The 125,008-nt window shown below is 44.2% G+C and overlaps 3 protein-coding genes across 5 annotated transcripts; all 3 read left to right on the top strand.

Annotated features, from left to right (window-relative positions):
• Positions 1-14,177: 14,177 nt before the first annotated feature.
• Positions 14,178-56,443, top strand: Nup107 (nucleoporin 107). 2 transcript variants are annotated; one of them, XM_032912870.1, is made up of 28 exons: positions 14,178-14,266; positions 15,975-16,066; positions 16,470-16,556; positions 17,550-17,665; positions 19,519-19,663; positions 22,746-22,849; positions 25,401-25,528; positions 26,146-26,194; positions 29,368-29,439; positions 29,716-29,804; positions 30,575-30,653; positions 32,001-32,114; positions 33,016-33,106; positions 33,311-33,387; positions 34,921-34,980; positions 35,484-35,629; positions 35,739-35,787; positions 39,476-39,545; positions 39,840-39,958; positions 41,099-41,137; positions 41,765-41,915; positions 43,137-43,249; positions 44,112-44,214; positions 46,742-46,902; positions 47,996-48,121; positions 48,544-48,657; positions 55,501-55,668; positions 56,098-56,443. In XM_032912870.1, the coding sequence occupies exons 1-28, from the start codon at positions 14,259-14,261 to the stop codon at positions 56,203-56,205; spliced, it is 2,778 nt and encodes a 925-aa protein (XP_032768761.1). In that variant the 5' UTR covers positions 14,178-14,258; the 3' UTR covers positions 56,206-56,443. The 2 variants fall into 2 exon arrangements, with proteins under 2 accessions (XP_032768761.1, XP_032768768.1); XM_032912877.1 differs by lacking the exons at positions 14,178-14,266; positions 15,975-16,066 and having other exon boundaries at positions 16,485-16,581.
• A 3,513-nt stretch (positions 56,444-59,956) lies between these two features.
• Slc35e3 (solute carrier family 35 member E3) lies at positions 59,957-71,779 on the top strand. 2 transcript variants are annotated; one of them, XM_032912854.1, is made up of 5 exons: positions 59,957-60,579; positions 61,397-61,511; positions 65,617-65,774; positions 67,169-67,251; positions 70,953-71,779. In XM_032912854.1, the coding sequence occupies exons 1-5, from the start codon at positions 60,178-60,180 to the stop codon at positions 71,137-71,139; spliced, it is 945 nt and encodes a 314-aa protein (XP_032768745.1). In that variant the 5' UTR covers positions 59,957-60,177; the 3' UTR covers positions 71,140-71,779. The 2 variants fall into 2 exon arrangements, 1 of the variants encoding a protein (XP_032768745.1); XR_004389066.1 differs by lacking the exons at positions 59,957-60,579; positions 61,397-61,511; positions 70,953-71,779 and adding an exon at positions 61,515-61,688 and having other exon boundaries at positions 67,169-68,283.
• Positions 71,780-95,486: 23,707 nt separating this feature from the next.
• On the top strand, positions 95,487-118,013 carry Mdm2 (MDM2 proto-oncogene). The gene is made up of 12 exons (XM_032912848.1): positions 95,487-95,688; positions 96,184-96,256; positions 96,427-96,511; positions 101,635-101,709; positions 104,264-104,397; positions 105,457-105,506; positions 108,879-108,937; positions 109,387-109,483; positions 110,138-110,286; positions 113,516-113,671; positions 114,854-114,931; positions 116,196-118,013. Exons 3-12 carry the CDS (start codon positions 96,431-96,433, stop codon positions 116,766-116,768), a joined length of 1,452 nt encoding a protein of 483 aa, XP_032768739.1. The 5' UTR covers positions 95,487-95,688; positions 96,184-96,256; positions 96,427-96,430; the 3' UTR covers positions 116,769-118,013.
• Positions 118,014-125,008: the final 6,995 nt, after the last annotated feature.

Below are 125,008 nucleotides of genomic sequence, written 5' to 3'. Positions count from 1 at the left end.
CTTAAGGTACTAGAGGCAAAAGCACGGTGAAAACGTGTAGTAAAACACAATACGGGGCTGGCAGCACAGCCTAAAGGTTGACCATGCTTCTGACGACCTGAGTTCAATCGCAGGAATCTACGGTGAGAGAGACCTGACTCCAAAAGTTGTCCTACGCCCCCCACCCCCGCACCCGTGCACACACACATGCACGGCTTAAAAGGGCCTATGTTGAAAAACATTACATTGGATTAACAGAATTCTAAGAAGCATTCTCTTATTTATTATTTCATATTAAAAGTCTATCAGAAGTTGTCCTAGTTTGGTTTCTGTTGCTGTGATCAAAAACTGATCAAAAGCAACTTGGGGAGGAAAGATGTCCTAGTTAGGGTTACTATTGCTATGAATCTGGTTGGTGCCCCACCCCCACCTTGCCCACAAGCCAATCTGATAGAGGCAGTTTGTTCCTCAGCTGACGTTCCCTCCTCCCAGAGATGCCTGGGTTTGTGTCAAGTTGATAAAAACTTCAGCACAGATGTATTTTTTTTACATTTGTTTTGTACTTAATGTTCACTGGTATTTTAAATGCCTTTTGATTCAGGGTATGTAATCCTTGCCTTTTTTTTTTTTTTTTTTTTTTTTTTTTTGGTTCTTTTTTTCTGGAGCTGGGGACCGAACTCAGGGCCTGGCGCTTCCTAGGCAAGCGCTCTACCACTGAGCTAAATCCCCAACCCCAATCCCTGCTTTAAGAGGCTGAGACAGGAAGATGACCACAAGCTTGAGGAAGATGGGGAGATGGCTCAGCTGATAAAGTAATTTTGTCTTGCAAACCCAAAGACTTGAATTCAGTCCCAGAGCCTTGGGGAAAGGAGGTCCGGTGGGCATCTATAACCCAGGGCTGGGAAAATAGGAGAACCTTTGGGGCTTGCCGTGGGTCTTAGCCTGCAGGTAAACTCCAAGCCAATAGGAAGCCCTGTCTCTGGAGTACATGGTGTTCCTCAGGGTGACATCTGAGGTTGTCCTACAGCCTCCATGCACATCCACACATTTACACATACACGCACATAGAATATGCATGCATACGCTTTCTTAATATAAGTTGAGGTAGCAGGAGAGATGGTTCAGTGGTCAAGAGCATTTGCTGTTCTAGCAGACTACTTAGGTTTGGTTCCCAGCTCCCACATGGTGGTTTACAACCAACCATCTTTAACTGCATTTCTAGGATCTGATGCTCTCTTCTGGCCTTGGCCATACCTATGAATGTGAGACACACACACACACACACACACACATATATATATATATGCGTGCATGCAGGACATGTATACACAATTTATCTTAACAGAAAATAACAGAAAATAGCTGAGTAGCTGGGATTGACCTCCATCACTGTAATCCTCCTGTTTCATCCTCTTAAACACTGGGATCACAGGCATGTGCCACAAAAACAAGCTACTTTGTTTTTATCTTTAATTTTGGAAGGGTCTGCTATAGTCCAGGCTGCTATAAAACTTACAAGTTTTTTTTTCTTGTTTTACCCCAGCCTCCTGATAATTGGGATGATAGGTGTGCGTTCCCAAGCCAGGCCTTACTTAACTGATGAGTAAAAACATTGTTATACATAGTAATGGAGTACCTTGCGATGTTTCTATTTTATCTTCTGGAGTTGTTGCTACTGTAGGCCAAGACAGCTAGTAAGTCACAATGTAGCTCATGCTGGCCTTGGATTCATGGTAGTCCCCTGCCTCATCCTCCTCAGTCCTAAGATTAAAGACCTTGGCCACCACACCTAGCTTGAGTGAGCCTTCAATATATGCATGTGTTATATAGTATTTAAATCGGATTAAACATGTACACATCTGCACTGGTCAGGGTTCTTTAACGCAGTGATTCTCAACCTGTGGGTCATGACCATTTTGGGGATTGCTTGACCTTTTCACAGTTGTCACCTAAGACCATCAGAAAATGCAGATGTTTACAATTCATAACAGTATTAAGATTGCAGTTATGAAGTAGCAATGAAAATAATCTTACGGTTGGGTGAGAACCACTGATTTAGAGGTACAGAACCTCGCGTACATAGGCAAGAACTCTGTAACTGTGCTACATTCCCAGATTTTTTTTTTTTAATTTTTTTGTTTTTAAATTTGAGACAGCTAAATTCCAGGCTGGCCTTGAACTTGTCCTGCTGACTCAGCATCTTGAGTAGCTGGGGGCCACAGACCCTCATGAAATACTTAGCTCTTCTAGCGTTTTGAAATGTGTACTATCATCTGGGGTCGTGCCTCTCCACCATATTGAAGCAGAGCATCTTGCTCTCTCACGGAACTGACATCAGTGGGTCTCCTGATTGGTCGGTTGGTTTCTCTGTGTAGCCCTGCTTATCTTAGAAATAGATCTGAAGACCAGATTGGTCTTGAACTCAGAGCGCTCCCTGCCTCTGCCTCCCAAGTGCTAAAGGTGTGCACCACCACCCTGGCATCCAGAGATGAGTATTTAAAGCACAATTCACTCCTAAAAGAGTTACTTGAAGTCAGAACACTTCACGTTTCTCCACTCTGCTTTCCTCTTCAAAGTGAGCACAGTTTAAAAGAATTAAAAGAGCTTTTTGAAACTGCCGGGCACAGTGTAACTATCCTATGATCCCTTCACTGAGGGGAGATGGAGGTTAGAGGATTGGTGGGACTCAAGGTTGGTCTCACTTAGGAAATTAGGAGGCCAGATTCTATGAGGGGGAAGGAAGGGAGGGGAGGGAGGGAGGAGGAGGAGGAGGAGGAGGAGGAGGAGGAGGAGGAGGAGGAGGAGAGGAGGTGGCTAAGAGAAGGAGGGGAAGAAGGGAAGAGTGGGGAGGAAGAGAGAGAGCAGGGAGAGGAGGAGGAAGAAGAAAGAAAAGTATCAATGAAACAGAGAGTTTGTCCTGCTTCTAAACCCCAAGAGAAGTTTAACAGTGCCACTGGGGTGTTGCCCGGTATTGCGAAGCATATGTGTGACAAAATGAAAACAAACGTGGATATTTAATAATCTTTTTATAGTTTTATAGTTGTATATCTTTTTGCCAGAATTTAGTCTAAGATACAAAAGGCAAATGCATTAATTGAAAATGACCTGTTCATTCCAGAATGATCCATTCAACACCTATTAAGTGCAAGTGGGTGCAACTAAAGTATTCTCAGCTGAACAAAATTTAAAGACTTAAAAAAAAAATAAAAAAAAAAATTTAAAGACTTAGTATTTCTTCATGTCCTGTAATAAGAGCCAGTGGTCACTGGGTGCATATTATATACCAACACCATTCTAAATAGCTGTTTTGGTTTGTTTGTTTACATAGAGGTGCAATTTGTCCAAAATTCCATTAGATGGGGGAAACCTAGAACTCAAACCAGTGAGTCTATTCTGTCCCATCTCGGCTGCTAGTGAACCATTACTCCTCAGTGCAGACTCTTTAGGATTACATGGATTACATGGTTATTCCTCGAATGTCAGTTCACGAAAAGTAGGATGAACTTCGTGTGGCGACTCGGGGTTATAACCCTAGCCCTTGAGAACTGGGGACTGGAAGATAAGTTCAAGAGATCCCCACTACACAGCAAGTCTGAGACCATCCTAGGCTCCCCCATCAAGAAGACAGAAAGTAGAAAAGAAAGAAGGGCAACGTAGCAGTGGTCGTATCCTGAACTATATTGTTATCCAGGAAGATTCCACTTTCAGTCAGTGTCCACTGAATAAACCAGAAAGTAGAATTTGAGAAGATGGAATTCACAAGTGATCAATAGCTTCCTGCTCCCATCACTGTGGGCTCATCCTTCCCAGAACCTGCCAGGTCTCATCGTCTGATAGCGTTTCCTCTTCTACACGAAGTTCAAATAAAACACCCAAGTTTCAGGATATACACAGTTCACAATCCATGTACAAGTATTTTCCCCCTCTCCTGATCATGAGCTTCTCAGAATTTAACACACACACACACACACACACACACACACACACATATATATATATATATATATATATATATATATATATATATATATATATATATATATATATATATATATATATTTGGACATGGGTTTAAGCCAATTAAAGTCTTTAGCTGGCACAATGCTGGATGTTTAGGATCCCAGGGTAGCCCCGAGGGTGAGCTTCTAAGCACAAAAGTCCCATTCCAGGTTGATAGACCTCAGTTAACAAGAACAGCCAGAATCAGAACCATAGAAGTGAAAAACAAGGTTAGTACACTTAGAAACTTTCCCAGAACTATGGACTTCGGTGGATTAGGTCTTTGTCTTCATTTTGGCAGATGATTCTGTCTACACGCTGAGTTTTACGGCCTGAATGGTACTTCCATCATGGCGTCAGATATGCTAAGGTCTGGGGACCAGTTACAATATGGGTTTTGCAGGTTCCTCTGAGAATGCATCACAGCTCAGCTCCATTACGTTTCAGGTAACGGATTGATGGCTAACTATTTGGTACATGGGGGAAGGTGGTTGTTTTTCATTTTGTTTGTTTGTTGTTTTTAAGTCAACCACACACATCCATGCCTGGCTGTTTTACTTGGCTGCAGGGGATTTAAGAGCGAACAGACCATTTCCCCTGAGTCTCTGCTGCCCAGATCCAACCGCACAGCCTGGCTCTTAGCAGACAGTTAAATAGTTATGAATGGATAGCAAAGGGTTCTTCTGAAGCACTGACTCTTTATATGGAGGACAAAGGGAGAGTCTGCAAACATGTAAATGTAACGAGTTGATTATTCTGAACTCTTCAGACAGGAGAGGAAGTAGGCAGATTGGCAACAGTGTCATCATGGAGAAAGGGAGTGAAACCTGCAGAGCCTGTTGGTGACCTTGTCTAGAACAGTGTCGTTTTTTTCACAAAATCTCATTTTACCAATGAAGACTCGGGAGCCAGATGCTGGGGTAAAAGCCTGCTAGCTCAGAGAGGCAGAGAAAGCCCCCAGCTGACCTTCCTTCTCAGCCGATGTCCCAGCAGCATTGTCCCCTCTTGCCATCTCAAACAACCTCCTTCAAACCCAGTGTTCGTCCCTTCTACTTGCTGTGTGTCTCTCTGTCCTCCCAGCCCCCTCTTACTCTCTATGGTTTTCTTTTTTTTTTTTTTTTTTTTTTTTTTTGGGCTAGGGACCAGACCCAGGGCCTTGCTTCCTAGGCAAAGCGCTCTACTTCGAGCTAAATCCCAACCCCTGGTTTTCTTAATAATCCTGTATTTACTTCCTGTCAACTGTTTGCTTGCTCTATCTCTCGACTTTATTTAATCCTGTTTCAATATTCAAGCTGAAAGCTCTTGGATTGAAGGTGTGTGCTAAGGCCCAGCCACACCACAACTAAAAACAGGTTTTTCCAGTAAATAGTACAGTCTTGGGTTCACAGTGTGATCAAATATCCGGCAACAGAACCACTTCCATTCCTGGAGTGAAGTCTAAGTGTGGTAAGGCATGGAGGAAGAGAAATTAAATCCAAGGGACTGTGTTATCCAAAGTATTCAGCGCAGTTACCAGAGATGAAGATGAATGATTGTCACATGAGATGTTCATGTTAATTGAATAAACAGCTTATGAAACTGTGCGATATAACCTCTACTGTTTGTTTTCACTGCATAAAAAGCCAACACAAAATGTGCTGGCAAAAACAATAACTAATTCTGTCATTTAGCTGCATTCAAGTGGCTGGCTTTTGTTGGGGTCCAGGAATCACCTCACAAATCACACAAACACTGATTTCAGTCAGGCGAGGATAGTTTACTGAACATACACCCCAGGGCTGGTTGACCAGGGCCATGGTCCAGATTCAGGAACTGAACCGTGACCCCAACTTAAGATCTTACAGGATTTTTAAGCCCCAAATCCATGAACATCTGTGCCAAGTTATTTCACCAATCAGGATTTAGGGACAGGGGGTAAAGTCTTACTCCAAAAAGTTTCTTATATTGGTGCAAAAGTGTCTCTCTCTTAATGGTTGGGTCCATCCAGAGGCAGCTTATACTTAAGCTTACATATAGGTGCAGGAAGGTTTGGCAGTTGGGTCTAAACGTGTTATGGTAGCTTCAACATTTCTACTAGCTCCTCTCATGGACACAAGAACATAAAAATCAATCATGTAATTGTATGTATGTAATCCATCTTGGCATTAGAAACTTTCCTAGTAACAGCTCAGCCATGAAAAGTTTCCTTATAATGACAAACTAGCCAGGTATCTATTTACCTAAACCTTAACTTTCCATTCAGAGCCTTTTACCTACTTCCCCTCGCCAACAGCTTATTCTTTTTTTTTTCTTTTTTTTTCTTTTTTTCAGAACTGGGGACCGAACCCAGGGCCTTGTGCTTCCTAGGCAAGCGCTCTACCACTGAGCTAAATCCCCAACCCCCAACAGCTTATTCTTGAGACAGGGACTCAGTACGTGCCACAGGCTTGCCTGGAAGTTGCCACCTTCTCTCCTCTTTCTAAATGTTGGGTTCACAGTGCATCCTACCACACCCAGCTTTATCTCCTGGGATTATAGTCACAGAGTACTAAATGAATGGTGGAGATCCTCTCATTAGCTCTCTGCTGTTTCTTACTGTTTCCTTACTTTTCCTACAAGACATATACTCATCTTAAAGAAAACTATGGGGCTGGGGATTTGGCTCTCAGGCGGCTTACCTAAAGTGCAAACCTGAGTTCAATATATGGTGGGGTTGGGATTTAGCTCAGTGGTGAGCTTGCCTGCAAGCACAAGGCCCTGAGTTGGGTCCCAGCTCGAAAAAAAGAAAAAAAAAAAAAAAAAAAAAAAACATGTGGTGACTGGAGGAATTGGCTTAGTGATTAAGAAGTGAATACGGTTCTCCCAGGGCACCCCACTTGGGCTCCCAGCACCCACATGAGGTATCTCACAGCTGTCTGTAACTCCAGCTGCCAGGGATCGGAGGCCCTTTGGCCTCCATACATGAGGCAAACACAAACTCACACAGGCAACAGGCAGCACTGGTTCATACCTTTACTCTCAGTGCTCAGGAGACAAAGGTAGGCAGATCTCTGTGAGTTTGAGGCCAGCCTGATCTACATAGCAAGTTCCAGGACAGGCAGAGCTACATAGACTCAAAACAAAACAAAAGTACATAAATACATAAACTCATACATATACACATAAGTAAAAATAAATGAATCATTTAAAAAAGAAAACCACTAGTAGCAATTACCATTTCAGCAAAAAGTTGCTAAAAAGAGAAGAGGGGAAAGATAGTTCTGATTACACTAGGTTCAGCCCTAGTTTCTGGCTTCTGCTAGGATCCACAACCACCATGATAAACATCTACCCAGACCTCAGACTCTACAAGATCAAAGAGGACCGAGCTTCCAAGGTGGTCAGTCAGACAGACAGTCATATTCATGGCTTGCTCATTGGTGGAAATGCCCTCTGCGGAAGGCCCAGGGGCACCGAAAGCACAGGCCTCTCACTGGTGCAGATCTTGTCACAGAGCATCACTTGACAGGGATCAAGCATCACAAAGTAGGGCTACAGGAAGTGTGTCAAAAACCGCAGGAACACACTCAAAGGCAAAGTAGACTACAAAGGCCAGAAAAACTAAACCCTTTACAACAGGGGCTGCCACACAAGTCAAGCACACTCTTATTGATTTCAGTAACTCCTTTGTGTGTGGGTGTGTGGGTGTGTGGATAAGTGTGCTTATGTGTGTGTGTGTATGCTTATGTGTGCATGTGTGTATTTGTGCATGTACATATGCCTGAGTGTGTGTATGTACATATATTTGTGTGTGTGTTTGTGCATATGTGTGTGCATGTGTGTGTGTGCATGTGTGTGTGTGTGTACATGTGTGTGTAAACACCTCTCACAGCTTTGGTTGGCTTGTAACTCATTAAGTAGACCATACTGGTCTCAACTTCTCGGCTGTCTTTTTTCTTCTGCCTCCTGGGTTCTTTAGATTACAGACACATGCCACCAAAACTAGCTCTAATTAAGTCATTCTGTCAATATTGATATTCTGAATGATTATTATGACTAGTAGAACAACTGGTTTTAGAATTTCAGCAAGAATAGTGTGTTGGTTTGAATGCTAGGCCCCCATAGGCCCATAGGGAGTGGCACTATTAGGAGGCGGGGCCTTGTTGGGGTAGGTGTGGCTTTGTTGGAGGAAGTGTGTCACTGAGAGTGAGCTTTGAGGTTTAGATGCTCAAGCCAGGCCCAGTGTGTCCCTCATCCTGCTGCATGCTGATCTGGATGGAGAACTCTCAGCTCCTCCTGCACCAGGCCTGGCTGCACACTGCCATGCTTCCCACCATGGCGATAATGGACTGAACCTCTGAACTGTATAGACCAGCCCCAAAGAAATGCTTTCCCTTTAAGAGTCTCTGTGGTCATGGCGTCTCTTCCCAGAAATAGAAACCCTAACTAAGACAAATATTAAGCATCTGATTGACTTTTATCAGAGATTCATGAGTTGGGCAGCACAAAATGGAGGCTCAAAGCCCTACTGAGGGGTTGGCCTTTTAAACAAGCTGAAAAGGGCTGAACAGAGCAGAAATAGAAAACACAGATCATTTTAAAGTTACTTTTGTTGTAGGTTTAAAATGGAAGAGACTACCTTACTGGCTTGGACAACCTGACTAACTCCTGGTTGTCATTGTAAACCTCCTGGCCTGCTCTGTTTTGTTTTGAGGACTTGGGTTTTTATTTATGTGTGTGTCTCTGTGTGTCTTCACGGTGTCTTTAAGATGCAAAGACAGTATGAGATCTCCTAAAGTTACAGGCAGTTATGACCTGCATGACCTAAGTGCTAGGAACTTAGGTTGTCTGGAAAAGCAGAAAGTGCTCTTAACCCCTGAGCCATCTCTCCAGCCTCTCGGCTGTTTTTAGATACAGTGTGACTCCATGACCATGGCATGAATGACTTGTTTCTGGTTCGATCCAGTCTGTTGGAGTTTAGTGTAATTGTTTACCCCCAAACAGTGGCATCCCATCAACTATATTTAACAAGTGATATTTAGAAGTATTTATTTAGGAGTGAAGTGTCCTTGTATTTGATATCTGAGGCTGTCGAGGATAAAATAAGGAGTATGTTAAGTCAGAAACTTCTGGTTCTGTGTCTACGGGCTGGCCACTCAGAGGAGCCGTGTTTCCAGCTCCCTGCCCTCTCCCATCTCTCAATTCCATGAGCCCTTGATACCCTTTCAGTGCCTGCTTTTTGCTTAAGTTAGATATGTCTAAACACCCTAAACAAAAAGTTAGCGTGCATACAATATACACTACACAAGGAGTTTATGTCACAGAATTTTAAAGTAATCAAATGTTTATGGCATAATTATTTTAGGGGACTTTGTGGTGGAAGCGTCTACAAGTTAAAAGTGTCATGATGTGGTTCAGTGGGCTAGATGTCCAGGGGATAGAACTAAGTTTGGGTTTAGGTTTCTTTTTTTTTCTTTTTAGAGACAGTGTCTTTCTGTATCTCTAGAACTAAATTTGATCCTCTGATCTCCATATTTATGCCAAGGTAAACACACACACACACACACACACACACACACACACACACACACACACACACCATCATTATCGTCATCATCATCATCACCACAATAACAACAGCAGCAGCAACAACAATAATACATTTTAAATAAAAAAAAAAATGTAAATGAGCATCTTCAGGATGGCCGATAGGTGAAGGTGTTTGCTACCAGGCTGGACGACCTGAGTTCAATCTCCAAAACTCATGTGGTAGAAGGAGAGAACCAATTGCCCCCCAAGTGTCCTCTGACCTCCACAGTCCCTACATGTCATGTGCCCTTTCCCCAAATAAATACCTGTAATTTAAAAATTAAGAGGGTCTGGAGAAATGGTTCAGTGGTTAGGACCACTTGTAAAGGACCAGGATCCTAACACTCACGTGGAACTGGCTGCAACTCCAGCTCCAGGGGAATCCAGTGTTCCCGTTGGCCTCTGCCAGCACTGCATGTCCATGATGCACTTTCATACATGGCGGCAAACACTCAGACACATCAAACTTAAATATAAAATTTAAATCGAAAAAACATTTTAGCTGGATTCCAGTGCATTTCCTAACAGTTTATTTCTTTGAACATAAGGTTAATTTCTTGCCCAAAACTCATATGATTATATGTGTGTGTGTTTATGTATATGTGTACATATATGTGTGTATATATTTATGTATACACACATACACATACATATATATAGTCCATTATCATCAAGGCAGGAACATGGCAGTATCCAGGCAGGCATGGTGCAGGAGCTTAAGAGTTCTACAGCTTCATCTGAAGTTGCTAGCAAAATATTGGCTCCCAGGGTTGGGGATTTAGCTCAGTGGTAGAGCGCTTGCATAGGAAGCGCAAGGCCCTGGGTTCGGTCCCCAGCTCCGAAAAAAAAAAAAAAAATTGGCTCCCAGGAAGTTAGAATGAGGGTCTTAAAGCCCACAGTGACACACCTACTCCCACAAGGGCACACACCCCCTAATAGTGCCCCTCTCTGGACCGAGCATATACAAACCATCACACCGTGTAAAATAGCTACACATGGCCATGGCACTGGCACTGCCAGGGGAAGATAAGCAGATGCCAGGGTGATGGTCAGTCAACCTAGCTATCCTAATAAATACTAAGTGACCCAACTAACAAACTTCCTGTGACCCTTCAAATAATACTCTCCAGGAGAGCGAAGGAAGATCATCTATTTTACGGAAAGTAGAAATGCCTCCGTCAAAGGAGAAACATACATACATTTAAATTAGAAGTCTAAATTAGCCCTATTTAGGATCCTAGAGTCAGACAACACTCCAGCCCATAGAAGTAAAGAGTTCCAGTGAGCTGAGCAGAAGAGGTTTGCTCTACCAGCAGAGAAGGACCAAGAATAGCAGGAACAGGAAGCTGCAGGCTCTCCCACCAGGGCCCCACCACAGCTGTCTATGATGGTATGCCGCAACTCTACTAATAAATCTCCTCTGAGGTCAAAAAAGAGAAGCTTGGGGAAAGAAAGAACAGCGATCAGAGGCTAAGACAAGAGGGCCTACATCCTAGGCCAGCCTAGGCTAGGTAACAGAATGTGTCCAAGGACAAAACAACAACAAATGGGTTGGGAGTCTCAAAGTGAGCTTCTACATAAGGCAGGGACAGCAAGGCAAGACAACTGAAAACTAAGTAGTTAACACTGGGTTACTTTTCTTGTAAAATTTGACTGTGCCAATCAAAAATGGTCTATGTGGACTGGAGAGATGGCTCCGCAGTTAAGAGCACTGACTGCTTTGCTCTTCCAGAGGTCCTGAGTTCAATTCCCAGCAACCACATGGTGGCTACAGCCATCTGTAATGGGATCCGATACCCTCTTCTGGTGTGTTTGAAGACAACAACAGTATACTTATATATAATAAATAAATCTTTAAAAAAATGATCTATGTGGAAATTCTGGTTATCACTCTGTCTTTAATTCCCTGGACATCAGATAATTTAGCCTTGCTTTAGTAAGGTGGAACTTTCATGAGTGACATTTTTTTTAATGAATATGAATACCTTGTAGCTGTCTTCAAACACACCAAAAAGAGGTATCAGATCCCATTACAGATGGTTGTGAGCCACCATGTGGGTGCTAGAAATTGAATTGAGGATCTCTGGCAGAGCAATCAGTGCTATTAACCACTGAACCATCTCTCCAGCCCTCATGAGTGACTCTATCTTGATGAATCTAACTTGTGGCCGAATGCAGGAGCTCATCCACATCAAAGAATATTTTTTTTCTTTTCTTTTTTTTCGGAGCTGGGGACTGAACCCAGGGCCTTGCGCTTGCTAGGCAAGTGCTCTACCACTGAGCTAAATCCCCAACCCCCAAAGAATTTTTATTTAGTAATTGAAACAGGAAATATTGTATCAACAGGTTTATTTAATAGACAACTATCTGTGTGTGCATGCATGTGTACACATGTGTGTGCCTGTATGTGTGTGGTGTGTGTGTGCGTGTATGTGTATGTGTATTACATGGTATGTGTGTGTGTGTGAGGGGGGTGTGTGTGTGTGTGGTGTATGTGTGTGGTGTGGCATATTGGTGTGTGTGTATGATGTGGTGTGTATGTGCATGTGTTTATATGTGTATGTGCACATTTGTGTTTGTGAATGTAGCACGCGTGGGGTGGGGCTAAGTTTGGAGGCTAGAGGACAACTTTGTGTAGCTGGTTTGCCCCTTCGACCTTTACCAGGGGTCCAGGGACAGAACTTAGAACATCAGGCTTGCAGGGCAAACTGCTTGCTGGCTGGCCCTTCCAACATTATTTTTGTCATCTGGTCACTTAATAAAGAATGACTGAAGGGTTGGGGATTTAGCTCAGTGGTAGAGCGCTTGCCTAGCAAGCGCAAGGCCCTGGGTTCGGTCCCCAGCTCAGAAAAAAAAAAAAAAAAAAAAAAAAAAAAGAATGACTGCTTTCAAAGTGGAAAAAAAAAGTAGCTGAACTGAATTCTTCAGGTGCTGGATGTACTGCTTTTTACTCAGCCAGCACTTTGCATTAGAGGGGATACTATATTACTACTTCTTTCTTTTCTTTTGAGACAGAGTATCAAACAACAACAATAAAACCCCGCTGGCTTAGTAGGAGCCGAGGATGACCTTGATTCCTGCCTCTACTTTACTCTGTGCATGGGAGGGGGCACAGTCAAGAAACTGCGGCCATGGGGCTGGGGATTTAGCTCAGTGGTAGGCGCTTACCTAGGAAGCGCCAAGGCCCTGGGTTGGTCCCCAGCTCGAAAAAAAGAACCAAAAAAAAAAAAAAAAAAAAAAACTGCGGCCATGACTGCTTCATTAGGGACAAGGGTTTTAATGTGAGTGAGAGCGCAAAGATCCAGAGGCACCTGGAAGTGTCCAGAACAGAGAAAAGAGAAACAAACTGGACACAGCCAGGGCTGGGGAAGCCAGAGATAGGAAGAGAAAAGTCTCATTAGCAGGAGATAGAAAGTAGCCTGGGGGTCAGCACAGAACACACTAGGACACCAAATTCTCAGCACAAAGGAAATGGTGTTCCCTCCAGGTCTGCCAAAGAAAGCAGCAGGTTCCTCTGCAGGAGTGGTCTTTAAGGAGAAAAGACTCTGTTAGGGTGAGTTGGTAAGTCCTGAGTGGACACATTAGCCAGTTAGTGGATTTTGATAGTTGGACCTTGGAGTTTTAGTCAGGCATAAGGGGCCAAATAAGGGAAGAGACCTTGGTGGGTAGGTTTAGGAATGTAATCTAACGGTTTAGCAAGGGAGAGGCTATGTCCGCAATGCCTGGGCCTGTTAGAGCACTTCAAGATAGTTTTGTGATCGAGATGAGAGAGCAGAACATAGAAATTAGTGCAGAGTCGGGATTGTGAGGTCAATAGCTAAGAAGACCAATGGAAAATGCGTTTCACAAAGTCCTGAGTAATGCTGGCTTTTATCTAACTGCCAGAAATCCTATGGTTCAGCTAGAGCTCATTTCTAGACATTTGGAGGGCCTGAGACCTAACACTCTGAGGTGCTGGAATGAGTAAGTTATCCTCACCCCCAAAACTTTTAAAATTTAAAATAATAATAATAATAGTAATAATAATAATAATAATAATAATAATAATAATAATAATAATAGTCAGGCTTTCTTAGTGCAGGCTTGCTTCAAAATCATGGTGATCCTCCTGCCTCAACTTCCCCAAATGTTGGTATTACAGGCCGTGAACCCATGTGGTTTTTTTATGCTTTGCTCTTTTTGGATTTCTTTAAAAAAACGGCTGATTCTGTAAAAGAGAAATAAATTACAATAGGAAACAACCTCAAAACCCGTCCAGTGAGGCTACACCACAGTTTAGAGAAAGAGACGAGCGCCACGAGCCAGGCCAGATCCTGTAGAGTGGCGCAGAACCGCAAACAGGAACGCTGAGGCCAGACTCTTTACTACAAATTCCTAAGTCCAGGTTACAGATTTCCGGCTTCCCAGAAGGACGCCCCCACCCAGACCACGCCCACAACCCCGCTCCTCAGCACACTCAGACTCCGCCCTCGTTCCCGCCCCTTTCCTGCCTGGCAGCACCGCCCAGCCACGCAGTCACGCACTGGCACACTTCCGCGCCTGCGCCACTGGGCCTGCGACAGTAGACGAAAGTTGCGCATGCGCCGAATAAGAAAAATTCGTTCTTTGGGGCTGGCTTAGCCAGAGCGGTGCTTCCGGGTCGAAGGGTTTGCTTCCGGAGAGCGGGAAGGCTGAAACGCGGTGTCTGGGCTGCAATCAAAGTTGCAAGGTTCTAGGTGGAGACGGCTGCGGCCATGGACAGGTCAGTCCTGATGGGGACGCCTCGGCCAAGACTGTGGCTCTCGCCTGTTAGCGACCTAACTACCTCTGCTGGAAGCGGAGGAGGAGCCGAGGTCTGCCCATTCAGTCATTCTTCACCCTGCCAGGATTTGGCCCCTGGTGGAGGGATGGGCGCTTGACGTGACTGGAGCGGGGACGCAGAGAATGCGTATCCCCGCGTTCCACCCCGCGCCTCCGGGGTCTCGTCGGCGCTCGCTCCTCGCCGTTCGCTCCGAAGTGTGCGGGGTCGGTGGTGGTCCGGCATTCGAAATGCTAAGTGAGCAGTCCGAGGTCACAGCCATCAGCCACTCTTGACAGCTCAGTCTCCAGATTTTCTGAGTGGTTTTATTGTGGTTATTATTTCATATCAGTTGTACATTATTGGGTATCATGGTGGTCAGCCTAGACTTTAAAGTGCCACCACCAGGTAGTTAAATTTCTTGTGTGATCAGGTGATTTGTGCCCGCCTGAGACAAAGATGGGTTGTTCAAGGCACTTGGCATTGGAGAGTAGATCGTGTAGTGAAGACAGCCAAGCAGTGTAATACGATGTATTATGCTGTACTGCGGGGAAAATAAATGAAGGAGACGTTAAATTCCCCCTGTCGTGGGAGTTTCAGGGAAACCTGTAAAGTAACTTGCTAGCTGGTCTTTGGAGTAATAATAGCATATTATTGACACTGAAAACATTGTGCTAGGGTTTAATCTTATGTGTGTTCCTTAAGCTTTAAGTAGCCCATTTAGTTTTAGAACAATCCCCTGAGGATTTTATCTATACAGAACAGTGAGCCTGTAAGAGATTTAAGGAACTACATAGTTAAATAGAGCCAAGTTATATGGCTAGGGATATAGTGTCATTCTTTTGTTAGCGAGCAGTAAGCCTGTGAGAGATTAAGGTACCAAGTTATGGGACTGGGAATACTGCTCAGTGGTGGCTCAGTGGTTAAGTGCTTGCATAGTAAGCCTTAGGTTCTGGGGGAAAAAAAAAGAGCAAAGAGCAAGAGAGAAACAGATTACCAGCTGGGAATGTTATATCTCCATAAAGCTGTTATTTAACTTAAGTAGATGTACATCAGGTGACAGGGGAACAAATATAGACCTCTGTAAAAGAAACATACTCAGATATAAAGTCATGAAAAATGTTCATGCTTGTGTGGCTGAATGCTCACAGCCGTATGTCTGGACGAACATCGTGGGCCAAGCTAAATTGGGATGGTATTATAAATATTACGCTGGAAAGTGTGAGTTTCAGTCTGTAAGGCAGAGGAAGCTAGCGGGAGATTTCAGATGGAAGAAAGGTATACTAGAAAAAAATCTACATGGTTTAGTTTTTTTTTTTTTTCTTTTTTTCGGAGCTGGGGACCAAACCTAGGGCCTTGCGCTTGCTAGGCAAGCGCTCTACCACTGAGCTAAATCCCCAACCCCCATGGTTTAGTTTTTAAACCATCAGATGACAGTGTTGGAGATATCCTTAGTCTACATGGAAAAAAATTACTTGAAGGGTTCGTAGCTGAACACTGGGTGGGATTTTGGGGAATAAACAGGACTTAGAAACAAGAGGATATTGTTGGGAAAATATAGAAGACTTGCCTGTTGGGGTGAGCTGTCCTCTGACTGACTCAGATCCTTTGCTCTAACTGTAACGATAGTCCTTTGAAGATGCCATTTAAGAGATTATTTATACTATTGTAGGAGTGGCTTCGGGGGAATGTCATCCCCTGTGATCCGAGACCCAGAGGTGACGAGGACTGCACGGAAGCATAGTGCTCACAAAAGAGTTTTAAGTATCCTTTACGTAAGAATTATGCAGATTGCAGAGTGCCTGGGATCTTCCAGTCATTAAACACTATCTGTGACAAAACTGGCTCACCTCCACTGGTGTTTTACTTGCTATATCCATGCTCTCCGTGATCGTCCGTGAGTTCAAGATGCCTGTTTCTCTGAAAAGCATGTTCTGCTTCACGACCAGTATGTCCTAGTAGTCAACTAGAGTCAAAACTTATTATCTAACACCCATCTGAGAACTTAAATGATAGGGGATTTAACAACAGTGTACAGAAAAGGTGGTACCCATAAAATGCTTTGTTCTTGAAGAAATGTATTCATGTATATTGTGTAGTAAATCTGTGCTTAACTTTAACGACTTTTTTTTCTCTGCATGGAAAACTTTCCTTAATTCTTCCTAAGTTCAGGCCAACCAAGATGAAAATTTTGGTACTACTACACCAAGAAGCCAGATTATTCCTCGAACTCCAAGCTCATTTCGACAACCTTGTAAGATTTCATTTATGCTTTGAAAGTATTTAATAATAGCAGTCATAGTTCCAGCTGGCATTTATACAATTTCCTAATAGAATATTTAGCTACAGTATGAGGAGTTAAGCATAAATAATAACAGTTCCAGTTATCCAAACGCTTATGAACAAGAAACTGTACTTTACATCAACACATTGTGACTGTGACATACTGTTATCTGCTTTTCCAAATCGGAAGACAGACTTGAAGAAGCCAGCGTGAGTGAGCTGGTGCTGTTTGTTATTTAGATGACAGTGGAAACCAGATTCAGAGCTCTGGCCACTGCCGGGCACGCCCCAGTATGCTCTCTGAAGTTAGATGATGAACATCTGCCAGCTGTGTCACCTGTGCTCATTTGATGTCTGCTCAGTTACACCTAGATTAAAAGTGCCCTTCGTAGCTAAAAAAAATTAATAGTCAGCGTGGTAAGCTCAATCTTAGAAAAATAAGTTAATTCTTCATAACATAAAAATGTTAATATTTAAACTGTTTGATTAGAATCTAAATAATTGAAAACTGAGAAATTATTGTGGGTATATGTAGGTGTTTCATGTTCATGTATATATAGATGTGCATATACGTATATATGCATGTTCTTGTGTGCATGTCTGGGGTGTTGTATGTGTTCATGCAAACATACATTCACATAGATAGATAGGCATGTGTGCGTCCAGAGGTGAACCTTGAGTATTGTTCCTCAGGAGCTGTCCAGTGTTTTCAGACAGGGTCCTCCATTGGGACCTGGGGCTTTTCTGATTAGTCTAGACTGGTTGCCTAGTGACCTCTGGTTCTCCTGTCTTCTCCCCAACACTGTGGTTGCAACCATGCACCACCATGCCTGAGTTTTTTATATGGGTGCATGCTGTGCAATGAGGACTTTACCAAGTGAGCCATTGGCCCTGCTTTCTGAAAACTTAATATTTTGTTGCTGGCTTACTTGCTTTATGTTGACAGTGTTCTTTCCACTTACAGTTACTCCACCAAGCCGAAGTTTACTAAGACACCCAGATATTTCCTACATTCTTGGGACGGAAGGGAGGTCTCCCCGGCACATACAGTCTTCTGGGTATTTGGGAAATCTTTCCATGGTATGTATAAATAAATGCAGTTTGACACTTAAAGGCACTTGAAAGCCGTTCAATGAAAGTTATATTCATCATGAGAATAATTTCAGGTTGTGTGGAGTGATATCATTGGTTAGACATTTGAAAAAAAATCAAATGTTAGAATATGTCATGTCACAAAAGGAAAATGACAGCAGTAACATCTAGATACTGGTCAGATACCAGAGTCTAGTAGTTTACTGACCAAATGAAATGTATCCTATAACCGTGGATAACTGTTAACGCCAATCCTTGTTTTTGTGTTGCTTGTTTGTTGGTTTTGTTTTTGTTTTTTCAAGACGGGGTTTCTCTGTGCAGCTCTGGCTGTCCTGGAACTTGCTCTGTAGACCAGGTTGCCTCCTGAGTGCTGGGATTAAAGGCAGGTGCCACAGCACACCGCTGTTTTAAAGTACAAAAAAGGCGGGAGGATTAAACTGCTTTTCCCACAAACATGTGGACCCTAGTTCAGATCCCAGCAGTAAAGTAAAAGCTGGATATGGCAGCACTGTAACCCTAGAGCTGGGGCCTGGGGAGAGACGGGTAGAGGAATGAGCCCAGATTCTGTAAGAACCCTTCCCTCAAACCCAAAGTGAAGAGGTAAGTGAGCAGGATGCCTGCCGCCCGCCCTGGCCTCTGCACCCTCCACACAGCAGAGCAGAAAGTGACTGCTAGGGGATGTCAGACATTGTCTGGGTGAGTAGGACTGCCTGCCTGTGAGGTCTGACCAGGAGAGCATCCAGCTGGATTGAGTGGAGGACCCCGCCTGTGTCTGCTCTCAATTGATTCTTTGCTGTTGTAAGGAAACCCTCTTCTCCACATTTGATGTGTCTGTGGTGTGAAAGTACTGGAGACTCTATGATGGGTTTTCCCTTGAGACAGAAGAGAACATTTTAGGAAAGGATGAGACACTCTAGGAACCACTGTGGCCAGTACTGAAAACAGCAGAGGAAACATCATATGCGCTGCAGTGCACAGGGGCTTTATCTGATTACTCAAAGAATGCCAACTAGGGGAAAATGGATCCTATTGAGGAAGGAAACACATTGTGCCATATTAGTAACTCTTAAGGCATATTGAATTATAAATCAAAATGGTTCTGTCTTTGACATTGTGGTTTATTAAATACTCAGGGAGATTTCGATGCACATATGAAGTTATCTAAAGTAGATATCTTCTGGACATAGTTTTGCCTTTTAACCTTGCTTTGTTAGTGCTTAAACCCATCTTTTTTTCCTTTGGGGACTCAAAGTCAGGGTCTCAGTGGTGGTATTTGCCTCATATCCCAGCACTCGGGATAGATAGAGGCAGGAGGATCAGGAGTTCCAGGTCATTCTCTGCAGCATAGGACATTGGAGGCATGCTTGGCTTGCACAAGACCTGTTGTAAAACAAAAAGATTTTCTTTTTTCTTTTTTTCGGAGCTGGGGATCGAACCCAGGGCCTTGTGCTTGCTAGGCAAGCGCTCTACCACTGAGCTAAATCCCCAACCCCAACAAAAAGATTTTAAAGCTGAAAGAATAATTCTCAGATATTAGGGCTGGTGGTGAAGAGCTCCGACTTCTTGTCTAGAGGATCTTGGTTTGATTCCCAGCACCACATGGCAACTTGCAACCACTGCAGCCTCGGGGGTCCAGTGTTCTCTCTTGGCCACTGTGAGCACCCTGCACATATGTGGTGCATAGACACAATCAGGCAAAACAAACACATAAAAGTTAAAGAAGACTGTAGCTCACATATTTTAAAAATGAAAACCAGATAAGGTGGGAAAAAACTTTATTCAGTAGTAATTTACCTATTTAATGACAATGGCTTTATTGCTTTCCTTTTTTTTTTTTTCAGGTGACTAACCTTGATGACAGCAACTGGGCAGCTGCATTCTCATCCCAGCGTTTAGGGTTCTACACAAACACGGAGCACCATAGTATGACTGAGGACATAAACCTAAGTACTGTCATGCTACGGGAGGATGACCCTGGAGAGGCTGGTAAATGGCTTTGAGATTTAAGTAGCTTAGTAAATTGATGAGGTCAAGGAAACCTGTTCCTGTACATCATCAAAATGTGATTTTTCCTGGGCATAGTGGTACAGGCTTGTAATCCAGCACTTGGGAGGTAAAGGCAGATGGATCTCTGTGGGTTTGCGATTGGCCTCGTCATCCTAGTAATTTCCTGCCAGCCAGGGCAGGAATAGGTATAGTGGAACTCTGTTCAAACAATTGTGTGCGTGCGTGTGTATGTGTGTGTTTTGAGTGATGTAAGTTAAAAAATACCTTTATTTCAAAATTTTAGATTCTAGAAATCTAAGATGAAGGTGTTCCAGGTTAGGCCTTTGAGGTCTGCCTCTCTGCTTGGCTTGAAGGTCACCCACTTCCTCCCCTATTCCTGCTTGGTCCTCCTATAATATAGTTTTGTTAAGCTGTTAGTCATGGCCATTTTTTCAATCTGTTTGGATGGATGTTTTGCCTATGTGGATGTCTGTGCACCCATTGCATGCCTACTACTTGTGGAGACCAGAAAAGGGCATTGTATCTCCTGGAGTTACAGATGGGTATGAGCTGTGTGGATGCTGGAACTGAGTTGGAGTCTGTGGAAAAGCAGCCAGTGCTCGTAACTGCTGAGCCACTTCTCCAGCCCCAATATCTGAGGACTGTTATGTTAGCTTTAAAATATTTTTGTTTTACAACATGTCTTGAGAAGATCGAGAGCTTTGTCTTAGCACTAATTAATTTTGAACAAATCTTGCCATTTTAATGTAGACAGCAGACGGTCAGGTTGTTAGCCAACTCTCATCTTTAGTTTTTCTCCACTTGAGAGCTCCTGTTTCTTTGTTTAGATTTGAATCTAACATTCTTGATATGCAGTGATCTTGATTTTTTCAGACAGTACTCTGACCTGCTGGTTTGAGTAGTTGTCCCTCTTCCCTGTGGGAAGCATCATTTACTTGTAGGTCTGTACTGTGTGTCACTGTGCAGCATTCTTACCATCCTCATAACGGGGGCAGATAATGAGCAGTTAGTCGTTGTGTGCCGTGTAGCATTCCTAAGTATGTGTGCTGAGTGACTTGGGAATGCTCTCCAGTCAGTCCATAGATACGGCAGTTCCCTTTAGAGAGACGGCCCTAAGTATTATACGGGTGAGAATAGAATGTCTGGCCCCAACCCCTGTAGCCCAAGCTATTTGATACCCATTCTAACTCTGTTACCTTATTGTAACACACTTAAAATATAATTCAGATAGTCTAAATTTGCCTCCCCGTAGTAATCGATAATACAGAAAATTCTAACAAGTACATACTTTTGGTTCTTTAAAAAGACATAAGAAAATTGGGGTTGGGGATTTGGCTCAGTGGTAGAGTGCTTGCCTAGGAAGCGCAAGGTCCTGGGTTCGATCCCCAGCCCCAAAAAAAAGAAAAAAAAAAAAAAAAAGAAAATTAAAAATATGCAAGCTGGAATATATAAATTTTAATTTGTATATCACTATAAAATTAATAGTATAAAAGGTAATTGGTGCAAATGTTTACAACTACTATGGAGTTAATATTCAAAATATATAAAAAAATTCCTAAGTAGGTGTAGCTCATACCTATAAATCCCAATATATAAATGTGGATGCTGAGGCAGGAGCTTCACTGTGAGTTCAAGGTTATCTTGGGCTACAGAGTGAGACTTTGTCTTAAAGCACCACAGAGAGAACAGTTTTTATAACTCAACAAGTCATCATCATCAGCTTAATGAAAAACAAGCAAAGGCTATTTCTCCAATGAAGATAGACAGTGGCAATCCACACAGGAAAGCGGTCCAACATGGTGGCCCACACAGGAACCTCAACATCTGAAGTACAAGCAAAAATATAAGTTCAAGGCTAGCCTTGGCTATGTAGAAAAATCACGACAGCCTGGGCCATATGAGACTTAAAGAAACAAAACACCATGAAACAAAGTACAGTAAACCACTGTTGCCCATGGTGGCACATGCATTCAGTCCCAGCACTCGGCAGGCAGAAGCAGAGGGAGAGCATTGAGGTCTCAGCAACTAGTCGGTACAGAAAGTTCTAGGCCAGCCAAAGTCATTTAGTAAACCTCTCAAAAGTGTGTGTGTGTGTGTGTGTGTGTGTGTGTGTGTGTGTGTGTGTGTGTGTGTGTGTGTGTGTGAGAGAGAGAGAGAGAGAGAGAGAGAGAGAGAGAGATTTAAACATGCTGAGGAGGCCCATAGCACAATAGCACACTCCTGTAGTCCCAGCACTTCAGATGTGGAGGCAGGAGAATCTTCATCTATGTGTGAGGCCAGCTCCGGCCACTGAAATCCTGCCTTGGGGAAAATACTGTATCCCTCAGCCTTTGTGAGGTACTTAAAGTGATTAGCTTGCAGAGACATAAAGAAGGATCACGGTTGGCGGGGTTAGGAAAGTGTGGGCTAGAGGGTACCGACTAAAGTTAGAATAAATGTTACAGAATGTCAGCCTTGCAGGCAGCACCACAATGTGGCACATGCATCTATTGCCACTGAACACACAGATTGTTTAAAATGTGTACCATTGTGTTTGTTTCTTGTTAGGTTCTGTTTTTGAGGCAGGATTTCTCTGTGTAGTCCTGGCTGTCGTGGAACTCACTCTGTAGATCAGGCTGACCCCTTGATTCAGAGATCCACTTGCCTCTGCCTCCCAGGAGCTGGGATTAAAGGTGTGCACCACCATTGCATGACTAAAAGTTTTTAAAATTAAAAAAAAAATCTTGTGTGTGAATACTTTGCCTGCACGTATGGATGTGCACTACAAGTGCCTGGTACCACAAGTGCCTGGTGCTTCAGCTTTCCTAGAACTGGAGTGATTGTGGATGGTTCTGAGCTTCTGTGTGGTGTGGGTACTGCGAACCAAACCTGACTTCTTGTAAAGAACGTCATGTGCTCTTGACCACTGAGCCATCGATCTCCCGAGCCCCAAGTCACTAGTTCTTAAAAATACAGTTGTGCAAGGAGGGAAAAAATTTGTAGTTATCTTTGTGGTTTTAACCCAATTAATTTCTGAATGTGTGTTACTGACTTTGTGTTCCCTTTGTTTCCTGAATTTTAGCATCCATGAGTATGTTCTCTGATTTCCTGCAGTCTTTCTTGAAGCACTCTTCAACCACAGTCTTTGATCTTGTAGAAGAGTATGAAAATATTTGTGGTAGTCAGGTAAGTTAATTTTGTCCCATGGTTGGTCAACTTAAGTGCTTGGAGTTTTCTTGTCTCTTTGGAGAAAAAAAGGAATCTGCTCCTTAGAAAAGAAAGTCTGAGGCTAGAGAGAAAAAGCCTTACTCCGCAAGCATGGGGGCCTGAGTTCAGATTCTTAGCACACCAGGGCCACGTACCTGTGGGGAGCAGCAAGACAGATCCAGAAGGCCAGTCACTGTCAGTAGCAGAGGCACCTCCTTACTGGAAGGTATTGACAAGGATGGGGTCCGTGCATATGTGGGAGCAGGAATAATGGGTTCTCTAACTTTCACTCAATTTTGCTGTGAACCTCAAACTGCTATTTATAAAACAAGAAGCAGAACTTCGGAAAACGGTCACATGAGAATAAGCAGAAAATTGGCTTGGGAAACAGCCAGGCAAACAAAGTTTTTGCCACACAAGTATGAGGGCCTGACTTCAGTACATGGCAGGGGTGAGGGGTATTAAGAGGATGTCAGGGTAGAGGCAGGTGAATTGCTTATTGGCTGGCCAGCCTAGCCTATCAGTGAGCTTGAGGTTCAGGAAAGACACTGTCTCAAAAATTATAGTGGTAAACTAGGTCTAATGGCATATGCCTTTAATTCCAGCACTTGAGAGGTAGTGGCAAGGTGATCAGTCAGCTGTATACTGAGACACAGTCTGTATAAACAAATAAGGAGGAGACCACTGACCGCCACATGCATGCACACACCCTTACACACCCTCACAGATGTACAAATACACAATACATGCATCCCAAACGGCAGAATGAACACACACACACACACACACACACACACACACACACACACACACACACACGTTTTGTCTTTGTTTTTCAAGATAGGGTTTCTTTGTGTAACAGAGCCCTGGCTGGCTGTCCTGGACTTGCTTGTTTGTTTTATTGGTTTCCCTGCCTATGTCTGTACTGTATGAGTGTGAGGTCTGGGCTGCACTGTGACTCGGGTGTTTAGATCACAGACCACTCTTTCAGAGGATCTGACTTCAATTTCTAGCATCCATGCTGAGTAGGGCTCAACCACCTGAAATTGTAGAGGGACCCAACTCCTCCAGCCTCTGTTCACAACTCCATCCCTGCAAACCTTTCTTAACACAGACACGCACAAACATGTAATTAATTAAAAAATAAACCTTAAAAGTGTCAGGTCTTCTGGAATCAAAGTACAGATAATATGAACCACTTGCTATGTGGGTGCTGGGATTTGAACTCAAGTCCTATGGAAGAGCAGTCAATGCTCTTAACCACTGAGCCGCATCTCCCTCTTCTAATGTTTTATAGTTTTAAACATGTCTTTTTTTTTTTTTTTTTCCCCTTTTTTTTTTCTGAGCTGTGATTGAACTCAGGCCTTTTGCGCCATAGGCAAGCCTTCATCACTGAGCTAAATCCCCAACCCCAAACATTTCTTTAATGTATGAAGGGGGCATTTGGGTGGAGGTCAGAGGACACCTGGGAGACACACACACACACACACACACACACACACACACACACACACACACAACACCATGTGATCAGGTCCCAGGCTTGACATGATGTGCCTTCCCACTGGACCATCTCGTCAGCCCTCAACTGAGGATTCATTTCATAATGACTGATGGATGATGTCACTTTCCTAAGCACTGTCTTCAGGATAGATACACTGGGTGCTTTTGACGGGTGGTGAGTGTGAGTCTAGATTCTAATGAGGGATGACGATGTCCTGTCCCCTTAGGTGTTATCTGGACCTCAAACAGATTTTTTGCCTCCAGTCCCTGGGCTTCCGCTTTAAACAGTCTTTATATGTTTCAAGGGAAATATTTGACTAGTTCTCATTAGATTATTTTTTTTTAAAAGATTTATTTACTTATTTTATGTATATGAGTACATTGTAGCTGTCTTCAGACACACCAGAAGAGGGCATCAGATCTCATTACAGATGGTCGTGAGCCACCATGTGGTTGCTGGGAATTGAACTCAGGACCTCTATAAGAGCAGTCAGTGCTCTTAACCACTGAGCCATCTCTCCAGCCCTTCATTAGATTCTTATGTGCCCAAAATTTAGTGATCAGTCCCCAAAAGGATTCTAGATCACTAAATTAGAGAAAGGAGAAACTTTGTTGACACTTTGTTTAGAAATAATATGTTTTAGCACCAGTCTTTAAGAATTTTATTTTCTTGGTTTGTTGAGGTCACACATTTTTCAGACATAAGTTTAAGATAGTTATTGTTATTGGTTTATACAATTTTGTAAGGTAAATTTAACTTATCCTATGGGTAGATATGTGGGGAGAAAAAATTTAATACCGGTGGCTAGTGTTGTTGAATCTGAAGATTAAAGCGTATAAGCATTAGCATCATTTCTTGTGAGGATGTTATACTGCATTCTATTAAGAACATAGGTAGTCAGGAAAATGTCCATGCTTGTGTTTGTATACTGTACATGTTTTCTGTTAGCATGTGCTCAATGCAGAGATGCGAGTAACTCAGCATTGCAGACAAGCAGCAGCTCTTCATGTCTGTGTTTTCATGTAGGTGAGCATCCTGAGTAAAATCGTGAGCCGAGCAACGCCTGGACTGCAGAAGTTCTCCAAGACAGCCAGTATGCTCTGGCTTCTCCAGCAGGAGATGGTCACGTGGAGGCTGCTCGCCTCTTTGTATAGGTAATGCTGTGTAGAACTCACATGGCTCGTGAGATGAACAGAAGGTATCAAGGCAGTTAGGCAAATTAATTCAATGTTCACAAGGGGTAGGCTTAGGATAGGTCTTGCTAATCTTGGGATTTATCATTTCTAATACTTTAGGTGTGGAGAATGGGTTATGAGGAAGGGACTATCAGGTATAAAGCTGGTAGCTACTAATGTATCAGTCTGTAGCCAGACAAAGTACAGTAGCCCTGTAATCTACTAATGTATCAGTCTGTAGCCAGTCAAAGTACAGTAGCCCTGAAACCCCAGGAGGCCGAGGCAAGCCTGGGCTGCAGAAGGTAGGGAAGAAAGAGACTGGGTGGTTGGGTTTATTATGGAATACTGAAAGAAAACCATGATTAATTTTGCCGTATGAAAAAGGTATGTGACCTTGTGTACCATTAGGGCTACAGTACTAGGGTGATGACATAGTTACTGCTTACTTCCTAGTTAAATGTGATGGTGGAGTTCACTGCATCTCATTGGTTTCTCCTAGTAGATTGAGGAACAGCTTAAAAGGTGCTTTCATTTTAAAAGGTTCTTTCATTCATTGTGTAAAGTAAAGCTTTTTCATTCTGTATTGTTTTCCCCAGAGACAGAATACAGTCTTCATTAGAAGAGGAAAATATGTTTGCAATTGCTGTAAGTTCCCTATTAATTTTTTCCATCACAGGTTTTTTTCATTACAGTTTGGAGATTTGATTTTTCAACCCTCCATTTGTATTTCCCCATTAAAAAATTTACAAGTACAGAAATGATGCTCAAAGTAATCAAATATTTATATTTATGGGTAAAGGTAATAGTTCTTTTTATCCCTCTAATTATTTAATGTAATAACTTTTTACATCCTATCAGATGTTTTCTGTGCATTTTATACATACACACATAATCAAACTTCTCTCAAATAATTTGTTCTGTTTTTGTTTGCATTTTTTGAGGCAGGGAGTGGTTTTTTGTAGTCCAGCTGGCCTCAAAGTCACCACCACCCTTCTGTCTTTCCGTCTTGAGTGATGAGATTATAGGTGTACACTGGCACACCACATGGCCTTGTATTGTTTTTGTGACTTTATTTACTATTGGGCATTTTTGAGACAGTCTGCTGAAGTATAAACTGGCCTAGACTGTCTGTTGGTCAGAACTGCCGGGACGGTAAGGGCCTCACGAGTGCCAGGCAACCCCACCAGCAGAGCTGTGTCCCAGCACATGACTTTTGTTTTGCTTTTTAAAAATTCATTAGTAATAAATCTGTGTGTGGGCAATTGTAATTTTATCTTTTCCTGTCCCCCAGCCTTATTTTTATGTGTATGTGAAGACATAATTGCATCTTAACTGTCTCAGACTATTTTACTTCTCTATTTCGGAGGCAGCTATCTCATTTTCATACGTAAATTCTTGGTCACTGGTAAGACTGAAGTTTTCTGTCTGCTGACAGTTGGAAGAGGACTGGAAGCAGTTAGTGGTATTTTTGGGTTTTGGTTGTTTTAACTAGTTTAGTTAACAACTTTCTGTAATTGATTGTCATCATGGGTCTCAGTGCTAGCTTTCCTAATGCTGCATTGTGTCCGTTAAGATGGGTCATGTGCACCTCTATAAGGACCTCTCGGTCTATTAGGCACACATATCTAGGACTTTAAGATCTTCGATCTATTTCTGTAACATCCTCATAATCTGGGTATGTAAGATTTTGCAACTTCTACAAAACAAGTTCAGAAAAAACTTATTTTTGATATATGTTTTTTGTTGAAGAATGTGCAGATTAACTTGTTCACTGAAGGAAGAGCAAAAATGTCCAAAAGCAATGCCTTCAAGGGTCAGACTTGTCCTTACTGCCACTGGCTTCTCTCGCCTACCCCAGAGATACACCCCTGACCCCTTTCTGGTTTGGTTTTAGTTTCTGAGATAAGGTCTAGTATAACCCCAGATCCAAAATTTTAAAATTATTCTATCATCTTATGGAAGTGTTTTACCGGCATATATGTCTGTGTACCACATACAGGGTTTTCCTGGGAATTCCCTGGACCTGGAGTTCTGGTGGACAGTTAAGAGCCAAGTGTGGGTGGATGGTGGAAATCAAACTCAGTGTCCTTTAGAAGAGCGGCTTAACTGCTGAGCCCTCCCTCCAGACCCAGTGTTCTGGATATTAAAGCATATATCCCACTCATAAGGCACAGTATTACTAAAGAGTTAACCAAGTACTCTGTTACACTGGTCTCATATTTTTCTGTAAATAAAAATTTTTTGAGATTTATGTGTTGGCCTGCATGTATGGCTCTGTACCATGTGTGTCTGGTGCTTGCTAAGGTCAGAGGAGGGTGCTGGATGCCCTGGGACTGGAGTTATGGTGTGAGCCTCATGAGGATGCCTGGTCCTCTGGAAGAGCAGCATGTGCTCCTAATTGCTCAGCCATCTCTCCAGCCACTGCTTTTGATTTTAGCCAGGAGTTACTGTGTAGCCTACACTGACTTCATACTCTGTAATACTGGGATTATAGGTGTGTACCCCTGACCTTGCTTTAAAGTCAGTTTCAAACACCTTGGGTAGCACTTAGGTTTTATTGCCTATTAACCTCTGCTGTTTTAAATGAAAATAAAGTTCTGAAATACTCATTTCTGACATGGTAACATGACTACAACCACCTGTTGTATAATTTGGAGATGGAGGTGTGTTTGTTTGGGACTAGGTCTTGCCTTGTAAGCCTGGGTGGCTGGAATTCTTGGCACTCCTACTGCATCAGCCTTCCTGCCGAGACCATAAGCATAAACCTCCATACCATAACCTGCAGTCTTTCCCTTCTTTCTATGTGCGTGTGTGGATTTCCCTCGAATGTCTGTGGAAACGGGAGATGTTATTTTCACACAGTGCTGGGCAGGTGCGTTCATGTCAGGCCAACACTATGCTAGGCTGTGTCCCAGCTCACAGACAGAATTTTAAAAATCCAAACTAATCTGTCGGGTAAAATTAAACAGTGTATAGTTTAAATTTTATTTACTTAGGTTTTTCAATAGAGAGTTTCTCTGTGTAGCCCCGGCTGTCCTGCAGCTCAATCTGTAGACCAGGCTGGCCTCAATCTCGAGAGCTCTATCTGCCTGTCTCTGCCCCACAAATGCTATGGTGAAAGTGCACCACCACCTACCTAGCTTTATAAATCATTTTTATTCTTGATTTTTGTTGTTTGTTTGTTTTGTGCCTTGTGTGTTTTTTGGTTGGTGTTAGGTTGTTTTTTTTTAAAGGTTTGTTTCGACTATCACTGTCTAGACACACCAGAAAGGGGCATTGATCCCATAACAAATGGTTGAGACACCATGTGGTTGCTGGGAATTGAACTCAGGACCTCTGAAGAGATCAGTGCTCTAACCACTGAGCCAACTCCCAGCTCTGGTGTTTGTTTTTAATGTGCATTGTGTTTTGCCTGCACATATGTCTGTGTGGAGTGTCAGATCTTGGAGTTACAGACAGTTGTGAGCTGTCATGTGAGTGCTGGGATTTGGACCTGAGTCTGCTGGAAGAGCAGTTAGTGTTCTTAACCACTGAGGCATCTCTCCAGTCCCTGTAAATTTTTTTTAAGAACACATACACAGCCAGGCATGGTGATACACACCTTTAATATAGGAGTTGGGAGACAGAGGCAGGCAGGTCTGTGTGGGCTCCAGGCCAGCCAAGTCTACCCAGTGAGACCCTGTCTAAAATCATTAGAGAAGGCCCCATAAAGCAAAGGGTAAATGAATACACAGGTTGTTAAAGGTGCTCATTTGTAGCTGGCCTTGGTTTTGAAGTCATCTAAGAGTGTCCTCTTCTCTTTCCTGTCTCTGTCACAGGGTATCAATGCCAGCGAGAAGACGGTTGTGGAAGCGCTGTTTCAGAGGGACTCACTGGTCCGACAGAGCCAGGTGCGGCTGGCATTCTTAAATTACTTCACCTGATTCTTTTTTCTTATTTGTCATTAATTTAACTTTTAAATAGCAACCTTTGTGTCTCCAAGGATAGACTATTAAAAACAGCGTCAGTCCTAAAGGAGATGCTGTTCATTGTTTATCTTAAAAAAGTAAGCATCATGGTTGGAAAAAGTTATTGCTATCAGAAACTTCAGATTAAGGGTGGAAGGACTGCCAAAAATAAGACATTTCCGAGTTAAAGTGATCTTTCTTATTTTGTTTCTTTCCTAGTTGGTGGTAGATTGGCTAGAGAGCATTGCCAAAGATGAAATTGGAGATTTCTCAGACAATATTGAGTTTTATGCAAAATCAGTATATTGGTAAGTTACTGAGCCTTTGTATTATTTAAGAATACTTTTGGGGTTGGGGATTTAGCTCAGCGGTAGAGCGCTTGCCTAGGAAGCGCAAGGCCCTGGGTTCGGTCCCCAGCTCCGAAAAAAAGAACCAAAAAAAAAAAAAAAAAAGAATACTTTTATACCGGGCTACTGAGAGAGACGCTGTTGAGAAGATGGTGGCATCCGGAGAGATGCTCAGTGGTTCAGAGCACCTGTGCTCCTCCAGAGGCCCTGCGCTCGTTCTCAGTACCCAGGTTGGATGTTTATAACCTCCTGGAGCTCCAGCTCCATCTTCCAGGCTTAACTGGAATAGTTTAAATACTGAAGACAAGTGGGAGCCGACAGATGTGGTACCTGGTACCTTTAGTTCCCGCACCAGGAGGCGAGGCAGGTGAGTCTCATGTCTAGGCCAGCCGGTCTACAGAGTGAGATCCCAACCATCCAGGACTACATAGATAACACAGTGAAAGGCTAAGACTTAAACAGATGCAGGCTTATAATTGGCCACCAAAGCATGAAAACAAGTTCACCATCTTCCTTCATCTGAGACAAACTGCCTTTCTGGGTTAAGGACTTTGTGCTTTATTCTACATTTGTTGTTTTTTGGTTTTTTGTTGTTGTTTGTCTGTTTGTTGTTTTTTCCTTATTTTGAACACACAGGTTTACTTTATGGGGTGCGTTTTTCTTTTGTTTTTTGTTATCTAGAAAAAGTAGTTAGATTGTCCCTTTAGAAAATTTGTATTTCTTTTTTTCAGGGAAAATACACTCCACTCCTTAAAACAGCGGCAGCTACTGTCTTATATAGGAAGTACCCGTCCTCTTGTCACTGAACTGGTAAGTTCCTAGTTAGGGTGACTGTTGCTGCGATGAGACACCAGGGCAGGATCCTGGAGGCGCAGCAGATGCAGAGGCCATGGAGGTGCTGCTCCTGGACCTCCTCATGCCTTTGCTCAGCTTTCTTAGCAGAACCAGCCTGTGGGATGGCTCCACCCCACAGTGGGTTGTGTCCTCCCCATTAATCACTAATTAAGAAAATGTCCTACAGCTGGGTCTTACAGAGGCCTTTCCTCAGCTGAGGCCCCTCCTTTCAGGTGACTGGAGACTGTGTCAGTTAACGTAAAACTAGCCAGGGCAGTAAGTGTTCTTGGAGATAAAGGTTGACTTTAAAGATAAGTGATATCCTTTCCTTTAGTCACATTAAAATCATTTTGTCTGAAATTCATTGTGATTGTGTGTGTGAATTTGTCACTAAATGTTCAAAAACACACAAAAGTTGTATGTAAGACTAATGGTTTTAGAAATTCTGTGGAAATATGTGTTTTTCAAGATTAATTTGCATTTATGTGGGGACATGAGCACTTGTGAGTGCACAAAGCAGAAGAGGCCACTGAACGACCTGGAGTTACAGGCAGTGCGAGCCACCCCTCCTGGGTGCTGGGAACCTAACTCAGGTTTTCTGTAAGAACAGAACTTCTGGGGTGTGTGTGTGTGTGTGTGTGTGTGTGTGTGTGTGTGTGTGTGTGTGTGTGACATTTTTACTTGTTTGTTAGTGACTAGTGTGTAGTTGGCGTTGTTGTTTTAGTTGTCTTTGAAGGGCTGGGTGTTGTACTTGTTTGGTTGTGTTACTCCTGAGGACTGAGCCCATGCGTGTGCTGCACAGCCTCTCTACCACTGATTGTACTTCCAGCTCCATTTGTGGGTAATCAAACAAGAACCTAGTGAGCTTCCTGCCTTGTGTTCTCCAGAGCGTGTTTTCTAGTCACAGTCCTCTGGTTTCCTTTATTTGTTCATTTCTAGGTCTAGTCTAAGTACAGTGGGGAATAAGCTCAAGCCAGCAGTGTGACCACAGCCTGCTGGGCTCGGGTAATGGTAACCTGAGCTTGGCGCCCTTGACTAACCAAGCACTGTGGGGGTCAGCAGATTAGATGTGTGCCTGTTAGAACCCTTCATTCTCTTTAATAACTATTAAAGTCATGTGCTACCTGTCCATACCAGTTAAGTCATCATGTCGCGTGGTTTAGTGCGTGAGGTGTCTATGGCTGGCATTTGAGCTTCTGATCTCAGCAGTAGAGCTCTGCCAACTGGATCCCTAGCCCCATTTGCATGACCCACTCAGGTAGAAAATAATGATCAAACAAAAATGTTCCAAATGTGTATTGTTATTGAGGATTGTTTCCACAGGACCCAGATGCTCCCATTAGACAGAAAATGCCGCTGGATGATCTGGACAGAGAAGATGAAGTCAGACTGCTGAAGTACCTCTTCACTCTCATCCGTGCTGGGATGACCGAGGAGGTAGGTAGTGTCACTCTGCTGACTGGCTTCCAGGTGACAGCTGTGGCCGGCTGCACTTGTCTCCAGTGTCCTGCTCTACTCTCCTGGCACATCCAAGTAGAGCACACGGCTGGGACGTCCGAGCTCTTCGCAAGCTCTTCAGCAGTGCAGATCCTGCCTTACTCCGTAGAGAACTGCACTGGACACGCCAGTCACACCCGCCTTCCTTCTCGTGCTTAGTTAGGCTTGGCACTGGTGTTGCTCCTTACACACTTAGGACTGCAGTGCCTCCCACATTTCCTGGGTGTTGGATTTAAAAAGTGTCAATGGATTAATTATAGAGGTGGGGTTTTGTTTGGTTTGGGGGGTTGGTTTGTTTGTTTGTTTGTTTGTTTGTTTTTTAAGACAGTGTTTCTCTGTGTAACCCTGGCTGTCGTGGAACTTACTCTGTAGACCAGGCTGGCTTCTCTGCCTCCTGAGTGCTAATATCAAAGGCATGTGCCACTACTGCCTGATTTACAGAGATTTTTTTTTATAAGAACTTATTATTCCCTAAGTAAGGGTCTATCGAATCCATTTATTTTAGTAAAATGCCATGTTAGTGAGCAAGTATGGCAAGCCTAGCATGAAGAAGGAATTACTAGAAAAGTAAGATGCTCAGGATATAGCTCAGCTGGTAAAGTGCTTGCCTCACACATGTGAAGCCCAGGTTTGATCCCCAGCCATGACAGAAAGGGAACAGCCTCAGCCACACGCATTTGTCCATAAAGTGGGGTACCATTGCCAGTTGCCTCCGTCACCCACTGTGACGTTGCTGCCACTTGGTAGCCAGTCTTGTCATACTGGGTTTGCCTCATGACAAAGCAGGTGCTTTTCAGTTTGCAGCAGTGATGTCACTGACAGTCCCTTCTGGTTTCTGAAGGCACAGAGGCTCTGTAAACGGTGCGGGCAAGCATGGCGAGCTGCAACCCTAGAAGGATGGAAGCTGCACCACGACCCCAATGTGAATGGAGGTATGCACGCTGCACCATGACCCAGTGTGAATGGAGGTATGCACGCTGCACCATGACCCAGTGTGAATGGAGGTATGCAGCTGGGTGTGAGTCTGAGAGCTGGAGTCGGCTCTGTGTGCTGTGTCAGTGACTGGCAGCCTGCCCTTCTAGAAGGGGCTGAAATGCTTCCATTTAAACCGTGGCTTTCCCTTTTCTGTTTTGTAGGGACAGAGCTAGAGCCTGTCGAAGGGAATCCATACAGACGGATCTGGAAGATTAGTTGCTGGAGAATGGCTGAAGATGTAAGAGGATGAAATACTGAGACTTATTTTCCATCCAGTTTAATTAAATGACGGTGTGCTAGGAGCTATGCGTTTCAGTGTAGCATAGGGAGAGGCTGTAGTCAGGTTGGGAGTAGGCTCGATGACTTAGCAGAATTGCTCAGGCACCAGCTACTAAGAGTTAAATGGCGCTGTGAGGCATGCCCTGAGCATGAAGCATATGAGCGTAGAGAAGACTAGGACCGCGGCTTACAGCTGGCTTCTCAGAAGACATCACACTGAACGCATTAGAACTTAGTAGATTTGGGATGTTGAGAATGAAACCTCAAGGAGTAAAGGTGCACACCTAGGTTGGGAAGCTAGGGCTGTGGGGAGTCTGCGAGGCTTCTTAGAAAGCTCAGGATGAAGCACCAGTCCTGTGTGACACGAGGAACATATTCCTAAAGTTGCCACAGAATGCAGGAAGGCTCAGGGTGTGTGGGCGAGTGGGTCACGAGGAAACGCTTCAAGAATGCATCAGTGATGCAGAGAGTGAATAAAAATGGGAACCAGAGGCGGCTCTTACTAAGTAAAGGCACTGTTGCACAGGCTTGGTGGCCCTTACTGGAGGAGGGAGAGGGTGCACTCCAGAGCTTTCCTCTGACCTCTGCACATGGGCGCACATATGTACCCTCCACACTAAAGTTGTTGTTTTTTTTTTTTCTCTTTTTTTCCCATCCCCGGGGCTGAGGACTGAACCCAGGGCCTTGCAGCTTTATGGGCAAGCGATTTCTACCACACTAAGCTAAAATCCCCGCCCCCACTAAAAAAGTATTTTAAAGGCAGTGAAAGCAGACTTTTACATCTGTCAAATAGTTGATAAATGTAGTCATATAATAAACTAGGCACTTTTTTTAAAAGACCTGGAATTTGCTTGTTGAATTGGGTGTCGGAAAATCGAGAGTGAGAGTGTTTAAGAAGAGCAGCACGGCCATGCAAATTGAACATGGTGTAACTGAAATCACAGAGGCAGTGAGGAGCCTGTTAGATTCCAGTGGGATGAGGTGACGGCTGCTGCTGTGCTGAGGAATGGGTGTGAAGCAGGGACTCCTGAGCTTGGCACTGTCCCCAGGCCAGTGTGGGAAGGCACTGCTCCTGAGACCTCTGGAGGAGAGCGAGCTCCTGCCTAGGCTCTGTGGGTTAAACTCTGCTGTCACCCGGGCCTCCATTGCACTAGCCTGTGTGCTCTCTGTGTTTAAGATTTAGTGTTGATTTTTTTCCCTGAAGATTTTGGGGTTATTTTATCAAAATAAAATGTCTTTCCTGCTGCCCTAGATTTGTCACCAAATGAATTTCTATTCACTGGTGTCCTTAAGAACTAAAGGGGACGGGTTGGGGGATTTAGCTCAGTGGTGGCTTGCCTAGGGCGCAAGGCCTGAGTTGGTCCCCAGCTCGAAAAAAAAAAGAAAAAAAAAAAAAGAACTAAGGGACTCGCATCCATCCAGAAGAATTATGAAGAGACTCACACACTGGGGAGAGTAGTGACCTCAAATCTCTTTATTCGTTGTGTTTTAGGAACTTTTTAATAAATACGAAAGAGCGATTTACGCAGCACTCAGTGGGAATCTCAAGCAGGTATGCAATGTGGTGATGTTTTTCTGTGGAATAAAATCAAATACAGGTAGGGTTGAACTCATGACCCTGTCAGCCCAGCCTCCTCCATGCTGGGATGGTAGGCTTGTCATGAAGAGTCACAGCACCTGTTCTGGTGACTCCTGTACCCAGAGTCCGTCTAAATACTAAATACTGAAGCTTGATGCTAACCCAGGCTCAAGGCCATGCACATATTCCCCAAGGCCCTCTGTTCTCGGTTCTCGGCTGTTGCATTTACATGCTCCGATGATTCAAGAATTTGATATTAGAACGCCTGTGATATGAATTTGATATGGAAAAAGTCTTAATCACACAAACTTCTCAAAAGTTCTAGTTTGGGGTGAAGGTTATTTGGTATATATTTTTAAACCTCTCAGTGTCCCCTGTGATCAGAAGATGGTTTTTAAAGTTTGTAGTCAGTGGGTAATTGGTTTCCCTTTCTTTTTGCTGACTGTATCTGTTTCTCTTTTGGAATGGATGACAAGCTCCTTCCGGTCTGTGACACCTGGGAAGACACAGTGTGGGCCTATTTCCGGGTGATGGTGGACAGCCTGGTGGAGCAGGAGATTCGCACCTCAGTCATGACCCTAGATGAAACTGAGGAGCTCCCTCGGGAGTACATGGAAGCAAAGTGCGTGGAGCTCGGCGCGGGCACAGTGGCGGTCATTGTGGGGAGTTTGGTTGCACAGCACTCTTCACATTGTCATTTCTGTCCCTTTTTGTTTTTTCCTCCTTTGCAGTTGGACCTTAGAAAAAGTTTTTGAAGAGCTTCAAGCCACTGATAAGAAGGTAAATGCTAACATAGCCCCATTGCATGTAGCATATGAAGTTAGTGTTGCCTGGTTGTACAGTGCAGCTGAAAGGGATCCTCACTGCTATCACATAAGAGGCCTCAGAAAGCGCATTTATTGAACAAGACCTGGTGGTCCGTCCATGTTGTAATCCGAGCACACAGTGGGCTGACAGGATCCTCGCCGTGATTTCTACAATGGCTGGGCTGTGTAGTGAGACCATGTCTCAAAGCAATGAAAAACATTTTTTAGTATTTTTTTTTCCCAGTAACTAATGTGTATATGTACTTATATGTATATAATGATAAAATAATTTTAATGTGTGCCAGTGAGGTCTGGGTAACTCCTTCCAAGCCCCTCGTCCTATTTCCTCAGACAGTAACCATACCAACACATACACACTGCATCTTTATACACACTGCATCGGTTTTTTTAGTTTTTTTTTTTTTTTTCTTTTCCGGAGCTGGGGACTGAACCCAGGACCTTGTGCTTGCTAGGCAAGCGCTCTACCACTGAGCCAAATCCCCAACCCCCACACTGCATCTTTCTCCATGGCCTTCAAGTCCAAGTAAGTGCTGCAGGGCGCTGTGGTACAGTGTTAAGTGCTGTGGTGCAGTGTTAGGCGCTGTGGTGCAGTGTTAGGTGCTGTGGGTGCTGTGGTGCAGGGTGCTGTGGTGCAGTGTTAGGTGCTGTGGTGCAGTGTTAGGTGCTGTGGTGCAGTGTTAGGCGCTGTGGTGCAGTGTTAGGCGCTGTGGTGCAGTGTTAGGCGCTGTGGTGCAGTGTTAGGTGCTGTGGGTGCAGTGGTGCAGTGTTAGGTGCTGTGGTGCAGTGTTAGGTGCTGTGGGTGCTGTGGTGCAGTGTTAGGTGCTGTGGTGCAGTGTTAGGTGCTGTGGTGCAGTGTTAGGTGCTGTGGTGCAGTGTTTGTTAGGTGCTGTGGTGCAGTGTTAGGTGCTGTGGTGCAGTGTTAGGTGCTGTGATGCAGTGTTAGGTGCTGTGGTGCAGTGTTAGGCGCTGTGGTTGCTGCAGTACAGTACTGGAAAGGTTCAGATCATGTTTTCATTTAATGGTAATCTCTCCAATTTAATTACCATATTTTAGTCAACTTTTTTGTTTAGTTCTTTCTTTTTTTAAGAGATACCTGAGTATTCTTCTTCTTTTTTTTTTTTTTCTCCAGAGCTGAGGACCGAACCTAGGGCCTTGTGCTTGCTAGGCCAGCGCTCTACCACTGAGCTAAATCCCCAACCCAAGATAACTGAGTATTCTTACTGAGTAGCTCCAACTGCCTGGCACTTATTTGTAAGCCCAGACTAGCCTCAGACTCCTGATAATCCTCCTGCCCCAGACTCCTGGGTGCTGAAATTTCAGGTGTGCCATCATACCTGGCTTTAATGTTCATTTTATTTTTTATTTTTTAAAGCTTTTTCCTTCAGTTAGCTCTCAGGATGGGTCTCCTCACAGTCTATACACACTGTTCTTTGTCAGCCATTCTCCCTCCACCACTCTCTCTGATGGCAAATCAGGTGAACAAGTGTGTGTTTGTTTTATTTCCCTTTAGAAGGTTTTCACATTGATTCTGGTACCGTAAAGAACATGTATTTGTGTGAAGCTGTGTCAGTGTCCTGCTGGTGCTGTCTCCTAAGCCTTGGTTCTAAACTGCTGACAGTGTTGCTGGGTTAGAGAACACCGATGTGCTCTCCGGGTGTGTGGTTACATGGTCAGCTTTCTAACGACATATAACTTAGAGTGTGAGTGAGTGTGCCTTCATGCTGTACAATTAAAACTAAAGCTAAAAGAAAGAAAGACAGGAAAAGCATCAGATTGCAGTAATGGACACTACCACAAGCAGTTAATTAAACTGCATTCGTTCCAGTCCTGAATGGCGACTTTGTACTTCTGCCAGCCCGTCGGTGTGGGTAGGGAACGGGGCTGAGCTTGTTTCTCTGTGTCTATTTGTAAGCTTACCTTTAAGAGATTTTGTTTTAATTTTGTATTTTATATCAGTGGGTGTTTTCCCTGCATGTATATCTGTGCACCATGTTTGTGCGGCACCCATGATGGTCAGAGAGGGCATCAGAGCCCTTGGAATTAAATAAAGTAAATAGTTGTTAGTGCCATCTTATGCTGGGAATCAAACCCAGGTCCTCTGAAAGAGCAGCCATTGCTCTTAACTGCTGATCTGCCTCTACAGACCCTGTTTGTTTATAAGTTCTATGTTCATATCCTATAACTATTTTCTGTTGGGTTTTATTTTTCTTTATTATTGCATGAATATACTTTGTACAGTACAGAAATTACTGTTTTCTGCCAAGGGTTTATGACTGCTGTATAAATTTTTTTGGAAAGTGTGAGTAGGGAAAACCAAGTCAGAAATACAAGTGTGTGTCTCGGGATAGGGGACATGCCACACAACAGTGTATATCTGATGAGAACGCTAAGGGAGTTACAGATACTGTGTTAGAGTCTCTGGGTAAACCTACAGGTTATAGAGCCGTCTGAACTTGCTCTAACCACTTAGAAGAGGGTGCAGCACCCTGCTCCCGGGAGTCTCGTTTAAGTGAATGGCTAAACAGACAAGGCTAGAAATAAACTTCATCAAGGGTTTCAGGACTCTCATAAAGCCAATAATAGAACTTTGTTGGGAGACAGAAAGACATGAGGAAAATAAAACATAATTTTGAATGAGGCGATTTGAAAATATCAGTCATAAAATTAATAAAGAGCCCTAATACTTTGAGGAGATTGTGTTTGAGGGAAAAATCTGAGTAGAAGCATAAATAGGAATGACAACCATCTAAAAAGCAGCAGGGCGCTTCCTCGTGCCTTAAGGACCAGCAGCACAGGTGGAGTGGGTGTGGGGAAACAGGCCCCAGCTGCAATGAGAACAAGCACGTGTGTGTGAAGAAGCAGAGTTAGAGCCTTAACTATGCCATTAATAGAGCTAAATGCCAGAGCAAATGCTTTGAATGTACAAAAGTAAACATTAAAAGACAATTGGCTACTAAGAAAACTTATTTGGCACACAAAAATTGACCTATTTTTCAAAAGAAGCACGGCAGTTGCCTACATCACTCACCTGGGTCTGGTTGCTACTGTGTTTGGTTCCTCTCAGTGACAGGTGTAGCAGAAAATCACCTCAAAATGATTTTGTATGGTGCTCCTTGTGTTGAAATATTATCTTGTAATTTATTTTGCCTTTGGCCTGCAGATCCTTCCATTCTAGTTGGCCATGGTATGCCAAGATGAACAGGAATAAAATGTAAAGAATAGTAAGTTTGTGCCCACACGTGGCTCAGTATGGGAAGACTCCGGGCTGAGCCTGACCACTGAGTTTCCTCTCTAGGACCCACATGTATTTGGGTACAGTGGACTCCCACAAGCTGTATTCTGACCTCCAGTAGCACTGTGGCATGCATGCCTATATACACATGTATATGCACACAAAGGATAAATAGATGGGCATCTTAAAAAGGAAGTAAGTAGGACTACAGTCCCTAAGATTAGATCACTCTGTTCTGGTCTGGGTGCCGTGAGTATATGTCCTAAAGGATCACCCTTCCCATTCTTTGACCTGCCTAAAGCCTTCATTTTCAGCTCTGTATATGTCCATTACAATTTGACATTTAGCAATGAATACCTTCTTCAGAATGGACACAAAAGACTAATGGTGATGTAAACCTCTTTTTCAGAGAGTTCTGGAAGAGAATCAAGAACATTACCATATAGTTCAGAAATTCCTTATCCTGGGAGACATTGATGGTAAGATACAGGCTTATTTTCCTTTGCTCGAGTTCTTCATTTGTCTCTTTGAATAGCCGTTCTTGAAGTGGCACACAAGACTCACTACATCTGTTAGTCCTTTACTGACATCCGCCCTCACATGTAACCAGGTTTACTTGTTCCTGGGAGGCCACATCTGGGTTGAACCCTTCTTTGTGTTGGGAGTTGGCAGTGAGATTCTCATACTGTAGATGACCTGAGGTGTCCTTGGTGACACTTCTTGCTCCCCTGATTGTTTCTTACTGTCAAACCTTTGCTCTGATGGCTTTGTAGGTTTGATGGATGAATTTAGCAAATGGCTGTCCAAGAGCAGAAGCAGTCTACCTGGACACCTCCTCCGTTTTATGACTCACCTCATTCTGTTTTTCCGCACCCTGGGACTGCAGACCAAAGTAAGTACGGTGGGCCTCTCTCCCTGCTCTCCCTGCTTGCAGTTAGCCACCTGTCATCAGGAACCAAGACTTGCCCTGGCCTTCACAGGCACTGCCGAGGAAGGACTAAGGCCGACGACTGCTGTCTCTGGTCTTGTAACTCTCTCTTACTGTTTTGGAGCCAGAAACTGAAGGCTTCTGGAAACTTAGCACGCTCTCTCTCGTTGTTCTGTGGCTAGAGCTAGCTGTGTAATAGTGACAGGACAGCAAAGGACGTATTAGCAGCAGGAAGCAGTCTTGGGACCAAGTCTCTGAGCCCTCCCTAGTCTCTCAGAGCTCCCTCATCACAGCCATGCAGGGCAGTGGGCTATCTCCAGAACACTCACTTGTGTGCCTCGGCCTTTTCTAGATGGCGTCTGACAATCAGGACCCCCTCATTTGGTCACCTGTTGATAACTCATTGCGAGGGATTTGTAGATTCTAGTCTATGGCCAGAGAGTGCTGTGGTTTGCCCAGATTTCAAGAAAATAGTCCTCCTTGGTATCCAGCTAAGCTAATGGAACCAAAATAAATGCTGTGTGAGAATGAAATAGTTTTCTTTTTCCTTTCTGTGTTTCTTTTTTCTAATTGTTTGATAACATTGTGGTAGAGCACATATGGAAGGAAGCACAGTGACAGGAAGTGGAACGCTGTAGCTTTGGACTGAGGATCTTGAGTTCAGATCCTTGCTCAGTAACTGCTTGCTGGGCAATACTAGGTATCTAAGACTTCTTCCTCCATCAAACAGACAGGACTGCCTCACACAGAGCCATGCTACGAGACCATTGACCTCTTAGCAGGTAAAAACTGGTTGCCACCAAGCCCCACGACTTGAGTTCAGTCTCTGGAACCCACATAATGGAACACGAGAACTGACTCCACCCCCCCACACACACACAGTTGCAAACATAATAGATAAATGTTTTAAAAGAGCTGGTTGTTTGTTTGTGTAGGTGAACTGAAGCAGTATGTGCACTTCATAAGCATTTAGCTTGGGCAGTTACCACTTAGTGTAAATATTAAATTTCTTCATGCATTTAAAAGTAAGACTTTTATTAGAAATTGTATTATTGTACCTATAAGTAGTGATGTTAATAACTGGATTGTGTCTTTCCTATGAAGGAAGAAGTTTCCATTGAAGTTCTAAAGACGTATATACAGGTAAGCTTTTAGAATCCTCAACTTGATTTTTTTTTTATTTTAATGAAAACAAAAACAAAATGGTACTTTTTTCTAACATGGATTTATTTTATATGTATAGTATTAGGCCTGCATGTTCATTATGTGCAGTGTGTTTGCACATGCTGTTGTGTGTGTGTGTGTGTGTGTGTGTGTGTGTGTGTGTGTGTGTGTGTACATGGTACTAGAGGTCACAGAGAACCCTGGAGTAATGAATGACTATGGACCATCGTGTGGGTGCTGGGGACCAATCCTGGGTCCTTTACGAGAGCCACAAGTGCTCTCAATATCACAGCATCTCCAGCCCCAAGTGATTCTATTTTAATACTATGGACTCTGGAAGCCACTGGACTTCATAGAGATGTTTGTTTGTTTGTTTGTTTGTTTGTTTGTTTGTTTTTTCGGAGCTGAGGACTGAACCCAGGGCCTTGCGGTTGCTAGGCAAGCGCTCTACCACTGAGCTAAATCCCCAACCCCCGTAGAGATCTTTGTTTCTAGAAAAAGTATTATGATCTGAAGCATACATCTATGAGTCTTTCCTAAATATAGTTGTAATTTTGAAGCAGGGTTTTCTCAAAACACTGCTAATTTATTATCTGTGTTTCTTAGCTGTTAATCAATGAGAAGCACACAAACCTCATAGCGTTCTATACCTGTCATCTGCCTCAAGACCTTGCGGTTGCCCAATACGCCTTGTTTTTGGAGGGTGTTACGGAGTGTGAGCAGCGGCACCAGTGCCTGGAGCTGGCTAAGGAGGCAGGTAAGCAGAGTTTTACCTGTTATCTCTTTTTAGGTGTATATTGCATGAAATAGTGAGTTCTCTTACATTGTTTTTCAAATGAATATTTATAGGTACTTCTGTGATATTTATCCCCTATATCTATTCATGTGAAAAGTTATGTTTGGGGCTGGAGAGATGGCTCAGCAGTTAAGAGCACTGGCTGCTCTTCCAGAGGTCCTGACATGCCACAGCACAAGTATGAAGGTCAGAGAATGACCTCTGATATTGGCCCCCACCTTCCACTCTGCTTTGAAGTGGGAACTCTGTTGTTTTCCTGCTGATGAGACAGGCTAGCTGGCCCAGGGGCTTCTGGGGGTTCTCTGGCCTCTGCCTCCATCTGCCCATAGACGTTCTGTTTCACACTCAGGCTATAGCATCCAGCTTTTCATTCAATCGCATTGGGGTTTTGAACTCTGGTCCTCATGCTTGTGTAGCACAGGCTCTATCCACTGAGCCGTCTTCTCAGCTGCCCAGTTGGCCTTTGTGGGCAGGTTTTCATTTTGCGCTTGGCATTTGCCTGTATTAAGTCTTATTTCTTTTGAGGGGGAAAAACAGGAGTGAATATCTCAGTGAAATTCTTTTAGAAAATGAAAATAACTTTTACTTGTGTAAATATTTTATATTTTTGCTTTTGTTTTTAGAGAAAAGGTCTTACTCTGTAGCCTAAGTTGGCCTGGAATTTGCCCAGGCTAGCCTCAGATTCAGTAGTCCTTCCTCACCTACCAAGTGCTGGGATGACAGGCATCAGTCACCACACCCAGTCTAGAATATTTTTAAATTGTGATATTTTCTGCAGTGTTCTTAAAATACGTATTATATTTAAAATAAATTTTTAGCAGTGCACACATGTTCAAGTTCCAAGGTCCCTATGTGAGATTAGAAAATCGCCCACAGGTGTGATGCCCTCCTCCCAGCGTGTGGGTCCTGGGAACTGAACTCAGATCAGACTCGATGCAGCCAGCCACTTCCCTTGCTGAGCTGTCTCACTGGCCCTATGTAATGTGTCTTTAAGAAGTTGTTTTAGGGCTGGGGACGCAGCTCAGTGACAGAATACTTATTCAATATCTGTAAAGCTTGTTCAGTCATCAGTGCCAAGAATATGAAAAAGAATCACTCCAAGTTTACCAAATATTATAACTGTTCAAAGAATATTCATACTAATAATTACTCTGGTTTTTGCCGTTTCCAAAAATTCCTTAGATTTGGATGTTGCGACTATAACAAAAACTGTAGTTGAGAATATTCGGAAGAAAGATAATGGTGAATTCAGTCACCATGACCTGGCTCCATCCCTGGATACTGCCACTACTGAGGTAATTTGGGCGAGGGAAAATGAAAGTTTAATGAAACTTAAGTCTATCATCTTGTTTCTTGGTGAACTTCTTCCTTTTAAACACTGGTTTCTGCCCGCCTTTTTAAAGAACATAAAGGCCTTTAAATTTTTTTTAATATATATATTTTATGTGCATTGGTGTTTTGCATGCATATGTCTGTGCACTTATGCATGGTTGATACCCAAGGGGGCCAGAAGGGGGCACCAGATCCTTTGGAACGGGAGTTACAGACAGTTGTGAGTCACCATGTGGATTCTGGGAATCAAACCCATGACCTCTGGAAAACAATCCAGTGCTCTCAACTACTGAGCCATCTCTCTATCCTCAGTCTCTTTTAAATGACAAAAATTGGCAACAGTTTTAAGGTTTTATTGAAACACTGAGTTGTGTTAAGGAAGGCTTCTTTTCAGCACAGACCTGATGTTGACTTTTGATCATCAGTATCTGCCTGGTGCTGTAAAAGCCGCTGACTTCAGCCTTTAGGAAGGAAGATGAACTCTGAGAAGGAACACAATCGGGGGCTGGGACTGTGTCTCCATGCTGGAGAGCTCAGGAGTGTGACTCCATACTGGAGTGCTTGCCTAGTGTTTGTGAGCCCTGGGTCGTTCCCTGCACCCCATACCAGATGAGTTAGGTTGGTGGGACACTGGTGATTGATTCCAGATTTGTAGGCCAATGAGGTTGTCTTCTGTAGTTTAGTAGGGAACAGACTTAGGGAAGCCTGGTCCTCTCATAATTTTGTATAATGTGGGGCATGGTTTTCACTAGAGTGCATCATAAGCTCCACTCATTTGCAAATATCTTTGAAGGAAACTGGGTTTTCTCGTCTTTCAATGTCTAGGAGGACCGCTTGAAGATCGATGTGATTGACTGGCTGGTGTTTGACCCAGCGCAGAGAGCCGAAGCCCTGAGACAAGGCAACGCCATCATGAGGAGGTTCTTAGGTGGGTTTTCCTCTTACAGCTTCTGATCTGACCCTCACGAGTGTGACTTTTCACTTACTTCAGTAAATGGGAAGGTAGAACAGTTGGTAAGGACTGTAAGCTCAACCTCGGGACCAGGGCTCAGGCTGCTCTTGGGCAGGCAGTTGCCTCCACAGTGATCCATAGAGAAACCGTCTGAGTTAGCTTTAGAATGGCCACGCACTCATTCAGGAAATATTGACTGGGAAGGAGGAGAGGACTCACAGTTAAGAGCGTTTGTTGCTCTTAGAGAGTAACCAAGTTCAATTCCCAGCACCCACACGGCAGATGACAACCATCCATAATTCCAATACCAGGGGATCTTCTGGCCCCTGTGAGCACCAGGTACATACCTGGTATGCATGCATACATGTAGGCAGAACATACGTACATGTGGTAGAAAATAATTAAGTAAACACTGAACAGGTTGATAATTACAGGCCTGTGCTGGTTGTCCCCAGCATGCGCAGTCCCTGAGATTGGAGTACAGTTTTGACCTTCACCCATCACAGTGACAGGTGCTTGTTCTTAGTTTACTTACTGTTTCGAGTTGGGGAGTGTGCATGTGCCATGGTGCGTGTATGGAGAGCAGAGGACGGCTTACTTACCTATCCCCACCACTTACAGCTTCTCTCTCTCCACCATGTTGGTCCCTGTAATGAATTCTGGTCTTTGGGTAAAGCACTTTACCTACTGACATATCCCCTCAGCTAGCTCCTTGACTTATAAAGCACAGGTCACCTTGGTCTCAAGTCAATAGTTCTTTTGGTTTGGTTGGTTTTTAAGATTATTTTATGTGCATGGACATTTGCCTGCATATATGTGTAGCATATGCATGCCTGTTGCCATGGATCACCTGAGACTGCAGTCACAGACAATTGGGAGCTGCCCTGTGGGTGCTGAAAATTGAACCTGGATCTTCTAAAGGAGCAGCCAGAGCTCCCAACCGCTGAGCCACTGCCACAGCCCCAAGTCAGTAGTTCTTTAGCAGAAACTGCTATGTATATCTCCAAACAGAAACAGGCACCAGGGGCCACACACATGTGCAGATAACAGGCTGAGAGGTCCCACGAAGAAGGGTATAGCATTGGACCTCAGGTGCTGGCATGAGCAAGCTCTGCAGGAGTCCTATCCAGATACACTCTACAGAGGTTTCCTCTCGTCACTCACTTTCAGTGAATTTCCTTTATGACCAATCAGAGAGTCCATTATAATTTTAATCCTAGGTCATTATAACTTTAGTAATGCCCTAAAATAAAACTTCACAAACTGCATCTTATAAACCATGATACCAAATTTTGTGAAAACCTAGGAACAGGAACTAAGAGAAAGCAAATGTAGTCGTTTAGAGATCAAGAGGCATTTGCATAGTTCACCTCTTAAAAGGCAGGCCGTCCTGAACTGTAGTGCAGTAGAGAAATGGAGCTGAGGGAAGCAAGTCTCTCTGCTCCTGACCGTGGCTGGGATGTGACTGTTTGGAGATATGAGCCTTGTATATGCGCTAACGTAGGCCCTCTCTCCCCTGTGTCCCTTTCTGTCAGACTGTATCATAGCAACAGGATGCAGTTAGGACGCTTACACTTGGGTTGCAATCTCAGAGTCACAGGCCCTTGTTTATACTGACGGAAAACAGTTCCTTCAGCCAAGAAAGCCTTCTGCTTTTGCACAGATAACTTCGCTTTTTTTGTCTCTCTGAGAGGCTACGGCTTAGTGTGCCTCTCCAAACATATTTGCCAGGTACACTTGAACTTTTAAGTTGCATAGATCAAAAGCTATTTGACTGATTATGGAAGCAGAATAAAATGTGCTCTGATTCTATTCCTAAAAGATGTGCTGGTAGAACTCTGGCTTTGTCCTATCACAAGCTAATCCTGAGCCTCCCCGTTGGTGCTGAGAAGACTTATGTAGCAGGGCACACGTCTGCGAGAAGATGCCATTTCTAGTCAGCTGCCTGCTGTGGACAGCTCTCCGGACAGAATGCCATCACCTGCTCATTTTGGTTTTGATAGTTCCACCACAGGGGGGAGAGCCAGTTACTCTGTAAGGCTTTGTATTATGAAACCAAATCCATTTAATAGTAAGTTTCCATTATAGTACTAGAAAATGATTATAAATTCTAAAACTATAATACTGTAAAATTGTAGTATTGTAAATGATATCATAGCTCTCAGCCTTTGGGAAATATAATTTCTTTCTTGAAGACATAGATGTCTATGAAAGTGACTGCTTTTTGTGTCCCTGTCACATTGAGTTAGGAAAAAGCCAGCCCATTAAATAGAAAGATCGCTAAGACCTTTGAAGAAGTCTGAAACTTGGAAAAGAACTTGTAATCAGTGACTTGGTGTAGTAAGAAGCAGCCAGAGCACAAGACTAGGTATGGCGGTGTACACCTTTAATCCCAGCACTAGGGAGTTCAAGGCCAGCCAGGACTCTGTAGAGAGACACTAGAACAGACAGAAACTACCAGTACACAGAAATGTATATGTATATTGTTTTTTTTTTTTCACAGCATTAAAGAAACATGAAGCTGCAAAAGAAGTGTTTGTGAAAATTCCTCAGGATTCCATCGCAGAAATCTATAATCAGTGGGAGGAGCAAGGCATGGAGAGCCCTCTTCCTGCCGAGGATGATAACGCTATTCGAGAGCATTTGTGTATCAGAGCTTATCTGGTGAGCCTGAAAAGAAACCACAGTCTTTGTGATTTTCCCGATCCTCTCTTGAACTGAATTGTATAATTTTTTACTTTTAATTATGTAACGGTGTGTATGTCTGCAAATGGGTATGTGCAGGTGCTTTTGGAGGCCAGAGGCATCTAATCCCCTAGAGCTGGACTCACAGACAGTTGTGAGCTGCCTGGTGTGGGTGCTGGGAACTGTTCAGGACCTCTGGAAGTTCAACAAGGGCTCTAAACCGCTGAGCCATCTCTCCAGCTCTTGGGAGTCAGAACTTTTTCCAAAGGTGGTGATAGATCATCTGAGGTCCCTTTAAAGTCAGCGCTGACTCACCATAGTGGGTGTTTTCTTTTTTTTTTTTTGGTTCTTTTTTTCGAGCTGGGGACCCAACCTTGCGCTTCCTAGGTAAGCGCTCTACCACTGAGCTAAATCCCCAGCCCCATAGTGGGTGTTTTCATGGCAGGAATCTGTCGATTGCTGACCAAACGGGAGGGACCGTATGTGAGGCTTGCAGCTGCTGTCTTAAGGCTGTGGTCGTGTCAACTGTAGAGCTTCTGCTTTTGTCAGAGACTTGCAGAGGCAGCTGCTCCATATGGATAGAGTAAAAGTCACAGTGTTCACAGTCAGAGTCCATGCAGCACGTAAGTGACCGCTGTGGACCACACTGGTCAGGCTGCTTTTGAGGACAGCGTCTGTCTTTGACTGTAACAGCCAATAGGCTAAACAGGGAGATAAAGCACACACCTCCTAGAGTGGAATGGACAGGTGAGTGTCATGCTGGATAAGAGTAGATGCCCAAAACAACACTTGGCCGCCATTTGTCACTGCCTAGAACATTTGCTTATTCATGATTTTTGAGGAAGAATTATTTCTAAGATCTAGTACTTTTGAGCAGCAAAAGTGAAATCATTCTGTAATCTCCAACATTCAGGCAGGAGGCCTCCAACTGAAGCAGGAGCATTGCCACAAATCTGAGGCCAGTCTGGGCTTCCTAGTGAGTTACAGACCAACCTGGCCTAGAGACTAACCCTGTATGAAAAAGGCAAAGTATAAAACCATGGTTTTCATTTTGTTTATCTTCACATTTTAGGAAGCCCATGAAACCTTCAATGAGTGGTTTAAACATATGAATTCGGCTCCTCAGAAACCTACACTGCTGTCCCAGGCGACTTTTACAGAGAAAGTGGCTCACGAGCACAAAGAAAAGAAGTACGAGGTAAGTTAATGCAGGTCCGAGATGAGCCTGTTTAATCTGAAAAATGTGTGTGTTTAGGGCAGGCTTTAGCATTTGTGCTCTGATTGGAGTGGGATACTCGTGTTACACTTTCCGCTTTGAGTCCTGCTGACTTCCGTGGCTGCTGTAGAAGAGAAATACTGCTGGGCATGTGGCTCACGTCCTTATCCAGGCTGATCTAGTTCAAGGCCAGCCTGTTCTGTGTCCTGAATCCCAGGCCAGCCAGAGCTACACTGTGACCCTGACTCAGAAAACCAAAGTAAGAGCAAGCAGCCAAGCAAGCAACTCGCCTTTAGACAATAGTATTTATTCATTTACCTCATAAGATATGTTCTTGTCTGCATTCTAAGCATGTATCATGTGTTGATTTGGTCCATTATATCTGGCTTGTGTTTGTTCTGCAGATGGATCATAATATTTGGAAAGGACATTTGGATGCTCTAACTGCTGATGTGAAGGAGAAAATGTACAACGTCTTATTGTTTGTGGATGGAGGATGGATGGTGGATGTCAGAGAGGTAAGCTGTGTGTTTTGTTATAGCTTTAAAAATAGTAACAAGCCAGTGTGATTGGCTCAGCTGGTAAAGACATTTGCCACCAAGCCTGACAACATGAGTTTGACGCCCAGGGTTCAGATGGTGGAGAGAACTGACTTCTGCAAGTTGTCCTCTGACCTCCACATTAGACTCATATGGTATCAATGTATATGTGTATAAAATATACACACAATTATGTGTATAAGTGTATGTCTGTACACCACATGTGTGCCCACAGAAGCCAGAAAAGAGGATTGGATCCCTGGAAGTAGAGTTAGAAATGGTTGTGAACAGCGTGTGGGTGCTGGGAATCCAACTTGGGGCATAATTTTTTTTTTTTTTTTTTTTTTCGGAGCTGGGGACCAAACCCAGGGCCTTGCGCTTGCTAGGCAAGAGCTCTACCACTGAGCTAAATCCCCAACCCCAACTTGGGGCCTTATAAAGAGCAGCAAGTATTCCTAACCACTGAGCCATCTCTCCAGCACCTTCCACCCCCCTTTTTAAAAGATTTATTCATTTATTTTATAGAAGTACACTGTCACTGTCTTCGGACACACCAGAAGAAGGCATCAGATCTCATTACAGATGGTTGTGAGCCACCATGTGGTTGCTGGGAATTGAATTCACTACCACCAGAAGAGCAGTCAGTGCTCTCAACTGCTGAGCCATCTCTCCAGCCTTAAGTATTTCATTCTTTTGTAAACTATTCATATTCAGTGTGTTCACTTGGACTAAATAAGTCTAGTTTTTAAAATTCTAGACCATTGAAATCCTTCTGCCTGCTTATTTACAGGTAAATGCCACCTAGCCTGGGTCTAAGTATCTTTTAACATTTTTTATTAGATATGTTTATTTTATTGTATAGGAGTACTTTGCCTACATATTTGTATATGCACCACATATGTTCATATTGTGTGCAGAGGTCAGAAGGGGAAGACATCTCCTGGAACTAGAGTAAGGGATCATTGTGAACCACCACGTGGGTGCTAGGAACTGAACCTGGGTCGTCTGCAAGAGCAGCAAATGCTCTTACCCACCGAGCCATCTCTCCAGCCCCCCTGAGCCTATTTTTTTTTTTTTTTTAGATTTATTCATTTATTATATGTAAGTACACTGTAGCTGTCTTCAGACACACCAGAAGAGGGCATTGGATCCCTTACAGATGGCTGTGAGCCACCGTGCTGTTGCCGGGGATTGAACTCAGTACCTCTGGAAGATCAATCAGTGCTCTTAGCCTCTGAGCCATCTCTCCAGCCTGTGAGCCTACATTTTTAACGGTGTGTATTTAACATGACTTAGAAACAGGTAGTCTGACACTATAAGACACAGAGCTGTGGTACCTTCTCCTCGGCGGCTGCCCATGAATGTGTCTCAGCACATCCTTAAATACAGGCTTTCGCCTCTGGAGGGGGAGTGGCCTACAGAAGTGTTGAATGGCATAAACCAGGGCTGGTGGCACATGCCTGTAACCCTAGCGTTTGGGAGGCTTAGGGGTCAAGGGTGTCCCTTCCCCCAAGAGATGTAAACGTCAGAAGAAAACCACAGTTAAGTTGTATTTTCAGTTCAGATGCTATGGGCTGTGGGTAGTGCATTGGCAACAACTTGACAGGCATGGGGCCCAGGGTGGGACCCACAGCCTATCAGTGAGGAGAGACAAGGCTGCTTCTATCTGGGAAGGATCTGCATGGGGTGCTCAAGAGGACAGAGAGTAAGAGTCTTGTCAAATAGCAGAAATGCTGGGGGTGGGGAGGTCAGACAGAGCCTTAGTACAGAGCCGGTGGGAGAAGTGCTGAGGCCTGTGGGGGAGTCTTTCTGCTTATCTTTGGCAGCCTCTCATCTTGATACAGTTTGCCATTTCTTTAACTGGTGAGAAAATGATACATTTCTTCTCCTGACTGGCCCTTCCTCCCACCCTGATCCTTCATGCTCACTGAGATCACCATTGTCAGATCGGTGTGTTCTCTTAGACCCCAGGACTATCTGCAGATACACAAACCTGACTCTTTTCTGGGAAACTAAATATTTCCCCTCTGGCTTTGCTCCATTGGTATCCAGTGTGTGCCCAAACACCTAATTAGAGATGGCCTAGGAGACAATGAGAGTGTTTGGGCTTGCAGTTTGAGGGGCACGGATGACAGCAGGAGGGAGCGGCAGGTGTGTCTGTAGTTAGAAAAAAGTGTGGTCGGGCTATTGCCCTCACCCGCCCTCTTACATTTCAACAAGCCTCCACTCCCTAGATGTTCCAGAACATTCCTCAGCAGCTATACCCACTGGGATCAGTCCTCAAACACATGGAACCCAAGCAGGACATTTCACACTCAAACCACAACAAGGCCTGATCCTGAGATGGGACAGAATGGTTACTCAGTTTTGCTTCTGCAGACTTAAAGAGAACTAGGAATCTTGCATGTCAGGTAGCTGGTACAGTTCTGCAGGTCATGTGCACTGGCGGCTTTTCCTCTGCTGCCCCTCACAGCATCTGTATTGCCTTTTCTTTAATTAGTCACTACATTTTCCTGCTGCTTCAGCTTTTTTCTTCTGACAAGAAGTGAATATTAATAGGGACAGGGCCTCTGACTGCTGCTGCTGCTGCTCCTCATAACTAACTATGTTTAGAGTTGACTTCTGAGCTTTTTTGTTTTTTTGTGTGTGGTACTGAGGATTGAGCACAGGCCTTACACATGCTAGCAAACACCGTACCGCAGATCTTCAGAGCCTGCTACTTCATCTTTTTTCTCTTCTTGTTTTGTTTTGTTTTGTTTTGTTTTGTTTTGTTTTGAGGCAGGGTTTCTTTGTGTGACCCTGGCTGTCCTAGAACTCTTATCTATAGATCAGTCTGGCCCAGAGATCTGCCTGCCTCTGCCTCCCATGTGTTAGGGTTAAAGGCGTACTCCACCACCAACTGGCCAGAGTCTACTTCATAATTCTAAAATTAATAACAAAACTTCCCAGCATAATTTTTAAGTGTTCAGTGGGTTCCTTAGGCCACACCTTTCTCTTCTGATTCATGTTTAAGCTAGTAAAGTAAAATCTAAATGCTGCAAAATATCAGAACTCGAATTCTGAGCGATGTCCCAGCCGTTAGGGCAGGGCCCTTCCTGAGATCCAATCTTGGACCTCCACACTCATGTCAGACGGCTCACGGCCACTGTAAACCCAGCTCCCAGGGATCTGACTCCCTTTCGTATCGTCCTCAGGCAGCGGTACACGTGAGGCTCACACACGCACACGAATAAAAATACATCTTTAAAAATATGAATAAATGGAAATTATCTAGTCTTCCTTACTTCCTCAAAACTAATCCAAAAGAGAATGTTTTAAAGGTCAAACAGTAAATGTACTGAGTTTAGTGCACAGCTCTTAGATGTGTAAGAAGAGGAAGCTAGTAGGACTCCTGCTGGCTCGTTACTGACAGAGGCATTAGATAAGTGCACCCTTCCCTTACACAGATAGACTCCATGTTATGTGCACATGACCTGTAGACTGGAACCCAGCTCAGACGTCTGTCAGCCCCACCACCACCTTGACCAGCTGTCCTTGCGTACTGTAGTACACCCCTGGCATTAGACACTGGCGTGACTTCACCGTAACTACAGAGTGACCGTGTCTCTGTTGGGCTGAGTTGTGAGATGAGACTAGGGGGCCTGCTGCCGTTTAGGGGTGGAAAGGAGTCAAGGAGCCAGAGGCACCGTGCACAGGGACAGACTGTCCTTAGGGTCTCCATGTAGGAGTCCCCAAGCTGAGTAAGAAAGGTCTTCCGGTGTTTAGATTACGTTAGGTCTACCTCTGAAGATACCTTCTCTTGAGAAAACACAAGTGTTTTCATTTTAAAGCTAAGAAGTATATTAGGTATACATCTTAATACTTGGTTTTATGTATGTATCTCAGCACGGTGTTAGCAGGTAACAGGCAGTGATGCTTTCTTGTGGAAACCTTTCCCGGGTACCCTGTCACTGCTAGACTCACCAAACCCTTCGTGTTGCCTCACTCCTGCTGCGTCCACCCTTAACATCGGAAGAGAGCCCATCCCCCAAGCCCCAGCCCCTGGTCTACACGGCCAAGCCAGGCCTTGATACCACAACTCTCTACCCTCCCTCTGCCTTTGGGGTGCCGCAGTGTCAGCCATTACTCTGCCTGTCTTAAATTCATTTATGAGGCTTCTCAAGGGAGCAGCTACTGTTAGCTTCCTCATTTGTTGCTGCTGCTGTCCAGCTACACCCTGCACTGTGCACTCTTCTGTGGATCTCCATTTTATTTGGCTTCCTGTGCTGCTAGGGACTAAATGGTAGTAAGTTCTCTACTCAATCAACTTTCAGCGGTTCCTAAAAATAAATTTGTTTGTGTGTGTGTTCCTGTCTGTGATGCTGCTGTTGTGTTTGAGTGCGGTTGTCTGTGGAGGCGGATGGCATCAGATTCCTGGAGCTGAGGTGTTTGTGAGCCCCCATGGCAGTCCTCTCTAACACCAGTGTGCTGTCTCTGCCTCCAAGCCAGTGCCCCAGCTCCTCCCTCTTTGCTTTACGGATTATTTCAGGAAGTTTAGGTACCTTTTAAAAAATGATTTTGATGACTTTGATTTTCCAACTTGTTATAAGAAAATACAACGGGCATAGAAAGACTACTGGTTTGTTGGGTTTTCAGGTTTTTTTTTTTTTTTCCTTCTGCATTTTACTGTCTAGAAAGAGTCCATTAATATTTGGAGACACTGTTTTTTGCTGTAACAAAGTGTCTTCCGATATCTCTCTGTCTCTCTCTGTCTCTAATATTCTCTTTTTTTTTTTTTAAGAATCATAGTCATTGATTTTTTTTAAGTTTATTTATTTAATGTGAGTGTTCTGCTGCATATATACCTGCCTGCCTGTAGAGGGCATCAGATCTTCCTAAAGATGGTTGTGAGCCACCATGTGGTTGCTGGGAATTGAATTCAGAACCTCTAAAAGAGCAGCCAGCCAGTGCTCTTAACCAATGAGCCATCTCTCCAGCCCCTTCCCCCTCTCTGTTTTTAAGGAAAGATTTCCCTGTGTAGATCTGGCTGTCCTAGAACTCACTCTGTAGACCAGGCTGGCTTCTAACTCAGAGATCCTCCTGCTTCTGCCTCCTGATCGCTGGGATTAAAGGCATGCACTACCAGTCCCTGCTAAAATTAGTCTTTATCTCATGTCTATGAACCTGTTGCCAGCATGTATGCCTGTGCACAGAAGAGGGCATTGGATCCCTTGGTACAGGAGTTAAAGTTGCTGGGCACCATGTGAATGTTGGGAATCACACTAGGGTCCTCTGGAAGAGCCTCCAGTGCTCCTAACAGCTAAGACACAGTCTCTCTTCTCTCAGTCACCACTATTCAAGGCCTCACGCTTTAAAATTTTCTATTTTTTTAAAACTGTACAAAGAAAAATTCTCCTAGAAGCTTCCGAGTCCTTAGACGGCCATCCCTGTCTTGACCCTTGCTGGCCTGATGAGGGTACGACAGTTACCGTGCATTAATGGACTGAGGAAGTAGCTGGTAGTTTTGTCTGCTTTACTCTTACGATGTTCGGCCTCTGGTTCTTTTGTGGGCCGTTAGTCTGGATGCATTTGCAGGTCATTTGGCAGTGTTGTGTTTCATAGTCTCCTCTGGCACATTCTCTTCATCTTCATGTCTTTGACCCTAAAATTTTACTAAAAAAAAAAAAGCAATCAGGGCTGGAGAGGTGGCTCAGCAGTTAAAAGCACTGGCTGCTCTTCCACAGATCCTGAGTTCAATTTCCAGCAACCACTCATAACCATCTCTAGTGGGATCCCACGCCTCTTCTGGTGTTTCTGAAGAAAGCAACAGTGTACTCACATACATAAAATAAACAAATATTTTAAAAAATCTAGTTTGATAGGCCAGATAATATGTTGACACTGCCAGTTTTATATTTTAGTAGGTGTGAGGAAGGCTAGAGTGATGGCTCAGGTATATAATGTCTTTCAAGCTCCAGAACCTGGATCTGGGCCCCAGAAGCTCTCCTTACAATGCTAGCTAGCACTACGGAGGGAAAGACAGGAGGAACCCAGTGCTTGTCGGCAAGGCAGTCCAACCCAATTGGTGGGTTCCAGAGCAGTGAGCGTCCCTGTCTCAAATGAGACAGACACTGTTCTGAGGACGACACCCAAGGTTACTCTCTGGTACTTATACACACATGTGTGCCTGTACCCACTCACATACAAATGTACACATACATTTTAAAATATAGGCATGATAAGATTTGGAAAATGAAATTTAGTGTTTCCTGGTTTTGACTAAGTAGTCCACCCTCAACGTGCCTAGGCCACTCTAGGACCTGGTGGAGACAAAACTGTTCCCTTTCATCATAGCAAATGGAGTGTTTGATGTTTTCATGAATCCCTCACACATCCTCCTGGTCTGTAACTTCCTTTCAGATCACAGATACCTACTTTACCACAAATGCTATCTAAACAGTTGTATACTGGATTGCTTAGCTAAAAAAAAAAAAAAAAAAATAATAATAATAATAATAATAATAATAATAATAGTGTGCATGTTTAATGTAGATACAGCTTTCCCTTGACATTTTCATTTGCCGTTGGTTAAATCTGTTGATTCCTAGTGGAATTACTTGTTGGTTTTGTTTTAATGTTTTTGAGACAGGGTCTTTCTAGCATGCTGTATAGACCAGGCTTGCCTCACCCTGCACGAGCCCCCTGCAGTGGCTCCCTGGGTGCTGAGGTTTGGGGTGGCAGGTGTCAGCTCAGCTCCCACACCGGCCAGCTATACTTGGCTTCTGTGTGGGTAAGGTACATAGCGTATAGTTGTTCAGCTGCGGCCTGGATGCTTGTCCGCAGGACGCTGAGGAAGACCCGGAACGAGCTCATCAGATGGTTTTGCTGAGAAAGCTCTGTCTCCCCATGCTGTGCTTCCTGCTTCACACCATACTGCACAGCACCGGGCAATACCAGGAGTGCCTGCAGCTGGCCGACATGGTGTCCTCTGAGCGCCACAAGCTCTATCTGGTGAGTCCCTGACCATTTGCAGTGTAACTTACTCACTTGATATGCTTGCATGGTAATATTTGTGAATACCTGTTTACATATTTTAGTTCTTGCGTTTTCTGAAAATAATGTTCTAGTTTCAGTGTACTTAGTTTCAAAGGTGTCCATACATTTGAGCATAGATAGTAAGTAGCCTGCTGTGAAGGAGCGGGAGGTGGTCTCTGAGCCACATGACAGATAGAGTTTCAAGGAACGGTTCTCAAGATTGACTAGGTTTTTTAAAAAGTTAATATTCTCTCTCTTTTTTTTTTTTTTTTTTTTTTTTGGAGCTGAGGACTGAACCCAGGGCCTTGCACTTGCTAGGCAAGCGCTCTACCACTGAGCTAAATCCCCAACCCCGATATTCTCATTTTTAATGTTTTTTTTTTTTTTCTCCTTTTTAAATGTCAGGTGTTTTCTAAGGAAGAACTAAGGAAACTGCTGCAGAAGTTAAGGGAGTCCTCGCTGATGCTCCTAGACCAGGGGCTTGACCCGCTCGGCTATGAAATCCAGTCATAATTCACCGTTCTCTGCGCCCATGACTACAGGAGGATGCCTGCTTGCTTGGCTGTGTTGCTTAGTTGGTTGGTTTTGGTCAGATATACATATTTGTAATTATTGGTTTATTTGTTTGTTTGTTTCCTTTGGCATTCTTGGGGAAAATGTAAAATTTTGGCTTTTGAATTTTGTATTATATCAGTATTTCCTTATGTATTTTTTAAAGAAATTATACAAAATAAATTTTTTGTTCTATAGATACCAGTTTTCTCTTATGTAATAGAATAAAGAAGTAAAATATTTTCCCTATAATCATAAATTCCTGACATTAATGTTTAAAGAGAGTAGGTAAGAATGAATAGATTCATTTTCAATCCAGATAAGTAATTTCTCATCATAAAACTGGTTATTTTTCTGAATATTAAGTTCAGGATGAATGGCAAGGGTGTTTTAACATGGACTGGAGGGGTAGCTCAGCAATTAGAGCACTGGGTCAGGATTCATTCCCCAGCACACTTACCTTGGTTCACATCCATCGGTAATTCCAGTTTCAGAAGTCCAGTGCCCTCCTTTGGCTTCTGGGCACCAGGCACAAACAGGATGAACAGACAGCCTAGCATCCTCATGGGAGGCAAACCCAGTGACTTCTAACCCCATCTGAAGAGAGGATCTGAGCCCTCTGGCAAGAGCTGCACTCATGTGCACATACGTCACACACATGTGATGTATAAATCTTTCAGCGTTGTTGAATGAGTATTAGTTTTCTTAGATGTGATCGCTGGAGTTCTGTCAATGTGGGGAACTGTACCCCCTCATTCTTAGGAGATAAAAGCTGAAATATTTAGGGTTCAGAGTCATAAAATCTGCACTTTATGTTGAAATAGTTTGCTTTAAAATTAAAGTCTGCACATACAAAGCAACGTTGTAAAATAGGAACAATCTAAACAACAGGGGATTGCTTATAATACTAATCTTTCAACTTCCCCTTACATTTATTTTTAAGAGAAAAGATTTGCGTAGTGTTGAAAAAACTGTAGCAGAACTGAGTATACACGTAGGTAACAGAAGAACTTTGGTTCTGACCTTATCCCAGACAAAAGTCACTAGAGATGGATGGCCTTCCCGCGTGTAAAATCGAATGTGCTTCTCAGAAAAAAAGAAGCCAGGCATGCTGTCAGGTGCCTCTAACCCCAGCACTCAAAAGGCTGAGACAGGAGGACTGCAGTCATGGTGAAGACCCCTGAGATGTAGGGAATTGGAACATTTACCTGGCATGTGTCAAGCCAGAGGGACTGAGAGAAAAATGTCATTTATCAATCACGCTAAGGTTCTCAGCCGGAATCCATAACCATAAGCACAGAGACTCAACTGAGGAGGGTAAACTTCCCTCGCCCTCTCCCTTTCCCTCTACCTTATCCCTCTGAGGCAGGCTATCACTATGCAGCCCTAGCTGTCTGTCCTGGAACTCGTGAACTCTGTAGACCAGGCTTTGAACTCGCAGAGATCCACAGGCCTCTGCCCTCCACCTGCTGGGAGTTAAACTACTCCACACCTAGCCACAACACGGCTTCCTGGACTCTTCCTGAGGGAGCAGGTGAGGGTGACCCACACATCCAGGGGAAGGTGACAGTGGAACTTTCTAGCAAAGAGTAATGGTTGCTGAGCTTTGAAGACAGGGAATGACCGAGGCTAAGCAAGCAGAGCCCTAGAGTTTCTACTGTGTTAGAAACTTGGGGAGCCAAGGGCTTATTTTACCTTACACGTTTAGTTAACAGTCCATCACCAAGGCAAGTCAGGGCTGGGACTGAAGCAGAGGCCCTCTAGTAACTGTTTACTGGCAGCTTGCTTTCTGTGGTTTGGTCAGCCTGTTTTATCTAACCCAGAACCATCCACCCAAGGATGATACTTCCCGGTAAGCTGAGCCCTCCCACACAAATCATCAACTGAAGAAATGTACCCAGGCTTATCTTCTGGCTGACTTGAGGACAGCATTTTCTTAACTGAGGTTCTCTCTTCCCACATGGGCTCCTGCTTGTGTCGAGTAGACAAAACCAGCCAGCACAAGCAACAAAGGAAACTGAAAAACTAATGTTTAAAATAAATTCAAGTAACAATAGATGGAATGGATGAATGGTTGGAAGGTGCTGCTGGTCTTATGACAACTGGACACACAAACCAGAGTTCTCTGGAAGGGGGAGCCTCAACTGAGAACATGTCTCCATGAAGTTCGCCTTAAGGCATTTTCTTAATAAGTGATTGGTGGGGGAGGGTCCATCCCATTGTGGGTGGAGCCACCCCTGGGCTGGTGGTCCTGGGTTCTATAAGAAAGCAGGCTGAGCAAGCCATGAGGAGCAAACCAGTAAGCAGCACCAATCCATGGCCTCTGCATCAGCTCCTGCCTCCAGGTTCCTGTCCTGTGTGAGTTCCTGTCCTGACTTCCTTCAGTGATGAACAGCAGTGTGGAAGTGTAAGCCAACTAAACCCTTTCCTCACCAACTAAGACAAGGCATTTAAGTAAATGGGCAATTCTCTAAGAAAATACAATTCAAAGAAGAGGAAGGTAGCTGACATGACTCATCTGGTAAAGGTGCTTGCTCCCAGCATGAATTCAGTCCATACAGTGGAAGGAGAGAACTGACTCCTGCGAGTTATCCTCTGAACGCCTCACGGGAATCCATACACACGTGATTTTTTTTAAAGAGTAATTTTTTTTTTTTTTTTTGGTTCTTTTTTCGAGCTGGGGACCGAACCCAGGGCCTTGCGCTTCCTAGGCAAGCGCTCTACCGCTAAGCTAAATCCCCAACCCCAAAGAGTAATTTCTTAATAGAATAATTAACTGGAAAAGTCATCAAAGAATCTACAGAGCCTCTGAAGCAAGGAGCTTCCTTCAGTGCCGATTAGAAATAACAGGCACGCCAGAGAAAATGGACGGACACACGAGCAAATAGATCATAAAAACCTGTGAAACAGTGTCCAAAATAAAAAGGCCAGTTGCAAGGCATGTGACACTTTGACAGGTGGAAGCAGGAGAATCTGTTCAGTGTCATCCTTAGCTCTGTAGAGAGCTCCATGTCTGCTCTATTTGATCCCTGTAAATAGTAAAGCAGGGTCCATGTTTTCAATAGGTGTGGAAAGACAAAAGGTATTTGACATTTGCAGATGAGAAAAGTCCCTCTCATATTGTAACAGTGTGAATACTGAGTTCGAGTCTATCCTGGTCCACAGAATGAGTTCCCAGTCTGGAAAAACAAAACAAAATATAAATTTTCACTTCCAAATAATAATACAAAACTTAGAAGTCCCCTCCAACTCCATAACTTTGAAACCGAACTACATACTTGCTACTATAATGAGCTTCTTAGGAGTGCAATTAATATCTTGGTCATACAGGAAAATGTACTTAGGTTTAAAAAAAAAAATCGTGGGTAAAAAGTTCTGTGGTTTTTCGAGGCGAATATGCCAAAATATGTTTAAATCTACAGTATACCACAATTGTCCATCCACTCTTACGTGTTTAGACTTTTAAAGACATTTTAAAATGTTTTCCGTAAGTAATGCTTTCCCCCTCTGCAGAGGATTAAAAGAGCTCAGCACCGTGGAGTGTAAAACTGGAGGGGAATCTGTGCTGCCCAGTTAGTTGGGAGATGGCCACACCGGGAGGCCAAAGGATCCCTCCCAGCTCAGTTAAGCAACCGGGCGGGACACCCAGCGCGCCTGCGCGGCGGAAGTACGGGCGGGGTTACGTGGCCGCGCGGAGGCGTGGCTGGGAGGAGCAGCCGTGGACTGGCTCTGAGGGCGGCGGCCTCTTACCTCGCGGCGCTGCAGGCTTGGACCCGGCTGGCGCATGCCTGTCTCCGGCCGGACTGTGAGGCGGGAGGCTGCGGGCGCGCAGCGGCGGAGAGCCGGGGTAGCCGGAGAGCAGCCGGGAGCCCCACGGGGAGGCTGGACAACCCGGGCTCGGCCGAGGGCGCTGCCCCGCAGCCGTCGGGCATTATGGCATCGCTGGCCGACCGGGTCCGGGGCAACGGGCGCATCGCCGCCGGGCTCCTGTTCAACCTGCTGGTGTCCATCTGCATCGTGTTCCTTAACAAATGGATCTATGTACACCACGGCTTCCCCAACATGAGCCTGACCCTCGTGCACTTCGTGGTCACCTGGCTGGGCTTGTACGTCTGCCAGAAACTGGACATCTTTGCCCCCAAGAGTCTGCCGCTCTCCAAGCTCCTCCTCCTGGCCCTCAGCTTCTGTGGCTTTGTGGTCTTCACCAACCTTTCTCTGCAGAACAACACCATAGGCACCTATCAGCTGGCCAAGGCCATGACGACGCCGGTGATCATAGCCATCCAGACCTTCTGGTACCAGAAACGATTCTCCATCAGAATACAGCTCACGCTGGTGAGTAGCTGCAGCTGCGCGAGCGCATCTCTTAGCCTGGTTGTCTTTCTCCCCGGGAAAATTGAATGCACCTTGCTTATAGTCTGGCGCGCCGGAAACCCATTCCCATTCTTTACTCCGCACAAGAGGCAGGCTCTATAAGTAGCTAGCTTATTTGGGGAGGGGTGGAAAAAGCCATCTTGACACTCCGCCGGTTCTTAGTAAAAGGGTGTGTTCCCGAAGGATATCTTTAAGAGCTGCGATTGATGAGGGGGGAGCCGCCTTAGATGGAACAGTTCAGTGTGCCAGGATATCTGCGAAAGCTCAACCTGGAAAGGAAAAAGGAATCCTGCCCTCCGGAATTTGAACCATATGTGATAGACATGAAGTGGTTTAGCATAAAATATCTCTGAATATGCCTTCAGCGGCATACTGCTGGGGTGCCTTGTGTTTAAATAAAAGGAGATTCGTTAAAATAACATTAGCACTTACTAGTTTTTAGTATTTCAGGTCTTAAATGCTTTCCTCCTTCCATGTTTATGTTCATGTGTTAAGTACTGGTTTGGGGATCCATTTACTTACCTGCGTCGTGTTTCCTTAAACATCACAATTTGTGGATTCGTTATTTTCTTCCAAATGTTGAGTTGTATGTGAATGTCTGTAGAGGGTTGGCAATTTTCCCCAAAGAAAACATACAATTCAGTGTCCCATTCCCGACACCCCCCCTCCCGCGCGCGCATGCCCCCTCCCTCTCCCGGTCCCATGGTGTGTTTCGTTAGTGTGGTAAGACATCATTCTTGAGTTCAATCTCACAGCATTTGTCTCTTTTTCTTTGCAGATTCCTATTACTGTAGGTGTAATCCTAAATTCTTATTACGATGTGAAGTTTCATTCCCTTGGAATGGTGTTTGCCGCTCTTGGTGTGGTAGTCACATCCCTTTATCAAGTGGTTGGTAACTTTTTTCCTTTATGTGCCTTTTTATCAGATTTCGTAAATTTTGAAGCTGTAACCCAAGGTTTAGAAAATGCAGTATAGAGGCAATAGACATGGGAAGAAAGCATAACTGATAAAGTGAAGAGAACAGAGGAGACAGAAGCCCGGGTGTGCGATGTTCACCAAGTGTCCGTTTGTAAGTGCATGATACCCGTAGTTCATGGCAGACCTGGGTTTGGGATTTTCTTCTTGGAAGTCTTTACAAAATGAACAGTAAGGTTTTGCTTCCTAAGTTCATTGGTCTCACTTGTCATTTACTGATTCTAAAGTCACCTGGATGAAACACACACACTTCCAAAATTCAGATGTGATGTGCATATTTTAAACTCAGAAGTGTTGGTGTTACAACTTGCTTATTGGCTTCTGATAATTTGTCAATGTTAGTAGAGTATTTTCTAGGTGCAAACACAGTGCCTTGCCTGTAGCCAGTATTCAGTTACTTTTTTTTTTTCACGGATTCACTTTATTACCATAAGTTGCCAACAAGCTGTTTTTTGTGCCCTGTGTACTGAGGAGAAATAGCAGGGTGTAGAGAGCAATGAAACAGTATTCTCTCTGTGCTGGAAACCTCGGTCTAGAAATGCTGGGTGTACCCACATGAGGAATCAAAGCCAACAGGTAACCAATGTTACCTCTGCTTCATAAATATCCACTGGTGAGAAAGGAAGGCGTTCTAGTTAGAAATGTTAGCTCAGTACTAACACCTTACTGTTTGCTGGTCTTCTTGTCCCAGAAACATTGTTACTATACTTTGGGTGAGGTGGGTGGGGGCGTGGAGGGCTGAAGATCCAACCCACAACCTCCTAGCATTCTAAGCAGGCACTGTATACTGAGCTAAACCTCACCCAGCTAGCTAACAACTTCAATAACAACCACGTTTTCTTAGCCTTCTGTGGCTGTTGGAATCCTAGTGTTGAACTGAAGACCTTGCATAATCAAGTAGCCACCACTCAGATACCGCCCAGCTCTTCTTACCTTTTATTTTTTTACTCTTTATTTTATACGCACATGGACACATGTGTGCATGCACAAGCCAGTCACCGTGTGCACAGAGAGGTCAGAAGGCAACTTTCAGGGACGGAGTCTGTTCTCTCCTTTTTTTTTTTTTTTTTTAAGATTTATTTATTATGTATAAGTACACTGTAGCTGTCTTCAGACACACCAGAGGGCATCAGATCTCATTACAAATGGTTGTGAGACACTATGTGGTGCTGGGAATTGAACTCAGGACTCTGGAAGAGCAGTCAGTGCTTTTAACCGCTGAGCCATCTCTCCAGCCCCTCTCAGCCCCTGTTCTCTCTTCCTAACACCTGGGTCTCTGGGCCTGACCTTTGGGTGTGAGGTTTGGCAGCAGGGACCTTTCTCCCCTGAGCTGTCTCATTGATCTGCTTTTTACTTTTTTTTTTTTTTTTTCCGGGGCTGGGGACCGAACCCAGGACCTTGCGCTTCCTAGGCAAGCGCTCTACCACTGAGCCAAATCCCCAACCCCTGCTTTTTACTTTTTATTGTAGTTGTTTTGCTTTTGTGGATTTATTTCGTTGTTGGGTTTTTGGTTTTTTTTTTTGTTTTTGTTTTTGTTTTTCTTGAAACAGGGCTATGTTGTTCTGACTGGCCTGGAACTCATTATGTAGACCAGACTGGCCTTGAACTCACAGAGAGATTCTTCTGCCTTCCAAGTGTTAGCTTTAAGAGCATGTGCCACCATGTCTGGCCTCTCCTTTTACTTTTTTTTTTTTTTTCTTTTTTTTTTTCAGAGCTGGGGACCCAACCCAGGGCCTTGCGCTTTCTTGGCAAGCGCTCTTCCACTGAGCTAAATCCCCAACCCCTCTCTTTTTACTTTTTAAGAAAGTATAGATACATGTTACCACACCTCATTTACTTGTCAAATATTAGAATTTCTTTTACTCCTTATACATAATATCATTTCTCAGCACTCAGTGGTTTGGGGAGGGGTGTGTGTGTGTGTGTGTGTGTGGCCATTTTTGTTCGTGAGTGTTTCTAAATCGCTGAAGCTTAGAATCAAAAGAGTTTACGTCCCCGAGGCTTGCAGTGAGATTTATCACAGAGACTGAAGACCAACAGGCAAGGGTCCTGTGCCACAGCAGGTAGACACCCACCAAAACATTCCTTTTAAACCAAGTTAATCCTGCCTCTTGTATCCTAGCTGGGTTTCTAAGGTTTTTTCTATTTTCTGCTACTGGGAGCAGTAAGATGAGGTGAAAGAGGAATCTTTAGCTCTTGGCTGGAAAAATTGACAAGGCTTCCTTTATGCTCCCTGTGAGGACACACGGGTGAGGAAAAGCAGCTGTAACCCGACCCTTCAAGGCACGCGTGCAGACGCTCACGTCCCTCGCTAGTCTAGGTGGTGTCCCTCCAAGCTGAGGAGAGTCCTGAGGAGCACGGAGGAGGAGATGGCAGTTCTGCACTCGGAATGAGGAAGCTAGACAAAAGGGGAAGTCAATTTAAGTGGGCGGCACAGAAGTTTGCTCAGCAGTGAGGTCTGGAGGCCTGTCCTTTAATATGTTCGAAATCAGGGAGCCCTTGATGCGTTTAGTGAAGCTGGACTATAGGCGTGTTGTGAGAAGGCCATGCTGAGTGGCTAAGCCAGATGACAGTCTTGCTGTCGCTCAGAGGAAGTGTCTTTATTCCGCAGACGCCAGCAAAGGAGAACATTTAGATTGGGAAGAGGCCTTATCATAATTCATACTTAAGAAAAATCTAGCGGCGATGGAAGGTACATGAGAGAAGAAGGGTGAAGAACCGGGGCAGGGGTGTGGGCACAGGACTGTGAGGCCTTTGGGAGGAGGAATTAGTAGGACCCGACTGACTGGGAACCGGCAGAGTTAAGGAGCTGGGTCCCTAGGGGAAAGCAGTACTATGGAGGCAGCTCAAGGGAAGCTCATTCATAGTCAGGAGAAGCTTGATCTCAAGCACGGTCCTGCAGACTAAGCAGGAAGCTGTGTTGACTGAGACGTTACGGGATACTCGGGGTATGAGACCAGGGATGGAGGTCGGTGATGGGGTACCTGCCCAGCATGCACAAGGCCCCAGGTTCTATCCCCGGGACCTGAAATATTTGTTAAAGACTCAAGGAGAGAGAGGGCATCTGTCTCTGACTGCAGATAGGAAAAGATGTCAGTCAGATGTACTCCAGTATGGCTTGGGGTGGGTCTGCTTAAACAGGGTGTGGGAGGAAGCGTGGCTGTACGGCGGTCAGGGGGGCTACCACAGGCAGAAGGTGAGCCAGCACTGTCTGAAGCTTTCCTGGTTTTGCTCACAGCCGTACTCCTGTGAGCAGTCTGGGGAAGAATCAGTTCTTTGTCCTTCACAGTCTCAGAAGACTCCTAGTGAAAGCTGGCGGGAGTGTGGCCCACGTTTCCTGCTTTTGCATTTCGGTCTTAGTGAATTCCTGTAGACTTGCTGTAGGTTGCAGAATCCTAGGTTTAGGAAACGGACCTGTGGAGGCTGTCCCAAAAGCCAGGCTGTTCTGGCAAGCCTGATTGAAGCTGTCGGTGACTACTCCGCAGAGCCTCTCGCTAGTCACATTTGTGAGGTGTTTTTAAGGACGTGGGATATAAAGTTCTGAGGTTTTTACTGAATGAGGCAGCATTCTAGGGTTTTCAGTTACCCCATTGTACCCAGGTATACTTATGGGTAATCAAACCCAAAGAAAGGTTCTCTGGAGAGAAAAAGGTTTTCTGCCCCAATTGGTTTCTAAAGTGGCTCCGAGGCCTGCATACCTTTAAAGCCACACACTGGGAGTCACGGAAATTTCCATTCCCTCCTTGTTTCCATGGTGTCCCTGACGCATGGGGTTCCCGCACCTTTCTGCTATTTAGTAGAGTGGAGGGGGTACCTACTGTTGTCCTCTCTAAGGCACTGAAACGTCAGTAGATGAGCACATCCATGTTCAGAGTTCGTTTATCCGAGGTCCCTCAGGCCTCCCATCCTTTGAGATCTTAGAGAATCATGAGGTTTGTCCTCTTCCCCCACGCTGACCCTGTGTTGCTTTGACCGAAGGATGCTTCTCTTTGTACTGACTTGTTTTATCTCCCGGTCGTCAGTGGGTCGGAGCAAGCAGCATGAACTGCAGGTGAACTCCATGCAGCTGCTTTACTACCAGGCCCCCATGTCTTCGGCCATGCTGCTTGTGGCCGTGCCCTGCTTTGAGCCCGTGTTTGCAGAGGGAGGAATATTTGGTCCCTGGTCAGTTTCTGCTTTGGTAAGTTCTAATTGTCCTGGTGTCTAATTGAACTGGTGCACTCGTCTTTCCTTTCCTAGTGTAGCTTGTGGATTTGGGAGAACATCCTCAAGTCTGTTCTCACATTTAATCCCCGTGGTTGCTCTCTAAGGAAGGCAAGGGTTATTTCCAGATGGAGAACTGAGGCGCATGGAAATGAAGGGGTCGCCTAGACCAGGACACCTGGGAAGGAGCTTTGTACACACAATGTTCCTCACAAAGTCTGCCTTGATATTATAGTTATCCAATAAACATTTTTGGTTTAAGTAAGAGTGAACATGAATGATTTCATTAGAAATTAATCTGCAAGCATCCATGCCCTAGGATTAGCAGATATGGTGGTTGGGATTGTAGCTGTTCCACAGACTGTTTGCTTGCCCGTGTTTTCTGACTGTTCTAAAATGTTCATGTGTTGCTTTTAATGGGAACTCACTACTGCTGAGCTCAGTGATGTGTGCCTGTGTCTCCACTATTCAAAAACCGAGGCCAGAGGGGTTCATGGCTCCAAGAGGTTGAAGCCAGCATGGGCAAGAGAGGAGAAACTCTACCTGGAAGAAAGAAAGAACAAAAAGAAAGCTTTTCTTAAGGGAATAAGAAAAAAGTGAACCTAGAAATTCACATTGAAAGCCCTGCCGTCTGCTGGTTTCTTTGCTTGATTTTTAAAGATTTATTTTCCAGTTTGGGTGTCTGTTTCTGGGTCCTTGGAGCTGGAGTTACAAGCTGGTTGTAAGCTGGGGCCTGTGGAAGAACAGGAAGCACTCTTACTTGCCCATCTCCTAGCCCCTTGGTTCACTGTTTTGGTTTGGGGTTTTTGTTGTTTTAGATGGCATATCATATAGCCAGGCTGGCCTCAAACTCAGTGCCAAAGCGTCTTGGTCCTCCTGCCTGTACTTCCCACGAGCTGGGATTACAGATGTGCACCCAACACCACCTTAAAGCCAGGCCATCACTGCAGAGTTCCCCACTGCTTGTTGCACAGTTCCTTTTTTCTGTGTAGCTCTGGCTGTCCTGGAATTCACTCTGTAGACCAGGCTGGCCTCAAACTCAGAGATCCGTCTGCCTCTGCCTCCCAAATGCTGGGATTAAAGGTCTGCACCACCACTGCCCGGCTCCAAGTTGATTTTCTAAACTTGTTCGTTCGTTTGTTTATGTTTTGAGACATGCTCTTACTACGTGTCTCTCTTTGCCTGGAGCTCTGTATGCCACACTGACCTCAAACTTGTAGTGATCCGTGTCTGTGTCTGTGGGAGGGCGGGGGGGGGGATGGGATTATCAGCGTGTGTCATGTTTTTGATGGCTGAAGTGTGCATTCTTAGAAACTCCTATTGAGACTTATTTGTTCCTGATTACAATGATTCTTGTGGTTTTATTTGCAGCTCATGGTGCTGCTGTCTGGAGTAATCGCTTTCATGGTGAACTTATCGATTTACTGGATCATTGGCAACACGTCACCAGTCACGTATCCTTTCCGTATATACGATCTTCGTTTCTCATCTGAGACACTCGTACATGGCCTTTGCTAAGTAGCCTGGTTATTTTAACTTATTTATTGTTATATTTCATTAGTATGGGCGTAGTTCTGCATGAATGTCTGTGCACACGTGCATGCCTGATGCCTTTGGAGACCAGAGAAGCCATCAGATTCCCTGGAACTGAGTTTACAGAAGACCGAGGCACATGGGTGTTGGGAATCTAACCTGGGTCCTTTGGAAGAGCAGCTGGTGGTCTTAACTGCTGAGACTCTGATCGCTCCAGACCTGTTTTTAGCTATTTAAGAATGTCTTTCCAGTGTCTGCAGAATCCATTAACTGAGAAAATGAGTTTGCTTTTTGTAAAGGAATTTTCTTAAGTAGTACAGACATTTCTTTTATCAAAACTGACTTAGCGCCATGACGTACTGATAGTGGGTCCAAGTGATAGCCATTGAATGCATGGAGGAGTGGAGGCTCAGGTTTGAGTCACTTTTCAGTGTTGTCCGCTTATATAACGACAGGTAATTTCACACCTCCATGTGTTTGAAGCCTGGGCTATAGACTGAGATCTCATAAAAACTGGAGAAGAAAACCTGTGCTGATATAAACGAGTAAATACTGAGAGTCAGAAGTACAAATAGTCTATTTGCCAAATATCAGTAAGTAACAACAATCATAATTTCTCTCAGAAACCCAGGACTCAGAACGTATTTTGTGCTGGATACTGTCAAAATGTCTGCAGACTTGCTCATGAGAGAAAACTGGACGAGAAAAGGACGAGAAGGAAGGCATCAGACGGCCACTGCAGTTTCTAATGTAGAAGTGCTGGTTTGTGAAGATGCAGAGTGGCCAGCAGTTAGGAGCTTACTGTTCATCCAGAGAAGCCGAGTTCGGTTCTCAGCATTCACCATAGGCTGCTCATAGTTCTTGTAAGCCCGGCTCTAGGGGATGCAATGTCCTACACACACACACACACACACACACACACACACACACACACACACACACACACACACACACACAGAGAGAGAGAGAGAGAGAGAGAGAGAGAGAGAGAGATGTCTTAGGAACACATTTCCCAGTAGCTCCAACAGGTTTCCTGAACAGTGACCGAGAAGCAATAAGCTTGGGTCCCGTATGTGTTGCCAAGGCTGTCTAGGGACATAGGCCAGTTTGGAGGAGGCCTGACGTACAGTTAGAATTGAGGTAGCACGGTCCGGGCACAGGTCGTCCTCAGAGACAGGTGGTCTTGAGTGACTGTAGTGCTGTGACGAGTGGTGAGGGGTGAGGTTACCACAGACAAGTCAGGAAAAAGACTGACCCAAGGGAACTGCACCTTCAGAGTTCATAGAGAGGAGAGCGGTAGGAGTCCACGTGAGGAGGAGTAACCACTGTCAAGTGGTGCCGGATGGTCAGGTTTGAGGAAACTTGGCAGTTAGCACTTCCAGACCTAGTGAGGCAAGGCCACTGACAGTTCTGACCAGAGCAGCACTTTCTGGTGTGGCAACACCTGACTGGGGAAGGGAAAACTGGAGCTGCCACTGTTGCAGTTCCTAAGAGGAGCCACTGAAGAGTGCCACTGCCTGCTTCTCAGCTCTGTCCTGTCTCCTTTGTGCCTTCCTTCAGTGACCCTGAGTCTCCTGCCTGGGTCTTTCTGCCCCAGCTCTTTATTATGCGAAAAGCCACAGTCCCCACTCCACCTGTTGTCTTTGGGGCTAAGCGCCCCTCCCCCTGCTGCCTGCCTTTCTTCCGTGAGCAGATAGTTGAGATAAGGAGTAAGTATCTCACTGTGGTGACTGCCTTATGATAACCATCCCTGGGCGCATCCCCTGGATCTCAGATACCAACTCCACTGCATCAAGCCAGCGAAAGAAAGGAGACAGCAAGCAGGCGCGCTGGGCTGTCTAGAGGGCTGCTGCTGAGTGGGTCTCTGGTGCTTATCTGTTTCCTGGAACTCTCCTATGCCCTGCGAGGGTCTCATTTACTATGTAGCTGAGGATGACCTTGACTTCCAGTCCTCCTGCTCCATCCTCCCAAGACTTGGGGTCACAAGCCTGCATCACCATCCCCAGATATAAAAGCCAAGGAACGAGCCTGTGCACAGAAGTCATGCACAGCCAGGCCTCCGCCCGGGGCCTTGATTCCTGTGACCCTGAGTATGTTATGGGAGGTCACTTTGGAACTCAGGGACCTAAGGTTGGGCTCAGTCAGCTCATTGTCCCCATCATTGCAAAGAGAGTGAGAGGAAAGCAGTTAAGAAACTAGAGGCAGTGACATCTGCAGGGCTGGTGGGTCCTGCCACGCACGGGTGCTTGTTAGACCCTGTAGCTTACGGTTAGCATGACGGTGCGTGCTGTATTCTAGAATCTTCGCAGGCATTGCTTCTTGATCCACATCAACTGTACAAGGTAGACACAAGATCATCCTCCCGTTCATAGGCAGAGGCAGAGAATCTGAGGTACAGAGTGGTAGCTGCTTCTAAGTTGTTTAAACGCATAAGTTTGTTAACATGCATCTGAAGGGTAAAATAATTTTAGTTTAGATATAAAAAATGATTATCTGTAACATGGCAAGAGAATAATTTCTGAGGGTGTGTTTGTGTGTGAGAGAGAGAGAGAGAAAGAAAGAGAGAGAGATTTGATTTTTTTATTTTATGATATGAACAATGACTTGGGAAAATACTTTAGCCCAGTAATGAATTGCTGGTAGTATATTAGATAACAGCCTGAACTTTGGAGTTAAATAAGTTCCCTTTCGTTTGCACTCCCAGAGACTGAACTCTGTCATCTGGCCATTGTTGTTACTCTGGTAGGATGACTCAGCAAGTGTGTGCCTTCCACCAAGCCTGACCTGAGTTCCGTCCCTGGGGCCCACACAGTGGGTCCATAAGTGGTCTCTGACCTCCACACTTGTGCCCCTCTGTGTGTGCATGTACGCAGAGGACGCAGTGGAGGGGGACAGGGTGCTCATGGACGAGCACCTAACAGCAGCTGGCGCAGTGCTGCTCCCTCTCTGGCCCCTCTGTCCCTCGCCCACCTAATCTTAGGCATACTGGAAGCTCACATCGCATCAGCTCCCTGCCACCTGGCACACCTCAGCTCATTGCCGCTGACAGTTTATTAAGAATGCCATTCCATCGTATAACCATACACTCCTCTGCAAATTGCTTCCTCTAAACCTTGCTCTGCACACCTTTCTCCCCCGTACTACCTCTTTGGAGGTCACCAGGAACACTTGAGGCCCTCTCTTGTCTCTGGAGTGTGCATACATAGTTTAGGTCCAGCACAAAATACGGCATTGGGCTAGGGAGACGGCTCAGTAGTCACCCTGCTCTTACAAACACCCACTTCAGATGGCCGTACCTGAGTATAATTCCAACCCCGGGGAATTCAGCAGTCTCTTCTGGCCTCCGTGGTGTCACTCTCACATGTACACACACAGTTGTAATGCAGTGCCACCATTTTCGCATCAGTCAGTTGCTAAACTGTGCCTGAAGAGAGTATGATCTACCCAGCACGTACCAAAGTGTCCATTCTCTAAGTGCATGGGAGCCATTGAGTCCGCGTTGTATGAAGTTCTTACCAGCCACAGGGAGCAGCTGCTGCTGTGTGTGTGCAGGGTCGTGCGTGCCTGTGTGACCCTAACGTCCAGCTCGCTGCTCCTTTGTTTCCTTACCTGAACACCTCAGCTACAACATGTTCGGACACTTCAAGTTCTGCATCACCCTGTGCGGAGGATACATCTTATTTAAAGATCCACTGTCGGTAAACCAAGGGCTCGGCATCCTGTGCACATTGTTTGGTATCCTCGCCTATACCCACTTTAAACTCAGCGAACAGGAAGGCAGTAAGAGTAAGCTGGTCCAGCGGCCCTGAGCTTTGGCGGAGAAGAGAAAATGGCACCAAAAGGAGGAGAAACAGCAGTGCGTGGAAAGCTCCCTGCAGAATTCAGTCATTGATGTACAAGAAGTATTTTCTTCACAGATAATGAGTTTTTAGTACCTTTTATAGATTTAACTTTTTTTTAAAACCAAAATGGTTCAGGCTTATCTTTAAAGGCTTTATGAACCTGGAGCTGACACTCAGTGGTCGAGTGTTTGCCTCACACGCATGAGACCCTGGCCTCAAACCCCAGCACCGTCAAGGAAATGCTCAAGTACAGGAAAGCTCGGTTCCCCTGGAATGACTTGGACGCTCCTGTGCTGCAGCTGTGCTGTGGCAGTCGGTGTCCGTGACCTCCCGGGGAAGGGCACGCCAAACTACCGCTGCCTCACCCATGCCTTCCCATCGGGAAGTTCTTCGTCCTTCAGACAGGGTAGTGGTCATAGTTGTTTTGAGACTGGATCTCACTGTGTCGCCCTGACTGGTCTGGAATTCCCTACACAGACCAAACTGGCTTTTAACTCTACCACTACGTCTAGCCTCTAGCTTCTTTATTATTTCAGCCTAGAACTGAAATATTTATAGAAAGCAAGCTGTCATGGACATGATCATAAAACAAGCTATGACTCTGAAAGTGTCACCTTTTCAGTAGAAAACTGCCAGAAGCCGCCGTTCCCTGATAGACGGGGCAGGGTGGGGCTGGCTTGAGCCCAGAGCCAGCTCCATGGTGCAGTCTGCCTGCGCTAGAGTGAGTGTTTCCTGGCGAAGAACAGTGTTGGTAGGCGGGTGCCTGCCTTGCACCCTCACGCAGGTCCCTCTTGTCCCGGTAACTGCCTCCCCAGCTTGCTCCATCATCCCTGATACGGCCTCTCTCCCTCCCTCCCAATGCTCCTTCTGTCCACTGAAGCAGTGGGTGGGGCACATTGTATGTCGTTGGGAACTGGACTGAATTAGCAAAAGCTATCCAAATTCTGGGCACAAACTTGGTGAAAAATAGAGACACGAAAGAGAAGTAGAAGACTAGCTAATACCTAGCTAGTTGTGGGAGGTTTAGAGGAATTGAGAATGCGTTTAATTGAGATGCAGACAGAATACGTGGGACTCCAGCCAGTAGAGCGCTGGGTATTTAATTGCAAAAGTGTGTGTCTGCCTTCAAGTATCTTGACATTTCGCCATTGATAACCTCAGAAGAGTCAGATCACTTGGAATAATAACGTTTTCTAAACATACACTTTCTGTGAGAAAACAGCTTAAGACAAAGATTCATCTTGTGACAACAAATTTAATTTCAAATTTTCTTTTTCACAGGAAAAAGTAGCTTTTAATATATTAGGGGTTTTTTTGTTTTGTTTTGGGGTTTTTTTTTTGTTTTTTTGGTTTTTTTTTTTTTTTTTTTTTTTTTTTTTTTTTGGTAGTGGTAGTTTTTAGGTTTTTTTTTTTTGGTTCTTTTTTTCGAGCTGGGGACCGATAGGTTTTTTTTAACCAAATAAAAAAGCCTGGGTTGTATCCCCAGCACTGCCAAAACAAAACCTCTTCGAGTAATCAGGAAACAGGCTGGCAAGAGAGACACTCCTATACCCTGGGATTTGGGCAGCTGAGTGGGCCTAAAGTCCCTTGGCCATGAAGACCACACAGACTTCCAGGGCAGCCTGAATTACATACTGAGACCCAATTAAGGGGGAAGGAAATGTGCCTGGTTTAGGATCTTTTTCCTGGCCCATTTAAAGTACAAAGCCTCATTAAATGTGTACTTTTGGAGAATGGCATTGTCTGTCGCGTATCAGTCCATGTGCTCGCATGGTTTTAAATATTGTTCTCAGTTTACAGAGCTGTGTTAGTACGCCAAGAACTGCAGAATGTGGCTGTCTTTACCACTGTGGCCCTTCGGTATTATGCTCAAGAACATTTTCTGTGTGTGTTTAATGTTTAACAATTTCCCAGAAGCTAATGAAAAGTATTTCCAGCACAGAGATCATCGGGTTTCTGTGCATTAAGAACAGCTGAGTTCTGTGCTGGGTACAAATCCTAGCTGCAGATAAGCCCTGGGACAGGGGTGGTTTGAGTAGGTAGGTGTCGGGGACATAATAAATGGCTGGTGTCAGCAAGAATGAGGGACACAGTGGGACCAAGATGAGGAAAGGTGTGTTTATATACATGAATAAACTCGGTGCCATTAGAACCATACAGGCTGGGAAGCATTTTTTGCACCTTGAAGACTTATCGTCTAATTGAAAAGAAAATTGCTGAGGAAAACGCACCGATGCCCTGGAGCAAGCACCAGGACAGACACTGGACAGCACTGTCCTTTTGTTGCCAACTGAGCTGGGTATAGTTCTTTGTCAAATGACTAAGCTTCAACTTGCTAAAAAACGATAAGGACCCCTTGCTCTCACTTCTGTCTTGCATACTAGAGCCCATGAAGAAAGTGGGCATCTGTGTATGGCGAAGTCCGTTCTGCCTGCAAAGCCATAGCTCTAATAAAATTCCAAGTCCCTTGGCCACTAGTGTGTGGGCAGGACTCATAGGAAGATGATGGTTCAGTTAAAATACTTGTTGCCCAAGCATGAAAGCTCAAATTTGACTTCCTAGCACCTACATTAAAAAGGGAAAAAACAAACAGGTGTGGGAGACTGGAGGATGGCTCAGTGGGTAAGAGCAGTCACTTGCTGCTCTTCCAGAGGTCCTGAGTTCAATTCCCAGCATCCACGTGACAGCTCATAAGCATCCGTAACTCTGGTTCCAGGAGATAGATGTCCTGTCCTGGCTCCGCAGGCACCAGTTATGGTACACAGACAGACAGACGTGCAGGCAAAACAGCCATGCAGACCAGGTTGGCCTTGAACTCTGCCTCCTCAAAGGCATGTGCCATCCAGCCTGGCCATATAAAAATAGAAGCTAGGTGTGACTGGAAACCTTTAAACCCAGTACTGTGTGGGAAGGAGAGGCAGGAGGATCCCTGTGGGGCGGAGCATACTGGGCTGTTGCCAGGTAACTGGGGGTGGAGCTTAGAATGCTAACACCCATCAAGCCCTGGTCCAGCCTAGCTTCAGTTTTTTGTGAGAGGTCTCTCAACAAGGCAGCTTGACTGAGGACACCTACTGGCTTCCTCTAAGTCTGCCTGCAATGCTAAGTACACACACACACACACACACACACACACACACACACACACACACACACACACAGAGAGAGAGAGAGAGAGAGAGAGAGACAGCGTTAAGATAAAGTGTAGGAGTCAGGTGTGGCAGTGCATGCCTTTAATCACAGCACTCAGAGGCAGAGGAATGTGGATCTTTTCATTGAAAGTCCCCCTAATCTATATACAGAATTTTAGACCTACTCAGGGCTGCCTAGTGAGACCAGTGATACCTAGCGCTTGCTACCGAGCTCAGGCTGCCTCTTCTGGGTTGGAAAGAAGCCTGGTTGTTGAGGGTTATGTTAGTTACCTGCAGCCTTGTGCATGCCCGTGAACATCTGGATGTTGTGTGTGTGTTCTGTGCACTATTATCTCAATAGTAATGACAGTAAAGAAACCATTTTCCAAACGCTGCCTTTCCTGGGCATTGTTCTTTAAAATGCCTCTTAAGACCCGCTGTTGTAAAATCACTAATGCCTTAACATTTATTTCACAGCAACCTTAGTCATTCAGCACGGTAAATTCGCTTGTTTTGAGACTGGCCTCACAGAGCCAGGCTGGCCTTGATATGGAGCTGGGATTGATACAGTTTTCCTGCCTTTACCTCCAGAGTTTACAGGTCTGAGGCACAACACCCAGCTAAAAGTTTAACTTTTAAGGTTTTCCTCTCCCAACCTAATATCCTGCACCGCTCGTGCATTTTCAGCTTCCTGTTTCTTCAGTCAGAAATCAGGCCTACATTCATTGCAGAACAGGGGTGGATGGGTCTGATCGGTCAGTCTGGGAGGTACAGAAATCAGTCCCAGATCTACTAGGAGTCCCCATGGCAGTGGCAGGTCTCCAGATCTGTCTCTGCTGGAGCTGAAGAGCAAGGGCAACCCTCACAGCCTGCACGTCTTAGAGAATTATGGAGAGACTCATTGACCACAATTGTAAGGATTAAAAAAAAAAAAAAAGAGTTCATTCCGATAGTGTTTTGCTCGCACAGATGTCTGTACCACAAGCACGGCTAGTTCTCACAGAGGCCGGAAGAGGGCATTCCACACCCTGTGACTAGAGTTACTGAGGGTTGTGAGCCACCATGTGGATGCTGGGGGAAGAACGGGGTCCTCTTCAAGAGCAGCAAGGGTTCGCTACTGAGCTTATCTCCAGCCCTCGGGATGTGTAACAAAAACGAGGGAGGGAGGGAAAAAAAAAAAAAGAAAAACATGGGTTTTTGTCTGAAGCATTCATTCTACTCTAAGAGTTTAAGTGAGCCAGTCTCTCTTGTCTTACAGTCAGGGCTGGCCCTGTACCATCTCATCTGTGGAACAGGAGCAAAGTTGAAGACTCTTGAATCTTTTGATCCAAGGGACAGAGATGGCTGGTTGTGCCTCATTTCAACTCTTTTAAAAAAAAAAAAAAAAGATTTATTTGTTATATTCAACTACACTGTAGCTGTCTTCAGACACACCAGAAGAGGGCATCAGATCCCATCACAGATGGTTATGAGCCACCATGTGGTTGCTGGGAGCTGAACTCAGGACCTCTGGAAGTGCAGTCAGTGCTCTTAAACACTGAGCCATCTCTCCAGCCCTCATTTCAACTCTTTTTTTTTTTTTTTAAAGATTTATTTATTTATTACATATAAGTACATTGTAGCTGTCTTCATGCACACCAGAAGAGGGCATCAGATCCCATCACAGATGGTTGTGAGCCACCATGTGGTTGCTGGGATTTGAACTCAGGACCTCTGGAAGAGCAGTCAGTGCTCTTAACCACTGAGCCATCTCTCCAGCCCCCTCATTTCAACTCTTAAACATCCAGGCCAGCCATGGATGTCCAGAAGCACTGGAGCTGTGAAAAGACTCAGGACAGGAGTGTGGCTGAGGCAGCCATCTAGCTACCAGGCTGCAGGCTTCCTGTTCCGGGTTGGGAAGGAGAGCCCTATCTGGTGAGTGTGCCTGTAGTTGTCACCTGCAGCTTTGGACACATCCCTGAGCATCTGGGTGTTGTGTTCGGTTTTCTTTGTTTTGTTTTTAATAAGTTTTTTTTAAATGTCTACGTAAACATTTTTAAAACTTTATTGTGAATTTCACACCATGCACCCCAATCCCGCTCATTTCCCCTTCCCTCTGTATCTAACCTCTGCCCTTGCCACCTCCTCCCAAAAGGAAACCAAAAGCAGAAAATCTCACCGTGGAAGCTGCAGTGTTTTGTTCACTCACTTGCAAATGTTCATTCCAACAAGTCACTGATTGCGAGGCCTCTGGTTTTCTTCACTCTCAATACTGGATCTTCACCGGGGCTTCGCCCCGATATCCTGTTGTTGACCTGTGACATCAAGGTCCTGCCGCTTTGGTTCTGGGGGACCGGCCCCTTCATGAACTCTAGCAGTTCAGGAGGTAGATGTTGGAGTGGTCCAGCCCTTGATCTGGACCTGGGTGGTGAGTGAGTTGGTCAGCCCGCCAGCTCTCCCTGCATACCAGACATTTACATTACAACTCATAACAGTAGCAAAATGACAGTTATGAAATAGCAATGAAAATTAGTTTTATGGCTGGAGGTCACCACAGCCTGAGGAACTGTATTAAAGGGTTGCAGCATTAGCAAGGTGGAGAAGCACGGGGTTAGGGGAAGCTCCTATTGTAGTAGACCTCTAGATTCCTGTAACAACACAGGAGGAAAGAGCTTCATGAGGAGACTGTAGGGTCCTGCCTGGCCTGACCAAAGCCATCTTGAGTCACAAGTTCCCTGACTGTCACCAAGTAATCTGCCCCTCCCACTCCACATCTCCTAGCATACTGTGCACGCACAGCCATCAGACTGGAATGTGGATCTTTATGAGCAGACCCTAGTTCATTCAGCCCCAGGAGTGCACATGCTGTCTTTGATGTTGACTCCAGATAAGCTGGGTATACTCTGGCTTTGATAAAAATCACTTTCGTCCTGACTAATACAGAGGCCCCTTCTAACCAGATTCGCAGAAATCCACTGGGTTTAGCCGTACTTCTGCTGGTAACAAAGTACAATCTAGGCAATTCCGTCTCCATCTGCCCCTTACCTCCCATGGTGCCTTGGGGCCTGACCTCATGAGCAAAGCCCATGTTCTTTGAGAACCACACACAACACATTGGCAAGCGTGGGTGAGGAACTTTAAGGGATGGGGGTCCTGCGGTCCTGCTTCGTCACAGAGTGACAGAATAGAGAACTCTTCAGCCACATACAGAGCCATTCTTTGAATTCCTAAAGAACATCTGGTGAGGCAGACATCCAGTGCTTGTTCCTAGTACTCCTCTCAGGGATGGCGAGCCTGAGGCAGCGCCATATTGTTCTGGAATGCTGCATCCCCAGCAACTTGGGTCCTGGAACTTTGGAAATGGGCAAGGGAAGGGAAAAAGGCCAGACACACAGACAGTAAAGCCAGAACCCGGGGGTGAGGGTGGGGGTGGGGGTGGGGGTGGGAGTTCTAAACCTGTGTAACCCAGAACCTGTGTGTTTATTACATACGGAACAGGAAGTAATCATCTAGGAGGGGGAATGCTGTGGTTGCTGCTGGACTTTACACACTGGTCAGGCGTTCAGAAGCACTCACTCATGGACTCCTGAGAAAGGCTTCCCTGGAGCCTGCGCCACATGGGAAAGGGCTTGGAGCGAGCCTTAGAGTCTCTAGTTTGCTGTGCCCAAGTCAACAACGGAGTTCACTCTGGACCTCTCTCAGGGTTCATACACTCAGAGTTCGTACACTCAAAGTTCATACACTCAGGGTTCACACACTCAGGGTCACACACTCAGGGCCTCGAACACTCGGGCCATACACTCAGGGTCACACACTCAGGGCCTCGCACAATCACAGTTCACACACTCAGGGCTTCCCCTGCTTCCACCCCTGCCACTGGCCTTTGTGACTCTGAAGAAGCTCTACAAGGCCACCACCGTGAGGTTCCCCAATATCGTCCCACCCTTCATCCCCATCCAACACCGGCCTCCCCTGCTGGCAATGCACACAGCAGTCTGAGTTTCCAACCTTATTCCATAGTGATTTTCCTACCCAAGGAGTCTGGGAATCAAGTCACAATCCCTGATTTCATATTTTACAAAATTCGTTTGTGGGGAAAGGGAAGGGAGTGGGAAGGAGGGTGACACTGCTCGATTTGACGTTAAGCCACATCCTTAGTCCCTCCTTTTTTGTTTTGTTTTTTGAAACCGGGTCTAGCCAAGATCCCCAGATCCTCCAGTTTCCTGAGTTGTTGGGATTCCAGGCATAACCGCCACATTTGACACAAAGTAGTCTTGTGTAAGTTTACAAATGGTTAGAAGTAGAAACACTGGTCCTTCCCACACACTTCAGCAGGACTGGCCCACCCACGTGGAGGGACAGCCAAAGCTTTTGAGCACAAGATGAGTGCATTCAGGAGCCTCTTGAGTGACGCAGCTGACCTTATTTGCTCCGTTTAAATTAGGTCCTTAGGGGATTCGAACCCCCAGGCTTCTTTTCTTAGCTACCTTGGAGTTTAATGAGAGAACACAGAGCCAAGAGAACAAAAAAGATTGGGTCACTATATGTAGCTCATTCATCCAGAGGATACTGTGAGCTCCCTATGTCCAAACCAACCAACCAATCTTTCCCCAGACCCACTCCTGCACATGGACTCCCCCACATGGGGTAGTTACCCTGTGCGCACACGAAGCATCATGGAGTCATTATTGACACTGTCTGCTCTTGCCTTTCAAACCTGGCAGGAAATTTGGCCAACTCTTCCAAACATCAACATGCAGAACCCACCTACTGCAATGGTCCCTCTGAAGGTCTCCCTAACATTCTCCTCTGCTCCCCACAGCCTGACCTCAGACCCCCAGTTCTCCACAGCCAGAGTGAGCCTGTCAGGTCACCCTTGGAAGCCCTACAACAGCACTCACTCCCTCAGGGAGAAATAACATATGCTCTGTGTGTGTCCCTAGATGAGTCTAGTCTCCTGCGTCCCAGCCATGACGGCCTTGCTGCTGCCTTTGGAGCGCTGCAGGCAGGCCCATCTTACAGATGCACAGTTTCTGCCGGGAAGCTCTTCTCCAGGCTGCCTTAGGCTAGCTCTCACTTCCTGGAACTTCACCCCTCCCCACCATCCTCCAAACGGCTGATTTAACCAGGACACATTAGGCAAACTGCACCACAGAGACACATCTCCAGGCTCCTCGTCTTCATTGCTGCAGCTGCCTCACCCTGCCCTCCCTCACAAGACGCTTGTCTACTCTTCCTGCCTCGTCCCTCCCCCCCGCCCCACAGAATTTATAACTTTTAATTTATTCATAATTTATGGGTCATTATCCCATCCCCAAGTAGAATGTCAGCTTCACAATGGGTATCCAAAACCCATTAATGATTTATTCAAAACCAGGCATTTCGATAGTGAGTGAATAAGTGAATGATCTCTCTATGGCACTGCTTATTAGTTCTCTTGAAGAATCTCCTAGCTTTGTATTATTACCTTAGCAGAGAGAAAGCAGAGGACAGAAAGGAAGAATAAAGGCATTATCATCAAAATTCCAGGCTGAAGGGCAGGAGAGATGGCTCAGCGGCTAAGAGAATATGGCTCTTCCAGAGGACCCCAGGGGGCTGGAGAGGTGGCTCAGCGGTTAAGAGCACTCAACTGGGGGCTGGGGATTTAGCTCAGAGGTAGAGCGCTTACCTAGGAAGCGCAAGGCCCTGGGTTCGGTCCCCAGCTCCGAAAAAAAGAACCAAAAAAAAAAAAAAAAAAGCACCCGACTGCTCTTCCAGAGGTCATGAGTTCAATTCCCAGCAACCACATGGTGGCTCACAACCATCTGTAAAGAGATCTGATGCCAGAGGACCCCAGTGTGGTTCCCAGCAGCCACTTGTAATGTAACCCAGCTATAGAGCAGCTGACACCTTCTTTTGGCACATATGACACACACACACACACACACACACACACACACACACACACACACACACACCCCAAATCTGTTTTAAAATTCGAGGCTGAATTTTATCATCCGAAAGTTCCAACTACCTTGTTCTTCCTAGTCTTCCTGACATTTTGTTCCTTTGGGACTGGCCAGGAAAACATGGATAACAAACAAAAGACCAGAATTCATCCACTGGTAACTTCCTGGACTTCACTTAGACACAGCTGGATAGATAGACGCAAGAATGTCTGATTCCGTCTCATTCTTTGTGTGTGTTCGTGTGCGTGTGTGTGTGTGTGTGTGTGTGTGTGTGTGTGCGCGTGTGTGTGTACCGTGTCCTCTGGAAGAGCAGTCAGTGCTGTTAACTACTGAGTTTCTCTCCAGCCCTCAGTCACAACTCTTAGAGTTTGTGTTTTTTTTTTAGATGCTCTTAAAAATTCAACCTTCCCTTCCTAAAGACTTTCACTGTGCCCAGTCAAGACTGGCTTTGTGCCTCCTCCTTCCATCTTCTGAGTTCTCTCCATACCAGCCAAGTCCTGGTCCCGGTGAATCAACGCTCTGTCTAAGTAGCAGTTGGCGATGACAAGCCTTCTTTTCACAGGCTAGCAAACTACATTCCTTTAGCCTCAGGTATGATGGAGGAAATTATTAGAGTTAGGAGAGAAATAAGGCTTTCAAAATAACATACAAAACTTTCCTAAATCTTTAATAAAACCATAAGGCTAAAAATTACATGTCTTTTTAAAAACTGGGATGAATTGTTATTTACATTTATTTTGTGTGTGCATGTGTATATATGCATATGTGTATATGTGTGTATTCGTTTATGTATGTGTATGTATGTATATGTATGTATGTGTTTGTGTGTATGTATGTGTATGTCTTTATTTATTTCTGTATATGTGTATGTTTGTATGTGTGTATGTATGTATGTGTATGTGTGCGTATGTGTATGTATGTATGTATATTTCTCTATGTGTTTGTGTATATGTATGTATGTATGTGATTGTGTATATGTGTATCTGTATGTATGTGCATGCTCAAAGCAAACATGTGACAGTCAGTGGAAAACTTGCAAGAGTCAGTCTCCCCTTCCGCCATGCCAGTTCTGGGGAATCAAACTTGGGTCATCAGGTTTGGCAATAAATACCTTTACCTACTGAGCCATTTTGCTGGCTCTGAATGAGGACAAATTTAAATAAAAAGATTAACTAGGCAAAATAAATGATAACTGGAATACCCAGATGTCCGGGTACCCTAAATTAGAAGTTGAAGCAAGAGAAGTGATTCCAAATGTGCCTTTTGGTGCCTCTCTCTATGGCTCATAGCGCCCCTTAGTCACACATTTGCTTATAGATAGGCTCTCGGGCTGGAGAGATTGACTTTTCCTGAGTTCAATTCCCGGCAACCACATGGTGGCTCACAACCATCTGTAATGGGATCTGATGCCTTCTTCTGGTGTGTCTGAAGACAGCGACAATGTGTGTATGTGTGTGTGTGTGTGTGTGTGTGTGTGTGTGTGTGTGTGTGTGTGTGTGTAATACAATTAAAAAGATAGATAAACTCCCACTGTAGACCATCGTACACAGAGCAGGCTAGCTTTGAACCTTCGGTAATAAGTAAGTAGTGGTTTAAATGAGAAACACCCCTCATAGGCTGTTTGGGAAGCGATGGAACCTTTAGGAGGTGCAGCCTTGCTGGCGGAAGTCCATCTCTGAGGAGGGGTGGCCTTTGATGGCTTACAGCCCCACCCTACTTCTCTCTGCTTCCTGTGTTCTATTGAGATGTGATTCCTCTACTCTCTACTCCTGCCTCCGTGTCTTCCCCACCGCAGTGGACATCCAGTCCAATGGAAATGTCAAGCTAAAATATACTGTTCTTTAAATTGCCTCTGGCTATGTTATTTTATGACAGAAAAAAACAAAAACAAAATAGTACTTGGTCCTCCCGCCTCTGCCTCCCAAGGGTTGGGATTATAGGTACCATATCAGCTCATATTTAATAATCTCTGATTTTTTTCCAGTGCAAGGATTGAACCTAGGACCTCACAAGTGGTAGGTACGCCCTCTCCCATTGGGCTGTGTTTATCTGTGATATCTATTAATCACATTCATTCATTTGACTTTTCTATAATATTTTGTAAAAAGCTTCATCAATTCTTCCTCCCAGGACTTTCTCTCTTTTTTTTTTTTTTATTAACTTGAGTATTTCTTATATACATTTCGAATGTTATTCCCTTTCCCGGTTTCCGGGCAAACATCCCCCTCCCCCCTCCCCTTCATTATGGGTGTTCCCCTCCCACCCCTCCCCCCAGGACTTTCTCTCTTACAAGCCATGCTCACACTCATGCCACAGATCTTGGGGGCAGACAGTCTAGTCCGAAGACTTCGAATCTCACCCGTAGTGAATTCCAAAGCCCCTTGAAGCCGTGACATCATCTAGTATCTGTATGCTGACATCTAATCAGTCAATATTCTGGAATATCTTTAGCAATAAGTAAAGAACAAAAGTGTTAGTTTTAACATGGCAGCCTCCGCCATAAAAGGACTATCTGCGTTGCATTCCCATACTGGTTGGCCTATGGCATTTATCAGAAAAATTTCCATGCCTCTGCACAGTCTGTCCTGTGATCTCCAGTCTAGAACCTGGGTCACTGAATCATTTGGGGTTTTGTTTGTTTGTTGTTTGTTTGTTTCAGCCCTTTTTGGCCCAACAGCAATGCCTTACTGACAGATCTATACAGGAAGGAGGCTGACTGCCTTCTGTGAACCAAGCCTCCCTGGGACCCCAGGGCTGAGGGCGTTTGTCAACGTTGGCCAAAAAGAGACTTTTTTCAAACAAGAGCAACCAGTCCACTGGGCCATCCATTCTAGAGATGGTTGAGCCAGTTAAGACCACCCTTCCAGTCTTACCACCATGAATCATTTCGGTTTTGCTTCCTGTCAGCTCATCCTTGTCCCATCCCGGGGAGGAACAGCTGGGCAGCCATGATCACTCGAGGTCAAACTTAGACCGTGAGTTTAGACATTCTGTCCGTGGATTACAGTGGAACGGTGGGTATTGTTGCCTCAGAGACCACCATGTCCAGGGTTGGTCTAGTCAGACTCTAGCTTGTGTACACCAGAGAGCCTTGCTCTGAAACTCTGTGGTTAGGCTGTGGACACGCACGTGCCCTTTCCCTCCTGACAGAAAAGGACTCAGGATCTGCTGGATCTGGGTTCTCTCCGTCTCCGATATCTTTAGTTCCCACGGGATGGTAAGCATTATGAGGACACAGCCTGGTGCATTTCTCTTCATCCTTGTAGCCAGCCCTGGAATAAAGCCTGGTGCAGATATATGCTCGGTGATTGGCTGATGAAGGAGTGCCTGAATCAGCATGGGCTTCAGCCGGGTGTGGTGGTTTGTATCAGTTTGGGCCAGGGAGTGGCACTATTTGGAGGTGTGGCCTTGTTGGAGTAGGTGTGTCGCTGTGGGCGTGGCCTTTAAGATCTTCCTTCTAGCTGCCTGGAAATGAGTCTCCTCACAGCAGCCTTCAGATGAAGACATAGAACTCTCAGTTCCACCTGTACCATGCCTGCCTGGATGCTGCCATGTTCCCACCTTGATGATAATGAACCTCTGAACCTGTAAACCAGCCCCAGTTAAATGTTTTTTTTTTTTCTTTTTTTTTTCGGAGCTGGGGACCGAACCCAGGGCCTTGCGCTTCCTAGGCAAGCGCTCTACCACTGAGCTAAATCCCCAACCCCTAAATGTTGTTTTTTAAGACTTGCCATGGTCCTGGTGTCTATTGACACCAGTAAAACTCTAACAAAGACAACTGGGCACAGATTACTATAGTGAAACTGGAATCCCTGGTGGCTGTGAGTGTGTGTGCTGGGGACTGGACCCAAGGCCTTACAAATGCTAGGCTCGACCCTTTAACCACCTCTCCAGTTCCTTGTTCATTTGTTCTTTTCTTCACTAGTCTACAATGACTTATTGATTGTGTCAAGCACTCATTAAAACGCTAGAAATGCATGAAGTGAACTAATGAAGTTCACTAGTGAAGAGTTTCCAGACTAATATATGTTTAATCTACAGTCCTTTTTTATTCCCTTCTTATAGTACTGGGGATCAAGCCCAGGGACTTGCCCATGCTAGTCAAACACTTAAGTTATATTCCCAGTTCTTTACTCTGTCAGCAGCATGGATTCAGCAAGGCTCTTAGGAGGGTTTCTGTGAGTTTGAGGCCAGCCTGTTCTGGGTACTGGGGCTACATCATGAAACCCCATAGCAAAAAAGAGGGGGGGGGTGTTCAAGAGAAAACACAACAAAAAGCATGTCCTGCATCCAGCACATTGTACTATACACCCCGAAAAGGGGAGGGGTGTTCTTGGTTTACCAGAACAAAGCCACACAGTAAACTGCTACATGATGACTCACATGGGAGATGACACTGACTGTACCAGATGCTGTGGCTCTGAGTCACCAAGGCAACCTGACTCACAGAGCCACCATCGGAGTGTTCAGTGGCCAGGCTGGTCTCTTAAGAACCCAGTTTCTTTTCTTCAAATGCCTCATTGCAGTTTGCGATTGGCTAGGATGGAGAGTCAGCTTCCCCCTTCCAACCCATCGAGCTTAAAGGATGGTATATCATATATTGATCAGGCTATCATCCAAATGTCTGCCATGTACCCCAAACCACAAACAATATATGAATGACAGGCCATGGCCAAATTCCTTCTCAAAATATGTCCTTTCTGGCTAGGATTGCAGTAGCCATTCAAGAAACTAGGTGAGGGTGTACTTATTACGTGACAGGCCACAGAGGCTGTCTGGAGTCATGACCAGACAAGTGATGGCTGTCATGGTTACAGAATGAAACTCCAGACTCCTTTAACTTTATTTTCAACTAGGATGAGTGCCGAAGGTGACTGCTGTTTAGTAATCTTTATGTCTTTATGCGATGCATTTGGGCTTAAGCCTTCAAAGAACGTAGATCTGACCAGACACGTTGAAGAAGTGTCACTCACTATAGCTGGGTGGTGGTGCAGGCAGATCTCCCGACCAGCCTGGTCTATAGAGTTTCCAGGACAACCAGGGATACACAGAGAAGTGAGCAGAGACAATGAATATGTAGCTATTCAGGAGGTTTTTTTTTTCTTTAAAGATTTATTTATTGGGGCTGGGGACTTAGCTCAGTGGTAGAGCGCTTACCTAGGAAGCGCAAGGCCCTGGGTTCGGTCCCCAGCTCCGAAAAAAAGAACCAAAAAAAAAAAAAAAAGATTTATTTATTTATTATATATAAGTAACCTGTTGTTCTTTCCAGACACACCAGAAGAAGGCCTCCGATCCCATTACAGATGGTTATGGGCTACCATGTGGTTGCTGGGAATTGAACTCAGGACCTCTGGAAGAGCAGCCAGTGCTCTTAACCACTGAGCCATCTCTGCAGCCCCAAGTTATTTATTTTTTTTAATCACATGGAGATATTTTTCAGATCACATAACATCCCCAAGCGTGGGAACAAACCCACTAGTCAGGTGTTGATGGGTGTTAGGTAGACCCACGACTTTCTGAATCTAAACTTACTAACAAAGAAACTACATACTTCCTCTCATGCAATCATTTTACAACCAAAGTCTCTCTCTCTCTCTCTTCCCCTTTCCTCTCTGCCCCTCTCCCCTTTTGAGACAGTTCTCATTGCATGACCCAAGCTGGCTTCAAACTCCCAAGTTCAAGCAATACTCCTGAGTAGCTGGGAATCTAGGTGTGCACTGCCACACCAGCTTTCTATTTGAGCACTGATTTTTTTTGTTTGTTTGTTTGTTTGTTTGTTTTGAAGATTAGATTTAATCAAGTTTACTGGAGCAAAGTAAAAGAAAGTAAACAGGTAAGGCTGGAGAACTAGAGGAGCTCCCAGAGGCAACGTGACATCTAAGAACTTCAACCAAGTGTCCCTGGGTTCGTTAAGGTCAGAGCCTGGACTGAGAAGCCCTAAAGAAGCCAGACTCAGCCATCCATCCTCAATGAGTCGATTAAAGAGACAAGTAGCGGGGTTGGGGATTTAGCTCAGCGGTAGAGCGCTTGCCTAGGAAGCGCCAAGGCCCTGGGTTGGTCCCCAGCTCAAAAAAAAAAAAAAAAAAAAAAAAAAAAAAGAGACAAGTAGCTTTAAAAACCAGAAAAGGGGGCTGGAGAGATGGCTCAGTGGTTAAGAGCACCGGACTGCTCTTCCAGAGGTCCTGAGTTCAATTCCCAGCAACCACATGGTGGCTCACAACCATCTGTAAAGAGATCTGATGCCCTCTTCTGGTGTATCTGAAGACAGCTACAGTGTACTTATATATAATAAATGAATAAATGGGGTTGGGGATTTAGCTCAGTGGTAGGCGGCCAAGTGCAAGGCCCTGGGTTCGGTCCCCAGCTCGAAAAAAAAAAGAAAAAAAAAAAAAAAAAGCCAGAAAAGGGATATGGGATGTAGGGGGTGGGGGGTGGGGGTGGGGCTTTGTTCAATGTGGCTACATTAGAAAGAGGGGCAAACAAAGAGGGTCAGTCACCGTCTAAGTCCATTTCTGAGGTCCTGCCAGAAGTTTAGGTTTAAATAGAGGGCAAGGGGCATGCATGGGCCACTAAGCAGTCCCTGTCATCGTCAGGATGGAGCACTGCCCATCACCCACCATCACTGTCTGTGTCCCTGTCCCATGACAAGATGGTGAGATCACAAGAGAACTGTGAAATCCTGTTCCTGAAGACAAGCTCCCCCTCTGACTGCACAGGGCTTCAGCATGAGACTCCTGGGGAGATTCCAGTTTCCATTGCTACTAGCCTGAGGGGAGGACACCAGAATCTCTGGGTTATATCCCTTCCTACCAAGACACACATCAATAAACAACATTTGTAGGGAACTAAACTGAAACACAGGGCAGAATATTGGCTCCAGCCTGGCCAGTTGCCCAGTTGCCCTGTCTCTGAGACAGGCAAGAGAAGCTTCGTGGCAGACATTACATTCTCTTTTGGCTTGGTCCATTAGGCCCAAGGCAGCTGCCCAGAGCAAAACTATGAACTCCCACAGCTTTTGTTTAACAGTATTTATTGTTACTTTGTAGCTTAGCTCTTAAACCAGAGAGGACCGAGAGGAAGAAATAGATGAGATGCGTAACCAGAAACGTTGCTCATCGGATATTAAACTCACTCTCAAACTTATCTGAGAGGTTGGTGAGGCTCTGCTGGGTTTAATCATCCCAGTGACCAGTTAAAGACCCAGGGAGGGGACACCGGGTTGGTTAGAAGGAAGAAAGACGGTGTCTGAAGGTCAGAACATTAAGACCCGGGTGACTTTGCAGGTTGCACCATGTGAATTATCCCCTTCTGAGAGAAAACATTCTGTGTGGCTTTCTCATCTCTGCCTGTAGTTGTAACTGCTTTCATTTCCTCCTCTGACAATAATGGGAGCTGTAGTTGCTAAGTATTTGAAGGAAACATTGGACGGGTGGAGGAACCTTACTTTCTTTTTTTTTTTTTTTGGAGCTGGGGACCGAACCCAGGGCCTTGCGCTTCCTAGGCAAGCGCTCTACCGCTGAGCTAAATCCCCAACCCGGAACCTTACTTTCTAATTAACCCTTGCTTAAGATATTAAAAGTGTCTATAATAAATAAGCCAACATACCCAGCAGCTCCCTCCTGGAATTTTTTTCTGTGATAAAACCACAGATCAGAGTTTTGTCTGAGTGGAGGTCCTGAAAGAAGAAAAGGAACGTTTCACATTCCTGGGTGTGGGGGTGGGGTAGAATGGAGCAGTGCCTGAGTGCTGACAGGGTGACTCAGCAAGTCCAGACAGTGACCTCTGCCTCCCCCAGGGACTAACACTCTCTGGAGGAAACATGTACAAACATGTCCACACAGGGTTTCTCTGGAGTAAAATACAGAAGTCCTGTTATGGTCAGTGAATAGACTGGCATCACAGTCTATTGTTGCACAGCCTAACCACAGTTCTGGTGCTACACATTAAAAGAATATACCTTAAAAGAATGGGGCAAGGAGGGTCTCTGAGGAGGCTCCTCTGATCTTCCCCTACCCTCTCATGGCAAAGCTTCTCTGTTTCTCTCTCTCTCTCTCTCCCCCCCCCCCCCTTTCTCTCTCTCAGGTTCAGATCTCCAAATACTGTATTGCTTCTGTCTAATGTGTTCCATTCCCCTAGAGACCCAATCATGACTGTGGTCCTTCTGGTAAGCCTCACTGAAAAGAAAGACCATGCCAGCTTTCTCTCAAGTCCATTGGACTGCTGCTTTACCTCTCTACAGTTAACACCACAAAATCCAACTTGGCACAGCAATGGTTTACAGAACACAGGTGAGGGATTACTTATAGGAGAATGAGTGCCCCGCCCCACAAAAACCCCAGCAGCGTTACAGTACAGCCTGGGTGGGGGTGCCATCCCTGGGCTGGCTGGTGTCCTGGGTTCTATAGGAAAGCAGGCTGAGCAAGCCATGGGCAGCGAGCCAGTAAGCAGCACTGTCCATGACTTCTGCATCAGCTCCTGCCCTCAGGTTCCTGCCTTGCTCGAGTTCTTTATTTCTTCTATGAGCTAGGGCAGTGGAAGCCAAATAAACCCTCTCCTCCCCAACTTGTTTTTTGGTCATGGTGTTTCATCACAGCAACAGAGTCCTTAACTAAGACACATACTATATGCTCTCCCTAAATCACTTGCTGCTGAGCAGAGAAAAAGAAGGAGTAATGGCTGCAACTCCACGTGAAGAACTTAAGATCCTCCTGTCGTCCCATCATCCCGTTTACTAAGGAGTGCCAATAGGTCCATTGGCATCATTATAGACTTGTGATTTCTGTATTGTTCTGTTCAGCATGGCAACCCCCATTTCAAGATGGTGCTTGGGTGAACCATCATGTTACTCGTGGAGGAAAAACCTCCACAGGAAAACACTCCCGCCTCCCAAGTGGCTGAGGCTACAAGCGTATCCTGCCAAGCCCAGAAGAAAGTCACGATAATATTCATTATCCAACCACCTTCTTTTCCAGGGCTTGCTTGGGTTGGGGAAAACTCCAGTAGCCTTTCGGTCTTCAGGAAGGAGGATGCTGCTCAACTCATGAGGCTTCTGCTTCCTCAGCCACTTCCCCCTAAGATGGGATTTCAGGCCTTAGATTTATGGGGCGTACTAGACAGAGTTATAGACACTGTTTCTTCAAAAGACAACTTCTGTTGTTCCTGTCCTTCCCTGTGGAGGTTTGAATGAGAACAGCCCCGTAGGCTCATCTGTCTGATTGCTTGATCTCCAGGTACAGCGGTGGTTCTCAGCCTTCCTGACGCTGTTTCTTCAATACAGTTCCTTGTGGTGACCCCCAACCATCAAAGTATTTTTTTTGCTGCTACTTTATTTATTTATTTATTTTTATTTATATTACATTTCTTTCTTTATTTTTTTTTTCTTTTTCTTTTTTTCGGAGCTGGGGACGGAACTCAGGGCCTTGCGCTTGCTAGGCAAGCACTCTACCACTGAGCTAAATCCCCAACCCCTCTTTATTTATTTTATGTATGTGATTATACTCTTGCTGTCTTCAGACACACCAGAAGAGGGCATTGGATCCCATTACAGATGGTTGTGAGCCATGTGGTTGCTGGGAATTGAACTCAGGGCCTTTCCAGAGCAGACAGTGCTCTTAACTGCTGAGCCAACTCTCCAGCCCTTTGCTACTACGTTATAGCTATAATTTTGTTACTGTTTTTGTAGGGGTCCAAGAATCACTGAAGGAAGACCCCAGACTCAAATAGTTTATAAAGGCAAAGAGTGTTTATTCTGCAGAAGTTGCCCAGCATGCAGAAGTCAACCATTCTTCAAAATGGCAACCCCAGACAAAGGCACCCAGGCTTTTTAAAATAGGGAACTGGGGGATTTTAGCAAAGGTTAGGTAATCTAAAACTTTATTGGTGAGTGCTGGGAAGTTACGTGGGTAGGTTTTTGATTCTCTGCTGCTAGTTTCACTATATTTGGCGAGGCCTTGAGGAAATTCCAGGAACTGATTCAGCTCTGGCCTCACCCTAGCATTCTCAGAGCCATCAATGATTGACAGCCTACTGTCAGTAGCTCCCTCTTAGCCCAGTGTGCTTTTCTTTCTTTAAGGTTTTTGCCTCCCATTATGACATGTAATGTTATCCGTGTTTTCTGATGGTCCGGCTGAGAACCATGAGTTAGTGGAATTGTTTGAAAAGGATTAAGAGGTATGCTTCTTAGAGGAGGTGTGTCACTGGGGTAAGCTTTGAGGTTTCAAAAGCCCATGTCAGGCCTGTCCAGTGTTCGCTCCAGTGTTCGCTCTCTCGAGTGCGCTGTCCACCCGCGCCCCCCCAATCCCACCATATGCCCCTCATCCTTTGAAAGTGCACACAAGCCCCAGTTACATGCTCTCTTTCTTTTTTTTTTTTTTTTTTTAAAGATTTATTTTATTATATATGAGCACACTGTCACTGTCTTTAGCCACATCAGAAGAGGGCATCAGATCTCATTACAGATGGTTGTGAGCCACCATGTGGTTGCTGGGATTTGAACTCAGGACCTCTGGAAGAGCAGTCAGTGCTCTTAACCACTGAGCCATCTCTCTAGCTCCCACATGCTCTCTTTCATGAGATCCCTCGGTCCTGTCTCTCATCAGCTATAGAAAGGTAACTAAGACGTGTCTTTAAGAGTTTCTATTGGGGGGCTGGAGGGATGGCTCAGTGGTTAAGAGCAATATCTGTTCTTCCCAAGGTCCTGAGTTCAATTCCCAGCAACCACATGGTGACTCACAATCATCTATAATAAGATCTGGTGCCCTCTTCTGGCCTGGAGGCAAACATGCAGGCAGAAAGCTGTATGATATATAAATAATAAATATTTTTAAAAGAAAGAGTTTCTATTGGGGCTGGAGAGATGGCTCAGCGTACCAACTGCTCTTCCAGAGGTCCTGAGTTCAATTCCCAGCAACCACATGTGGCTTACAACCATTTGCAATGGGGTCTGGTATGTCTGAAGACAGCTACGGTGTGCTTATATACATAAAATAAATAGATTTTTTAAAAAAAAGTTCCTATGGTAAACTACCTCAAATCTCGGGCCAAGAATTGGGCCTTGGGGCTCTAGGTGTAATTCAGCATTAACACACACACACACACACACACACACACACACACAATTGTAAAGACATTCTAGTGTCTTTCTTCATCTCTCAGCAGGGATGTGGCATTAAGAACAACATTATTGGGCTGGAGAGATGGCTTAGTGGTTAAGAGCACTGACTGCTCTTCCAGAGGTCCTGAGTTCAAATCCCAGCCACCACATGGTGGCTCACAACCATCTGTAATGGGATCTGTTGCCTTCTTTTGGTGTCTGAAGGCAGCTACAGTGTATTCATATACATGAAATAAATACTTAAAAAAAAAAAAGAACAACATTATTAGCCAGGTACAGTTTCACTCAGAGGAAAGTCGATCTTTTATTGAGATTGAGGCAAATTTATTTTACTTAGTGAGATCCTGTCAAAAAAACAAAAAAACAAAAAAAACAAAAAAACCCCCTCCAAACCAAAAGGAAAACAAAAGAATAATATTTTAAAAATAAGCATCGACTTGTTCCCCAGAAAAGCCTCAGGCAAAGTAATGTCAGGTGAAGGCAAACAGCAGAAGTGGATCTGTTTCTCTCCATCTTTTTGGTACTGGGGATTGGAACCAGGCGAAATGTTCCATGTGGGTTTGGAGTTTGGGGGTTGGGGAGGACACTGAGGCAGATTTTCCATTTGGGCAAGAGATGTATTAATGCATTAGAGAGGTAGATGGTGCAGCTAGAGAAGGCAGTGCTTTCTGGTGAGGGTTTGGACCCGCAATATACATGGGTCCCTTTTGGTCAACCCCAGAGGAAGGGAACAATTTCCTAAGGTCAGGCTGTCTGATTCCCTTGTGGGTGGCAGGCAAGGGGAAGGAGGGTCTTGTCAGGAAGAAATGTGTGACTTCGAGGGCAGACTGGGGGTGAGGAGAAAGAGCACGCTTAGCTGACATGTTCCTATTAGACAGGTTAGGGGTATGTCTTACCACCTGAAGTCCTCTGGTGTCTGGGAGTCTGGTAGCCTGGGCCTGTAAACTTGGTTGGAGAAGTGAGAATGGCTTCTGCCCTCTCCTGAGATTCTGACTCCCAAGAAGTTTGAACTGGTCTAATATTCTGAACTACAGGGAGAGATAGAGGCTTGGGGCTTCTAGAAGCAGGTGGCCGACAGGTATGAGTGAGGGGACAATGAAAAGGTTGTCTTGCTGTGCAAAGACTCTGGAGTGTTAGCATTGCCCTCAGAAAAGCAGTGATGGCCTGTGGCAGTCTCAGTATGAGTAAGGATCCTCAGTCTTCAGAGCTGTGAAATGGTCTCACGTAGATTGTCTTAGGCAGACATGTCCCAGAAAAATGCCTCTGCCTGTTGTCTGCCCTGTAGGAATGTAGATAGATGTTCATACATGACAAGGGGGATGATTTTCAGGGTGATACTTGTGTCTGCCCTCCTTCTAAGAAGCCATTTCAAAATGACATGACATCTATTTTGGGGAGGCGTCTTTTGGTATACCCTTGTATACACCGTACACATTGCATACTAAATCTTTGAAAGACTGAAGATTGAAACCAGGAATTTACAGGCTAAACAAGCATTCTAATCATAACCATAGTTATTGCCAGCAGGCCTTTAGTGGGGATTAAATCCTCCCCCTACCCTTCACAGTGTTTTGTTTGGGTACGTAATTTTGATATATAAGCCCAGGCCAGTCTCTGTGTTTTACTTGATCTTGGTTTTCTCCTCTCACCTCAGATTCTTCAAGGTCAGGATTTACAAGTATGTATCACCAGGCCCTGAATTTTATATATATTCACACACAGCTTGAGGCTTTTCATTCACCCAGTGTTTAGAGTCCGACAATCAGAGATCTAACTGTATTTGATTTGATAAAGGCATGATTTGAAAGCCACATCAAGTTCCTGAGGTTAATAGTGCTGGGGAGTTATTCTGATACAGAATCTCCTGTTATCTTGGCTGGCCTCAAACTCACTGTAGCTAAGGATGACTTTGAACGTCTGATCCTCCTGTCTCCACCTCCTAAGTGCACCATCATTCCCTGTTACATGGTGGTGGCCGGGGAGGGAAGCCAGGGCTCTATGAATGCTAAGTGAGCACCCTACCAACTGAGCTAAATTCATTTCCCAAGGTTATTTATTTATTTATTTATTTATTTATTTATTTATTTATTTGCTCTTTGAGACAGTGTCATTGTATGTAGCCCTGGCTGATCTGGAGCTGTGTAGACTTGTGGACTCACTATCTTGAACTCACTTGTCTCTTTGTCTCTACTGCTGGAGTTAAAGGCCTGTGCCACCATGCCTGGCCCAAGGTTATTACATTTAATTCCTAAGGGAGAAAAGGTTAGGGAAATGAAGGCTGTCAGTAATAAGTTGCAAGCCCCAAAGAACAAATGTTTTTTTTTTTTTTCTTCTTTACGTAGGTTATCAATGTTACCCAAATTAGCTTTTTTAAAAAAAATATTTATTATTATACATAAGTACACTGTAGATGTCCTCAGGCACACCAGAAGAGGGATCAGATCCCATTACAGACGGTTGTGAGCCACCAAGTAGTTGCTGGGATTTGAACTCAGGACTTCTGGAAGAGCAGTTGGTGCTCTTAACCTCTGAGCCATCTCTCCAGCCCCCCAAATTAGCTTTAAATTGCTCATCTCAAGCTATCCCCCTGCCTCAGCTTCCTGATTATCTTTGACTGTACAAATGTGCCACCACCCCTGGTTTTCAGTCTTTTAAGATCTGGGGCTTTTGCTTTGGGTGCCGAGGACTGAACAATTCTGGACCTCCTCAACAAGTGCCACACACCCTCCATTCTTAGCTATATCTTAAAAGGTAGGCCCAGCCAGTTGCTGCTCCGTACCTGCGATTACAGATGTGTAGCATTACATCTGGCCTTGTCATGCTTTTCTCCCTTTTACCTGCGTCCGCACCACAGAAAGCAGCAGCTTCAAGGTCCAATTCCTATAACTTAGAATGCTATATTGGGCCCTCATGATAACCTCCAGTTAGAAAGTTTGTAAACACTAGAGTGTATGTTTTGAGGAGGCTGGCTGATTCCATGACAAGCTTCAGATTGGCAGTTAAGGAGAGTAGGCCTAAATCTCTGTTTCCAAGAACTGGGCAATTCCAGGCAAGTCCAGGCCTCCCCCAGGCAAGTCCAGGCCTCAAAAGCTGCGCAGGGCCTGGCCTGAGGCAAGGACAATGGGTCAGCAGCAGTTTCCAGACCTCCCCACAAGTTTCCAAGCTCCTCACCCCAGCAATGGAATGTCCACAGAGATGGACTCAACAGATTAACACAGAGGTCACCTACCCCAGAATTCCCTAATGTGCTTTAAATCAGGCCTGCAAGCTCACTTGGTTGCCTATCTTAGTAATGGGGAGACCCCAGTATGCTGGACTTCTGCAGAATAAAACTCTTTGTGTTTACATACTATGAGTCCAGGGTGTCATGGACCCTTATCAGCTCGATAGCCTTTAAGTTCTTTTAACTTAAATTTTTTCTTTTTTCTTTTTTTTCGGAGCTGAGGACCAAACCCAGGGCCTTGCGCTTTCTAGGCAAGCGCTCTACCACTGAGCTAAATCCCCAACCCCTTAACTTAAATTTTAATTATTTCTGTACACATAGAGTGCAGTTGCCCATGGAAACCAGAGGAGTATGTTGGGTCCCCTGGAATGACAGGGTTTGTGTGGCGTGGGTGATTGAAAACCTAAAAAGGGAGCAGTATGCGTTTTTTACCACGGAACCATCTCCTCAGTCCTATTTTTATTATTTTTTTATTCACTTTACATCCCGTTCTCTGTCCCCTTCCAGGTCAGCCCTTCCCACAATCCTTCCCCCCTCCCCGCCTCTAAGGGAGTGGGCTCCAGCCCAAATCCGTACCCCCACATTGCCCATTTTTAGTTTAAAGTCTGAAAATAACTCATTTGTATACAACTTCAGCTGCTGGCGGGATGGGTTTAAAAATACTACCCAGCTGTTACTCTTGCTTCCGCTTTGGTAGCAGCAACAGTTGGATACGAATTTGCCTAGTTACCATTGCGGTTTGAGATGTAAACACAACAGAGCAGCGCGGTACCGCGACCCCTCCCCACTTCCTCCTCGCTCACGCACCGCGCGCTCACTGAGCCCCGCCCAGGGCCCGCCCCCATCCCCTATTGGTTCAGGAGGCGGTGCCGGGCGCGCGCGCTCTGATGCCCGGATGGCCCTTGGCTTCCGGCGCTCTGTCCGCGGACCATAGGGGGCGCTCGTCACGGAACTCTGCTTTGTTAACGGGGCCTCCGAAGCCGGGGTAGCCTAGGAGCGGCCGCGTTCTACGTCAGGAGCCGCTGTCGCTTCGCTCGACCTCCCGAGCGAAATGGTCTCTCAAGTCCCGGCCACCGGGCCTCCGCGCTCCCCATGAAGGGTCGGAGGCCGCGCGGGGAGTAGCAGGTACCCGCCGGGAGCGACGCGACGTGCAGGGTTGGGCGATGGCTAGTCCTGATCATTCCCCAGTCCTCTGGGGCCCACTCGCAGCCCGAGACGGCTCGCGGGGTCGCGGGGCGACGGTTTGTTGGCGCCGGGCCATGATGCCCTTATCCATCAGGGTGAGGTGGGGGGGGTCTGGGTTAACACAGCGCACGCGCGGAAGAGGATGACGGGGGTAATGGAGGGAGGGGAGAGGAGAAGAGCCGGGGTCTCCCGGCAGGCCCCGCGCCCGGGGGCGGCTCCGGGGTCGCGCTGGGCTCACTGCAGGGGTCGGGGAGGTAACAGGTGCCTGGTGCTAGGACGCGGCTTCCGGGCCGGGTGGGACTGGGCTGTGCCTAGTTGACTCAGCTTTTCCTGTGGGGCTGGTCAAGTTGGGACACGTTCAGCGTTGGCTGTTGGAGGAGCTAAGTCCTGACATGTCTCCAGCTGGGGCTATTTAAACTCTGCTCGTTTCCGCAGCGGTCTGCAGGCGAGCGGAGACGGACACTCGGGGGACCTCTCCGACCACCGTGCTTCTGCTGCGCGCCTCCAGGTAAGGAATCACTTCGCTAATGTGGTTTTGCATTTGGAAGCTACTGTTGAAAGACGTTTTCTGTCTCTTTTCGTTAAATGCATTTATTTGCTTGTGTTTTTCGCAGATATTTTGCTATTTCAAGTTTTTATCGTGTATGTTGTTTTCTTTCTTTTTTTTCCTACTTGCAGGCCAATGTGCAATACCAACATGTCTGTGTCTACCGAGGGTGCTGCAGGCACCTCACAGATTCCAGCGTCGGAACAAGAGACTCTGGTTGGTATTTCTGTCTTTAGTGTGTAAAAAAATTAGCTTGCTTTTACAAGGTAATTAAGGAAACAAAATTTAAACCTGAATTATAGCGCAGTCCTTTACGTATTTACCTACAAACTTGTAACTCTCAGTTGTAATTGCATTAGAGAGTGGTCACTATGATCTGTATTCCCATAGCCCTTCACCTGACGCTGGCTTTAGAAAGGCATTCACATTGTGTGGATGCTGCCGTTCAAGACATCACTGTTTAACTTTCTAAATGGTAATCTGAAAGTTATAGAAGTATCCGTGCTTTTTTGTGAAGATTTTAGTTAGAGGAATGCATAAAATATATCAAGTTCCAGTCTTTGCTCTGGATCTCTCGTTTTCTACTTTATATTAACATATAAAGGTGTTGTACAGCTTGTCAGTAAATTACAAAGTTACTTTTAATAGCTGCATAGGATTTGATATTGTGATTGAACCTCAGCTTTTGGGTGTGTGTATGCAAGTACTGTACTACTGAGCTGAGCTACGTTCATAGTCTCGTGACTATGGGTAGATGTAAAAGTCGATTCATGTTTTTGAATAAAATAAGGGTGCGATTATTCTGTAATGAAGATAGGGAAATAGAAATCCTAAGTCCTGATTGCAAACTGCTAACTGCTCAGCAAAGGTTAAGGCAGTCTTCACTGCTGCCAGCACTGAATATTACCTGCCTTCTTGTTTTCTTTTTGGTGTAATTTCGTACATATTTGTGAAGAATACATGTATGCAAGTTAAGTAGTTTTCCATTTCTTTAAATTTTAGCATTTCTTTGTTAGAAATCTTCAGACTCTTACTTCTTTATAAAATATGTCCTAAAACCGTAGGTCAGTTCTTAGCATTTCTACTTTATGGAGTAAGATATATTGTAATACTGTTTCAGGGTACATATCCCAGATTTAAATAGCCTGTTTATTCTGGGTTTGCCCAATTTCTGTCTCCCTTTTCCTCCCCCCCCCCATTCTTTTTTTTTTTTTTTAATATTTATTTATTTATTATATATAAGCACACTGTAGCTGTCTTCAGAAACCAGAAGAGGTCATCAGATCACATTACAGATGGTTGTGAGCCACCATGTGGTTGCTGGGATTTGAACTCAGGACCTCTGGAAGAGCAGTCAGTGCTCTTAACCGCTGAGCCATCTCTCCAGCCCTTTTTTTTTTTTTTTTTTTTTTAAACTTCTTTATTTTATTTCTATGAGTACACTGTGGCTGTCTTCAGACACACTAGAAGAGGTCATCAGATTCCGTAACAGATGGTTGTGAGCCACCATGTGGTTACTGAGAACTGACTTCTGGAAGAGCAGTCAGTGCTCTTAACTGCTGAGCCATCTCTCCAGCCCCCTCCTCCCCATCTTTTGCATGTTTTTAGTAGCTTGCATAATTCTCTTTTAAGTATAGTTAACCTAAAAAAATTTTTTTTAACAAGTACTGTAACTTGATGTCTTCCCCATTGAGGATATCTTTAAAGAGTCAAATTTGTTTATTTTGATAATTTTTGAATTTTCTTATAATGCTTTGTAGGAATTCTTCCATTTCAAGATTATGCACATATTTAAAGTATTTTCATGTAGCATTTTAAAAAACTTTTTTATTTAGATCTTTACTCAGAACTGTCTTTGTTAAGTATGAGATTACAGTGTTGTCTTTTTATAGTAGTTTTAAAAATCAACTCTTTATCTTCTAAGCTTTGATAAGAAACTAGTTTTCCATTGTAGAGTTTTGATTTGACTTAATTTAATATGTAAAGATTTAGAACTTGCTTGGGCAGTACGTACGCTAAAGTTGATACACTAAGGAGACTAGCGTGACTTCTACATAAGTTACATGAGAAAATTAAGGATTAAAAAGTAATTTTCAGGGGTTGGGGATTTAGCTCAGTGGTAAGGCGCTTGAGCGAAAGGCTCTGGGTTCGGTCCCCAACTCCGAAAAAAAGAAAAGAAAAAAAAAAAAGTAATTTTCAGATCTTCTAAGAGTGAATAACTTAATCTGAAAATAGGTTCATAATACCTTTTTTTTGGTTTCCATTTCTTTTTTAAAACTGACTTCTATAGGCTGCAGAGATGGCTCAGTGGTTAAGAACACTGGCTGGCCTTCCAGAGTCTTGATTCAATTATGTCTGTCAGCCATTTGATGCCCTCTTCTGGTGTGCAGGTGTACATGCAGACAGACAACTCATACACAAAATACATAAATAATACAGTCTTTAAAACTTTTTTTATTTTTGAGATTATACCATTTCTCCTTTTTCCTTCCTCCAAAGCCTCTACTATACCCCTTTCTCTCTTTCAAATTCATGACTTTTTTCATTAATTGTTACATGCCTAATACGCGTTATATTCCCAGATACAACGTGCTCGGTCTGAATAATGTTAATTTGTATGTTTTCAGGACTGACCATTTGGTATTGGATAACCAGTTTGTGTACTCTTCAGTAATAAATAACCTTTAAAAGTGCATTTTAAAATTGTAATAAAAGTAGTCTTAAAAAAAAAAAAGAAAAGAAAGTAGGGCTGGAGAGAGGGCTCAGCAGTTTGCTGTTCTTAACAGAGGACCCAGGTTTGACTCCCAGGATGGGTAAAGTGGCTCAGCCCTCTTATAACGTAAGGTCCAGAGGATCTGATGGCCTGCTTTGGCCTCCAAGGGCACTGTTTGCACTCGGTGCACTTAAATACATGCAGGTGAAATACCAGTATACACACAATAATAAAGAAAAGTCTTGGGGTTGGGGATTTAGCTCAGTGGTAGAGCGCTTGCCTAGGAAGCGCCAGGCCCCGGGTTCGGTCCCCAGCTCCGAAAAAAAAAAACCAAAAAAAAAAAAAGAAAGAAAAGTCTTTAGAATACCAAAACAATACACAAAAATGATGGTTCCGGTGGTGGTGTCAAACTAAAACAGTTGAGTTTTGCAGATAGAAAGAGGATAGTCAGGTTACATGCTTTCCATCCTAGTTTTCCAAACATTTTCAGCCTAGTCAACCCAGTGTACTTACCGTCCTTCAAGCTCTTAATGGTATTTTAAAAATAAACTAAATGTCATCTAAAGGTGGTATTTAGTCCTGTTTGTCCTCACAGCCCATTCTAGCCACATGTACATAAAGGGCTAGACCATGTGAACTACAGCCATTGCAACAACAGAGTCATAAAAATGACTGTCCTGATAGAGACAGGCGGCTGAGTAGCTAGGAGCATGACTACTTAGAGGACCTGGCTTCCATTCTCAGTACCTACACGGTGGCTCTAAGCCATCTGTAGCTCCAGTTCCAGGGGGTCCAACACTCTTTTGTGGCCTCCCTGGGGACCAGGGACACAAATGGTACATAGAAGTACACACAGGCAAAACATCCGTATGCATGAAACAAACAAAAGTCTGTCCTTATTGGGCAACCATAGTTACAGAACACAAGCGAGTAGAAGCAACACTCATTAAAGCTGTGATGCACAGGAGCACCTTCAGAGTATTTATTGCCGATGGTAAGAAGCTTTGATTTCAGACTTAGGTGGCTGTAGCAAGTTCAGTGCCACTTTATCATGGTGTTTATTGGTATTGGCTGTACTGGCTGCCAGGCTGGGCTCACTAGTGGCTTCGTGGGTAACAGCTTGCTAGTTAGGTGACAGTTGTCCAATTTTTATTTCTTTAAGGATTCATTTCTTATTTTATGTATATGAATGTTTTGTCTGCATTGTATATGTATACCATGTGGGTGTCTGGTGCTTACAGAAGCCAGAAGAGGGTGTCAGATCCCTTGGAACCACAGTTACAGGTGGTTTTGATCTATCATATGGGTTCTGAGAACTAAATTCAGGGTCTCTATAAGAGCAGCAAGTACTTTTTTTTTTTTTTTTTTTTTTTTTTTTTGGTTCTTTTTTTTCGGAGCTGGGGACCGAACCCAGGGCCTTGCGCTTCCTAGGCAAGCCGCTCTACCACTGAGCTAAATCCCCAACCCTGCAGCAAGTGCTCTTAACCTCTAAGCTTCAGCTCCATCAACTATTATCTCACTACTGGGAAAGCTAGATTAGAGTCAGACAAATTGTGGCTGGCTACCTTTTTTATAAATAAAGTTTATTGTTATATATTAACTCCTATAGTTTATGTAGTACTTTGCTTTTAAGTTGGCTAGATATGGAAAAAAATGCCTTTTGGCTCTTCTGATCTTACTGGCATGCTCTTCAAAGATCATATGTCATGATTTTTGTGTCTGTCTGTCTATATGTCTATATCTAGCTTTTTTGAGTGTATTGTGAGTGATAAATAAATGATTATAAATGGTGTTGAAGGCATAAACCACATGCACAGAAAATAGTTGTAATTGAGGGGCCATGATTGTACTCTGAATTACTCATTACCTTGTGACTTGGATTCATTCTCTAGCAGTCAAGAACATGGTATATGGTAGTTGGTGATAGGTTGTCCTAAGAGACATTCTTGTCTCCTGTGTTCTTCTGTAAGTTCCCTTTCAGTAGGTTTATACAGTATGGTAAGCAAATTGGATCTCAACTAGATTGTGTGGTAGTAAGCAGATGATACAGCTAGAGGAAGAAAACAGTGCTCTGTGTGTGTGTGTGTGTGTGTGTGTGTGTGTGTGTGTGTGTGTGTGTGTGTGTGTGTGTGTAGTTCCTGCAGAGGCCACAGTGGTTGTTGGATCGCCTAGAAAGAACTGGAATTTCAGGTACTTCTGGTGGACATTGGAATCTGGACTTGGGTCCTCTGCAAAAGCAGCAAGTGCTTTTACTCTCTCAGCCATTTCTCCAGCCTCTTTTTTTTCGGAGCTGGGGACTGAACCCAGGTAGCAAGCGCTCTACCACTGAGCTAAATCCCCAACCCCTCTCCAGCCTCTTGATACTGTTTTGATCACAACAAATTGTATTTGATTATTTGACATGACATCAAGGATTTGATGATTTCATGATAACGTCATAATAGCTTTTCCAAAAACATTTTCTGTCCTAACTCTTAGTGATGAGCATTTGTACTTAGTGTAAAACCAACCTTTTGAAGTACAGCTTGGTAACAAATTGTTGAACACAGCATTTGCTGCCTGTATGGGGCTAGTGCTGGAGAGGACTCATGGGTGTAACATCAGCTCTTTTCTTTTTCTTTTACAGGTTAGACCAAAACCATTGCTTTTGAAGTTGTTAAAGTCTGTTGGAGCACAAAAAGATATTTACACTATGAAAGAGGTGAGCAGGACTGAGGGGTGGAGAATGGATGTCTTAGTGGTTACATATAGGCATCTGTGGTGGTTTTCTTGTTTATGAGTGAGATTGAGGGGTCATAGAGATTTTGTAATAAGCAAGGACATTACATTTTGTGATCATTTGAACTATATTTTAAAGGTAAAAATCCTAATTTACATGAATTTCTCCCTCCCTTTTCCCCTCCCTCTGTCCTTTCCTTTCTTCCTTTTTTTTTTTTTAAAGACAAGGTCTTACCCTGGCTGTCCTGAAACTCACTCTGTAGACCAGCTGGCCTCAAACTCAAGAGAGCTCTACCTGCTTCTGCCTCTGCCTCTGCCTCTGCCTCTGCCTCTGCCTCTGCCTCTGCCTCTGCCTCTGCCTCTGCCTCTGCCTCTGCCTCTGCCTCTGCCTCTGCCTCTGCCTCTGCCTCTTGAGTACTGGGATTAAAGGCATGTGCCACCAGACACATTAGCATTTTGTTTCAATTCTTAACTAGAAACCCAGTAGAATTCTTGGTATTTTTGTGTTGTGAACTTATTTGGCAGACTGGTAAAAGTCTCAGGAACAAAAGAATTATATTGATACTCTAGTAGAAAAGCATTTCGATGTTTAATGGTGACAAAATCAAAAGGCACTACAAATGTTAGTTTGTTTCCTATACTCATAATCGAGGAGAAACCAGCCAGTTGAGATTTAGTGAAATGAAGATAATTTTTCCCCCATCCAAGTTACTGGATTCCCTCAGTTTTATCCAAGGACTTCTTGGGCATCCCTGGACCCCAGTTTGGAACTTGTACAACTGTGCTGGAATGCTCAGGTGGGCTGATTGATGGACAAAACCTTGTATTCATCATTGCCTTAACATTGGTTAGTAAAGAATCGCTTTCAGAGACTAGGCAATTGTAGACAGAATTGGAGATGCAAGTGTTTATCTCTCACTTAAGTTAAGGCTTGTTTACTTAAAACACTCAAGTTCTTGTGATAGGCTAGTGACTTCTCCTCAGTTATACTTCTTGAAGCGTCTCAAAGGATACTTTCTAAGAGAAACCCAGGTACCCTTCCTGTCCCACTGACTGTCAACAGTTGTGACCCATAGGCACGGAAGAATTTCCTTTGAGATTGATTGGCTCCTGCTTAGCTAGTTAAAGTCTCTTTATGTGTTAAGTGATGTTTTCAGGGATATTAACTTTGGATTGATCTTTATAAATGTTAAACAGACATTAAATGAGTATAGATTTAGCAGATTTAGTGTGAGAAAATAGATGAAGGCCATTAAAAAGATTTAGTGCCTATGCTAAGCCGTATGCGGCAACTCAGCTCCAGGTTATTGCGTTTAGGACACTGCCTGCCAAGTCTCTTACTTAAAACATGAAACTGGGGTTGGGGATTTAGCTCGGTGGTAGAGCGGTTGCCTAGCAAGCGCAAGGCCCTGAGTTCGGTCCCCAGCTCCAAAAAAAAAAAAAAAAAGAAAAGGAGTAAAAAAACCATGAAACTGTCTTTGTATGTTCATCATCTATTATACTTTAAATTATCTCTAGATTATCTATAATACATAGTATACATAGTTGCTGTACTGTATCACTTAAGGGATATCAACAAGGAAAAACATTTCTACATTCAGGATGAATGCCAGGAATAGTTTTAGATCCATAGTCAAATGAGTCTGTGGAGGTGGGACTTACAGATTGTTTATGTCTGATACCAGTTTTCAGTTACAAGAACTTTATTCTGGGACTCTTGAGGAAGTAGTGAACCAGTGTGGTAGACAGTACACTGGGGTAGGTGTCAGGTCCTGAGTTTCTCATCTTTTTAGTTTTTGTTTTTTTTTCCCGTGTGCTGGGTGTCAGACCAAGGGAGCACATTTTACTACTGAACAACACTCGTGACCTTATTTTCATACAGTATTGACAATTCTGTGGGGTGTCAGGATGATGAGACTACTGACAAAACTGCACCTGCACTGTAAATGCTATATAGATTATGTTGTTGATGGGCTAGTTTGGAATAACAAAGTCTGTTGTTTAAACTGATGTAATGGAGCAAATAGAATATAATTTAACTGAATAGTGATGGTTTGGGCCATGGACTATTTGGTGTAGACTACATTAGTAACTGAGAACTGGGAGATGTCTCTAATGATATCCTGTCCTCCTCTGAGGTCAGAGCTGTTGAAGTATATGTTTGTGACATGTCACTATTCTAATTCATTGCTGTATTTTATTTGATTTTTTTTAACTCAATTTTTTTTGTATTACCTCTTTTTTTCCTTTCCTAGTATATCGAATGTTAGTAAATCTAGGTTTCTGGGCGGAATTAAAATTTATAAGAAAAAAAACAGAAAATACATTTAAGTAATGTGGAGAAACAGTTATTTCTATTTTCATCAACTTGGAAGTATTTAAAAGAAGCTTCTACAATACAAAATGTTTGGTCTTGTATATGGATGGTTGTGGATTTGGTTGTTAGTGTAATCTTGTTCAGATAAGTGGCATTGCTAAATGTATATGAAACTGATATGTAATTTGTTTAATACTTAGAAACCATATTTCTGTTCCAGATTATATTTTATATTGGACAGTATATTATGACTAAAAGATTATATGATGAGAAGCAGCAGCACATTGTGTATTGCTCAAATGATCTCCTAGGAGATGTGTTCGGAGTCCCAAGTTTCTCTGTGAAGGAGCACAGGTGAGCCTTCTGTGAGGTTGGTTATAAAAATGCCTGCTGTACATGGGCCTGGAGAGATGGCTCAGTGGTTAAGAGCAATGGCTGCTCTTCCAGAGGACCCAGATTCAATTCCCAGTAGCTATATGATGGCTCACAGCTGTTGGTAATGTCAGTTCCCAAGGATCTGGTACCCTCACACAGATAGACATGCAGGTAAACATCAGTGCATATATAAATAAAAATACATCTTAAAAAAAAGCACCAGCTGGGCAATCATTGGATCTCACCTCTGTCAGAGAGGTCTGTCACCTCTGTCTGTGTACAGAATGCTAAAATTTGTATTCATTTTTGGGGCCCTGCTTCTGTTAACAGTAGTGGCCTTGGTATTTTTGGGGGAGGGGTAATTGTAGTATATTGTGTGGAATCCCAAACTCTGGAGTTTTAACTTTTTTGTTGTTGGGGTTTTTTGTGTGTGTGGTTTTGTTTTGTTTTTAACCTGTTCAGCGGTGTGCCCTGCCCACTGGGCTCAGTTTTGGGTCTTTTTTTTTTTTTTTCATTTTTATTTAATGTATATGAGTACACTGTCACTGTCTTCATTCGCACCATAAGATGACATCAGTTCCCATTACAGATGGTTGTAAGCCACCATGTGGTTGCTGGGAATTGAACACTCAGGACCTCTGGAAGATCAGTCAAGTGCTCTTTTTTTTTTTTTTTTTTTTTTTTTCAGTTCTTTTTTCCGGAGCTGGGGGCCTTTGCGCTTCCCAGGCAAGCACTCTACTACTGAGCTAAATCCCCAACCCCGCAGTCAGTGCTCTTAACCACTGGAGCCATCTCTCCAGCCTGTGTGGTTTGTTTTTGTGTGCATGCATGTGCACATGCCACTGTGAATGTGGAGATCAGAAGCCCACATTCAGGAGTCAGTCCTTCCACGATTTGGGTACTAGGGATTGAACTCAGGTCACCAAGCTTGATCTATTTTGAGACAAGCCCTGTCACTAGTTTGTGTGGGTGTGTAAATGACTCTAACATCCCTCAGCTGTGGGTTCTCTACTTACAATTTCTTTTTTTCCTTACAAGGAAAATATATGCAATGATCTACAGAAACTTAGTGGTCGTAAGTCAGCAAGGTAAGTTAATTTTGAATATTATAAGCATACTGTAAAATTAAAAAGTTCTTTGTGGGGGTTGAGGGTTTAGCTCAGTGGTAGAGCTTGCCTGGCGGCGCAAGGCCCTGGGTTTGGTCCCCAGCTCGAAAAAAAAAAAAAAAAAAAAAAAAAAAATTCTTTGTGGGGTTGGGGATTTAGCTCAGTGGTAGAACACTTGCCTAGCAAGCGCAAGGCCCTGGGTTTGGTCCCCAGCTCTGAAAAGAAAAAAAAAAAAAAGAAAAGAAAAGAAAAAAAAGAGTTCTTTGTGACACAAGGTCTTATGTATTGTAGTCTAACTTCAAACTCTGTAGCAAAGGACCCTTGAGCTTTAAAAAAAAACTTTTGAGTAGTTTTGTGTATGTATATGTGTATCTTTGTAGCACGGGACACAGATACCATGCTGTACATGTGGAGTCAGAAAACAACTTTGTGGAATTGGTTCTACCTTTTATGTGGGCTCTGGTATCCAGCTCAGATCTTTAGGCTTGCATGGCAAGCACTCTTACCTTCTGAGCTGTCTCGCCAGTCCCTTAGGAATGTTTTAAAGGCTTGGGTGTGTATTTAGTGGTAGAGTGCTCTCCTAGCATGTATGCAGCTCTGTTGTTAATCCTTGGCACTGTAAACTAAACTACAAAGGCAACTCTTACAGACACATGGCCACTATGTGCTGCTTTCATTTCAGGTTTGTTTTTGGCTCTCTCTAGTATGTTTTGAATTAGCTCTTTGAATTCCACCTGTTTGTGGGTTTGTTTTTTTTTTTTTTGTAATTATTTTTGTGTGTATTAGTGTTTTGCTTGCATGTATGTTTGTGTATTATCTGTGTGCAGTGCCTTTGGAGGACAGAGGAGGCCATCAGGTCTCCTAGAACTTGTTACAGACAGTTATGAATGCTGTGTGGGGGCCGGGAATTGAAGCTAGAACCTCTGGCAGAGCAGCCAGGGCTCTTAATCATGGAGCTGTATTTCCAGCCTCTTTTTTATGTTGTTTTGAGACCTGTCAATTATCCAGTGTCATTTGGAACCCAGTCTTCCTGCTCCCCTCCTAAGTAGCTGGCATTTGCTCATTTATTCAGCACTGCTGGAAGTTGAACTCAGACTCACCCTTGCTTTTAGAAAGTACTGTACTAGTTAGCTGCCCCAGCCAGCCTTTGATTCATCTCATTCTCTCTTCAAAAGTTGAAGTGACTTCTTTCATTTCATTTTATTTGTATGGGTGCTTTTCCTGTCTGCATGTATGCATGCATGTATGTATGTATGTATGTGCACCATCTGTGCAGTGCCCAGCAAGGTCAGAAGAAGGGCATGGAGTCTCCTAGGACTGGAGTTAGACTATTGCGAGTGAGCTGCCTGTCACCTCTGGAAGAATCCAGTGCTCTTAAGTCATCTCTCCAGCTCCTCTTTGGAAAAAAACAATTTAATTATAGGGCCTAGTGTGGTGATACATACCTTTAGTCTCAGCAGTTGGGAGGCAGAGGCAGAGGAACTTGTCCATCCAAGTTTATGTAATGAGACTCTGTCTCCAAAAAGAAAAAAGAAAGTTTTAATTATGTGTGCGCCCCTTTATGTGGGTATGTGTGCCTGAGTGTAAATGTGGACAGAGGCCAGATGTGTTAGGTTCTCTAGAGCTGGAATTATGGTGGTTTTGAGCTATGGCAGTTGGACCCTGGACTTAGATCTGCTGTAAGAGCAGTATGTGCTCTTAATCACTGAGTCATCTCCTCAGCCCCATGATTATTCTTTTTTTTTTTTTTCCCCCTTCAGAGCTGAGGACCGAACCTAGGGCCTTGAGCTTGCTAGGCAAGCGCTCTACCTCTGAGCTAAATCCCCAACCCCTCTAGTTAGACTCTTAGGATCTTCTTTAACACTTTTTTCTTACAAACACCTGATCTTAATTTTTCTTAAGTTGATTGTCTTAGTTAGGGTTTGCATTGCTGTGAAGAGGCACCATGACCAAGGGGGGCCCGCCCCCCCTGAGCTGAGGACCGAACCCAGGGCTAGCGCTCTACCACTGAGCTAAATCCCCAACCCCATAGGCAACTCTTATGATTGGGACTGGCTTACACTTCAGAGGATAAGTCCATTATCCTCAAGGCAGGAATCATGGAGGTGGAGGAGCTGAGAGTTCTATAGCTTGTTCCAAAGGTGGGAACTGGCTTAGGAAAGCAAGCAAGAGGCTGGTTTCTTCCACACTGCGTGGAGCTTGAGCAGAGGAGCCTCAGAGCCCAGCCCCACGGTGAGGCACTTCCTCCGACAAGGCCACACCTCCTAATAGTACCACTCCCTGTGACAAGCTTATTCAAACCACCACTTGCTTTAATACTGTTTTGTATTTCAAATACTGTTTGCTTGCTTCTGTACTCTACTGTTTGTTTTCCCATATGGACATGGGGTCCAGGACCTCCCACATGCTGAGGACTCCTCCACTGAATCACTACAGCCCTTTTTTCCCTTTGACAGTCTCACTGAGTTGCCCAGGCTGGCCTGGGATTTGTAATCCTTCTGTCTAAGCCTGCTGGAGATGATTGGTGTAAATCACCATGCCCAGTGGGTTTGTTGTTGTTGGTTTCTGTGGTTTTGATGTTGTTATTGGTTTTGTTTTTTAAATTCTATTTTGTCAGAGTGGTTTGTTGTTTATTTAGGAGTTTTATGATTGCTCCCTGGGGAGAATAGTTCTATGAGCTAGAAAATTATTTCTTGCACTAAAGCCCTTTAATGATGAGAGGTTGCAAGATGGCCTCCGGCAAGATTAAATAATTGCTTGAATAACTGTTGAGAAGAACGACATTTTATGCTGTTAGGCTGAACACCCATGGCTCTGTGCACAGCGACTCTGCATTTTACTGTTTCAGTACAAATGAATTAATTTTAAGTTTGTGCCACAGGAATTGTTTGTATCTGCATGCTTTCTTCAGTATGAAGACACACTCCTTCAGTCTGGAGTGCCTTTCTTTTTTTTTTTTCTTTTTTTTGGAGCTGGGGACCAAACCCAGGGCCTTGCGCTTGCTAGGCAAGCGCTCTACCACTGAGCTAAATCCCCAACCCCTGGAGTGCCTTTCATGTACCAGCTTCAACGTAGGCTATTCCAGAATCTGTCCTGGTAGTTCTTCAGAATTCCTTTCCCCTATGTATACTAAACAATACTTTTGTTTCCTCTGCTAGTATATCTTAAAATTTGCTTATTTTACTTCATAATTCCTGTTTAATTTATATCTCCATCATGCAGATGACATTTAACACAAATGGTTAATATTTGTTAAAAGGTAAATTTTGTACAGGGCATGTGTTAGACTGGTATATGTTGAATTCTTGCTTTCTTTGTTCTGATTCAGTTTTTACTTTTTCTTACAATCCTCAGACTCTGGAACATCGCCGAGTGAGAGCAGATGTCAGCCTGAAGGTGGGAGTGACCTGAAGGTAATACTTCCGTAAAGTTCTTACTCTAACACCACGTTTCTTTTTGAAAATATTCTCCCATCTGTGTGGGTTGTCTGTGAGTATTAAGTGTGTGTGTGTGTGTGTCCTCCAGCCAGAAGAGGGTGTCAGATCACCTGGAGCTGCAGTTACCCCAGACATGACGGAAACCAAACTCATCTAGGCAAAAGCAGCACACGTTCTTAATCTCTGAGCCACCTCTCCAACTTCATGACAAACAGTTCTTGAAAATTGGGAGGGTTATATAAAACAGAATTTGGAACAGCCACTGTTTTATGTGTGCAATGCTTTGCAATATTTTACTTTTTTTTTTTTTTGGTTCTTTTTTTTTGGAGCTGGGGACCGAACCCAGGGCCTTGCGCTTCCTAGGCAAGCGCTCTACCACTGAGTTAAATCCCCAACCCCTATTTTACTTTTTATTATGTATTTAGGACCCCGTGCAAGCATCACAAGAAGAGAAACCTTCATCTTCTGATGTAGTTTCTAGACCATCTACCTCATCTAGAAGGAGAGCAATTAGTGAAACAGGTACATAAGGAATATTTATGTGACATACTAAACAGTTGCTTGGTGTTTCCCTTTAGGGTCAAGTGACCCTTTCACAGGGGTCTCCTAAGACCACTTAAAACCAGATATTTAATTCATTATGATTCATATTAGCAAAATTATGGTTATGAAGTAGCAATTGTATTAAAGGATCCATAGCATTAGGAAGGTTGAGAGCCCCTGCACTAGACTCCCAATAGAAGATGAAACTTAGCTTTCCTTTCCTTTCCTTTCCTTTCCTTTCCTTTCCTTTCCTTTCCTTTCCTTTCCTTTCCTTTCCTTTCCTTTCCTTGTCTTTTTTTGGAGACAGGGCTTCTATATAGACCAGACCAGCCTCACGTAGTTTTATTTTTAGAGCTTAATGTTGACAGGAAAACTGTAACTGCTGGATCAGTAAAAGCTCTAGATGGATTACACCTCCCTAACTTGTGCAGGTAAAGTTCACAAAGAAGGTTGCAAGCTCATAAGTAGAGCTTGTACTTAGTTGAACACATCCAATGAAACTCTGTTGTCTGATATTCATGGTTGACTTTTCTATTTAATGTAATTGAAATTAAATTTTGTTGCAAATAGGTGCTGTTTGTAAATCAGTCACAATACAGGGATTTTTAACTACCCATTGTCTTTCCTATCTAGAAGAGAACACAGATGAACTACCTGGGGAACGACAGAGGAAGCGCCACAGAGCCCTGTCCTTTGATGAGAGCCTGGGTCTGTGTGTGCTCAGGGAGATATGCTGTGAAAGAAGCAGCAGCAGCGAGGCCACAGACACCCCCTCACATCAGGTAGTGCTCGGCTTTAAGACATTTTATTTTGTAATATGTAAGTCTTGCCTGCCAGAATGCATACCACATGCATGCAGTGCCATTGGAGGCCAGAAGAGGGCGTGGAATCCCCCGGAACTGGAGTCAGGGATGGTTGTGAGCTACTATGTGGGTAATGGGAGTAGAACCTGGGTCCTCTCCAAGAGCACCAAACCATCGAAAGTCTTGCATTCTGGTTTTAAATAAAACAAGTCTTTAAAAAAATTTAACTATTCTCTACAGTCTTAAGAAGCCTATAAATAAAATGCCTGTTTTTGATGTGAGATTGTTGCTGAACACAGCAGTGGTAAATTTTAATCTCACATCCAGTCCTGGTTAGGAGATAAGATAGTAGAGGAGAGGAGCTCTGCTCCTGGTAAAGTTAACACAGAGTCCATCCCTGCTGACGTCATCCCTTATACTAGAGAGCCTTTGTGGAACACGGTGCTAGTAGTCAGTCAGGTGGGTTGTAGCATAAAGTCAGCTGAACATTTAGAAGACTTTTTGAATAACAGAAGGTAACTGGAAATTCAGCTCAATTATATACCATAGAAATCTAAAGCAAATTTGTTTTGATTGATTGATTTCTTGCCAAGAATCCAGTCCAGGTCACATGTACTAGGCAAGCACTGTACCATTATAACCTAACCCTTGAATGCTTAAAGGGCTCACAGGGTAATGCTGGCTGGCCTGGAACTTTCTATGGAAGCTCACCTTGAACCTCAGAGACCTGCCGCTCTCTGCTTCCCCAGTTTTGGAGTAAAAGGAATGTGCTTGCTAAAGACTCACTTCAAACACTGGGAGGGTTACCTGAGCTGGAGTCCTGTATCAGTAAGGACAGTGCGGATAGTCAGTCTCTGTTAGTAGACCTACATTGTACACAGCTAACGACTAGTAAATAGGCCTCTGATTTCTAGATCTATATATGACATATTAACTGTGTGTGTATACATACAACATATCTATGTCTGACAGATACTAAATTAGGGCCATGCTTATTTATTTGTTGAAAACTGGGCTGTAATAAAAAGGGTTGTGTTTTTGTGGGGACTGAATAGATGGCTCAGTGGTTAAGAGCACTTGGAGCCACACCTATTCCAACAAGACCACACCTCCTGACTTTGCCACTTCTACGGGCTAAGCATTAAGCATATTTAAATCACCACAACATCTAGACACATATGAATAAAGACAAGAAAAATTTTAAAGGTGATGTTGTTTTTTTTTTTTTTTTTTTTTTTTAATGTGGCACTGGACAGTGCACTATGTCCTCAACCTACTGCCTTCCAACATGCTAGGCAGACTTCTTTTCAAAGGACTAAGCTTTAAGGATTTCATTCAAACAAACAAATAAAAACAAAACCAACTACCAAAACAACTGCAGCCTTGGTGTTTCAGTTTCTTTTTGGTTGCTGTGACCAAGGCAACTTACCTAAAAAGGAGCTCCGTTTGGCTGACACTCCAGAGTGGTGAGAGTCTATCACGTTGGGGAGGCGTGGCAGAAGGAGGAGCGGTGTCAAAGTGGGAAACTGAAAACTTGGATCCTTAACTTCAAGCATGAAGCAGAAAGACCAAGTGGAAATTAGCAAGGTGTTTTAAATCTCCAAGCTCTCTCTCAGTGATGTACTTGTAGTAAGGCTACTCCTCCTAGGCCTTTCCAGACATTGCCACCCACTGATACCAAGCATTCACCACCACACTAGCTATATGACAGTGTCTCGTGGTCACTGTTCAGATATTGTTAAATTTAGCTAACATTTTCAAAACAATTTCTTTGCGTATACCAGGCTGGATTTTAACTCAAGAGATCCACCTGCCTCTGTTTCCTGAGTGCTGGGATTAAAGGCATGTGCCACCATCTCCTGATTTCAAAACAATTTCTATATATTTTAAAAAAACATTTTTTGTGTATGTGTTACAGGTGTCTATGTCTGCCACAATTGGTTTTTGGGGATAGTGAGAGTCAAAGAACAGTTTGAGAAAATCACTAGTTCTTAATGAGTTCTTAATGCTTCTCCAGTTTTATCATCACTTGGAAGTCTTGACTTAGAAATTTATGAAGTAATACACTTTATTTTTGTTGATTGCATCTAGACCATTTTATACCTCAAGCTGACTATATTTTCTAGAAGAGAAATGATTATGTCTGACGTTAAGCAGCATTTTGGTAGCAAATTGAGAATGCCTGTGTTCTAAATTCTAGAGTAATATATTTTTCTTAATTGTAAATAAGTTCATTTGCAGATCAACTTAGTGTATGATTTGAAGTTGAATCTCTTTTGTGTTTTTTGAGACAGGGTCTCTATTTAGTCCTGGCTCTTGGTTATCCTGGAGCTCACTGTGTAGACCAGGCTGATCTTGAACTCTCAGAGATCTTCCTGTCTCTGTCTCCTGAATGCTAGGATTAAAGACATACACCATCATGCCTGGTCTTGAAATTGAATCTTTTAATCTCAGCACTCAGGCAGCAGGGACAGCAGAACTCTCTGAGGTAATAGCCAATATGGTGTACATAGCAAGTTCCAGGCCAACCAAGGCTACTTCAGAAACCCAGATGCCATCTTTGTGTTTGTGTCTAACTGCAGTCTACCACACTAATAGTGTGAGGAGGGAGGCCTTTACCTTGTATCTTAATAGGAATGCGTGTGTATATAATCACGCATGTAGGAAAGGCCATTAAATGTAGAAGAACTTTTATTTATGGTATTGTGAGAACCTTAGCCAAAGGAAGATGAGCAGGACTCAGATTATCTTAGTGAGGAAAAGTTAGTGTGCAGATTGGTTTAGAGAACAAGATCTGGGGGTTGGGGATTTAGCTCAGTGGTAGAGCGCTTTCCTAGCAAGCACAAGGTCCTGGGTTCAGTCCCCAGCTCCAAAAAAAGAAAAGAAAAAAAAAAAAAAAAAAAACCAAAAAACAAGATCTGGCTGGAGCATGGTGTCGAGTAGGGTGAAGGATGTGTTTAGCAGACATTTGAAAATTTTAATGCAGTCATACTCGGGACCTCGGGGCTAAGGGGCTTTTGATTTTTTTTCCTTCATGAAGTAGAATTTGGAGCAGGGAAAATTCAATATTAATGTAATAACCTTAACCTAGTGCTTATCTAGTAGTATGAGGCTGAGAAGGAAATAGTGGCCCAGGATGAATCAGGAGCTCTGAGTGAGGGAGGCCCAGAGGCAATGTATTTACATTTACTTTATTCTTTCTCCATAGGATCTTGATGATGGCGTAAGTGACCATTCTGCTGATTGCCTGGATCAGGATTCAGTTTCTGATCAATTCAGTGTAGAATTTGAAGTTGAGTCTCTTGACTCAGAAGATTACAGCCTGAGTGACGAAGGGCATGAGCTCTCAGATGAGGATGATGAGGTGGGCTTCCATGTTTATTAGCCTTTTAATAAGAGGAAGAAGTGGTCTACGCAGATTCTCTTGAATTCTTGCTTTTCCATTTGTTCAAGGTAGAATACTGCTTTGTGGTCTTGAGGTGAAATTTTATAATTTCTTTGCTTGCTGGCTTGCTTGCTTGATTTATTTATAAAGATGTATTTATTTGTTATGTGTACAGCATTCTGTCTGTATGTATGCCTGCAGGCCAGAAGAGGGCACCAGATCTCATAGGTGGTTATTAGCCACCATGTGGTTGCTGGGAATTGAACTCAGAACCTTTGGAAGAACAGTCGGTGCTCTTAACCTCTGAGCCATCTCTTCAGCCCTTTGCTTGATTTATTATAGTCTCATATTATTAAGTAAAAACCTTAGGAGAGTTTGAACAGTGTTTTTAAACTTTTTGAGTTGACTGGGTGTTTTTGCTTCTTTTTTTTTTTTTTTTTTTTTTTTTTTTTTTTTTTTGAGACTTGGTTTCTCTATGTAGCCTTAGCTATCCTGGAACTTGCTTTGTAGACCAGGCTGGCCTCACATCTGCCTGTGTCTGCCTCCCAAGTCCTGGGACTAAAGGCGGGCACTGCCACTGCTCTGCTAAAGATGAGCGTTCTTAGAATGGCTTGCCCACAGAACTCTCCATTTGTCTTCCCATTTATGTATTTATGTACGTATGTGTTTATTTGTTTTTGAGACAGAGTATCACCATGTATCCCTGGCTGATCCTGAACTGGCTATCTAGACCAGGCTGGCCTCGAACTCACAGGAATACTTCTGCCTCTTCCTTCTGAGTGCTGGGACCAAAGGTGTGAGCCTTCTGCCCCTCCCTTCTCAGTACTGACTTGTTTTTCACAAATGTAAAACATGCAGCAAACAGTGTCACATGGAACCTGGATATCTTTCTTGGAGTTACTTTATCTTTACTATTTCCAGTTGTTTTCTGGCTAATGACTCCTACATTTATAAAATGTTCTCTTGAGTGTTCTGTTTGGTTCTAAATATTAAACAATTCTTGCCATGTGAGAAAAGATTTTACTTTGCTGCCTGACTTGAACTGCACTTAACTTTCTTTCAGAACTTCTCGTGGCTCAAGCTATTTGTTTAAGACTTACTAAGAATTCAGGCCTCTGGTTGAAGGGTTAAATTGATGAATTAATGAATTTGTCTTATTAGGTCTATCGGGTCACAGTCTATCAGGCAGGAGAAAGCGATGCAGACTCTTTTGAGGGAGATCCTGAAATTTCCTTAGCTGTAAGTATATAGATTCTTCAAAGAAATAAAAACACAATGTTGAGATCAGAATTAGGAAAATATGGTTAATTTACTTTTTCAAGTGAGGTAGTTTCATACTGTTAAAACTTTAAAACTCTTATGACTTAAAGCATTTCTTTCTTTGTTGTAGTGAGATCTGTTGCTTCATTTGTTGTGGTAGAATTTAAACTTGAACAACCTGGAAACTGGATATATTTATTCAGGGTACACTAGGAAATGTCTCAGTTTATGCAAGGATATAGAGTATGTTCAGTAATGAGGCAGGGATCTGGAAGAGTTTGCCTTTCTAGATGTGTAAAGAGAAGTCGGGATAAGGAAGAGACATTGGGCAGTTGGAGAGAGCACAGAACAACACTGACAAGGATGGGGCATATATTTTGGATTGTGGTGAGAATAGTAGATTTTTAGTTCCAGTACCTGACAGGAATTGTGTACAACTTGTCTTCCAGGTAGAAACAGGATCTTTAGTTGCACTGGGGCCTCTAGAGCATGTCTTAACGAATCCTAGCAACTGCTATGTTGGAAGTGATTCTCTAGGAAGAGCAGGTTTCATCTAGATTTTTCATATAATGTCTATGCACTGTCCAGGATTGAGCTTTGAAGGAAGTGGGTACAGACCTTAGATACAGAGGAGAAGGTGCTGTACTTGAGCTAAGTGGATGAGCTCATCTATCTGTGTCCTTAAACAGATAAAACTTGACAGATATACAGTACAGTACATTTTGAGGGTATATAATTTTTTTTAGGTTTTTTCTTTCTTTTTTTTTTTTAAAAAACCCTCTTTTTACTGTGTTAGGGATTGATATTAGGCCTGCAGCCAAACAACATCTTTTTTTTTTTTAAAGAATTATTTGATGTATATGAGAACACTAACTGTGGCTGTCTTCAGACACACCAGAAGAGGGCATCGGTTCCCATTACAGGTGGTTGCGGGCCACCATGTGGTGCTGGGGAGAGCAGCCAGTGCCTGGAACCTCTGAGCCATCTCTTCAGCCCGAAACTAACACCCCTTATTCCACAGAGTGCACCGTTTTGTGGTGTGTATGTATAGGGAAGGTACCTGAAGTCCGCTCTGTTGGCTAATTTGTGGTCTATAGTATTAGCTATAGTCCTCATGTTCTTTGCCTGCTTATGTGAAATATGAGTGCTGAGCATTAACCATGATGTACTTTACCTCAGCCCTATTGACATTATTAGTCTTGCTATGAATACCAGTTAAGAGTTGCTGTCGTTTTTATTGAAGGACTATTGGAAATGCACCTCGTGCAATGAAATGAATCCTCCCCTTCCATCACACTGCAACAGATGTTGGACCCTTCGTGAGAACTGGCTTCCAGACGATAAAGGGAAAGATAAAGTGGAAATTTCTGAAAAAGCCAAACTGGAAAGCTCAGATCAGGCAGAAGAAGGCTTAGATGTGCCTGATGGCAAAAAAGTGACAGAGGATGACGCTAAGGAGTCATCTGCTGAGGATAGTGAGGAAAAAGTGGCCCAGATGCTCCTGTCACAGGAGAGTGACGACTATTCCCAGCCGTCGACTTCCAGTAGCATTGTTTACAGCAGCCAAGAAAGTGGCAAAGAGTTGAAGGAGGACACACAAGACAAAGAGGAAAGTATGGAATCCAGCTTCTCTCTGAACGCCATCGAGCCATGTGTGATTTGCCAGGGGCGGCCTAAAAATGGTTGCATTGTTCACGGCAAAACCGGACACCTGATGTCATGTTTTACGTGTGCAAAGAAGCTAAAGAAGAGGAATAAGCCCTGCCCCGTGTGCAGACAGCCGATCCAAATGATTGTGCTCACGTACTTCAACTAGAGGGCGGGCAGACGCAGACTTTTACACTTCTAATGTATGACCCCCAAATTAGACAACATGGGTATTATTTTCATGCATTAAAGCCGGAACATTGTCTTAGTCTACATAAAGTTCATTTGTAATTTATCCTCGAGAGTAAGAATAGTAACTGTTTTCTTCCTTTTAGGAAAATTTCAGTTGATTATTTTATATTTGTGTTTTAGCGTAATTTGCATTAGCTCTTTTCATTTTCCTTACGTTTTAAGTAATCTCCACTTGGAAGGACTTTTGAAAGTATACTTTATACAGTGAGAAGTCCTCTCCATCTCTGTCTCTTGCAGATAATGATAGGCTATAGAATTGTGCTTGGTTTCCTTTTTTTTCCTTGTTAATATTTAATTTATTTAGTATCTTTCATGTAAAGAGTTAAAGACTATGTGAAGGATTGAGTGTATATTTAAGTTATTGAAATTCTGAAACTCCTTAGTTCTCTTAAGTGTGAGTTGTGGGCTGCAGAGAAGAGTCAGCCGGTAAAGGCACCCACTGTGTACGCCTAATGACACACATTTGATCCTTGGAACGCCCAGAAAGAGAGAATCAGTTCCACAAAGTTGTTCTCGGATCTCCAAGTGGATTCATATACACACTTTTTTTTTTTTTTTTTTTTTTTTTTTAAGGTCTGAGTTGCATCTGGTGATACATAAGTGAAAACACACACCTTGTTTTCCAGCTTTTGGTCATATGGGGTGTGGCACGAGTGTTGCAGTCTGTCCCAGGTTGAAAAGTCTGTGGCCCTTGAAGCACCTTCACGGCCCGCTCCATGGTTCCTGATGGCTGTTGAAGTTTCAGGCCTGTACTTAGTCTAGGTTTAGAAACCAGTCCATTCAGAAAGACTAAATCAGAGCATGGATAAAGTAGACCCTCCAACCATGTAGATGAGTCTCTTGATTCATAATAAGAATCTTCCATTTTAATTGAAGGGTTATGCCTAAGTGTAGAAAACAAGTTCCCTAACTGTATGGAGTAACCAAAGGATAGTTCTGTATTGAAGTGGACTTAAAGTATCAACACTCCCCACATGATTTAGCAGTTAAGTCGGAGGCAGCGCCTCAGCCTGGGCATCCTAACTCTGGACTTTGACCCAATTTACAATGTAATACTGAGGTTATATCCTTGTGTATTACTAGTTCTTAAATGTTTATTTAGGTGTGGTAGACATACATTATTTATTTGCAAATAAATGGTTTATTGAATTGCTTCAAGAGATTTGTCTTGCACATTTTTCTGTCAGTGATCTTTTTATAGTTCATTTTTATTTTATGTTCATTGGTGTTACTGCTGTAAGTCTGTCTGTGAGGGTGACAGAAACCTGGAACTACAGTTGCAGACAAGTGTGAGCTGCGGCGTGGGTGCTGAGAATGTATCCATTGCTCTCTCTGCCTTTTTAAAGCTTACTGTGTGGGAATACTTTGTCTACACTGCCTTGAACTACGTGCATGCAGTGCCTGAAGAGGCCAGAGGACGTATCAGATCCTTTAGAACTAGAGTTCAGTCATTTGTGCTGTGACACCCTGTCCTCTGCAAGAGCACCACACAGCTGTCCCCAGGCCACTTGGGTTTTGAGATGTGCTCTCTACTGTCCTAGTGGTCACAGATTGGGCCAGACTAGCTGGCCAGCGGGTCCCATGGATTTGCCTGCCTGTCTGCAGTTCCAAGACGCCATCTTGTGCAGCAGCTTACCATCCTCATGCTCTCGTCTACACCCTTTGTCGACAGCCAGTTGCCAGCCTCCCATGCTTTTCTTTTTTTTTTTTCCCAGAGCTGGGGACCAAACCCAGGGCCTTGCGCTTGTTAGGCAAGCGCGCTACCGCTGAACTAAATCCCCAACCCCCTCCCGTGCTTTTCAAAGCCCCCTTAAAAGCTTTAGCAGGAGTTAATACGACAATACTTGTATTGGGTACTTTCATACATGAGCATGGTGTACTCAGATCATACCCATCCACCCTTTCCCAATCCCAGATACCTCATAACTTCCCTGGTTTGGCTCCTTTTGTTGTTAATGGCCCAATCAGTATCCCCTGCCTTCAGAATACTATCTAACAGTATGAAATCATCGGAATAGTCTCTCCCCTTCTGAATTCCCAAACTAAGCTTTTTAGATTTATTACTTCTATGCTGGATGACTCATATTACTTGTTTACAACTCCCCAAGCCTGTTATTTGGGGCTTCATACAGGGTTATAGCAACACCCTATTAAAAGTACAGGTATGTGCCATCGTGCTTGGTTTCAATGTCTTGTTGGTCTAATCTCCCAGAACTCACATTGGCCTTAAACTTTCTTAAGTAGCCAGAGATAGCCTTGTGTTCCCTGTCTATAGTTTAGCCCCTCCTCTCAAGGGTGAGGTTACCTGTGTACCATAGAGCCCGGGGCTTTATGTATTCTGGACAGCACTTGCCAACTGAGCCACATCCTCTGGATTCCCTCTGAGATCGCTGCTTGCTTTTCATGTTCCAAAACCTCTTCTGCTGAAATATTATGTTCTTTTATATAAGAATTTAAAAATTATATGAAGACTGGTCTTTAATAAGACTAAGGTCAGAATTGTAACAAAGGATTTCTTCCTTCTACCCCCAACCCTTTACATAAAAGTATACCTCCTTTCCACTCCAAGACAAATTTTTGTTTTTTGAGACAGGTTTCTCTGTGTAGCCTTGGTTGTCTTGGAACTTATTCTGCAGACCAGACTGGTCTCGAACTCAGAGATCCCCCTGCCTCTGCCTCCCATGTGCTGAGATTAAAGGAGTGAATCACGACCACCATGGTGGACATTCTCTTTTGATAAAATGGATTTCCAGAGTCAGCTGAGCATGGAACTGTGACTTAGAAGCAGCATACTGGCAGGGCTGTGCCCATCAGCAGTGACTCCCAACTGCTACCAGGATCGTTTAAGAGGTTGCTCACCCAACAGAGAAAGGGATTCGAGTTCAGTTTCATTTTAAAAACACCGAACATTCGAAATATGATACTTCATTGTTGGACACAGGCCTTGGTCAGTTAGAATGCTTACTTGATGTAAGTTAATGCGTTGCCCTTTTTTCTCATTATAAAAGTAACATACACCACTTTTGGAGGCTGGGTTTAAGCTGTGGAGAGAAATTCTGTTCTTTCACACTCGTTAGAGAAATGAGAGGAGGAGGCAGATCTGCTATTCAGGAACTGCTTATGGTTTCTTGTTTTCTTTTTTCTTCCCTAACTTTCCCTTGTGTCTGGTATTTTAAAATTCTAGTTCAAAGTTGGTTCAGTAGTTAGATACCTGCTGCTAAGCCCCAGGGACTGTTTAGTTCCGGGACTCTGGAAGGAGAGAATTGACTTCTGCAAGCTGCCCTCTGCCCTCAATGTGTGCACCATGAAATGTGGATATGCATTGTGTGCATAAATAATATTTCAAAACTTGTTCTCCCTGAGAAGGGCCAACTGAAATTTTTGCTACTACTAGCATGTTTAAACATTCTTGGACTGCAGTTCATAACCATCAGCCCATTGAACTTTAATAGCTACAGGGTTTATTATATGTATGAGTGCTTTATCTCCATGTACATCCGATGCCAAAAGAGGGCATCAAATCACATTGCAGGTGGTCATGAGCCACCGTGTGGTTGCTGGAATTTGAAGTCAGTCAGGACCTCTGGGAGAGCAGCCAGTGCTCTTAACCGCTGAGCCATCTCTCTAGCCCCTGATAGATACAAATTTAAATCTAGCTAGGGAATTCTGCCTGAGGATTTCCCAATACACCACATTGCAATGGGTTTTCTTTTGAAATGGAGAAATGTTTGCAATTTAATTTAAAATTAAGATGTTTGGGTGAAGGAGATGGCTCAGTGGTGACAGTGCTTGTGACCCGATTCCATCCCAAGGAATCATGGAGATGGCTGGATATGATGGCACTCATCCGTAACCACAGCACAAGAGATGATAGGCAGACACACAGGAGAGTCATCTGGGAGCTTGCTGGCCAGACAGCTTGCAGAAACAAGAGACTGCCACAAGGTGGAAGGTGGGAGACTGGTAGGTTTGGTCCATTGCTATGTATTGGAAGAAGAATGGCCCTGGTTGCCCCCCAGAAACTGGGAGATTCTCACTTCAACCCAAATGATGTTCTGTAACCTTGCTCCCCAAGTTATCCCTAATGGGTGAATAAAGATATCTGCAACCTGTAGCTGGGTAGAAGAGAGAGGCAGGGTTTGGGGGTCTGAGGCAGGAAGAAGAGAAGGTGGAGAGAGTAGACACTGTGGGGTAGGTGAGTCATGAAAACATGGCCACGAGGGATGGCTAATTGGAGTTAAGAGCTGCCCAGAGGGAACATGGCAAGTTACAGCTCAGAGCTATTAATGGGGAAGTAGATTTTAGTAGCTTAGAGGGTAGATATCTGCCCAGCTGTAGGACATTAAAGGCTTATTATAAATATAAAAGATGTATGTCTTTTATCTGGGAACGGAATGATAAAAAGGAGGTAGAAGCCCTCGACTGAGATTAAATAATTAAAACAGTTGACAGTGCCCTAAAGTTATTTCTGACAGCACACATAATTCACATGCAAGTTAAGTATGTATGTTTAAAGACAGATACTCACTTTTTTTTTTAAACTGGCAAGTAATTCTATTTATTTAGAGGCTGAAAGATGGTTTGGTGGGCTGCTCTTGATTCCCAGTACACACGTCGTGACTCAAACTGCAGCCCTGGCCAGGGAATCAAATGCCCTTTTTCTGACCTCTGTGGGCATCAGGCACACTAGTGGTACAGACATATGCAGACAAAACACCCATATAGATAGATAAAAACCCACTTGTTGCAGTTTTGGAGGGTAGATGTGTACTTAGACCAACCTGTCCTTGATTACAAAGTAACACAAGATTTCTATTGATGAGGTGAGGACCTGTAAGTGGTCCCCAGCTCCTTTTGGAAGCAAATTTGTTGTTGACAACTATGCAGTATGTTTCAACACAAGCCCCTGGGAAACAATAAAACTCATTTCTTGGGACAAATGACTTTTAGTCATAATTCCCCAAAAATGTGTTTGGAAATCTAGGATCATACTAGGCTAGTTATTTAACAAATGGTCTGGTGGCTAAGTATACTTAGAAAGTCATGATTTGTCAGATCCTTTACTATGTCACCTGGGATCCTCCCAAGTGTCGTGTTTCTGTGGCACTGGAGACAGTCCAGGTCTCCAGCAAGCTCCTCAAGCTCTTCCTCCTCAGACTCCTCTTACTCAGGAGACACCCTTGTCCGTCATCTTGTCTGTGGAGCACACAGCCACATAATTCAGCTTAACTCGGACTATGCCATAAACAGCATACACTGTCTTGGAGGGATCATTTGGACTTTGTGAATATTGTTGAAATATTCTTGCCTAAGACTTTAAATTTGATCTCTCCTTGAGTATATTTTATGACAGTCTTTCCTTTTTTTTCTTAAAGATCTATTCATTTATTTAATGTGAATACACTGTCATTCTCTCCAGACCCACCAGAGGGCATCAGATCCCGTTACAGATGGTTGTGAGCCACCATGTAGTTGCTGGGAATTGAACCCAGGACCTCAGGATGAGCAGTCAGTGCTCCTAAACCATGAGCTATCTTTCTAGCCCCTTGTGACAGTCTTTTCTAGAGTGTAGATTTCGTTATGTTTGCAAACAAAACAGTAATGGACAGAGACAACATTCACTATGAATATTCTTTATTGATAATCAGATAATGTAAAATAAAACGAGCTCAGAGGTAGTCATGGCCCCTCCCAAGCAAATGTTAAATCTTAGATAATCTGAGAATTTATTCATTTATTTTTCTGAGACAAGGTTTCTCTGTGTAGCCCTGGCTATCTTGGAACTCACTCTGTAGAGATCTGTCTGCCTTTGCCTCTGGAGTGCTGGGATGAAAGGCGTGGGCCAACGCTGCCCCCACTCGATCTGGGCATCTTTAATAGCTATTACTCCTGTGCTTTTAAGACAAGAATCGCTTAGAGGGCTTGTAAAACAAAAACCAGCATGAAGCCTCTTGCAAAGAGCTATGGGTTGGCTTGTGAGCTAAACTATGATTAAATGGTCTGTGAGACACAGTCCAGTGTCTGCGTATTAGTGGTGTAAGTCTAGAACAAACTCGTTGTAGAATCTGTCATAGGCATCAAGAACACGATGTTCTTCACTTGATCCAGCATCACTCTCCCTTACCTGAGGTCACCAGGAAGGCAGAACTGAGCTCACAAACATCCTCTAGGTGCCCCCTCAGAATGAGAGTCAAACTCCTGTTGCAGTAGGAGAACAGGTATGCTGTGTATACTTTTCCTAGAAAGAGATACGTCTCGTGACAGCAGCAGCTCATACCCTGGAGAGCAGAGCTGGTGTGCACCGTTTTAATGCAGGCAGAGTTCAAGTTTGAGAAACCTGGATTCTTTACAAGACAGGATTTTTCTGCATTGCCCTGGCTATCCTAGAACTCTGTAGGAAAGACTGCCCTTGAACTCACAGAGATTCACCTGCCTCTGCCTCCCAAGTGCTAGGATTTTACCATCTCAGTTCAAAATGGCAAACATGTAAACTAGGCACTTTGTGAACATTTCCTTGGAAAGAACGCGATTCTTGGTCACCGGGCATCTCCATTTTTAGGTCTCCTTTAATAAGGTATACCTACCGCCTTCAAAATAGTTACCAACCCAAGTACTCCTGTGCTTTCTCTACCTGGCAGAGGGCAACAGAAGTCTTGAGGATCCGGAACATAGAATAATTTCCTGGTCATGTTTTGTCTTGTGACTGGGAGTAGTTAATGGAGATTGAACCCAAGCCTTTGTATATGCTGAGTACTGTCGCTGAGTCACACCCCCTCACCCTGTTTAAGTGATTTTACACTGGGTTTTGATACAGATTTGATTTTTTTAAAATTTATTTATTTTATGTACATGAGTACACTAGCTGTCCTCAGACACACCAGAAGAGGGCATCGGATCTCTTTACAGATGGTTGTGAGCCACCATGTGGTTGCTGGGAATTGAACTCAGGACTTCTGGAAGAGCAGTCACTGCTCTTAACCACTGAGCCATCTCTCCAGCCCCTTGATACAGATTTCTAATTTAAGTAATGTTACCTTAAGATGGACACAGTGGCCCAAGCCTATAGTAGCTACTCGGGTGGCTAATCTAATCCAAAGCCAGTTTAGATTATGGTGAGTTTCAAGCCCAGCCTACACAATTTAGTGAGATGCTGTGTCTGAACAAAAAGTAACAAAGTAACAAAGTAAAGACTCTGGTTCAATGGCCTTGTGCAAAGTCCTGGGCCAGTCTCCCGTAAGACACGTGCACACCTAAGTTCTTCCAGTGACAAGTCTCCTGTTAGGCCCAAGAGCCAATTCAGCAAACAGCTCGTTTCCTTTCACGCAATCTTAGGAAAGGGTCAGTCAGAACTCAGAATACCCAGCTGATGGCAAACCAAGTTCTCTCCTACATATTCTATTGTTTTTGTTTTTCTAAGATGGGTCTCACTTGTAGTCCAGGCTAGCCTTGAACTGGGTCAATCTTGCCTCCGCCTCCCAAGAGCTGGGATAACAGGTGATCAGCCACCACACCTGGCTTAGTCTTATATACTTCAAATGTAATATACTCAGATCCCCTCCTGAACTATTAATACATGCTTTCCGGGATATAAGTTAATGCTTATTTAAATAAAATGATCAAGATATTCAGGCTATTTTCAAATTTAGAAGTGGTTAAAAAGCTATGCATACGATTGATAGACTAGGTTTGGCACCAAGAAAGGGCACCAGGATGCCCACATATCCCTTTAGAGTCTCAAGCCTTCTTGCCTGCCGAACCCTGCGTGTCCTCACTTCCTGTGGAAAATGCACGGCACTCAGAAACCTGCACCTCGAAGTTGCAGCTGATTTTCCTGTTTGACATTTACCCTTTGAGATAGGGTCTGGCTGTGTAGCCCAGCTGGCCTAGAGCTAAGACATGCCCCTGCCTCTGCCTCCTGAGTGTTGGGATTAAAGGTGTGCGCCACCATGCCCAGCTTTCTCTTCTTAGGCCGTGCTAGAACAAAGTTACTTTCACGGGGGACACTTCTACTCGGAATTGATTATCTGGTCTGGAAGGCAGTGCGGGTGCTGGTTAACAGCCAGCTATGCCCTTCCCACCAGCCTTGTAGTGAGCTCACTCGCAGTTGTCTTTGGACTGTTTTTTTTTGATGCACACATGAAAAGTGTGTGTGTGTGT

The sequence above is a fragment of the Rattus rattus genome, chromosome 1, assembly GCF_011064425.1.
Source record: "Rattus rattus isolate New Zealand chromosome 1, Rrattus_CSIRO_v1, whole genome shotgun sequence".
NCBI classification, from domain to species: Eukaryota; Metazoa; Chordata; class Mammalia; order Rodentia; family Muridae; genus Rattus; species Rattus rattus.
This window is presented reverse-complemented; position numbering and strand designations above follow the sequence as displayed.

Excerpts from the sequence above, each read along its gene's own strand:
- Nup107 (XM_032912870.1), top strand. Across the intron at positions 35,788-39,475 it reads TTCAAGCCACTGATAAGAAG|AGAGTTCTGGAAGAGAATCA; the intron begins GTAAATGCTAAC and ends CCTCTTTTTCAG. Across the intron at positions 48,658-55,500 it reads GGATGGTGGATGTCAGAGAG|GACGCTGAGGAAGACCCGGA; the intron begins GTAAGCTGTGTG and ends GCTTGTCCGCAG.
- Mdm2 (XM_032912848.1), top strand. The coding sequence starts at position 96,431 with ATGTGCAATACCAACATGTCTGTGTCTACCGAGGGTGCTGCAGGCACC. Across the intron at positions 105,507-108,878 it reads AGTGGTCGTAAGTCAGCAAG|ACTCTGGAACATCGCCGAGT; the intron begins GTAAGTTAATTT and ends TACAATCCTCAG. Across the intron at positions 108,938-109,386 it reads AAGGTGGGAGTGACCTGAAG|GACCCCGTGCAAGCATCACA; the intron begins GTAATACTTCCG and ends TTATGTATTTAG.
- Slc35e3 (XM_032912854.1), top strand. The coding sequence starts at position 60,178 with ATGGCATCGCTGGCCGACCGGGTCCGGGGCAACGGGCGCATCGCCGCC. Across the intron at positions 60,580-61,396 it reads TCAGAATACAGCTCACGCTG|ATTCCTATTACTGTAGGTGT; the intron begins GTGAGTAGCTGC and ends TTTTCTTTGCAG. Across the intron at positions 65,775-67,168 it reads CCTGGTCAGTTTCTGCTTTG|CTCATGGTGCTGCTGTCTGG; the intron begins GTAAGTTCTAAT and ends TTTTATTTGCAG.